The 142901-nt window shown below is 50.9% G+C and overlaps 1 protein-coding gene and 1 long non-coding RNA gene across 7 annotated transcripts; one reads left to right on the top strand and one right to left on the bottom strand.

The window, feature by feature from the left end:
* Positions 1 to 67758: 67758 nt before the first annotated feature.
* On the bottom strand, positions 67759 to 110521 carry TBX5 (T-box transcription factor 5). 5 transcript variants are annotated; one of them, XM_059677149.1, is made up of 9 exons: positions 110362 to 110521; positions 106389 to 106573; positions 104805 to 104899; positions 102694 to 102813; positions 101811 to 101958; positions 98287 to 98439; positions 90850 to 90941; positions 77398 to 77624; positions 67759 to 68810 (listed from the first exon to the last, which is right to left on the bottom strand). In XM_059677149.1, the coding sequence occupies exons 2-9, from the start codon at positions 106533 to 106535 to the stop codon at positions 68233 to 68235; spliced, it is 1560 nt and encodes a 519-aa protein (XP_059533132.1). In that variant the 5' UTR covers positions 106536 to 106573; positions 110362 to 110521; the 3' UTR covers positions 67759 to 68232. The 5 variants fall into 5 exon arrangements, with proteins under 5 accessions (XP_059533132.1, XP_059533134.1, XP_059533131.1 ...); XM_059677151.1 differs by lacking the exon at positions 110362 to 110521 and adding an exon at positions 108799 to 109077; XM_059677148.1 differs by lacking the exon at positions 110362 to 110521 and adding an exon at positions 108126 to 108705.
* Positions 110522 to 111075: 554 nt separating this feature from the next.
* Positions 111076 to 117069, top strand: LOC132222272 (uncharacterized). 2 transcript variants are annotated; one of them, XR_009450166.1, is made up of 3 exons: positions 111076 to 111233; positions 111424 to 111574; positions 112900 to 117069. It is a non-coding gene; the product is annotated as an uncharacterized LOC132222272 (long non-coding RNA). The 2 variants fall into 2 exon arrangements; XR_009450167.1 differs by lacking the exon at positions 111076 to 111233 and having other exon boundaries at positions 111259 to 111574; positions 112900 to 116340; positions 116453 to 117069.
* The last annotated feature ends 25832 nt before the right edge of the window (positions 117070 to 142901 follow it).

Raw genomic sequence — 142901 nt, 5'->3', positions numbered from 1 at the left:
GACAAGAGACATCACTGCAGGCATCCTTGGAAAATGCCACCTACCATGGGCCACAGGTAGTCTCATTGTGCCGGGGGTAGGGGACATGACACCCAGTGTTTACTGAGAATTTCTGTTAACTGCTGCGCCCAGCCTTTTATACACATGATCACATTTCATTCTAACCTCAACTCAATGAGGCAGCCACTATCTTTATGTTCCTATTACAGTGGAGGGAACCGAGGTTCAGAGAGGGCAAGTGACTTGCACAAAGTCACCCAGCTAGCAAGTGGAGGAGCTGAGACTCAAACCAGCCGGCAGGAGGGTAGCCACACTCTTTGCACCAAGCTATTTTGCCTACAACTACCTTTTTCCTCTTCTACCTGTCCCCACTCTGCTTGTTTTTGAGAAATTCTTCTTTTTCAAGAAAGGTCCTGCTCTTTTACATAGAGCATCATCTCCGCTCTGATAGGTAAAGGAGGGACTACTACCCCATTTAAAAGATGGGAAAACAAAGGCTCAGAGAGGGAAAGTAATTTGCCAAGGTCACGCTCAAGGTCCCTGGCTGACTTACCAATCAGTCCATGGATTGCTCATCACCCTTGACCAGTGCGGAGACTGGGCCCCGCTGTGATATCTGAGGGAAGGGTTCCTGCTGCCCCCTTTGCCTCACCACGATCACTCCTCTTGTGCCCCTTGTCGCTTTGAGGATTGCTGTGTCTCCAGTCGGGCTGCTCCCAGGGTTGTCAGGCACATAAATGATGGGTTTCTTTGGCCCTGTTTCTTCCCATCTCGACCCAATCTCCCTTGCTCTTCCCATACCAGCCTGGCCTCCCAAGCTATCTCGTCCCCACCCCGGTGGGGATTATGGCACATTCAGAGAGTGTCCAGCCCTGAGAAATGTTTACACTAGAGATTAGCGTTTATCTCTATACTTTCAACCTCTCTCCCCATGCTCCGTGCTGCTGTCTGCCTGGGGGAAGCGGACTGGCCCCCAGAGGTGAGAGCCAGCCCGGCTGGGGCCACCTCCCTGGCATCTGGGTCCCCGGAACCCTCCTTCCCACCATCATGGGGCCAGTGCTTTTCTGCTGCTCTTGTTTAATCTCTGAAAATCCTGGGGTTTCTGGATGAAGGTCAGACTCGCCCTAAAAATGAAGTCTGGGGAATGGGCTCTCACCAGACAGCAGACCTGCTGGTGCCATGATCTTGGACTTCAGCCTCCAGAACCGTGGGAAATGTTTGTTGTTTACAAGCCAGCCAGGTTTTGGTATTTTGTTAGAGCAGCCCAAGCAGGCTAGGACCGCATGCCACACGGCGAGCGCCAGCGCATGCGGGGCACTGTGCCAAAGGCATTTGCAAATGGTGTCTTTACCATCATCCCAATGGGGGTGCTGTTGTTGTTGCCTTTGCCTAGAAGGAAAGGTTGAACCCAATTGTCTGAGGCAACCTATCCAGCGGGTTGGAGGGCTTAGCTTCAGAGGCTGGGCCTGCCCTGCTCCTCACCTGCCAGGCCTGGGAGGAGCTGTGCGCTGGGCCAGCGATTCCAAAGCACAGCCCTGGGAATGTGTTAGGAATGCACATTCTCGGGCTGCTCCCCAGACCTGCTGAGTCAGAGACTCTGGGCGTGGGGGCCTGCAGTCCGTGCTTCACAAGCTGCTTGGGCGACTCCCCTGATGGGAAGTTCGGGAACCCCTGTCCTAGTCAGGCAGACCTCAAATGCCTAGAAATGAGTGATGACAGCGAGAAGTCCCAGCCTGCCCCTGCAGGGCTCTGGGGAAGCAAGGACCCTCTGCAGACTGAAGGCACAAGAGAAGTGGCAGCAGATGGAGGGAGAGGGCGAGAAGGCCAAAGAAGACAAGAACGGGGCAGAGGTGAGAAAGAAAGGAAGCTGGAGAAGGAGGCAGGAAGGTATTTACTCCAGAAAGATCCAGAGCTTTCCAGTGAAAGAAGTGCCGGCCAGCATTGATTGAGCCTGTGCCCTGCACCAAGCAGAGTGAGGACCAGATTCCCAATCAAGTGGGGGACAGGACCCAGCACTGGACAATAGTGGAGATATGGGCAGATCACCACAGCCTTATTGAGGGGGCTGGACAGGACAGAAATGCTCACCAGGAAAGACCTGGTGAGGACAGAATGCCTCCAGTGGCGGCCCCTGCAGCTGATCCAGATGGCACTGCAGGAGAACATGGGCTGGGCTGGCCTGGGAAAGCTCACGCGTGGCATCGGGAAATGCAAAGAGCAGGGTGTACATCAATACACAGAGTATCTTCCTGTTAAAGAGACATCATACATGGAAACAGCGGACAAAGCACCCACCCTCCCCATGTTACTAGTCTAGGGATTGTTAGACAGTTGGTGGTTTCTTACATTTCTTTCTGTTTTTCCTGATATTTCTGCACAGAGTGTGTAAGACTTCAGAAATAAGATTTTTGAAAGCAGAATCAATGCTTTCAATAGCATGGGTGACCAGGAAAGGGTTCGAGCGATTGGATGGTACAAAGAAGACTATTTTAAAAATCCACTAATGATTACAAGGTGCTAAATGTCCCATCGCTTAGTATTTACCTGATATTCCCCCATACACCATCTCTTCTCCTACGTGCATGCAGCACATACACGCACCTGGCCTGGCCCACCTTCACCAGCTCCTGAGCTGTATCCTTGGGGTTGCTATCCTTTGGCTTAAGCAAGAGGGTCCCAGTCCTTTAAAGGTGCAGTTCTCCTGAGAAGCCAAGATGGCCATAAAAGGTGGTTTGTACTAAAAACCTTTAGACTTGGGTGTAAGATGGGGTGGGGGTTCTTCAACTCATCTTGGAAGAGAGTAAATTGGGGGCAAATATTTTTTGTCCCTCCTTCGGATTTGGGGGTGGAGAGGAGACCGTGGTTATAGTCCAGCAGAGGGGATTGCTGGGACCCAAGACCAGCATCCACCCATTGGGCTTATTGGAGGACAAGGTGCCTAGAACAGGCTGCCCCCAACACAGCCCACCCCCACCCCTTTCTATGGAAGTGCCCCAGGTCCTGAGCTCTCCTGGTCTCCCATGGATTCAAAGGCCAGTGGGAGCGGCTCGTGCCCTAATAGTCCCCACTCATCTGATAGGACCCAGCTGTCCAGGGGAGGAGAAGGCACATTAGATAAGACAGTCAAACAAAGGCTGGGCTTTGTATATTTGATTTGTCTGACCCAATTCCCAGGCCCCACAGGGACGGGTTCAGAGCTGGGGGACGGGGTGAGGAAGGGGGCATGGTTTCCATCTCTCTCCCCAAGGCTGTCACAGGCTTTCCTAGACCAGTAGCCACTTCCCCGGGGTCCCCCGCCCATGAGCTCCGATTCTGCAGGCCACAGACCCGAGTTTGAGTCCTGGCCCTGCGCACGTCATCACCCTCTCTGAGACTCGGTTTCCCTCCCCTCATGAAGCCTCTCTCCAATATGAGTGCCACACTGGAGTTTAAAGACATCTGTCATGATATAACCTGACCCCTAAGTGGGACAACTGACACTTCACTGTGCTCACACAAGTGGCCGTCTCTTCCAGGTCTGGGAACGAAACCCACCCATCAGGGCTGACTGGGAGATAGTGGATTGGCCCCCAGACTGTCTCTTTCTGAGGAGTTTTCATGAGTCACGCTGACTTGGCATAGGAGAGGCTCTGCTGTGCAGGTCCAACGCAGGGAGAAAGATGACAGGTAACTAGAGCTGGGTTGGTACAGAACATTCTGGAATATTCCGGGACTCCCACATTCGGGAGCATTCCAACAAAGCTAACAGTGTGAACGCTGGAGCGAATGCACCCCAGGTCTCACGTGCCAGCCGGAAACGGGACTAAAGCCTCCATGGTGGCCGAGCTGGGGACTGAGCTTGTGGAAGAGGTGGGCTGGGGAAGTACCAGTCAGGGGCTGCCTGCTGTAGACTGTTCTGCTTGCTGTTCTCCTTGGAGCGGAGACCTTGCTCTGCCACTTGCTTGGTGGATGCTGTGATGTCCACAGACACTGGGAGAGCCTTCAGCTGTCAGCTCCCTCGGGGATCTTGTCAGTTGCAGTCACACTCTTCTGGGGGTAGCCCACATATCATGGCCGATGGTGGCAGAGGTGTAAAGACCCAGCCATTTGGCCCAACTGGAGACAACGTTAAAGGGCCATTCTAGTCCCAGAGCTTTCCATGCAGTCAGAGAAGGCTTTGAGCCTCAGTCACGGCTCAGCCGGTCCCTGTGCCCACTCCTGCACCTGCCTCCTCCCTTGCACGGGTGCTCTGAGTGAACGCCTCCAGGCCACACTCGGAGTCTGCTTCCCAGCAGCATTGCCCGTGGTGGTGACCTTGGACAGTTCATCTCTTTATGCCTTGTCTTCTTTTCTGTGAAATGGGATAAGGAGAGTGCTTACCTCATTGGCTTGTTGTGAACATTCAGTAATATTTGTAAAATGTCTCGTGCAAGCACTCAATAATTGTTACCTGTTGCTTCGATTTATTTTCCATCCCTGAACATATGTCATGTTAGGAGGAGTTCTGATGAATGACAGTCATTTCTAAAAGTTCTAATTATATTGCGTATTGCTCATATCTACTTGTAGAAGATATTTCCCATGTGCCTTAGGTCCGCTCTCCACTCTGCCCCATCCTGCTCTGTGCCTGGGAGTTGAAATTGTGTGGACAATGCTCGCCAACTTCTGGTTGGGTTTAGCCAATGGGAAGCCCCAGCAGGAAGCAAGAAGGTAGACATAGAGTCAGGTTGTAGTATGTACTCTGGGGTATTTGCCTTGGCCTGGAGGTGACCTCAACCACAGGTCACAGCTCCTCTCAAAGTAGCTGTCTCCATATGAGTTTCTCCTTCGAAGTGCCAATAGCTACTGCTTCCCTCACCCCTTTAAACCTAGGAACCCCTCCCTGATTTGCTAATACTATTCACAAACACTCCCACTCCCTAGAGTATCTCTGCATCCTGCCCTCACCTTTATAAATAGTCTTTTTATTCAACTCCCTTCAAATTACCCAGCTTGTGGCACCATCTTTTCCTTCTGGGAACTTGACTGACTTATTTTTCACTCAGCAAACTTTACTGAGCCCATGTTGTAAGCCAAATCATGTGACGGACACTTTCAGGAGCCTAAATCAACTCCATCTTTAAATGTGATAGCAAAAATGGTCCCCGGATTTCTAGGGCTTGAACATGAAGAGAGAGTTGCCTGCCTGGGAAGACGGACCTGGTAGTTCACTTCACACTGAGACAGATGCTAATGAGCTACCCGCATTCTGCTTCTTTCGAAGGCAGCTCCATCCCCAAACTCCACTAGGGAGACAGGGGTGATCCTGTTCTTTGCTCTTTCCAGCAAGCCCTGTGCAGAATTTAGAAGTTGAAACCCAGTCAACATAAATTGTAGCTCCAATTATTTTTATAGGGCCAGCTGTTCTTTCCCCATAAACAAGGACTGGGGAGGAAGAGGTTAGGCTTAAGCCAAAGTTACTCATTTCTTGCTGATGGAATGTTAGGCAGTGTAACCGGTGAGTTGGGAAAGCATTTTGTGGGAGTCCAGCCTTTCCACAAAACGCCGTTTACTGCTGTTCTTGACCAATACCAGGGAGGAAGGAGGGCCCCGGAACAGCCAAATAGAAGTGGACAGAGAGTCCATGAGGCAAATCCTCAGCTTATTTGCTCTGAAGCATGACACTGTTGACTCCCAGCTGAGAAGGAGCTAACCTGATCCACTCCAAGAAGGGTCCAACGCAATCTGCTCTCTCCCCCAGGGGAGAACTTGTCCCTTGTCCAAGTTCCAGCTTCCTTCCTACAAAGCGTGAAGTTGCTGTGGAAACAGTCCACCGTGTTTATGTTGTAATATAGCCCTGGCCAGAGGAATGAGCCCTGGACAAAGAGGTGTGTTCCAAAGACAGCGGCTCTGAGATCTGGATCTGGGACCTGGGAATGTGGCCGTGGCTCCTCTGTGAAGGCTGGAGGCATTGGGAGAGTTTGGGGGTCTGTTACCAGCCCATGACACCAGTCCACCAGCCTCTTGCTACACCCCCTCAGAAGAAAAAGCCATAAAAATTGATAGATGTGACAGTGGTGGGAGGGTTATTTACTAGTCGGAATAAAGGTTTAGCCTCAATAGTAAAGGCCAAAAAAGATGGGGCTTAAGTAAGATATAAGTTTATTTCTTTCCTATGCAATAATCTGAGCATAAGTGATCCAGGATGTTGGGGTGGCTTCACAGAATGAGAGACCCGAGTTCTTTGCGTTGGTTTTCTCTGCCATCTTCAACGTGAGGCTTCCCCACTGTGGTGTAAGAAGGCTGCTGCTCACTCAGCCAGGGGGAAGGAAGAAAGAGGAAGTGAAGGACACTTCCCTGCACTTTGATAGCTCAGTCAGGAAGTTGTACATTCCACGGCTTCTCACATCCATTGGCCAGAATTCAGACACATGGCCATGAACAGCTGCAAGGGAGACTGGGAAATGTAGTCTTTATCTGGATGACCATGTTCCTGGCTTCACCTCAGAATTCAATAAATAATTCTGTCAGTGGAACAGTCTAATACAGTGATGAAAAGTGTACATTTTGGAGCCAGGCGGACCAGTGTTTGACTTCTAGCTCACCAACGTTCTTCCTCTGGTCAGTGGATACTGAGGCAGCCACAGTGACCCACGTGGCCAGAAGAGAGAATATGTAGGAGAGTAGGGTGGATATGGGAGAGGTGGGATCCAGCCTGATCAGGGAAGAGTGTGGATGCCTGCTGGCTAAAGAGTCCTGTGGGCACCGGGGAGCCATCAGAAGTGTTTGAGCAGGAGAAGAGACATATAATCAAGGCTCACTTGGAAAAGGGTGGTTCTGATGGACATGTCCTGGCTTGGGTGTGGTCCATGAGAGAGCCTCAGGACTCTTCCTGACAGCTTTGTTGACAAAACATTGATCAGGTCTCTTAGGAACACGGCCTGCCATCAGCCCTCTCTCAGGGTTCCATGGTATGAACAGGGGTCAGCTTTCTTTGTTAAGGGCCAGATAGTCAGTGTTTTAAGCTTTGCATGCCAGAGGTTTGGGTGCAACTACTCAGGTCAACGCTGCCTCTATAGTGTGATAACAACTATAGACAATGTGCAAACAAATGAACGCAGCCATGTTCCAATAAAACTTTATTTACAACAGTAGGCAGTGGGCCACATTTGTTCCATGGGCTGTTGTTTACCAATTCTCAGTATAAAGAATTCTTAAATATCAGTCCATTCTGCTGTAAAATGAAAACTCTAGTTATTGCAATGCTAGAGAATGTGTCCCTTGGTGTCTGCCCCATAGCCAGAGCCAATTCAGGATTTGTGGGGCCTGAAGTTTATACTATTTAGGGGTCCCATTTAAGAAAAATAAAATAAAATTATGAATGCACCACTAAGTATAAAAATGAACATTTATTTAGCATGAGAAAAGAGATAAATTTTCAAAAGCTGACAGATATCAATGGTATAGAAGCCATTAAAATAACATCATATTTTTATTAATGAACTGCCTTCTACACTGGAAAGTGTTTCCCTTACATTTTGAGACCTGCGTGTTCCATTTCTTTATATAAATATTATTTTTAATGTTATTTACTCTAGACAATCCCACCTTTCCTCTAGCCAGTGTTTTCCTCTACTCCTCACATATTTGGGGGGCCAGGTGCTATAGGATATGTTCATGCCACAACCTGGGTCATAGGCATATTTCTAGAGCCTCTAGGACAGCCTGAGAATAACTATACACAGAATAACTGCAAACCACAGAAAAAGATACCATTAAACCAAAACTAGACATATTAGCAATTCAACTTCCCTTTTGATGGATCCCACAAATGTCTGAGGCCACGAGGGAAAGTGTAATGAAGGGGAAATCGGACTAGAAAGAGAGAAGGGTCTTAACCCTTCCTTTTGCGAATTTTACAAAACATGGCCATGTGTGCACATTGCGGGGCCTTTCCCAGCAGGGGAAGGGGCTTATGGGAGTGAGTGGCCCTGAAGTTTGGCATCCTGGTAAACGCACGATGTGCCACAATGCTTAGCACGTGCCTTGTTCCCGTGAAAGAATTGGCATGCGTCCAAGACTCCCAGGCTCCTTTGCAGCAGCTTTGTTCTCCATCCTGGACTAGCAGACACTTCCATGGCAGCCCACCTTTTGTAACAAAACCAGGGTTATGCAAAGAAAGTGATTCTGCTTCAGCTTCCGGGAGTCCCTATGGAAAATACAGTGTTCATTTTTAAAGACAAGAAAAGATTAGAAGTGAAACAGCCTCACTCAAGAAAACGTGAACCTTGTTCCAACAAAACCTTTGCCAGAGTTATCAAAGCCCCCCCGCCCCCAAGGGGCACAGAGGTTTCAAGTTCCGGTTTAAATTTAGATGCTGTCTTTTCTGATGAGGCTTGAAAGTCGGAAGAAGAAGAAGAAGAAGAAGAAGAAAGCCAAGTTCTCCCTCTCTGATTAGAAAGCACCCACAGATTCCATTTCCTGAATTTCCCGGAGAAGATAAATTATTACTGAAAGGTAGCAAGCCAAAAACCAATGCACTTGCTTCAAAGAAGGGATCTCAGATAGCTGGGAGGAAAGACTCTTTCCAAATCCCAGGAAGAACCAAACCTCAATAAGCATTTGTCTCTGTCAGAAGCTTAGCTAGATGTGGATGAGGGGGAATGGTCATTTCTCTTGAATACATTTTCCAAAAGGGAGGTCTTTTCAACTGTTGCTAGGACCAAACAGATTGGCGGAAGTAATGTGAAATCGTTTATAGCAACATCAATGACTGAAACTATAGGGAAAGTAAGAGACATTAGTTAAGATAAAAATTAAGCCACTTTAACAAAGAGACCTCTAAATATAGTGGCTGAAACATGATAAAAGTTTCTTTTCCATACAAATAGAAATCTGGGTAGGTGGTCAAGGGTTTAGTGATTCACCCTATCAGGGACCCAGCTTCCTTCTATCTTGTGATAATCATCCTTAACACATGGTGTCCATGGTGATACAAGGTGGCTGCCCAGCTCCTGACATCAAGTCTGCATTCCAGCCTTCTTTCTGAGAAGGGTAAAGCCCGGAGGGGAGGTGCACCTCTTCCTTTCAAGAGCATTATCTTGAAAATCGCACCTCATTTCTGCTTTGACTTAATCATGTTGGCACACCTAGCTGAAATGTAACCTTTATTCTAATTAGCCAAGTTTTTAGCTAAAATTTGGAGGCTCTATTACTAAAGGGAGGAAACAGGGGTATTGAGAGAGATTTATCAGTCTCTGCCATGGTAGTTAAGTGTGGGTCCCTAATATAGGTACTCATCATCCCACCAACCAACAATTCACAGCTTGCTCTCTCCAGGCATGTTCTTCTGGTTCATTGATTGAATAAAAGTTTAGCGCCTAACACATCCCAGATGCTATTCTTGCAACAAAGTCCCTGCTCTCACTGAGTGTACATCCTCATGCGTGGACTGCAAGGGCAAAGATGTAAGTGAATAAGGTTTGCAGAGTGATGAGTGCCATTAAAATACTGTAAGAAGGTGGAGATATAGGCGTGTCTGTCACAGGGAGAATTTTAGACTAAATGGTCCTGGACTGCCTCTCTGAGGAGGTGCCATTTAAGTGGAAACCTGCATCCTATTCGAAAGTCAATCCTGTGAAGATAGGGGCGGAGGAAGCAGCCAGAGCTGCCGAGCAGAAGTGGGAATGGACACAACTTTGTCAGGAGTGGAAAGAAGGCCTTGGTGGCTGGAGGATAGTGAGCATGGGAAGAGCTGTGAGAGATGAAGCTTAAAAACTAGGCAAGGCTTAGATCGTATCAGGCCTTGAAGGGCCTAGTAAGGACATTCCTATGACTCTGATCCTTGGGGGAGGGCCAGGCTAAGCTGACTTTGCAGAAGTCGCTATGACTTCGAAGAGGAAAGAGCTAAAATGTGTTAGATTATGAATTCCTGCTTGGGTTTCACCAATATATCTGTCCACTTTGTAGTGTTCTACACCCCGAGAAAACACTTCCACCCTTTCTTGTCAGTTCTGTCCCATCAGAGCTGCCAGAAGAAATTGGGGCAGGTGGTGGTATCCCCACCTGACAAACAAGCATCGCACAGCTCAGAGAGGTTAACTGGCTATTGCAAGATCACACAGCTAAGTGGTAGAAAAAAGACTGGAAATTTGTCTTCAGTTTCAAAGCAGTCTATCTCATGTCCGCTCCCTAAAGAAATCGGGCATGAAGAGAAACAAGCAACAAGTAATGATGACTTTGCTTAAACAAGACAATACATTCTTCTTATATATACAGAGACAGACAGACAGGCAGACACAGACATGTTGTGAAAGTTTGGGGATAGGTGGTCAAGGGCTTAGTGGCTCACCCATATCCGGGTGAGCGAGCACAGACTGATACACTGCTGTTGCTAGCCCTGAAGTATACCCTGCCTACATCTTCTACGTGGTTTATTTATCAAACCCTCCTCAATGACTTGCTTGAGTGTGTCACATCTTCCCTACTGGGACCTGACTGATGCAAAATAGCTGGGGGGAAAATCACAGCAAAATATTTATTCACTGTTATTATCAGTGTGGTAGGGAATGTATAAGATAGTCGAATACACACACGAGTGTGTATGAAATATATGTCACTGCCAAGTACTCGAAAACTTGTGATAAAAACTGCAAATTTTTTTTAGTAAGGAATTCCCCCAAATTTTAGCTAGGTTTATGCTCACCTAATTAAAAACTACATTTCCCAGCCTCCCTTGCAGTTAGGTGTGGTCATGTGACCAAGTTCAGCTCAATGGACTGTGAAGAGATAGAACAAGCCTGAGTACATGACAATATGGAGGTGTCATTTAAGCGCCAGATGGCTTATACATGGACTGGAGAGGGGGGGGGGGGAGAGGGAGAGGGAGAGGGAGAGGGAGAGGGAGAGGGAGAGGGGGAGAGAGAGAGAGAGAGAGAGAGAGAGAGAGAGAGAGAGAGAGAGAGAGAGAGACGCGCTAATACTGACTCATTTAAGCTACTATTGTTTTGGGTCTTTGTAACATTTAAGTGAACCTCTATCCTAATTAATTCAGATGTCAAGATGTTCATGTTGAGCATGTTCTCCGAGCATCTGTGTGTGGAAAACGGCGAGCATGGGAAGAAGGGCCATCCACTTCCATTTCTGTTCCTTCTGTCTTGGGACCCTTTGGTGCAGACTTCTTCCCGCCTGCACCTCCCTCTAGCCCTCTGTAAACACAGTAATCTCCCTGCTGACAGGGTGGGCTCGGCAGACCAGTCATCAACATCACTCAGGAGCAGGCTCTGCAGCCCCAGGATGGGCTGTAATGGGTACCAGCAAGACGCAACTTGGGCTCTGAAGTCAGGCAACTTGTGTTCGAATCCTGGCTCAGTCACGTACTCGCTTTTAAAAGAGATTAGTGGGAGCTGTTTGATCATAATTGAAAAAATGGTTTGAAAGCCAAAAGAGAAAGTGCTTTCAAATTCTGAAAGCAGGTTAAATGACACAGATCTGTCTCGTGGGGGAGATGATGGGGTGTGCGAAGAGTCCTTGAGGAGGGTGGTCAGGGCCATCAACACCTTCCTCACATTCTATTTATTGACTTCCACTGGATTCAAGTGAGTAAGGAGGGAAGGAATTACTCCAAGATTTGAATCGGGGCCAATGTCAAGTTCTGTCTTTTGTTAAAGGGGAATCCTTGTTCCCGGGATGGATATATGCTAAGACAATGATTCAAAGCAGATATGTCTGGGCGACACCGGGACATAGGGAAAGTGGTCTCCGCTAGAGTCTGGGAAGAGCAAACACAGAGAGAGTGTCTTCCCCGGGAGGAAGAAGAGCGGTTACTGTGTCGGCTCATATGCTTCCTTGCCAAGGTTACAGGAAAGAGTTAAATAGGAGGCGGCATTGAGTCAGCTCATTGTGAAGCTCAGGGACCAGGGGCAAAGTATTGATTTCCTCTGAGCCACTTTGGACTGGCCCATTAGTGCAGGCTCACTGAGAAGGTGGAAAATATGTAAGTTGCACTTGACCGCCTTGTTAATGCTCCCTTACTGGGACCACCCGATGTCTTCCACATGAATGCATGGGGGAGGGGTTTGGAGTGGAGGGTACTGAGGGAGAAGTAGTGGGGGTACAAGTGAGCTACTGACAGAGGCCTCTGTGATGTCACTCTCCCCAGCCCCGGTGACATAGTGGACGGACGCTCCCTGAGTGTTGTCAACTCTTCAACTGAACCCTGCCGGGGAAGGAAGACGCTAACAATTCTTAGCCGCCTAACGGCTTGGAACTTTGGGCTCTAGAACTAAGTGCTAAGCTTCTCATCTCTTACCCACAGAGTGAATCTGGATTCACCTAAAACAATTGTGTTCCTTACCAAGGTTGTTAAGAGTCACGTGGCGTGGTTTGGAATTTCGTTTCTACCACTTGCCAGCAGTACATCTGTGGCAGGTGACTCGGACACTTGAAGGCTTTGTGTTTCCTCTCTCTGAGAGAGAAACAACGGTGATACTGCTTTATGGTTTTCTTTGGTTTGTAAGGTGAAGCAATATTACCCATGAGGAGTGCTTGGCCTAGAGCCTGGTTGGCGGAAATGCTCAATACACTTGAAAACCTTTATGATTATTTTACATAATTTTTTTTGCATTCTACAGCAAGCAGATTTCAAAGAATCAAGTCCAAAGAAGGGATGCTGGCACCAGGGTATCCACTAAGTCTTGGCCCCCTGACGCACTTTTCTTGTCTTTTCCATGGAATGTTAAGAACATGGGCTGTGAAATTACATAGACCCACGTGTGTATGTTTCGGATCTACCACATACAAGCTATGTGACCCGGGTCAAGTTATTTAACTTCTCTGGGCTTCATTCCTCCCACCTATGAAATGGCGGTAAATAACAGTACCTACCCGATCAGGTTGCTGTGAACATTAATAATAGAATAAATGTGAAAAAGCTCATTCATTCATCAAATATTTATCGAGTACCAACTATGTGAAAGGCGATATTCTAGAAGCTGAGGAACAACACAGCAAAGTCGCTGCCCTCATGAGGGAAGGCAGACCACAAGCAAAACTCCAAATGAATGCACAATAGGTTAGAAGGAAACAACATATGGGGAGGGGATCGAGTTGGGGATTGGACTCAATAAATACGAATCATTCTCACTAATATCCAAGCCGGGACACACCCACCAGGGGAAACAGAGAAGCAACCAAATCCTGGGACCTGGGGAGTTTCGGTCCCAGGCTCCTTCTCCAGTCGTGGGCAGACCTGGCTCTGGCTCCCACAGCTCTGGAGCTGATTCGCCCCTCCTCAGGGGGATGGAGCAAAAGCCCACTTTTCATGACACCTGTAGTAATCCTGGGTGGAATGTATCTGAAAAGATGCAGGAGAAATTCTTAAAATATATTTCCCTCCAACCACAATATATTCCATATGCTTGCAGAGGGCCAGGGCGGGAGCCTGGTGTTCTCCGTTACCTCTGGAAAATGTTTCTCTCCCACACTGGGGAATCCTTATCAAGGGGCTCTCCTACCTGACAGCTGGAAGGAATTTAGGCGAAAATGCAAAGTGCTGTTGCAAAGGAGGAATCCAAACCGCAAGAGGACTCCGAGCTGCTCTCATAGTGAGAGGGCTTAGGCTTGGGGCCTCTGAGCTTAGGGAAAAAGCAGGTTCTGGGAGGATATATGGGGAGACCGCCCCCCCCCCCCGGACTTGCTGTGCAACCTCGGGAAGTTCGCTGGCCCCCTCTGAGCCTCAGTTTCCCATAGGTAACATGACGGTGAACTCTACACCTAGAATTCCGATAGCCACAGAGGCTCCGTCTCTGAAGCGCAGCTGGTTCTGTGCCTTCTTCCCACGGGTCGCAGAGGAGACAGCCTCCAAGCTGGTGGCGGGTGCAGCACTGAGCAGAAGTAAAGGGGGAGCAGGAAGACTGCGAAGGAAACTCTTCAACCCGGTGATTTTCAATCTTGGGGGCCCGTCGGAATCACCAGGGAGCATTAACAGTGAGGAGGTCCCACTGCCCGGAGATGGTGATGCCTGGGCATTGGGAAGTAAAAAAACTCCCCGGGTGATACTGACGTTTACATAAATGTGGGTTTCACGGGCTGGCCTTGCTAAACCCAGTTCTTTCTCCTTCTCTTGCGTCTTGGGGCTGACACTTAACATCTCCTCAGGGGAGGCAAGCATGTGACATGCTTTGGAACAGACAGATGGGTTAGTCCCAGCTCGGCCACTTAATTGTTGTGTGACATCCGGCAAGTTATCTTCTCCATGCATCAGTTTCCTCACCTGTAACGTGGGGATAAACATCATAGCACCCACTTCGCTAGTGGTTTTTTTTTTTTGGTGGGGGGGTTCATTGAGACAAGCATGCAAAGTCTTCGGCATGTGCCTGGTGCCGTGTTGCCAATACCTAGCGGTGGCTGACAGTGACCCCTTGGGAACACGCTCCAGGAATCTTAGAGCAGTGGTTCTACGTGTGAGTGCATCAGAATCACCGGGAGGCCCATTCAAGCACAGGTCCCTGGACCCCAGCCCCAGAGTTCCTGATTTGCGGATTCTAGGGCTTGGGGGCGGGGTCTGAGAATTTGCTAACTCAGCTATTCCATTACTAGGCATTTACTCTAGGGAATAATCACAAAGGTCTGCAAAGACTTAGGTGGTTATAAAGGAGAAGAAAATGTGGGTAATTTGAAATACTCGGTGATGGGGATCAGTTAATACAAGCCACCTGATCAGCTGTTTTGCTGTGATTAAAGCGAAGATGTGTATGTGTAATTATTCACATGAAAGGAGTCAAAAATATATTGTTAAATTGTAGAGAGCTGGTTACAAGTCTGAGGGTCCCTCACAAAAGCTCATTTTTTAGATTAGTATATAAATATACTACTAGATAAACAGAGATAGATGGATGGAGGTAGGTGGGTGGGTGGATGGATGGATGGATGGATGGATGGATGGATGGATGGGTGGATGAATGGATAGACGGATGGATGGTGAAGCATTATGATTTGGTTTGATAAGAACTTTAATTTACATGCACAAGCTGAGACCTCACAAGAGGGCATCATTGTCTCAGTGGGAATTAGGAAATGCCTTCCAGGGGTGGTTTCTGCAAACATTGGCTGAGCACTCGGGGGTTAGGCAACCTGCCTGAAGCTATGATCGAACCAGAACTTGGACCCAGGCAAATCTGTTTCCAGATCCAGCCTCTAACACGTTACTAACTTGTTTTCTCTTTGACCAGAAATGGCATGTTAGAACGTGGGTCACCTTCACCTTGGTGCCCTCTCCCGTTACCCAGAGCACATCTCTCTACGTGCTGGCACGTCCCTGTGTAGGCGTCTCTGCTGTCTCCACTCACAGTCAGAGTCAGGGAAGGCCTGGGGGCACTGAGGAAATGGGCCCATGGGGCTGGCTCGGTAGGTCCATGTGGGATGTCTCAGAATTCTCTGCCCAGCCCCCATATGTCCTCTCCAAGCTCTGGCTCCCCATCACCGGGATGCAGGGAGGAAGCCGGAGAGACATCCGATAGAGGGCTCCCGCCACTGCCACCCATACCCAGTGCCCGTGGAGAAAGTGAGGAATGTTGGCACAGACTCACACCCTCTGCGGCGTCCATGGGCCTTTGCTCAGGGTATGAAGCGATGAGCAGGAATGTTCTGGGACTCCAGGGCCCTGCGTCCTGCTGCAGGAGTCAGAGCCACAGAGCTCAGAGGCCTGATGGGCTGGCCCTGCCACAGTGCAATTCAATCTGATTCCAGATGCTGGACACACCTCTCCATGCAGCTGAAATTGAGCAGATCTCTTTGTGCTGCTACTCCTCCTTAGTGACCAGGGTGACATAAACCTGTTGCCTCACTCTCCATTCTTAAAGAACTCCAAGCTGGAAAGTCTTGGTCTTCGAGACCACTGGGGTCGGAGACCCTCCAAGGCAATAACAATGGAAATGGAAACAGCTTGCTGTGGACCTGGGCATTTGCAAAGCACATCCCAACCCATCACGCACTGAGTGTCACGGGAGCTTCGTGTTATTATTCCCATTTGGCACGGGAAGAAACCGAGGCAACAGGAGGCTAAATGTCACGCAGCTGCAAGGGGCTAAGCCAGGATTTGAACCCAGGAGTCTGACCCAGAGCCTGCTTTCTAACTGTCACCCCACACTGCTGTTCGTGCACGTTTGCACGATATGGACACGGAATACCTATTGCCTTTCTTTTCTCTTTTTCTCTTTCGGAAGTTGAGTGCAAACGCTTGTAGGGACAGTCTAGAAGTGAGTTGGGGACAGGCCCCACCTCTTCCCTAGCACTGCGTGTGTGTTCTCTCCCCGTGGCCACATGCTTTCTTGTAGGACTTCTCAGCGCCTTTGCTCCAGTCATGGTGAAGGGAAGATGTGTGGCAAACTAGTACTGATTTTTTCTTTTGCTTTAGGCTCTACTGGGAATTTGAGATGGCAATATGAATGATCTCTTTATTTAAAATTGTGGTATTTTGGTCATTGTGAATTTTGCATTAATTTTTTTAAAAAAAATATTTTATAAAATAGTATGCTTCTTGATTCTTGAGATTTTTGACACCTCTTTAGATTTTGTGCCCTAGACACGTGTTTCCCTTGGTCCTGCCCCGTGAAACATCCTCTATACATGTATGACCATGGCCATCGCACGTCACGGAGCACTTTGTGAAATGTGTGTTATCATTATATATGGTTAAGATAAGTGAAATGCCATGGGCGTTTTAAGTGTCAGAAAGAAGGACTGGAGGGAGGATATGAGTACTTTTTTATTTTTTAGTTGGAAATTAAATGGAGTTTTGGAGCAAAATTTATGACAATATGGAATTTTCAGGTGGAAGCCTAAGGCTGTAGATATCAGATACTTCTCAGTTATCTAATGCCAGCATAATGCTGTGTAATAAATAACGCAAAGCTTCGATGGCATGTAATAACCAGCAATCTTGCTCACGTGTCTGGGTGTTCATCTTGTCACAGCTGATCACAGGACTGGGGTAGACCAGCTGTCGGCTGGGGCAGCTTGGCTCAGTTCCCCTTGTCTCTCCTCCTCCGGTGGGCAAGCCTGGCATGTTTTCACAGTGATGGCAAAGGTGGGGAAGGGAGAGAAGAAACGCACAAGGCCTCCTGATGCCCAGGCTGGGCACTGGCCGTCGTTTCCGACATCCTCTACAGGTCTCCGCAGGTCACGTGGCCTACTCAGCCCCAAGGGATAGGGGCTAGACTAGACTCTACCTCTTCAGCAAGAGAATCTGTGAAGTCACATGACAAAGGGCACAAAGACCAGGAAGGGCAAAGAGGCGGGATCCTTTATGACAGAGATTGTGCCACAGAAACTCTAAAGTAGGTACCCAAGAACTGATTAGCTGGCTGTTCCATCCCTCGCCCCGTCAGGCATGCGTGAGGGTCTGAAGATGAGAACGAGGGCGAGCACATTTCTTTCCAGGGATTTGCACTATAACTCTACCTCCCCTCCCCCCACCCCCCCACCCCCACCCCCAGGGAGCAGGGTGAAGATGACACACTGACTCCAGGCCAAGAAAAAGGAAATTACCCAGAGTCTAATCCAAGCCCTCGCAGTATGGCTAAACGGTGAGCTTCTTCCCACCTCCCACCAAGGAATCAGAAAAAACACAACAGCAAATTGGTTACGTGCTCCCCTGAGTGAGGAGCGGCTACCTTAGGCCTTCACGCCCAGAATTGGTTGGAGCAAAGGATTTTGCGTGTGTCTCACAGGCCCGGTGGGGCTACATGTGGGAGCGAGCAGGTGCGGGGAGAACAGGGACCCATGGGCAGTGGAAGACCCCAGCAGAGAGACGCCAAGGCCTCTGTAGGTCCCTGAGGCTGCAGGAGGTTAAACAGCGGCCAGGGTGGTGCTTTCTGAGCCCAGGTCAGGAAGAGGCCGGTGAGGGTCCCAGTGATGGGACCTCTCCAAAGACACTGCTGAAGTGCCCAGCAGAGGACAGGTCCGTCTGGAGAGCCCAGAACCGCCATCAAGCACGAACGTCCACACTCTGCTCCCCTCTCCTCCCCGCCAGCCCTGCCGGCTCAAACACAGATGCCCAAAATGGCCAGTGGGACAGAAAAGAGAGGCCAGTGCGCAGGTCCTGCCTGGGAGAAGGGAGACAATATATTCTAAGTCCAGTCTGAGGTTGGATTATTAGATAGGATGGGCACCCCTTCAATAAGAAACAGGTTTCTCAAATGTGCCAGGCTCCCTCCACCCCCAGGCCCTCAGGTGGGCTGTTCCCTCTGCCCCAGGCCCCTTGTCTACCTTAACTCCCTCTCTGTCCCCTCTGCCCGACCGCCACCACTGCTTCTTGGAAGCCTCCTCTGACCCCTCAGCCTAGGTTAGAGCCATCGCATGCTTCAGGTCACCCAGTGCGTCCAGCAGAGCACTGCGCCCCTGCATCATTCAACTGTCTGTATTCTGCTCGTTCGTAATATCCATAACAGCAGGACCCTGTCTGACTGTGTTCATGTATCTCCAGCTCACAGCGGCGTGTTTGTCATAAATCGTCGCTCAATTAATATATATTTCCAGCCCCACCTGTTTGAATTTATTGCAGTAAAAACAAAATCCCAAGGGGAAGAGGCTTGATGGTTCCAAGCCTCTAAAAAAAAAGTTTCTGGAAATTGAGCAAAAGGGGAAAAACATTTTTAACAAAGAATGTTTTGACAGGTCCCTCTTAAGTTTGCATTTTCCAAAACGCTGTTCCCTCGCCTGGATCGCCTTTCACTACTTCCCCGGATCCCACTCTAATACCCCAACCGGGGAAAGGTCGTAATTCACAGCAGTGATGTTTGCAGATTAAAATAAAAACAGCCACATTCTGCAAGTAACACTGACATTTGGCCAAACGTCTCGGCCAGAAAAATATGTGAATGTCGGATGCTTCGCAGGACAGGGCCAGATTCCCTTTATTCTCCCAGAAATATAACAGGGCAGTCATGCTGGTTTGGATGCGTTCCCACTTTCTGGAATAAGGAAAAATACAATAAAAACCTGGAAGATGATCTCATGGGCTCCTCAGTTTGTCAAGATGTATCTCTTCTAAGTGGCTTTTTCTTTCTTTCTTTCTCTTTTTTTAAGGCTTGAGATGCTTCCAAAATGTTTATAAAAAGCAGCAGGGCTGTTCTGAGACGGAAGGCAATCCCAGACCTCCAAGGAAGGGAGGGCGAGAGGGTGTGGTGGCTTTGCAGCCTCCAGTCGGGACAGGGGGACAGGGGAGCGGAGGGAGCAGGTCCGTGGAGGGAAAGGGGGTGCCCAATTGCCTGACTCCTGGCACCACCAGCTTTTCCTAGGGAATCACTTCTCCCAAAGTTCACATTGGCTTTTGGACCTTATGAACCAAGCTGGTAATTAGGTCTGAAGCGTGAGGACTGCCAGTGACACCTGTCACTTCCACAGTCCCTAAGCCGGTTTCTTCTCCTCACTCCTTTCCCCTCTACGACCCCTGCTGCAGGGGAGACATTATTCGCTACAAGGAAGAGCATTTTAATGTACTGCCTGTTACCCTCCAGCCCCAAAGAACTTCCGTTAGCACTGTGATAGAGGTCTTCCCTGTCACTTCCAAGTGTGCACATGCGCACTTGCATCATTCTTTTTACAAAAGGCAGATAGTGTTGCGTGTACCGTTTTGCCCACTGACTTGCTTGCTGGGGTTCTGAATCCGCCTTTGATACCTGTGTGAACCTGGAGACTCACTGAAACACTCGGAGCTTGAGTTTCCTCACCTTGAATGATGAGGATAAAAATAGCACCTCCCTCAAAGGAAGTTTGAGGGTAAATTTGCATAATACCTGGCCAATACCAGGCACATAATGAGTACCATGTATGTATGTGTGCGCACGTAAACGTGTGTGTTTCCATAGGATTAAGTAGTCTTTTTCCACGCCATTAAAAAATTCTACATAGAATGCCATTCTCTAGATGGATGGTTTAAAGAGCCATCCCTTTCTGGCTCATTTAAAACATGTTCAAAGGGTTGTTGTTTTTTTACATATTTATCTTCATTTTATTCTTTAAAAACTCTTTTTATTAAGATATGTTTGAGCTCTAGCACTGGGTGAGTGTAAGGTGTGCAGCCTGTTGATTTGGTGCATTTGTGTGGCAGTCTGATCGCTATTGTCATGTTAGCTCACACTTCTCCGTGTCACAGAACTATTTCCTTTTTGTGGTGGGAATGATGCAGGTCTGGTCTCTTAGCAAGTTTATGATTAAGACCTAGTCTTGTTGTCTAACATCAGTAGACTGGGCACTGGATCTCCAGGACTTACTTATCTACTCCTTTGTTACACGTGTGCACCCTTAAAAACAATCTCTGCTATTCCTACTCCTGCCCCTGGGAACCACCATTTTACTCTACGTCTACCCGCTTGACTTTTTTAGATTCCACATATAAGCGATATCGTACAGTATTTGTCTTTTCTCTCTGAGTTATCTCACTTAGGGTAATGCCCTCAAAGTTCATCCATGTTGTTGCAAATGGCAGGGTTTCCTTCTTTCTCGTGGGTAAATGATACTCGTGTATAAAATGCCATCTTTCTCTGTTCACCTGCTGATGGCACTTACTAGTAGGTTGTTTTCATGTCTTGGCTATTGTGAATGAAGCTACAGTGAACATGGAGTGCAGGTATCTCCCCCATATTCTGTTTTCATTTCCTTTGGGTTATACCCAGAAACAGAATTGCTGGACCCTATGGTAGTTCTATGTTTAATTATTTGAGGAATCTCCTCACTGTTTTCCATAGCGAGTGAACCACTTGCCATTCCCTCATTTTAGTTCTATAACATCTCTGTGGAATCAGTATTAGTAATACAGATGATAACAGCTGATGTTCTACAGTAAAGATTGGAGAATGTTTTCAATACAGGGCCAGATGGTAAATATTTCTGGCTTTGCGAGCCACATGGTCTCGGTTCCAACTACTCAGTTCTGCTGTTGCCATAGGAAAGCGGCATAGACAACACATAAACAAATGGACATGGCTGAGTTCTGTAAAATGTTTACAAAAACAGATGGCAGGTGAATTTGGCCCGTGAGCCAGAGTGTGCTAAGGATGCTGAATGCCAGGCGCTGCTCTAAGAACATCACCCAGAGTTTTGATTTGATTCTCTCCACGACTTCCACCTTTCGAGGAGTAGATTGGAGTCTTATCCCCATTTTGCTGATGGGAAGAATCTGCGGGGTTTCAAAGCAGATACATGATTGGGTCAGAGCTCACACTCACCTCTCCCAACCCCCGACCCCCACCCCGGTCCTGCCTGATCCCTTTTCATCCTGCTCTCTGTCTCCTGAATCCTTTCTCCAGATTGATTCCCACCATCAGTTCTTCAGCAACCTGGGACAAGCCGCTCCCGTTCTTGGGTTAAGGACAGCAGCAGGAGCAGGCAGCCCTATGGTTCCCTTCCTCTGGGGCGAGGGCACGCGGTGTACAAGTGGCTCTACGAGGTCCTGGGAGCTCGCCAGCCCCATTCCCACATTTCCAGTCTCTTCATTATCTATTCCCGCAATAAATTCCAAGTGCGATCCTGCCCCCAGCCCAACTATGTCAATGTTTTTGGCTTTTCTGTGAGGCTCTGGTCTCAAAGATCAGTGTTAGAGGCACAACCCCTGGGGGTCCCGCAGAGACTTCCAGAAAGGTTCATTTCCTTCCAGTAGCAACTGGGAGCAACCCCATCTCACACCTGCACGTTCACTCTCCCCAGCAGCCACTGAGCGCCTCACCGCCAGCAGAACCCCCGCGCCTTCTTGATTTATTGCCAAAGAGACAGGGTGAGAGTATCTGAGAGGATTTCTTGCACGTAGCTGATCGGAGGGTTTCAAAGTTCCGAGGAAGGGTCAAGGGGCAGCCTGCTCTTACAGGACGCTTTCCAAAATGCAACACCCCCTCCCCTGGCTTTTATCCTAAAACAGAAAGAGGCGCATAGGATGATGACTCCTTTTCTCTAGTCAGTCTGTCTAACAGATGACAGGCAGGGACCCCAGGATGTAGATGTCACAACTAAATCCTGTCCAAATGAGGAAACTGCTCGGGGAACAGTGGGTCTAACCTTTAGTTTTCTAACTACTCCATTAAGTGGTCTCTAAGAGCCAGGCATAGTCTCTGGGCCAACATCTATGCAGGGCTTCTGTCTTCTCTCTCAGTCTTCAGTTACATATTGGTGAGCATCTTTAAAATGAGCAGCAGGCCTTTGTAAAGAAACTATTAAGTGATGGTGACATGGTGGAGGCCTGTTACAATTTGTTTTCTGCTGGTCACAGTGTAAGATGATGCAGCCTTTCTGGAAAGCAACAATGTGATGACCTTAGGACTCTTCGCAAGCAAGCCAGCCAATGTTAGCACGTTATCTACTGGTAGCAGGGGTTACAAATGGATTCTGCTGTCACTCTACACTTGCTCTGTATATACCAGATTTTACCTACAGACCATGAATTTTTTTTATAATCAGGAGAAAAAATTAATGTGTAGATAGATAGTTAGGTAGATAGATAAATGCTCATGGCCGTTCCCCTCAAATCCATCCTAAGGAAATAACCTGAAATAAGACAGCAACTTTATGCATAGAAATGTTTATCTCTGGGCCATTCATACTATCAAAAATTTAAAAACACCATTTTGACCCATGCAATGGAATATTATTCAGTCATTTAAAAAAGACATCAGAGTTTTGAATGACATGGACAACACCTGTGGTATAGTGTCAAGTCAAACATCATGGTAGAGAATGATGTATTTTTTTCCTCAGTTTATGTGAAAAAAATGTGTGTCCGCATAGAAAAACATAAGGCAATACGGAAGAGTAGTAATTGAGGTTATCTCTAGATAGTTGATTTATGATTCGCTTCATGTTTTCCTTCATTTTTTCGATTTTCTACATTGAGCATAAATCCAGGAAAAAAGAGCTTTAATTCTTCAATTTACAATTTACAGTTTCATCTAACAGGGCGGGGGTGATATATTTGAATGGCAGCTCAAATTAGCTGTGCTGTAGCATTATTGAGTCACCAAGCATTACATTGTGATTGGCCTGAGAGGTGGGGGTGGGCGTGGTTGGGATTCTTTAAAGGTTAGCTCATAGTCTTTCTGGATTCATAGAGGGCAGGGTGGCCAGATTTAGCAAGTAAAAATATAGCACCCTAGGGTGGATTGGAATTTTAGGTCAGTGAATTTTTTTTAGTATATGTATGGCCAGCGCAATATGTGGGATAGGATTATACTAAAAAATAATGTTTATTTAAAATTCAATTTGACTGTACATCTTATTTCTTACCTTTCAACCCTATGGTGGTGGGCACATGCCAACTGCTCTGGGAAAAAGGATATCCCAGGTGAGCGCTCGGTGACCTTGGTTTCTTCCCGTTATTTACATCACCAAGTGGATATGGGCTGGGTTTAATCCGCCTGGGAAAGTAGGATTCCTTTTGTGATTAGAGACCTTAATTCAATCAACAGACATTTGGACCACCTCCTCTGCCATGGGCACATTGATGATTCTGATGTGGGAGCATGTGTGTTAATGGATAGGGCAGTTGGTATGTTCAGGTGAATTTTACCACTTCAGGCGAGTGCGGGTCATGGAGCAAGAGAGAAGCAAAGTGGGCAAGAGTGAAGCAAGAGTGAGATCTCTTTGGGATTCTAACTAGGAGCTCAACCAGTTAACCCTGCGGCATTCCACACTCTTGCAGTGGCCCTCCCCCCAGCCAATTACCCTCTTCCCAGGTTAGACTAACAGACAAGCACCTTCCTATGTCCCCGACTTAACTGCACATGTGCCCATCTCCTCCTTTGTTTGCTCCCTTTTCCCAGTGATTTGCAGGGAATTGAGCCCTGGTTCCCTGGGGAGTGTGAAGTTGCAGCTTCCAGGTGAAGCTGCCCAGATGACCATGCTTATACTGTCTGGCCTCCGCTTTGCTTTCTTCCCATGATTAATCTTAATAGCTAGCTAATTATGAGGATACAGGACCAGGGGGCAGGATGCTAAGCCATGCTCTTGGCCTGACCGAGAAGGGGAAGGGGCCAGGTGTCTTAGCGGCTGTCACAGGCTCTTGGGCAAGGAAAAGTTCCCCACTAGCCCATGACCCATCTACAAAGTGAAATGGATTAGCAACTCACTTTCAATAAGTCTGAGTTACTAGCTCAGCGATCTGTGGGACATTTACATGAACCAGAAGATGTGTTATCTGATGAAAATTGCTTAATTTAATATCCTGGCTTGACAGGCAATGAACTGTACCTCTGGGGGAGAATTTGCCAGGGCGAATGATGTTTTTTTAAAAGTCCCTGGACACTTTTAAGAAAAGCAACGGCTATCCTTTCCTTACCAACAAGGAATAGAAAAACAGTTCTCGGGTCCAGTGGGCAATCTGCCATCGGATCATGGGCCAGGGAGGCCTCAGAATATCCGCTTACATTGGACAACCCAAAGACAACTGTGCTTAACCTGTGCCCTGGGGTGCAGCGGTCTGGTTTTAGGCCGATAGAAAGCCACTCAAGCACAGCTCTTCTGGGCTAGGAGCCTGGCTGTTGATGAATTATGATTTAGCTCAGAGTCGAAATATTTTTAAGATCTAAAAAGAGGCTACCACAAGTGTACTCTGTTTCCACGAGCTTTTAATTCATTAATTCAACACAAAGCTACCGAGGGCTTAACATGTCTGTTTTCCGATTTAGCTGTGTCGGAATCCCCTGGAGGGTTTGTAAATTGCAGATTAAGGAGCCCCAGCCCCAGAGTTTCTGACTCAGAAGATCTTGGGTGGGCCCCAAGAATTTGCATTTCTACCAAGTTTCCAGGTGCTGCTGCTGCACTTGGGAACCACGGTGCGGGCCGGGCCCACAGTAGACTGTATCACCTGGGATTCCATTGCCCTGTGACTTCCATACAATATCGCTCAAACCCGCAGCTGAGCCTTGTAGAAACCAAGAGCTCTACCCAAGATGTCTGCCACTTCCATGGGATTTATGATCTCAGTGCCATCCTTCACCTTGAATGTCAGGGTTTGTGGACATCACTCTATTTGTTGATCCCTGTGTTGTTCCTTTTTTATACTCTCTGCTCATCCATGAATTCAGCCCTTTTCAGTGTTTAAAAAAAAAAGCAAAAACTACCTCATAAGAGTTCTAGTTATGTTAAAGCTTTTACTTAAGACTAAAAGATACTAAGGGGAATAACATTGCAAAAATACCTTAAAAGTTCAAATTAATAACAGACATCCAGAGCCCCTGACCACCCCCCACTGGGAGATTTATTCACGGACCCTTCACTCTATGTGGCAGCCTGAACTCATGGTCTTTTCCAAGCTCCTCACCCTCTCTGTTTCCTTTCCATCCGTTCTCATTCCTACCCCACCCACCCCTGTGCTCCAGCTCTTGGAGTTCTAAATTCCCCACACTCCATTTTATAGTGAATCCATTCTTTCTAGCTCTACTCCATATTCGGCTCTAGGTCCATTTTTGCATTTCCAGATTTGTGAAAGTGCTAATTAGGCAAGACAGGAAGGCCATTAGAGTTGCATACAGTCCACCCCTCTCTTCTTCAAATCTATGGAGATAAATAGTACTGGCCTGGCCAGGTTGGCACTGTTAGTCTAACTGACAGATGACACATATCACATTATTATACTATTCATGTGTATCTTCAGGTACTATCACCTAAGTAAATATTAAGAGCTTTGAGAAGAAGGCAAGAGGACAAGAGCAATAGGATTAGCTGTAGCAACCAAGGAAAGCTCCCTAGAGGAGGTAACATTTAAGCCAAGTTTTAAAGGATAAGTGGAATTCACCACTTTTATAAAGAGGGAACAGTGCAGAGTCTAACAACTCTCTGTAAGGAGAGCTTCATGCTCCAGTTTTCCTCCATGTCTACCACCTTCCGTCCTGGGTGATCAGAACCAGGTGACCCTCCTGCTGCAAGTCTCATCCCCTCTCTTTAGAGAGTGTGAGCTCTCAGCAGCCATGCCGAGCCTCAGCTTTGAAGTTGGGCTCAAATTCCAAGTCAGGAAAGGCCTTATTTATAATCCCATTGCACCGGTAAGCAATTATGGAGCGACTGCTGTTTAAGAATCTATGCACGCTGAGCGTGTAGGAAGAGATATCTGAGACTTAACACTGACTCCAGAGGTCTGAACTACAACTGAGGGAGTGAGATGTCTCCAGTCTTCATAGCCATGTGGTCTTCACCAAACACGATGCTATACTGTTGTCATGTGTGTCATGGAGACAGAAGGGAAATGATAAAATGTCTGTACATTTATCAGGACTCTTTCAGTTGCACATAACAGAAATCTACCCCAGCCCCCCAAGGAAAAAAAATGTTGTTTCATGTAGCTGTACAGGAGGAAATCAGGCATAGATGGATCAAGGTGATCATCTGATCACTGAACAGTGATCACTGAGATTCTAACTCTTCTTTTTCTTTTTCATGTTCAAGGGAGCTCATTCCTGTGACTACTTCAAAATGTTAATTTTTACCTTTTAGGAACCTCAGTGGAAAAGAGACTTTCTCTTTTTAGGCAGCTCCATCAAAAGTCCCTGGACTTGGTTGGTCCATGGCCAGGGGAATTGCCTCTCCTTAGCCAGGCGTAGGACACACACCTGCCCATTCTGGGCAGCCGGCCCATCTGAACAACCAGGACTGAAACTGGGGTGGCAGGGCAGGAGGGTGAGGGGGTCCACAGAAGGAAAGAACATCACACAGGCCAAACGAACCGGTGCCCATCCACCTGAATATATAAAAGGTGAATTGTTAAAGATTAAGTGTGACATGTTATCATTACTTTCACAGGGAATTATATTGGGCCCCTCCCACCAGAGACCCTGCGTGCAATATGGGGTAGTGGTTAGGAACATGGCAACTGACCTCAGACCCCAGGTTGGTGTGCCAGCTCCCCCACTTAAGCATCTGAGTCACTTTGAGTAAATAAGCCTAATAATAGCATCTACCCCCTGAGGTTTAATAGGATTGAATGAATGAACTTAGGAACTTAGACGTGAACCTGTGCTGCTTTAAGTTTTACTCATTGTTGTTACTGAAATTGTATTGCAATTTATGTATGTACAGTATTTTTTTTCCTGGTTAAAGGAGCCATACCTTTTACCAGATTTTCCAAGGGATTTGTGATGAAAAAAATCATTCCTTTTCTTTGGAGACACTGGGCCTACCCTGATCCCATGGATGAAGAGCTGTTGGTGTCCTGTTGGTCACATGCAGGCCTCGTTTCTCTTATAGCTTTTGTGGGCTGGGAAAATCTCAGCATCATGGATGGGAGGCTGGGGGAGGAGGAGCCCTTGAGCGGAGAGGATTCTGGGTCGGAGGAGGGACGCAGGGAAAGACAGGGCTTATTTGCAAGGCAGCTTTACAGCGCAGACCCAAGCTTCACACAGCCTTTAGGTTTTCAGTCTTCTTGGGGCAGTTAACACAGGACCTGTGCGTTGGAAGACTCTTCAATTCCGGGGCTTAACTGAGAGGCTGGCTCCAGGCCTCTGAAGAAATACCTTCTCTGGGCATCAATCACTTTGTCAGATTCCTGGGACCGTGAAACACCAGAGCATACTTTGTGGTTGCCCACATTTGAGATCAGACTGTGTAGGCACACAGCTAAACAGGTCTTCAATTTCAATTAGACACCACGTCCAGATAACTCGGGGAGAAGGGAGGGCAAAGCAGGCAATATTTGGTGGGTGTGCGGAGGGGGTGGCTGATGGAACCACAGGGTCTCTGAAATCCCCACCAGTCTGCCCTTTGCCCTCCCATCCCTGCCTCCCCCATCTCCTCTGACTTCCTCCCACTGCTACCAGAGACGGGGCCCCCTCCTGTGCACCATGGACCGGAGGCTGGGGGAGGAGGAGCCCTTGAGCAGAGAGGATTCTGGATCGGAGGAAGGATGCAGGAAAGGACAGGGAAGGGCTGGCACTGAGCTGGCTCCATGCCGTCTGCCTCCAACACAGGGTTTTCCAAGAATTACCAAACACCCTGGTTCTCCTCTCTCTCCCAGGATTGGAATGACTGCAGCTGTGCCCTCTGTTCTGTGATTTTGCAGGTCTCTGCTGTCTGCCCGGTGCCTAGAACTGTGCCTGACACATAGTAGGCACACAGTAAATACTTGCTGGATGAATGCAAGGCAGGGGCCCCTCAACGTGGTGCTCCAGAGCAAAGCTCTCTCAGCAGAGGGGCTGGCACTGGGGAGAAATGCCCAGGCCTAGGACCCCCACCCTGCACAGTCCTTGGCTAGAAGCCCTTTCCATTCAATGCTGCGGTGGCTGGTAAGGGCTGGACAGTTGGAAACACTGCTCCCAGATGAATGACAAATTCTTTCCTGAAGGGATTTAACGTGGCACCTCCATAGCTGCTATGCTGAGGACCTTGGCTGATTGTGGGATTTCCAAGGTGAGATTATCAGAATCCTTGTAGCTTTTGCCTGGGCCTCTTGGAACACAGGCTCTCAGAGGCTTAAACCTCCATGTAAGAAGTCTAGCTACCCTGAGACGGCCATGCTGTGAGGAAGCCCAAGTTAGCCATGTGGAGGGGCGCATGGGGAGAGAGATGCATGGGCAGCCCCAACTGTTCCAGGCAGCTAGCCTAGACACCTGATGAGAAGTCATCTCACATTTCCCAGCCCCCATAGAACCGTGTGGAGAAGAAACAAGGAACCCAGCTGACAGCTAGAACCAAGGCCCCAGACATGGCTCCCGACAGCCCTCCCAGCCACTGGAGCCACGTGAGCCACTTCAGCCGAGACCACAGTCATTGCGGAGCACAAGCGAGCGCCTTCCTCTGCCAGGACCAAATTTCCTTTGACTTGACATGAGCTTGGGGGTAGTTTTTAATGCAACAGTAGATAACTGGATATGTTTATGTAAAGGAAACTAAGTTTGAAGACCTTGTTCCTCTAAGGCAGTGGTTCTCAACCTTCTGGCCCTTTAAATACAGTTCCTCATGTTGTGACCCAACCATAAAGTTATTTTCGTTGCTACTTCATAACTGTCATGTTGCTACTGTTATGAATCGTAATGTAAATATCTGATATGCAGGATGGTCTTAGGCGACCCCTGTGAAAGGGTCGTTCGACCGCCAAAGGGGTCGCGACCCACAGGTTGAGAACCGCTGCTATAGAGGGAAATAAAGCAGGAAGCAATCACACACAGCAGAAAGGGCTCACACAGGGTTGTTGGAGAAGAAAAGTCACTGAGAATGTGACATTTGAGCAAAGATTTGAAGAAGACCCACAGGTTGAGAACCGCTGTTCTAAGGCATGTGGTGTGTCATTGCAGGGAGGGTGGTGTTCGCTAGTCAGAATCTCTGTGCAGACGGTTTAGAGCAGGGGTGCTCAAACTTTTTAAACAGGGGGCCAGTTCACTGTCCCTCAGACCGTTGGAGAGCCGGACTATAGTTTAAAAAAAACCATGAACAAATTCCTATGCACACTGCACATATCTTATTTTGAAGTAAAAAAACAAACAGGAACAAATACAATATTTGTATTTGCATGTGGCCCGCGGGCCGTAGTTTGAGGACCCCTGTTTAGAGAGAGCTTCTGATGGTGCTGCTTACCAGCTGCGTGGCCCTGAGCATGTGGCTTCACTTGCTGGGCTTTCGTGAACTCGCCAGTAAGATGGAAAGAATGAATGGGCTGGAATGAGCCAGAGCATCAGAAGCGCTTACCCTGTTGCCCGGCACCTAGGAAATGCCCACGAAACAGCGATCACCTGCGTCGTCATCGTGATCTGGGTCCCCACATCGGACAAAAGGAAATACTGCCCGTCCACCCACCTGTCAGAGCGGAGAGGAGCAAGTGGGGTTCGGAAAGGTCGGAGCACACAGCCAGCTGTCACAGCATCTGCGCCTCCAACTCTGAACGCCAAACTCTCATCCGTTCCCCAGCCCCACAGGTGCCAGCCTCGGTGTTGTCCAAGGGAGAGGCTTGTGCTGAGCTCCCGGCTGAAGACAAGCAAAGTACAAATTGGGGAGGAAGGAATTTCGGGCAGGATCTTCAGAGTGGGCACATTTTCCAAGCTGAGCTAGAGTCTTGGCTTTGGAAACCTGCGTTCGGTCTCCTCCAGCTCAAGCACCTGTCCAGCCCCATTAGCAGCCCCTGCTTCCGAGCTGGCGTGCATGGCTCCAGGCTGGGGCGTGATCAGAGCTACACCCCACGCGCCAGAGCCACAGGCCCGGCTGGAAGACCTCCAGGCTCAAGCTTCTCTGGCCAGATCACCCTTGCTTTCATCCTGAGCAAACCCTCAAATGTGGCTTGTGGTACTTTAAGACCCCTCCCAGGTCTGGACCACTCACTGTTGAGATCTGCGTGGTTGAAGGAAAGAGGAAAGAAGAGATTGTAGACACTCCACTTCACATTTCCGACTGCTTTCTAATCCTGCGGGTCTCCTCTCAGGGGCACCGCGAGGTTAAATGCTGCGCTCGGTTGTTATTTATTTAGTCTTGTTTTTCTGGCCTGGAGAAGGTGTCTCAGTTTATCCTCACAGCAGCGGGGAATGGGATTGGCAATGGCTGTCGGAGCTCATCACATGTATTCCAGGTCGCAGTGCGTCACTCTCACTCCTGGCCTCTCAAATGTGCAAGCAGGGAAGGGAAAAAATAGTTCCGCTGTCAGTGGTCAAGGAGTAATAATAACACTAATAACAGAACTGAAGCCAGCACTCATGGAGCCCAGGCCAGGCCCTGTGCCAGGCGCTTGGCACCTGTTGTCTCATTTAATCCTCCCACCAGCCCTGTGACATAGAACCATTGCGAGTCCCATTTTACAGATGAGGGAGCTGAGGGTCAGAGAGGGGAAGTAGGTTGCTCACAGTCACACAGCAAGTAACTGGCAGTCTGGATTTGAATCCAAAGTTGCAAGTTAAACACTTGACCAACAGCTCTGCATTTCTAACTATAGTGAAATTAAAAAAAAAAAAGTTTTCTCTTTCACTGTGGAGTACAAGAGACTGGTGGGTAAAGTTGAATGCCAAAGGGTTGGTATTTCTAGAACATGTCACTGGTTTATGGTGACATGGGGCAGGATATTTGAAACTGGGACCAACCCCAAGTTTAGGTTATATAGTAACTGGCCGATTCTTCGCCAGCATCGGTGCTTTTATCCCCTCCTCTGCAATGTGACCTTTCAGCTCCTTCCACAAAAAGCCGAAGCCTGTTCTCCAGCCCCACCGGAAGCACCCAGCGGAGCACAGGGTCCCCACGTGCAGAATCATGACCTCAGCAAATGGCTTCTCGGCCTCGAAGTTACCCGACGGCGTTGCTACCTTTGAGCCACTATAACATTCATACGGACCCTTCTGTTCTGTGTTCAGAGGTCAAAGGATACCATGCTTCTCACCATCGTGGTGGGTTCCAAAAGGTGGGAACTCTGGAGTCAGCTATATGAACATATTGGTACAAAATAGTAGTAAAGGTCATTGGTGATGAAATACCTACTGTGTGCCAGGTACTAAGAATGCCACATGTGCTAACTTCTTTAATCCTCTCAGCACCTGTCTGTAGTACATCCTTATTACCAACCCCATTTTACAGATGAGAAACAGAGAGGCTAAGTCACTTGTCCAGGGTCTCACAGCTGAAAGATGGTGCAGCTAGGAGTCAAACCCAAATGATCTGGCTCTAAGTTCAGGCCCCTAAAAGCCAACTCCTGCTCTGAGTAGGCCTGCTACTTGCTCCAACTGGCTCCACAATTTATTATTGAACTGGGCAAGTGAGTTAATTTCTCTGAGACTAAATTTCCCCATAGAAATTTAGTCTGTAAATTTAGTCTGTAAACAATGGGGACAATAATAGTCTCTCTCCCTTATCGGGTTATTGGGAGATGAAATGAGATAATACAGGCACCCAGTGGGGTTCAATAAATATGAACTATAATAATAATAAATTGCTATATACATTTACATAACTTTAATTATAGACATATTTTACTGCTATAACAAATAGCTAATTATTCTGTATATGGGTACACTATAGTTATTAGTCATACTTTTATTTTGAGTCACCAAATTCTAGCTCGCATATGGTTGTCCCCACAGTTCCTGCCGTTCTGTTTTCACTCTGCCTCTGTCACTGGCTTCATTTTTGGTTTCCAATGCTGAGTTGTTCTTCTTGAGACGTTCCAGAAATCCATTGAGTGTGCCGACATCTTTCAACATCTCAGGAAACAGAAAGGCAGAGCTTAGCAGGCCCTCAACCTGACTTTTCCATCGGCCCACAGCTGAGCTCCCTGAAGGGCATGGTCTGCTCATTCCTGCTCTCCGGCTCCCCAGGAGCAGCCTGCCTGTGGGAGCCGTATTTGGCCATGGGTTGGCCTCTTGTGTACTCAGATGTTGGGGACTGGAGGGCAAACAGCCTCAGATGCTTCCATGCTGAGCCTTTTGGTCATGAGCAGCTTAGCAGAGAACTCAGGGCATTTCCGGTAGGAATAGAGGACTCCTCGCCCAGCACGAGGGTTCTGCAGAGACAAGGGCCAGTGGCTGCTGCAGGTGGGAGGTGTTGTAGGGCACGCTTGATGGCCAGGCAGGACTTGGACATTGAGACACAATGTATCCAGCCTTGGGCAGAGGGAAGGGGGCGGGGGGCAGAAAGTAGACTAAACATGTGGTTTGTCTGCTCAGCCCAATGACCTCATTGCTCCTTTCCCAGCATCCTTGGCCCCATCAGCCTAGAAGTCTTGGTAGATACAAAAATGTGCCTTCCAGTTCCTTCTTCAAGGAAGAACTTGCTGTCCAGTTGCAGGGGATGTGGTCAGCAGATGACCCCCAGCAGCCAGCCCCTTCAGGTCTCTCTCAGCTGCAGAGAGCTGCCTCACCCAAGGTCATGCCCTTCCAGAAACAAATACGGAAGTTGTAGGTGCCTGGCCAGTTTGGCCCAATGCAGATAAGTCAGTATCTGTTTCTAGAAAACCCAGCCCGAGACACAAGCGCATACGCTCTTTCAATCTCCAGCCTGCTCCACTTCTGCCTACTCCAACTCTTGCCAAAAGAGGACCAGTATTTCTTGTGACGTTAGAATGCATCCCCAAACTGTTTACCTGGGAGCTTAATTCCATTTTGCATGAGCAATCAAGATTGCTTTTGCCATAAGTCACCACCACTTCCTTGGGAAGTTTGGGCTAAGAATAGAAATGCTAGCAAGTCCCTATGAACCCAGCACCTTGTACACCCTGTGTCACTTCACCTCCACAGCAGCCTCCAACAAGATGAGATTATCCTCATTATACAGAGGAAGAAACAGAGGCCCAGAGTGGTGGAGTGAGTTACCATCAAGGATTTCAAGTCTAGTTTTCTACTTCCAGAGACTAAGCTGAGTAGCTTGGCCACTCAAGCATATTTATTCTGGAAGACTCCCTGAACAGGTCTTCTTGGGATAGAACCTTGGGAAAGCGAGCTCAAAGAAAGGTGTGGTTTAGGGGCTAAGAACTCAGCATTGGTGCTAGACAGCCTGAGTCCAGATCCCTTGTCCATCACATACAAGCTCTGTCACAATACCTATGATCTAACTTCTCCAAACCTCAGTCTACTCATCTATAAAATGGGGTGATGATAGTTCCTCTCTCAAAGTATTGCTGGGAGGATTAGGTACTTAGTTCATAGAAAGTGCTCAAGCAATACCTGGTATATAGAGAACCTTCAATAAATGTTGGGTGCAATTATTAGAGAATAATTCTTGGAGACTGTCTGTTCCTTCAGTTCTCAGCCTGAAGAAGGTGTGCTTCTCAGTTTATGTGTCTATAAAGAGGGACTCCTTACAGGATTCTTTTTTTTTTTTTTTTTTTTTTTTTACAGGGAGGAACCAAGAGAGATAGAGAGATAGAAACATTGATGAGAGAGAAACATCGATCAGTTGCTTCCTGCACATCTCCTACTGGGGATGTGCCCGCAACCCAGGTACATGCCCTTGACCGGAATCGAACCTGGGACCTTTCGGTCCACAGGCTGACACTCTATCCACTGAGCCAAACCGGTTTCGGCAGGATTCTTATAAAGGATAAGAAATACTATGTGTAAAGGGTCTTGGGCAAAATAGCTGCTCAATAAAGTGTAGTGAGTATAATGACTGGGGTCTTTGGTCCGCTGGAAGTCTTAGAAGATACCAAGATTGAGACTCAGCTTTCATTCTGCATTTCTAATGGATGGACAGAATTGTTCATTTGCCAATGATTCGGCTTCTCAGATTAACAAAAATGTGTTGATTTCCCCTTGGGCCAGAATGTTTACAACTCATCATGGACATGTTGGCTATGTCATGGTCAGTATGGCCCTTGGAGCTGAGAAAGGGAACCCTGAGCCAGGCCCCACACTTGGGACTACCTTCCTTGAAATAGTCTAGATCCCATCCCTCTGATGCCTGGGGCCCAGCGGCTCTGCTGTCTGAGCAGAGCGCTGATCTTGCTCCCTTTTGTATGAAGTCAACCAAATGCCTTGAGAAGCTCCAGGACTTGTGTCTCTAGGGTTGTCACAGTGCCTAAGACTGACCTCAGTTCCAGGAGGGCAGCTTGGGGTACAGATCACGCCCACAGGCCTGCCTGGCATCCCTCATGGAATCGCACCACCAGAATGGCCCTGCCACGCTGATTTTAGGTAACTCAGGTCGTTGACAGAGAGCCCTGCAAAAGGTACTTGGCCAAGACCCCGTATGTTCTGGGTGCAGCCCTGCCCAGGGTGGTCAGAATTTTTTTATTGCCAGCTGTGTATTCTTTTTTTATATAAAGATAATTGTCTGTAATAATGTTAAGTAATAATGGAGAAGAGAAAGAGACTTTTAAGGAATTCTGATTGCTAGAGAAATAATTTCAAAGCATGAAATAAACACAACAGAAGTAAAATAAAGGAAATAAACTATGGCAGTGAGACGTGTGGGAACCTCTGACCTAGTCCAACCTCTTATTCGACATATGGGGAAACTGAGGTAGATAGAGCCAAACTGCCCAAAGTGCCCATGGTTATCTGGCCAGAGTCATGCTTGTGGGATGCTTGGGACTTGCTGACAAGCACGAGTAATTGATTGATAATAAAACCAGTCACCCATGGCCAGAATGGGGTTTACAACCTTAATGCTAATGGACCCAGAGAAGGAGAGGGTGCTGTTAGCCACTTTCCCCTCATCTCTCGGGGCTAATAGCTTTATAGAGGTCATAAACTACTGAGGATTTCAGTGATGAGAGTGACCTCCCTTGGCCAAATGACCCGCCCTGTCTTGATTGACATGTAGGCCTGGCATTCCTTCCAGTGGCAAGAAGCAGCTTTTCCTAGGCCTGTGGTTTGAACCACAAGACCCAGCCCCCTGGGAATTTCCCACATTCCTTTGGGAGTCTTAAGCTGTTGCTGGCCCATCCTGACTCACAGCAGGAATAGTTCAAATTGGCAGCTTGTACAGTAAATACAGAGCTTCATCCAAACTCAGTTCTCAGGTAGTTATCCCATCTCTATGTTATTATTCCCACAGAATAGTTGGAAAGGCATGGAGAACCCTATTGGCCTCTTCCAGTTCTATTTTATTTTACTCAATCATTTATTTAGCTCATTTTAATAAATGTGGTGGCCAGCCTCCAAGATGGTCCCCAATGACCCCTGCTACCTGAAACAGATTCCTTATATAGGACCCTCACACACTGAATGAGCTGAGAAAGGTCACCAGTGAAATATGACTTTGAGGCTAGGTCATAAAAGATACTACCGCTTCCATGAGTGAATAAAAAAGCTGTGGTACATATATACAATGGAATGCTACTCAGCTATAAAAAAGAAGGAAATCTTACCACTTGCAACAGAATGTATTGACCTAGAGGGTATTATGCTCAGTGAAATAAGTCAGTCAGAAGACAAATGCAATGTGATTTCACTTATATGTGGAATCTAAAGAAAAAAATTAATGAACAAACAAAATTGAAACAGATTCATAGAAGCAGAGAACAAACTGATGGTTGTCAGAGGGGAGGTGAGACTGGGTAAAAAAGGTGAAGGGATTGAGAAATACACATTGCTAGTTACAAAATAGTCACAGGGATGTAAGTACAGCCTAGGAAATACAGTCAGTAATATTGTAATAACTAAGTCTGGTGCCAGGTGGGGACTGGAAATACCTGAGGGACCACTTTGTAAAGTATATGATTGCCGAGCCACTATCCTGTACACCTGAAACTGCCACAAAATACTATTGAATGTAAACTATAATTGAAAAGAATTTTTAAAAAAATAATATATTTTTATAAAAGATACTGTGGCTTCCGCCTTGCCCCCTTTTTTGGATCATTTCTCAGGGGAAGCCAGCCACCATGTTGTGAGGGCTCTCATTCAGCCCTGTGTAAATCCCATGTGGCAAGGAACTGAGCCCTCCCGCCAACAGCAGGCATGACTTGCCAGCCATGGGAGTAAAACATCTTGGAGTGGGTCCTCCAGCCCCAGTCAGGCCTTCAAATAAGACCACAGCCCCTGCCAACAACCTGACTGCAACCAGATCCTGAGCCAGCCCCACCCAGAAACTGTGTGAGATAATAAATGTTTATTGTCTTAAACTGCTAAATTTGGGGATAATTTGTCACACAACTGGTATCCATTGTACGCCAGGCCCTGAAATAGGCACCAGCATGCAAAATTGAGCAAAGCAAATATCACCTCTGCCATCTCAGAGTTCAAAGGCCAGAAACAAGCCTTCTAAAGGGTGAAGTTAGGTGGCAAGATCGAGATTAGATGAAAATTGGAATCTGATATCAGTGCAGTAAAAATATCTCTCTAGGAAAAAAATTAAAGCAACAGCTTCCTCTTTCTATTTCTATACTGTTTGGTTACCTTTTTCTGCGCATCTATTCCTCTTAAGGTAATTTCTACCAAGGCATCTTCTCATAAATATGTCTTGCGAGAATTTAATTGATTATACCTTTCTAGAACGGCTTCTTGGCAACATATATCAAGAAATCATAACAACATGCCTATCCATTGACCCAGCAATTCCACTTACATTAATTTATTATAAAGAAATATGCAGAAATATATGAAAACAGGGATGTAAAAGGGTGCTCACAGCACTGTTATTCATGAGTGCAAAAAAAAATTGGAAATAGCCTAAATGTCAACAATAGTAACTTGGTTAAATTACTATTTAATGACAAGCCATCCATACACTGGAATCTTATGTAATGATCAAAAATGATGAGGTAGCTCTCCACTTATTTCCAAGGAAATATGTCCTGACATAATGCTAAGTGAGAAAGACAAGTCATCAACAGAACATACTGTATAACTCCATTTTAATAAAAAGAATATATATTTATGAATAAAATTATTGGAAAGCTAAACCACATGTTAATAATGTTATGTCTGGGTAGAGGGATTATGCATGTATGCATTTTGTTTCTTTTGGCTTGTCTGTGTTCTTTCACTTTTATTTTAAAAATATGGATTACTTCAGGAATAGAGTTCCAACTATATTTTCATTAAGGCCCCAGAATACTCATTAGTTAAATGCCTTCTCTACTGTTCTTAGGCTGTTTGTCCTTCCTTATCCTGCCAGGGAGACCAGCCCCCACCTCTGACTGGCCTCTCTTCCCTCCCCTTGACCAACCACTGGGACTGAGGGTACCCCTAGGTCCTAGAACCTAGTGGAAAATACGGTTTCCCGCACTGTGCCCCAGGCACGCCCCCCCCCCCCCCAGCCCTCCACTTTGCGCTGGGAAGACCCACCTCTCCAAACAGCGCTGGACCTGTTGACTAACTCTGGCAAGCAGCTCCCAGCTCTGGCTCCAAGGGCAGAGTAAGCTGAGGGGACTGATTTACTGCCCACGAAGGACCCATGCAGAAAGCAGGCCGGTGGCGTTCCCCATCCGGGATGGCCCTTGAATGATTTGTGGTTCTGGCAGAGATGCTCTTAAAGACCATAGAGGGAGTTAAGTCATCAGGAATTTTATCCGATTGAAATGGAAGTCGGCGGAGATGAGGCTATACCTTCCAACTTGGCCAGGGTCCACCGCATAGTCGCGGCGTAGGGGGTGGGGGGATGTCAGGCAGATGGGCGTCCTACTGCTCACCAAGCAAGAGATGTCCACCGGGACCATTTCCATTTCTTGAGCTCATCGACCCAGCCCCTGGTTCCCACTGAGATGGTCTTCTCCCTGTTCCCATAACTGGTTTGACCCCAACCAATATTTCATCAGTTATTCCTACCCTCCCCTTTCACACCCCTCTAAGTAGACCCATTCATCCATTTGCCCATAAGAGGTCTGCGGTAATACACTGCCTGTTTGGATCGTGTTCTGAGTTCATTTATTCCTTCCAGAGTATTGAATTCCTCCTCCAGGATGGGAATAGGCCTGCCCTAGACCCAGCGCTGGGCATGGCCAGAGCAGCCCACCAGGTGGTCCTGCAGTTGTGGGTGCCCCTTCTAGGCAGGACAGAGGCGCTAAACCAGTTAATAAACATGGAAGACAATTGCTGATGGTGATAAAGGGAGGAAATGGACTTGTAAGTCGGCGTATAACTGGGACTTTCATCCAAAGCCAGGGAAGGCCTTTCCAAAGAGTGACATTTGAGCCAAGACCCAAACAAAGCTGGAAGCCCAGAGACCAGAGTTTCTACAACTGCCCAGCTCAGCCGTGCACAACCCCCATCTTAGAAACGTTCAGGGCCCCACCCTCCATCTCTGTCCCTCTCCAAGTTACTAGTGTCCGGGACAATGAGAGGAAGAGTTGCACAGGATGTCCAACATGTGGCATGTTGTCTGTGGTTGAAAGGAGGTCCTAGCTGAACACCAACAAGAAGGACAGCCAGAGTGGTCCCCAGCACTCATTGGCGCGGACACTAGACAGTGTCACGCTGCTCAGATCCTACCTGGCTTGTAGAGGCGCCCTCATGTCTGCTCAGCCTCTTCCACTGGGTCCTCTCCCCTCAGCCCCTTCTCTCTTCTTCTCAAATCCTCTTCATCTTTACCCCTCCCTCCTAGCTTGGGTGTCCCTTTCTAATTCGGGGGATGAAAGCTCACTCTTATTCATAATAAAAACTAAATATACTATCTATGTCCCAAGTTCCCCATGAAAAAGGATAGGATTTAGAATTTCAAAAGCCAGGGTAATACTCCATTTTCCTTTGCTTTCTACTGCCTCTGCTTTTCCCAAAGCAAAGAACCTTGCTCAAATGGAGGCAGGGGTGGCGAAACGGAGCAGCCACTGTCTGAAGCATAACAGTAAGTATCAAAATACCAAGACATTGTCACTTAGCGTTTTAAAGATAGGATCCACCACAATTACGCAGCATCTCCCAGGCACAGAGCCCGGGCCTAGAAACACTGCAGGCCTATGGACAAGGCTGCTCTCTCTGAGGCGGGAAAAAGCGAGAAGGAAGACAAACCCGAGAGTCTGGGTCAACCCATGGGGCGCTCCCAAGCCGAGACCACAGACACAAATGGCCGCGCCCAATGCTTTCAAGAATGTGGCCTCAGCAGGAAACCAAGGTGGACCTGGACGCTCCCACCGCGGTGGGCTGTGGGCATCTGAACAGGAAGCTCTTTGTCAAAGGGAAGTCTGAGCAGGCACCGATGACTCTCACACCCTACGGAGGACAGTTAAACGGCACTAAAGAGACCAGAAGACGACCAATTTATCTGGCTTCTAAAGCCGGAATAGCATCTCTGACAGGAAAATGAGTAGAGAATGGCTGCTCCTTAAGGAGAAGTGCATGGGATGGCGATCAAGTGCATCGGCCTTGAAGGTGGGCCGCCTGGGTCCAAATCCCAGCCCTGCTACCCACCAGCCGAGTGGGAGAGATTGGACAGGTTGGCAGTTGATGTTTCAGAAAGCTCTGAGAAAATTAAGAGAAACGGTGCTGCAGGCGGAGGGCACAGCCTGGGTACCAGCCTGGAGGACAGGCCAGGGCACCGAGCCCACAGCAGTGGGCTGAGTTCAGCCTAACAGCTGGTCAGTCCAATTCAACCCAAGCGGCATCTCATTCCTTTTTCAAGCACCAGTTTTAAGAAAAATCACATTCTTCAGTCTTGCCCAACGGCCCACCAATATGCACTGTGTGATTTTTCTCTACAATCCACCCAGATTTTACCCAGATCGACGGAAAGCTGAAAAACAGTGAACGCTGTCCTTCCCGCATCCCTCTCTGGTTAAAGCTGCAATTTCTTTCAAGACAACAGATGTTGACACATATTCTTCCTGCCACCCAGAAGTAAAATTCGGTGGGCTCCTGTGGTACCCCCTCCTCTCCCAGTTCGGATCCTCCCTCTCTCCTCCCCCTCTCCTGATCCCTACGAAGGGGAGGCCGGTCTGCCTGTCCCCCGCCAGCGGGTCATTCATCAGCCCGGCAAGACCATGCATGCTGCCGACCCCGCCCGCTCCTGCCCGCCCCTCTTGCCAGCCATATGGAATGAGTTGCTCCCTTTTTACTCCTTATCAGAGATGGAACGATTTCCCCTGTGTCTTGGTGGAGTTTTTCTGCATTTGTGAGCTGGCCCAATGCTTAACTCTTATAGTTCCAAAGTGCTACCAGGCGTCTCATTCCCTGGCCAAAATCACTGAGTTCAGAGGCTCAAGTCACAGGAGGGAACGGGCAGGGAACATTGGGAGGAACAAGCAGGTCAAGAGGACACCTAAAGTGCAAACATTTCAGTCGAGAGGAATTCCGTTACACCTTCTGTAACTTTAGAAGCAGGTCCTAGAAGTAGCACCTCCTCCATTGGTTAACCTTGAACCTGCACCTCCAGGATAACAATGATGATAACCATTATGCCTTGGGTGCTTGCTATGGGCTCATTTAACACTTCTAGCAACCCACTGAAATAGATGTTCTCATTATCTTCCTCATTTTACAGATGAAGTTCAGAGAGGTAAAATAACTTGCCCAAGGCCACACAGCCGTAAGGGCCAAAGCTGTGATGCCTGACCACAACTAGAGCCCTCATCCATCACAGTCAAGCCCTGCAGAGGAACATACACGATTATGCCCTGTGATCTGGGGTGGTCTCTTCACCCCAACCTACTCTAATTGAGATGGGAAGGCAGAGTGATGGGTCATTTACCCAGGGCACATGGCTAGTGAGGGAGCCTATATAGAAACAGGCCCAGGGGTCCTGGGGCATACCAGTTTATTCCCACTTTCTTCTTTAAGAAAGATGGAGTTGAGGCCTGGTTTTCTATAAAGGAGAAATAATTTAAAATTTGTAGCCAAAAGCCTGGATTCTGGACTCATGCAGAGCTGACTTGGAATCCCGATGCCACCTTGCAAGCTGTATGATCAGGGGCAAGTTGCTTCACCTCTCTGAGCCTCAATTTCCCCACAGTTGCACAGTTGGTAAGTGGTAAGACCAGGACTGAACTCCTTTGATAAAGAAGAAAAGCCCAGCTATTTGTAACCCAAAGAGATGGGACATTGAGTTACAAATGCATTGGGGAGCCATTGACAATTTAGAGCAAGCCAGCTAAACTCGTAATAACAGTCCCTGAGCCTGAGCTAAGGGTTTTGTGTTTTATCTCAATTCAACCTCAATACCATTAATAACCCCTCCTCGGCTGTATCTGTTTTGTTCACTGCTGTGCCTCCAATGCCTAGATGAAGTCTAGCGTGTATAGATGCTCAACAGACAATTGTTGATGGTTGAAAAATTGCATTTGCAATTCAGTTGCTTTATGTGGCATTATGGTCCCCCGTCTGTCTCCCTCGCTAGACTGCAAATGCCATTTAGGGCAGAGCATGAGTCCCCAGTTCTAGCTCAGGGCCTGGAACGCAGTAAGTACTCGCTAAACGCCTGTTGAATGAATGAGTGATCATCCTTGTCACAGAGAATGGAGAGGTTGGGAAGAACCTCTTTAAAATACTGTCCAGGGACCAATCCTTTTCTCGAATTGGAAACAAAATGAAAAATAAAGAAGATGGCTGCCAACAAGTGACGGAGGCTTCTGCCTGCTGGGCTCCAAGTCCTCTGGATCCTGGTCAGAACCGGCGGAGCACTGCCGGCTGGTGAGGCTGCACGGGCCGTGAGGCTTCTTGGGTATCAAATGATGCCGTGTGGATTTGGAAACCACACAAATCCCTTTTGATGAGTTGGGTGCAAATGAATCTGGATCACAGGAATTAAAATCCTCTGGAACACGAAATGGCTTTGGAATGAAATAAGGCTCAGCTGGAATATTTTCCGGGTCCTCAAAATAAATGGTTTTTTAAACGACTTTCAGGAGAGTCCCTGAGCTCACCCAGCGCCTGGGCCTGCCCGGACAGCAGGTTTTTTTCTGATTTTCCTGAGCAGTTGGGATTGGTTTCTTGGCAACCTGGAACGGGCTGTAGGAGCAGCCCCTTTGCATCTGAAAATGACTCCTTGCTAACTGACATCTCCGGGCACAGTAGCGATTCAGCAAACAGTCCAGACCACCAAAGCCTTGGGGACAAAACACTCCCCAAAGTAGACAAGTCAGACCATTGAGCCGGGAAGGCAGAACTCAGTGCTTGCAAAATAACGTTTTAAAGTGAGTTTTCATGAGTTTGTCAGGCTGGGAAATTATTGCTTCTTGATGAGAATACAGTAAGCTCTCACTTAACGTCGTTGATAGGTTCTTGGAACTGACGTACGGTGAAACCAATTCTACCACAGGCTAATTGATAGAAACAAGACTTAAGTTCCTACGCATCTCATCAACATTGCAAAGAAATTATGTTGAACAGAATAAATTAATTTGAGGACCTGCTGTATTAAAAATCAGTACAGTGACCAGTGTTATCGATGCTCAGCCACTCACACCCCCCCACACACACACACACATTGTTCCACATACAAGAAATATTTTTTTGCAATAAAATACCCAGCGACTCCATGCTCCTGCCTGTGCACCCTGCTATGCCTTTCCTCCAAATAAGTGGGAAAAAGACTACCTCGGGAATCTTCACTGTGCATAAAGCTTTTTGCACACTCTGTGCTCGCCATCCTTTCTTGAATCCAGGAAGTGCCTTCTTGTCCTGAACTCTTAGCATCTACTGTTCCCTCTGCCTCCAATGCTTTTCCCTCCAATTTTGCCAAAACCTGAGACTCCAGCAGGTCTCCACCCAAATGTCACTTCCCCTGGGAGGACTTCCCTCCCCTTGTCTTCCCCAACTCTGATGTTTTCCATCATAACATTCACCAATATTTGTAATGATGTATTTCTCCTTTTTTACTTAATATCTCTCTTTCTCATTTGTCTATAAGCCCCTCAGGGAGTGGGCTTGTGTATTTTATTCATCACCGTAGACCCCTCTACCTCACCCACTAGCCTTCCTTTGAAAAGCCCAGGCTCTACCAGCAAGATAGGCTAGAATTCAGTCTTTGCAGGAAGATACAGAGACCCAGCCAGTGCTAATAGAGTCAAGAGCCATCCATCACTCCCCCACAGCGGGGTGTATTCATAATCCTGGTTGGCCTGAGACTAACTGGTAGACCTGTCTGGCCCAAGCTTTTCCTCTGTTTATGAAATCCTGCAATGGCATGGATTTGAGTGTGTTCACATCATCCTTCAAGCCTAGCTCAAACCCCATGTTCTTTGTGACACCCTTCCTTCTCTCCCCAGCTTGAAGTATTGGTTCCCACCTCGGATTTCCCAGAGTAAATCCTGTCTATTCCCCGCATTTGGCAATGAATCAGTCATTCATGGGCCTATAGCAGCCCTTCCAGTTTTGTCTTGAACTCATACTTAAACCTTTAACTTTCAATATCCATTTGTTCTTTTACTTTCTAACATTCACTCTTTCTCTAGCTGACATGTGGGTAATAGACTGTACAGAATAATGATCTTGCTCCCCACCGGTCTCTTCTCCATACAGCAGTCAGTGATCTGACCTAAAATGCATGCAATTCCATCCTTCTTCTACTAAAAACCTCCAATTGCTCCCAACTCAGAGTAAAATCCAGAGTCCTAACCAGTCCTCAGCCTCTGCAGGAATTGCTTCATGCTGATCTCTCCAGCTTGGCTCCCACCATTCTTGCACTTTTCCATTCTACTCCAGGCAAGCTGGCCTCTGTTGTTCCTCCAGCATGCAAATCATGCTCCTGCCCCAGGGCCTTGGCACTTGCTGTTTGCTCTGCCTGATATACTCTGCTGCAGATATCTGCATGGCTCATTCACTTAACTCAGGTGTGTGCTCAAATCCACCTTAGAGAGACTGCTTTTACTGTACCTTGTCATTCCCTACTTTCCTACCCTGCTCTTTTCTGTCTTCTATAACTACTGAATTCTTATGGACTGTTTTTTTCTTTACTATAGAAGGAGAGAAGGTGTTGTAGGTAAATCGGCCATCTGACCATAGATATTATTCAAAGGAATCTCTGAAGGAGATGATAGACATTCAAGTCATCACAGTACACTTGAAAGCACCTACTATGGGCAAGTACTGTGGGTTTGAGTAAGAGAACTGCTATGGACTGTTTGTAAGTGTACACACACACAAATTAGACTGCCCCCTAACTAATACAAGTTCATCTCCTAGTTGTTTTCAGTGTTGGTGGGACTGTCAGTCAAGATGCCCTGTGCTTTCTGGTCAACCAGTGGCCATGAGAGCCTCTGTCTGCTGAGAAATGAACCATGAGCCATCGGTTGATGGAGTCTCTATAAATACCTTTTCATTTGATACCATTCAAGTTGCTGCTGCAGTCTTAACATTTATTGGTCCATCTTTAGTTTAGAAGACAAAGCCACCCAACCAGGAAGTTCAAATGAAAGAATTTAATGTAGGTCACTAGTGACAGAGATATTGGAAGAGCTGAAAGGGCAAACAGGGCATCGGGGGCAACTCAGAGATTAGCAAGAGCAGGAAGCCACTGTGATCCTGGGACAGGAGAGACCAACGGAGGAGGCTGTGTTACCAGAACCAGGAGCTGGGGCTTCCCAGTGGGAGTTGCGGCCAGGAAAGGACAGAGAGAAAGCAGGAAGTTCATAGGAAATACAGCCACTGCTGGAGTCACCACCATGCCCAAGAGGCCCCACAAATACGAAAGGATGGAGTTTGGGAGAATGACCTTCGCCTTTCTCATCATCTTTCAATCTGCCAAACCCACCTCCCCCCCCCCCCCACTGGAGGTTCCTAGTGGATGAACCTAACTGGAAGCAAAGGACACTGGGAATTGTAGTTTGCAGTACTCAGCCATCTGCTATACAGAAGGGCAAGAAATGGATTTGAGAGAACAGGCACGAGAGATCCCTCTCTATGATCTGCCTCTCTTCACATCCTTCTTGGCTTCCAACATGGTGGCCAAAAGGGCAAACTCAGATGGAGAAAGAAACAGGCACATGCCCTCCCCCCAAGAGCCTGTGTGTGGCGCCTTCCATTCTTCAGTCTGGGTCAATGGCTTGGCCCTGCTCCCCTTCCCACTCCCAACGAGTCAACTGGGTTTTCTGGTAACCAAGGCCTGGCGTTGGCTGTGCCTCCAAATAACTGCAGGCGACTCTACTCCTCTCTGAGCTCCTGGCAGTGCCAGGGGCAGGAACCAAGCCCTTTTCCTGTCTGGAGTTTGATGAATTCTCTACCAGTTGCTTCTACCCTCAGAATGAGAAACGAATGTTTGTGCAGCCCGGCTCATTAGCATGCTGCCCTAGTGACGGAGCCCCCCACCTCTGCAGCAGCCGCCTGCCCGCTCCCAGGCAGGTCTCTCGCTAACATGCTCTCTGAAAGTCACTCTTGGACCCAAATGGAGGAAGTGGGGCCAAAGCTCACTTTGTGGAAAGATTTTATTTCCATCTGAGTCCACTTCAAGGAACAGCGAGGGATTAGTTTTGTTAGCTTTTTTACCTCCAAAAAAATTGCTGGGCCTTTCGGACGCAGATTTATGGAATTGCTAGGCAATCATGTTTCAGACTATGGAGACCAAGAGCCCTTCTTTGGGGATGTGTCCAAATTGGCTGGCACCACTGGGTATAGGCTAAATGAAATGCATTCAGCAAGCTTGGCTGGGGACAGTCTATTCCGAGACAGGTTTACAGACGTTTGGGCAGTGCCACGGGGGTCGGTGAATTGCCCACATGCTGGTCAAATTGAAGACATAAGAGGAACTCATTCAACCTCAGGTAATAAGGAGAAGGGACAAGATGGATAAGGATGCCAAAAATTGAGGGGTTTCTCCCAATTATGTTCCTGAGACCACTGGCTCTCCAACTTCAGTGTGCACTCCACCCCCTAATTTGGGGTAACAGCTGCCAGATGTCCTAGGCACACTTAGGAGATGCCACTGTCTTCTCTGCACACTTGAACATCAGACACCCTCTTCTGGGCATGTCCCAATCAAGGCAGACAGAGCTAACCATGGTTATAGTTGCATTCAAGCCAGAGACATGACAGCCTCGTGCTTAGCAGGAACACCAGCAGAGTTGGACAACCCAGGTTCAGATCCCAGCTGTACCACTTTCTGAGCTGTGTGGCCGAGGGACTTGCTTTCCTCATCTGTGGAATGGGCAGAAGACCTACTTCACTGGGTTGTTGTGGGGGTTCATGGTAATGTACATAAGGTACTGTATATGAACCTGGAATATAATAAATGCTATATAATAAATAAAGCTAGGCAGTAAATAGGAGTAAAAGTTCTAGGATAATAGGGGAGGAAAAGGGAGAGACTCAAGGACATCTTTCTGGAGAGAAAAGGTGTGCTAGAGAGAAAAGGTAAGTTTAATAAAGCTGCTATTTATAATGGTGGGAGCAGATTAAGGACACCAGCGAGGCATGGGCAGCACCCAGGGGCCAGTGACATCAGGGAGCTGTCACTATCACCAGTACTGAAGGAGCAAGGAAAGGAATGTCATTGAACCCAGAAAGAAGGAGAGAGAAGGAGAAGGCTCCTGATAGAAGCTGAGATTTGTGATCAAGACACTGCCAGCCCTAGACGACCTGAAAGGAAGGAGCCAGGAAATAAAGACCAATTCACTGTCCTCCATTCCTCGCACCTCCTGCTGGTACCTCCGTCATTTGAATCCAGTTGGAAGCCACAGACAAGGAGTCCATTGAAGGGGTTCATACAGGTTGGCCACATGATTGGAGAAGAGTAGAGAGTGGATCTAGAGGAAGCCAGAAAAACCCAGGCACATAACCCTAGTGGAATAATGTACCTGTCCGGATTGCATTCAGCTGCTAGTCAGTGAGACATAAAATAAGTGAGATAGAGATGTGTCTTCTCTTCTGTAAAAAAATGTGTAAAGGTAGCGGGCTGTACAGAAACAGTGAATGGCGCCCCCTGGAGTTACACAGCCAGGGTGGGTTGGGGTGGATGGGCCCATTGGGTGACCATATGATGCCATCAGTAGCTCAGGTTGCTTGTGTCTTTCAACTCTACCATCCTTAGCACTGGCCTTCATGGTCAAGGTGGCCTCATGGTCATTGGTGGCTGCTGGAGCTCCAGCCATCATGTTAGGAAAAGGAAGAAAAGAGAGAAGGGCAAGAGCTCTCTGGAGGCTCCACCCAACAACTTCCGCTACATCTATCTCATTTACCACTCTTACCTGCAAGGGTGCTTCATACTATCATTTCTTTTCAACGTGGCATCATGCTGCTTCCAACAACACAGGGGACTTTTATTAAAGAAATAAGAACAGTTATTGGCTCTGCCTCAAATAAGTACTGAGTTGGGAGTCAGAGCACCCAGGTTCTAGTCTCCGCTTTGACTGTACCTAGTGAGGTGACCTTAGGCCAGACACTGTTCATCTCAGGTAAACTTGATTCTGTGGTTCCCATGCTGGCTTCCTTCCTCATGCTGATCTTCCTCCCGCCTGACTCCTAGGTGCTAGCACATGCCTGAAAAGTTTAGTTCTACAGCTGTCCATTTCCTTTGGTGTGGCAGGGGTAAAAAAGAGGGAAATAAATTGTTCACCTTCCAGTCTCTTCTCTGTGTCCTTTGGCAATACAGTTGAAGGCGTACAGCCAGTGAGCATCAGACGGGTGTGCTGAAGTGCTGGTGCCATGCCATCCTTGTTAGCCTCTGGCAAATCCTATCAGTTTCTCTGAACCTCAGTTTCCTTCCCTGGAAAGTGGGGCTAACAAAAGCACTCGCTTCGTGGAGTTGTGGGGAGAATGAAATGAGATTGTGCGTGTGAAATCCTCATAAGTGGCAAGGCATACTTGAAATGACAGCTCTGAGTGTTGTAGGGCATCTGCCCTCCCCACTGAGCATATGTGTGGCTGGCCAAGTCTCAGCCTGCGAACAGCAAGCAGAGGGAAGGGAATTGCACATTGGCTAATGGGGTGCTGAAAAGTGAGCAGCTGGCCCTGCCAGTGGGTGTGAGGCTTCTGCCTCTATCTCTATGCTCCTCTCACACCCCATCAGAGAAGTGATGGGAAGAAACCAATTTTCTACTTGGAATACTTCCCATCCTAAGTGCAAGGCCCTCATGTTGCTATTTCCCAAAATTCTCTAAAGAACGTAAGGATGTGTTTATTACAGAAAAAGTTTCCAGTATTTTTTTTAACTATAGAACTTCTCAAAGCCTTTAATATGCTAATGATATTTCTAAATCTTCCATAGGGTATCACATACAGTGTGCCCCAACATATTTGCCTAACAACCCCTTTCCCCCCTTTTTTTCCAATAGTAATAATAATATCAATACCAGTAATAACTATTTATCGAGTACCTACAATATGTTAGACCTTGTGCCAGATGTTTTACATTGTGTAATAGTCAGCTATTATTGTGATACTGTTGCATAACAAATAAGCTCATATCCCAATGGCTCAGATCAATAATATTCTTTCTCACTCATTGGCCGGTGATTAGCTGGTGTGCCTCTGCTTCAGGCTGTGGATTGGGTGCAGTTCTACCCTATGTGTCTGCAACTCTGGGACCTGAACAAAGCTTCATCAACTGCCCAAGGCATGCTCTCCTCATGGTTCAGTGCAGGACTACAAAAGAGGACATTTACAGTCTCGGCTCAGATGGAACACATGCTACATCTGCTCATGCCCATTGGCCAAAGTAAGCCACGTGGCCATGCCTTACATCAGCAGGTTAAGGAAGTATACCCCTGACATATTAAACCGTGGCAAGGGTGGAGAGGAAAAAGAAATCTAAACAAATAATACAACCCACGCCGTTGTCAATATGCATTACCTCTTTTAATCCTCATGACAGCTGTATGTGATAGGTTGTCATATCATTCGGCAGGTAAAAAAAAAAATCTGAAGTTCAGAGGTTAAGTAACTTCTTGGAGGGCACACAGTCCTAGGTGTCAGACCTAGGACTTGAACTATCTGAATCCCTTCAGCTATAGCAATCTCATTGGACTTCCATGTTCCTTAGTTTCGCATTTCTTTTAGTTCTTCTGGGACACTTGAGCATATTTATTTCCACTATAAGGAAATGTTTTATGATGCTTTAACCCTGAAGCTCACTCATAAGCCCACGGCACTTATGTAAATACTTAGGTTATTAATATTACATGAGCCCTGTTCCGAATTTACTGTGAAATCCAAGGCTGTCATCTTTAGAGCAGTGTCTCCTTCTTGCACGTGGGAATTGCGCTCAGCGATGAAACAAGTAAACGTGAATTTATGGATGTAGTAGGTCCCACGGGGAGTTCACCCATATGCTCCAGCACACACCCTTCCCGTGCATGCTGACGGCTTCCTCGTAGGAGTGTGCAAACCCACCACCTGACAGCCCCCCTGGCCTCAGCACACAAGGTAGACCAGCAGTCTTGGGAGCTGACAGCCCCAGGAGTAGCCCTCAGACAGTGACAAACTGGTTGGAGGATGGATGCTCCAGCTTCCTGTCCCCCAGGTGGGACAGCTCGGGGGCCTGTTCCGTATTGTGTCTCATGTCCCCGCAGGGCTGCGCCGCAGTTTCCCACCGCAGTGACCTCACTAACACAGGCTCTGTTGGCTGCTCCCCCTTCAAATTTCTCTCCACCCTCATTGGTGCTTCCTGGGATCACCTCCAAAAGCGAAACCAAACCAAACCAAAATTACTGCCGTTCAGATCCTCTACTGGGGGGAACTCTACCTAACAGATGAGCATTATTAACAAAAATAGAGTTGGCGTTCTCTACCTATTTGGTAGTTGCTTGCTTTATTTTTCCATTCATTTATTGCAAAGTGTTTTATACCTTTTTAAGGGAGGGAGTCACAGAAGCCCTGATGCAAGCTGTGGGCCCTCTCACCAGAAGAATGCCTGCTCACACAAACTGCACGCGCAGGAGGCCGTGGGCCCAGGCGGGTTTTCAGTGGAGACACAGGAATCCTGGGGTAAGTCAGCCTCGCCAAGACAGCCCTGAGCTCTAACTCTGGGGAAACTCCTGTACAGCTGCCCCACTCACACTCCCTGGCTTAGCTGCGTTTGGAACCTCATCCTTCATAGCTCTGCAAACCAGACTAAGGCAGCAAACCCAGGCGACAACCCGCTGTCGGAAATGCCTCATTCTGCGACTGGGAGGGCGCTCGCGGTTGTTTGCGTTGCTTATCTGCTGGCCCCGTGGCCACCCCTTCACAGTCCCTGACGCCTTCCCTGCTACGGTGTCGGCGTCACCGCTGACTTCAAAGGCTTCCCCACCCTTGGAAGTGACTCGTGGGTGTGTGGGTGGTGGGAGGAGGGGGAAGGATGGTGATTGCACAGGCCCGAATGTCTCCAGCTAGAAGGAGACCAATGCATCAGAGTGAGTCCAGCACACCCCACCCCTCCACTCCTCAAGGCTAGGCCTCCTGTTTTGGGGTGTAGATCTCCATGCCTCGCTTTCTTTGTCTTTGGCTTGGCAATTTGATAGCCACTGGCTGGGCTTGAATTGGAATCCGGGCTCAATGGAGAATGACTTCCTTTTTTTTCAATATTCACAAAGCCTTGGGGCATCGGTAAACACCATCGCCTCCTGCCCCCTGAGTCTGTTTGGCCCTCCCCGGGTTTCTCGAGGCTCCCTGCACTCTGCGGTTCCTGGGGGTCTCGGGTCTGAACCAAGACCCTGAGAAGGGAGAGAAGCGATCTGGGTTTAAACTGTTCCCAGACGAGGGGGCTCTTAGCGCCTAAGCCTCGAGGGGAGAGACACTTGTCTTAAGACACAGTCTGAGCCCACACCTGGAAGAGATTGATTGAGAGACAGTTAATATGGCTGCGTGATTTATGAGGAGGAGATATTATAGCCAAGGTGCGCGGGGCCGGGGGGGTGGGCAGGGTGAGTATAGGCGATGTTAGGTACTTACTGCTGGTCAGGAAACACTTGATAAGGTTCCACAGTGGAGCTCATTGCTGAGGGAGGAGGGGGAGAGCCAGACAAGCCAGTGCTGGGGGAGCTGGCTCCAAACCCAAGTGCGGAGGGGGCTGGGGGCTGCGGAGCGCTTCGCCCATGGACGCTGGTTCCAGTGGGACCCAGGGCTCAGCCCTGCTGCCTCGCATCCATCATGTGGATGAATAATCCCACGTGAAATATCCCATCTGTCAGGGCCCTCCACGTGCGCTGGCGTCCATCGCTTCGGCTTCAGCTCGCGTCCATCCAGCCTCCGCTTGGTGCCAAGTGCTTAATTCACACACGTGTCTGCAGGCAGACGCCTTTGGGAGGCCGAGTGCTCCTCCCGCTCGCTGCTCTCTGAGCCTCGCTCTCCGTTCCTGAATTCATAAGAACATCCTCTTCCAGGAGCTTAGCCGATCCTTGGGCCCTTTTAGACATCGTGGTGACTTCTTGTGAATTTCCAGTTAATTGTCTAAACCTCAAGTTCCCATCTGTAAGAAGGCAAGCATGCTGCTCATTTAATGCTTGCGCTCAAGGATCTTGGAGCCACGTACACATGGGTTTGAGTCCTGGCTTCACTCCCAACTACCTGTGCAGCCTTGAGCAAGTCACTTACCCTCTCTGAGCTAGTCTCAAATTACTCAACGGCAAAATAAGTGATAGCTACCCCTTAATGTCATAGAGAATGAAAATGATGATTTAGGTAAGGGGATCCCCTCAGGGGCTGCTGCACAGCGTGAACTCAACAAATGAGACATAAAATAATAACTACCGATAATGCTAATATTAAGGATGGATAAAGGGCAAGCACAAGAAAGTGTTTATGAACACGAGCCATGGTTACCATTGATTGCAGACCCAAAAGATCACACCCAGCTATGTCCAAGAGAGAAACTCTAGAATTCCTACAAGCCGCTGTAACACTTCCTTTGGCAGGTTTCGTACATCTTGGCCAAACGCCCATCAACCAGTTGGAGAACGGAGCCTGAATAAATAAATGCACATTTCGTTTCTATTGTCTAGAGACTATTCTTCTGGAGAGCTCCCCGTGTATATCTTCTTGGGTCAGTAGAGGAGACATTTAAATTAAAATAAAAGAAGAAACTACAGTCTGATAAGGGCGCCTGATGGAGTCAGTACAGTTGGGGACGGAGTAACCCTGAAAAGAGTGATTAGAAAATCATTTTCTGGACTGACCTGGGGAAGGCGGTTGCGACCCTAGATCTGGCGTTGCAGGGATAGCAGGAGTTGGGCAGGCACTTTTGAAGGCCCCTGCTTATTGAAACGTTTCTGTTGGTGGATGGGTGGACTGCCTATGAGATTCTTGGCTGGCAGCGTCATTTACACCTTCAGGGAAGACTGCTGCGAGGACTCCAGAAAGACCTAGGTGCTGGGAGGTGGGGTGAGAGAAAGAAGGTGGGAGAACTAAAGTTACGAGATAGACTTTCTTTGCACAGACTTTCTGTAGCAGTCCTCTTGTGGTTTTACTACCCCACATTCATTTCCTCTTTATCAGGCAAAACCGCCTCAATTTTCCTCTCGTGATCCACCTATTTTCTACTCCTATTGTGGTTTAAGGTAGAGTTGACTGTAGCTCTCTCTGGCTTCCAGGATCTGGAACCCGTCAATCAGAGAATTCCATTTCCTAGTGGAATTCACAGTGATTGGCTTATTCACAGTGATTATGTGACTTTAAACCAGGCCAATGAGACTCAGCCTTGGAACTTTTGCTGATACTGTTGGGAAAGAGAGGCTCTCTCTTTCTGCCTGTCTTGAAGTTCAGTGAATAGAAGCCAGGGGGCCACCATGGGAAGAAGGTTTGCACTAGGAACAGAGCTAACAGGGAAGAGACCAGAGCTGAGAAAAAGAGGTGAAGTTCTGAAGGCATCACATGCTCCAGCTTTTTGGTTCTTGAGTTGCACTTCTCCTGTGATGCTTAAGCGGCTTTGAGCTGAGTTTCTGTTGCTTGCAATCACAGTGATTATAAAAAAAACAAACAAAACACACACACACAACACACCACACCATTTGCTGTGCAAATATTAATTGAGTCTGCCTACGTGTACATGGTTGGCACTAAAGATACCGTGGTGTTGCAGGTTGAGTTCACTGCGAGGCTGACTCTGAGATGGAGACCAGGGTACATACAGGACGTTTTTGGCCTTTGAGAACAACAGCTGTGGGAAGAGACGGGAGGAAGCAGTGTTGGGCAGTAGGAGACCCTGCGCTGTGATGTACTCGTAGTTACAACCAGGCCAAGCTAACCCCGCAGGGATGCTGGAACTCAGCGGCCCCTCTGAGCCGCCCTGAATTGGGAGAAGGAGGGAGGCTCTGAGCCAGGAGGTAACTTGCTTTAGTCAAACCATGCCATCTTCCACGTCAGTAATGGGCTTTACAGATCCGAGCAGTGGAATTTTTAACAAGTCTTCCCATAAATAAATAGGAAGAAAGCAATCTCTTGGCCCTGGAAACAACTTCCTAGGCGAGGACAAGCAAGTCAGATATTTACGATGCAGACTCAATAGAGGGGATGTTGTCCTGGGTGGACCAAGAGGGCTCGCCCAGAACACGTGCACTGCTTCCCCCCCCCCCGCCCCCTCCCTCCCGCCCCAGAGCTGTCTTTTGCATAAAGAAAGATCTTACTGCCTCCTGTGGGGACCACTGGGATAATTCCAGGTGGTAGCATGGCTCTGGGGAAACCCCAGGAGAATATTCCAATTGGGGATGGATTTGGGGGAGGGGACGCCATAAGATGAATGCCCTACTTTGCTTTGTGAGGAAAGGAGGAAAAAATCATAAACATGGAGTCCAGTTTAGTGACAGAAATCAGCTAAACATCTTTGGGGGTGTAGTAATAACAGTAATGGCAGCTGGCAGTTATGGGGCATCTACTGTGTGTTCTGTTCTCATTTTATCCTTAAAACATCCTGCAAGCAAGATATCAATTTCTTATTTTGCAGACAAGCCAAGTGAGGACCAAAGAAATTAGTCAGCCTGGCCTGCGTGCCTCAGTGGTTGAGCGCCGACCTACGGGGCTTGAGGGGAAAGTATTGGGTCTTCCAATGCCACTTGTAGATAGTAGTGAGTTTTAGAGAATTACATTCCACATCATCTGCCCCCCTTTTGGACTCACTGGTGGGTGTGGCAGAGATCACGCTACGTGCTCATAACATTCCATTTCCATCTTGTATTTCCCAGGATCCCTTGTGAGGTTGATGGCTTGAGTAGGTCCTGGTCACTGGGAGGGAGATAGTATATTCTCTGTTTCCATGTTCTGAGGGGTGTGGATCTTCTGGCCGTGGTAGGGGGTGTAGCAGGGAGAAACCAGGGGTGTCAACTGGAAGGGAATAAGCATGAAGAGAAAATAGACTCTGACCTCTTGCTCTCCCTGGCTGGGTTAAGCGTCCCCACCTTTGCACTTACTCTACCCAAATCCTCCGTACCCCCTTCTCGCTGCAGCCAGAGTGAGCTTGGCACTGCTCCCTGGCTGAAAGCCCTGCCTTGGTTTTTTCATGCTCTGAAGAGTGAAGACCAAATGCCTTACCTCACGTCCATGGCCCCATGTGGCCTGGCCCCTGCCAATCCCTCGGCCCTTCTCCACCCCCTGCCCCAGGTTTCCTGGGCTCCAGCCACACTGACATTTTCTTCTTGTTCCAAGAACTGGTTCAACTCAGTCCCACCTCAGGACCTTTGCACATACTGTTTCCTCTGCCTGGAGAACTGTTGCCCCCCACTTTTGCTAACTAATTCCTACTTATCTTTCAAATGGCAACTTCCTCTGGGCAGCCTTCACAGCGCCCCCACACGATGGCATAAATCAGCCTTATTTACAGGTGTTTAATCCAAGTCTAACTTCCCCACTTCCCGAAACACATATACTTGCCTTTCAGCTCCAAGAGGGGCAAGGATAATGTCCATGTTTCTCACCAAAAGCACAGTGGAGTACGTCAAAGCAGAGGTTTTAGAGCTAAGCTAGCTGCAAGGGTTTAAATCTCAGCTATTCCACATACCAGCTGGGTGACCTTGAGCAAGTTTCTTAACCTCTCTGTGCCTCAATTTCTTCCTCTGTATAAGGATAAGAATAAGATATACATATAAGATTGTTTTAAAGATTAAATGAGTTAATGTATCTTAAAAAGCTTAGCACAGTGCCTGCATAGTATGTACTTACTACATACTTAATAGTGTGTATTATATACATAGAATGTATATGTAAGTATTTCATATAGTAATGGTGATAATACACAGTTATTGTTCATTCACATTCTCTTTACATAACAAGTGCTGGCACATACGTGCATAACAAATACTTCTTGACTTGGTAAATGAATGTTTGTCTCACTGAAGGCAGAGATAATTATATGCCTTTTCATTTCTTTATCTTCCTTACTTGGCACAGGACCTGGCACTTAGGAGATGTGCAGTAAGTGGAGAATGGTTGAGTGTGTGCAGGTGGGAATGCCTCCTTAGAAAGTTCCACCCGCTGGAGCCTCCTCAACTCCCTCCCAGCCTCCCTGCCTGCTTTGAGCCTTTCCTGTCTCCCTTCTCACACCCAAGTGGGGATCCTCAGCGCCCTGTGATAGGACAGCCTCCCCTTCCCCTTCCATTCTCCCCCACCCCCGCCCAGGGACACAGGGCAGCTTTGATCACTGACAGGAGCCTTCGCGGAAGAAAGAGAGAAAACTGGCCATTTGAGCTCCCTGGACATGGCACTTACTAATAAAATGAGCAATTGTCAATCTCTGCTTCAATCAGGTGTCCACTGCTTAGGTGGAGGGAGGCTTGGGCAGCACAGAGCTGGGGGTGGGGAGGGGGAGCCAGCAGGAGTGGCTGCCTCCAGATACGGCCACATAAATAAGCCAGGCCTCCGCTCCAAAGGCCGGTGCCCTGAGCATCTGGCCTCAGCGGATTTTGACAGCTTTAAGTGCCTCTATCCCCAGTTTTCTCTTCGGCTTTCCTATTGTTTCCTATTCAGTTTTACTCACTCAATCAAGAAGACATTCCCCTTGCCTAAAAAAGTTAACTTCATAGATAAGGCCTCAGAAACCCCACCCCCATCTTGGTCCCCTCAACGCCACCCAGGAAGTAACCATTGGCAGCATTTCAGGGTGTATGTATCTTTTCAGAACCCATTTTATGCTTGACATCCTCTATCTATCTATCTATCTATCTATCTATCTATCTATCATCTATCTATCTATCTATGGCTAATATGCAAAGTGTCCCCTCCGGAGTTCGATGGCTCGCTATGATGTACACTGACCACCAGGGGGCGGCACGGAACACGGCAGGTGACCAGCAGTTGCAGCAGCGGGGCGTTGAGGGAGTGAGGGAAGGAGGAGGTGGGGAGGCGGGGAACCTGATGGGCTCTAATTGCTGGCCAGGCCTAGGGAACCTACCCGTGCACACATTTCATGCACCAGGCCTCTAATACATCATATAATAGGTCGTCTTATTCTGCATGTGGATATACTATGGGTTTAAAGACTTCTCTGGAGTTGACTTCCAGTGGGGTTGGTTGGTTGGTTGGTTGGTTGGTTTTCTGAATGGTCCCACCTTGAACATATGCTTCTGCAACTGGCTTCTTTCATGTGTCTGGGAATCTTGCCATCCAGGTGTATACAGATCAACCCCATTCTTGTTCACTGCTGTGTAGTATTCCTGAGGAGAACCAGAACCTGGTGTAGTCAACTCTGGCTGCATATTAAAGCCTCACGTGTGTTGGGGAGGTGGTCCCTCATAACATGGGATGTCTGGGCTCCTCTCCGGACGAACTGAGGGAGAACCCTGGTGGCAGGGCCTAATTACCAGAATGTTTTCATTCCCGGTGATTTCTGACTTGTAGCCCCAGTCAGGACACTCGTCTAACCAGCCCCCTATTGGTGCATTTTGAAGCTGTTTCCAAATCTTAGCTATTAAAAGAAAAAAAGCCCTGCCGGGCTCCGTGTGGCACATGCTTCCCTGCACCTCTGTGCTGGTGCGTCTCCGGGGCAGGGTGTCCCCGCCTGGGCACCATTCACACACGGGCCTGACAGTCTTCGTTGTTCGGGGTGTCCCGCGCACTGTGTGGTGTTAAACGGTGTCCCCCACACACACCATGACAATAAAGAATGTCTCCGGTCATTGTTACGTGTCCAGGGAGCCCAGTCACCCTGCTCTGGGGCAGGAGCCCGAAGGAAAGGGCTGGATTCTAGGAAACTTTGTCTTGGAGTCACCGGGGCTCCAACGTGCCTGCCCTGATTCACACCCTCTCATTGTCTGGGATGATCCTGCTGGCAGACATTCCTTCCCTTGGTCTGAATTTAGAATTGGGGTTGAATCCTGCACACCTTCACTTCCACGTCACCTCCTGCAGCCCCGCACGCAGAAACCCTACCACGCTCCGGACTACAATCCTAGCATCTGTGCGCGCCGAGGTCTGGAGCACAGGGCCTATCAAATAAGGATAAGCAGGAGGCCATTTCTCTCTCTTTTCCTTATCTTTTTTTTTTTTTAAGTAGTTCTGCTGAGGGGAGAGGGAAGATCCTTCTCTCATCCTGTCCCCACCTCAAAGTTCCAGAATCTACTCTGCATCTGTCTGAGGCCACAGCCTTGTGTCTTGGTTGCTCTCTGAGGTTTGTAAGTGGTGAGGATAGTGGACAAGAGGGAGGGAGACAGGTAAGCTTCCCTGAGAAACAGAGAGAGGCGCCCAGGGCCTGTGTGCTTACGTGTGTGTGTGTGTGGGGGGGGGGGTTGTGTGTGAGAGAGAGAGAGAGAGAGAGAGAGTTAAATTCATAGGCTGGGAAGGAAGAGGAGGGGGAGAAGCAACATGCCCAGCCAGTCATGTCTCTTTAAGCAAGATAAGCGGCCTGTCCCATCCATCTCTTTGACACTATCGCCCTGTTGTCTAAAGTACTTACAGTTCCTCCTCAAGAGAAGGAGGCCTGCCATGGGCGCTGGGGGAGGGGCGGGGGAGGGGGGCGTTCGGGACAGGGCACCCTGGCGGCCCGCTTCCCCAGAGAGCAGGAGGCGGTTTGCAGAGTGAGGGTGACCCCCACCCTACCCCCACCCGGAGCCGGGCCGTTTTTAGCTCAGCCCTGAGTGCTGGCGAGATGGTACCGCCCTGGCTCCCTACCTGGGGCCCCGTTCCCAGGGGAACCACTTGAAACGAAAACTTGTCCTTCTCAAGTGGCCAGGGGAGAGTGTGAAGCCGGGAAAGAGAGAGTGGGCAAAAGGGAAAGGCCTGCTGCAGCCGCTCCCCAGGCCTTTCAAAGCCCACGTGGCTCTTCCTCGACTGTGGAACGGGGCTGTCATTCTCTCGGTCCTTGAGGTCTTAACACCAGACCCGGACACGTTAAATGACCCCCTCAGGTCACACAGCTCACCAGGGTCTCCGTAGCATTTGAATCTGCATCTCTCTTGTTTCTCCTCCTCTGTTATGAGAAATCATGTCGATGAAGGATCATCTGAGCTGATGTACAGCCATTTATTCTTTTTTTAAAAATATGTTTTTATTGATTTCAAAGAGGAAGGGAGAGGGGGAGAGAGATAGAAACATCAATGATGAGGGAGAATCAATGATCAGCTGCCTCCTGCACACCCCACACTAGGGATCGAGCCTGCAACCTGGGCATGTGCCCTGACCGGGAATCGAACCATGACCTCTGGTTCTTGGGTCGATGCTCAACCACTGAGCAACACTGGCTGGGTCATTCTTTATTCATTCACCAAATACCTTCAGAGCATGGCCTCTGTGCCAGGCTCTGCTCTCGGTGCTAGTGATGAGGGCCTGGCCTCAGCTGCTTACCGATTTCTAGAAAATATCCCCCTAGATTAAACCAGACCTGCACAGACCTCTCAGTAACTAGATGCTATCATTTGGGTTTCTAGACCTCCCGATTCTGCCCATTTGTGATGCAGGGTTTGGTAGCACATGGAGAACACCCAGGATCAATAGTCCTGTACGAGGTGCTATTGGGCTTACTGTGACAGTCTCCTTAAGAACATCACCACAAAATGACACAGCACGATACCATCTTTCCCGGAGCCTCAGGCGAAGTGCCCTCCGGGTGTTTAGCAAACACCCCCCTTGTTTGTCTTGCGAATACTTTGGGCTCTTGTAAGTAACTATAATTCTCCCCTTGTTTTGGCAGCAAGCAAGCTCAGAGCCAAATACATTTCCATTAACTACACAGGATGTTCCAGTTCCCCAGGCCGAGAAGCAAAATATCCTAAAACCCTTCCTTATGCTCCTGGATTCTGTGGGGCAGGGATTGGGACAGGGCCCGCGGGCCGATCGGCCTCTGTCCACAGTGTCAGGAGCTGGGGGCAGGGTGGCCTGCAGGCTCTTCACTCCCAGGACGGGATGGGTGCTGGCTGTAGGGGCCTCAGCTGCTGTCCTCGTGGGCTCTCCCTCAGGCTCCCTCACAGCATAGCGCTGCTTTTCAAGAGTGAGCGTCCCAGTCCTAGCCGGTTTGGCTCAGTGGATAGAGTGTCGGCCTGTGGACTGAAGCGTCCTGGGTTCGATTCCAGTCAAGGGCACATGCCCAGGTTGTGGGCTCAATCCCCAGTAGGGGGTGTGCAGGAGGCAGCTGATCAACGATTCTCTCTCATCATTGATGTTTCTATTTCTCTCTCCTTCTCCCTTCCTCTCTGAAATCAATAAAAATATATTAAAAAATAAAAGGGTGAACATCCCAGTGAGGAACCGGTTAGGTGAATATGGTAGCACCTTGGTGACCTTACCTTGAGAGGTTTTCCGGCTGAAGAGGTCACCAGCTGTGCCTAACCCTGGACCTGGCCCGTTTTTAGCTCAGCCTTGGTGCTGGGAGCCTTACCGCCCCCTCCCCCCCCGCCCCCCCCACACACACACACTCACATTCTGTTTGCCAGAGGAAGCCGCAGGGACAGCCCATAATCAAGGGTGGGAATCAGACTCCCCCTCTTTTTTAAAAAAATATATTTTATTGATTTTTTACAGAGAGGACGGGAGAGGGATAGAGAGTTAGAAACATCGATGAGAGAGAAGCATCGATCAGCTGCCTCCTGCACACCCTCTACTGGGGATGTGCCTGCAACCAAGGCACATGCCTTTGACCGGAATCGAACCTGGGACTCTTCAGTTCCCAGGCCGATGCTCTAGCCAGTGAGCCAAACCGGCCAGGGCACAGACTCCCCTTCTTGATGGGAGAAGCATCATGGCCTGGAACACAAAACAGGACAAGAAATTGCTGTGGCCACTCCGGGACCAACCGTGTGCCACACAGACCAAGTGGACTTCACTGGTATGTGCGCCTCACCTTGGGCCGTTTTGCGTTATTAATTGTCCGTGGATTACACGTATTTTTTGCAGCCGAAGATTCTTTCTGGACCGAGGTAGGAGATGGACACTGTCTGTGCTCAGTGCCGTGTTCTGCGTGCTTGTCACACACGTGGTGCTGTGCAGGTCCTTCCTATGCCTCCACCAGTTTAATGCGCAAGTGTCCCTCTTGGCACCATTTTATAGGGAGAGAAACCATTGGGAGTGGAAGAAATTGACCAGACTTGGCGGAGCGGAGACATGTCAGAGGTGGGGTTCCACTCGGGGCAGCCTGACTCAGCTCGGCCGCAGGTAGCATCACCCCACACACCTCCATTCTCGTCCTTTGCACCTCTCTCCACACCCAGATCCTGACTTGAAGGAGACGTAGCCCTCTCCTCTCCCCAAACATCTCCTCTGCCCAGACATCTCCTCTGCCCAGGAGTATCCATGGACCTCTCTGTATATATCAAAGTTAACATTCTCTCCAGCTGAGATCAGCCAGCCTGCCAGGAATTCGGGAGTTTGGCAGGAAGTCTCCGAGCACCCACTTCCTGCCAGGTCCTGCGCTAGCTCTCAGGAATCCAGACACAAGACAGTGACTGTCACATGGGACTGGGATCTATTTGAGGCAGAGACGCTGCCGTTTTGGCTCTGTAGTTGGGCACACTGTTAGTGCCCAGTGTCGTGAACGGAAAAAGTGGGAGGGCTTATCTATTGCAGCAATGAGACCTTGGGCGAGTGACAACCCCTCTAAGCCTCTATTTGCTCACCTGTAAAATGGGGATAAGATATTTCTTGCACACTTCACAGGGCTGGATGGGGGATCTTGCAACTGAGAAGGTCTCCATTTTTGCACTGACTTTTAAAAAGCTCAAAGTCAAGGTTGGGGCCTATGCAGAATAACAAGTCAAATGCTTAGCTAATCAGCCTTCAATGAACAGGGTTATAAAAGCCCGCTGGGTCTCGCACTCCAAGTTCAACTGAAATTGATGGCAAGGGAGCGGGAAAGAATGGAAAAAGTCATTGGTCCTTCCCACCTCCGGAGGAGGCACCTTGATGTAATGGGATGGAATTGGGGGGTGAGGGGGATTGGTGTTTCAAGAACAAGTGGAAATCTCCTTTAAAAAACCTTTTTTTGTAAACCCTTTATCTTCCAAACCAAGGTTTTTGGCTAAACGTCTGAGTTAGTGGATCTAACCAAATGCAGTCAATGACCCTCGGAGGTAGGCACTTCATCTGCGGGTGCCGGGCAGAGGGGTGTTGGCTTAGAGGTGGGCAGCCTGTTAGAAGAATATGAGAAATTAGCTCAGCCGGCCAGGCGTGGCGTTCTCTCTCGTGGCCCAATTAGCACCAACCTCTGTTTCTATGTTCGAGGTAGGACATGGCTGGTGAGTTGGGGAGAAGGCGATTTGCATTATTTGCTCTTGGAAATAGCAAGAATACTTGGCCCTCAAGACAAACCCCAGCTCCCGGCCTGAAAGCTAAGCCCAGATATGTTATATATTTATTCAAGGCAGCAATTGGCCAGGAAACGACTATAAAACACACATTTTGAATAAAAGAGAGATTTATGGTGCATTTGCGAATCTGAGTCATATCTCTGTGCCTCCCCCAGGCCAGAATCCCTCTAATCACTAACATACCCCCAGCTTGTACACTCAGTGGGCACAGAATTGCTTCCTTCTGGCCCCGTCCCGGTTAAAGATGTGATGGGGATTGTGCTACTCTATCTGACAGTCGGTAAATGAATTGCCGATTCATTCTGAGCTTAGATGGGGGCTGGTTTTTGCCTTGGGAAGAAAAAAAAGTGGGGTCCTTTCATATGTATCTTTGATCAGTCGAGACTTGACAAATTATTTTCCTAGGAATTTCTCTATCCTCAGTGCCACGGGGAAAAATGGATTTACTCTAAAAGAATAGCTTTTATGTTTCAGAAACTAGAGCAATGCAAAAGCTGTTCTTGGCTCTTTCTCTCTCTTTCTTCTCCTCCATCTCCTTCTTCTTCTCCTGCTTCTTGCCCTTCAATTGTATTTTTCTCCAGAAAAGAAAGTAGGTAGCAGACGGAGTGGGGAAAGGCTGGACCTTTGTGTAGGGGCAAACTTGAACCTAAAGAACACCTGCATTGTGTCCCAGCAGGATCCAACTAGTCTGCCACGACCTCCGGCCCATGGTTTAGACCAGGGGTCCTCACACTACGGCCCGCGGGCCCCATGCGGCCCGCCGGAAACATTTATCCAGCCCGCCGGGTGGTTTTGCCACCGCTGTGTGCATAGGAATTTGTTCGTAGTTTTTTTTTTTTAAACTATAGTCCGGCCCTCCAACGGTCTGAGGGACAGTGAACTGGCCCCCTGTTTAAAAAGTTTGAGGACCCCTGGTTTAGACCTTCACTTCTCTGAAGGCAGAAGATCTTCAGGTCATTTCCATATCGAGGTTTTCATCAGCTGTGGTCCAACCTTAAAGGAAAGAAGCAGTGGTGCAGGGCTGCCAGGACGGTTGGGCAGGTCATCCCCAACTCCGTTCAGATAGACCCTCCGTGGAAATGATGTGCTCTGAGGGTTAGGCCACGCTCCGCCTGTACAACTGCGGGTGGCAGCTTTGGAAGGGAACTCACGGGGTGAAGGAAAGATTGGAGAGCCATCATTATAATAAAGGGACAATCTTGGCGATCTAGGTGGAAGGAACTAAAAGAAGTTTAGTTGAAGACTAGACTCATGTGTACTAGCAGCTGCAGTCTATTTCTCCACTCAGGACTCTGCCTCTGGGACAGAGCAAAGAGATAGAGATGGAGATGGAAATGAGATGGTGATAGAGATGGAGGTGGAGATTAAATGGTGATAGAGATGAGAAGGAGATGGTGATGGAGATGGTGATGGAGATGGAGATGAGACGGTGATAGAGATGGAGATGGAGATTAAATGGTGATAGAGATGAGAAGGAGATGGTGATGGAGATGGTGATGGAGATCGTGATGGAGATGGAGATGAGACGGTGATAGAGATGGAGATGGAGATTAAATGGTGATAGAGATGAGAAGGAGATGGAGATGGTGATGGAGATGGTGATGGAGATGGAGATGAGACGGTGATAGAGATGGAGATGGAGATTAAATGGTGATAGAGATGAGAAGGAGATGGTGATGGAGATGGAGATGAGACGGTGATAGAGATGGAGATGGAGATTAAATGGTGATAGAGATGAGAAGGAGATGGAGATGGTAATGGAGATGGTGATGGAGATGGTGATAGAGATGGAGATGGAGATTAAATGGTGATAGAGATGAGAAGGAGATGGAGATGGTGATGGAGATGAGATGGTGATGCAGAGATAGATGGATGGATGGATAGATAGATGATAGATAGATAGATAGATAGATAGATAGATAGATAGATAGATAGATAGATAGATATGGAGAGAGAGAGAGAGAGAGATAAAGAGAGACTATAACCCTCTCTTATATCAAGCATTCCTACCCTCTTGTCTAAGGGGGAAGAGCTCTTGGAGTAACAGCTTTCCTCTCTTAGTTTAGGTTTTCCTCAAAGCAGACCCTAAAACAGGGATCTGGATGCAGCGTTTTATTTGGGTAAGTGGGTAAGAAATGAGATGAGGAAGGGAAGCAGGCAGTGAAGGGTGTGGTAGTGACAGGTCACCTCTGTGAGCAGCTGAGTAATAAGAGTGCTTGCCCAGAGAGCTGCTCTGTGAGACTCCATGAGCCCCTCTAGGAATCTGTGTAAAACCTACTCAAACTTGTCCCACCCAGGCAACAGGAACCAGGGGTATTTACAAACCAGCCTCTGTCCCTCCTGTTTCATTCCCTGGCCAAGCACACCCCTGAGGCCAGAGAAGGACTTCAGGCGGAGGGACACAAAAGCTGAAGAGGGAAGTCGCTGTAAGTGACCTGGAGGATGGGCCCAGGAGACAGGGCTGGGCATTCACAGTGTCTGCTGTGGTCCACGAAGACCACACACGACGCGGGAGAGAAGGAAAAAGAAGAAATAATGATAATGAAAGTAATAACAATAATAATTAATACTAATTCACCCTTTTATTAACTAACAGCTAGCAAGCATTCCTTCTCACCAGACAATGGGCTGAGTGCTTTATACTCATCGTCTCATGGAGCCTCACAGAGCAGCTCTCAGGGGCAAGTGCTCCTACTACCCTCATTTTGATGACTCAGTGGAGGTTTAAAGAAGTTGAGTGACTTACCCATGGTCACAGAAGCAGCAAATGGCAAAGTGAATCATATAAACCAGGCCAGTTAGAGAGCAAAGATGAGATTCTTACAATTGCCTGGCTCAGCGTGTGTGTGTGTGTGTGTGTGTGTGTGTGTGTGTGTGTGTGTGTGTGTGTGTTGTGGTTAACAAGAGAATAATGGTTCACCCCAGGACTATCGCCTAACCCCCCCGTGGAAACAGAGCAGCATCAGGCATCTCCTGAGGTTGAAGTGGAACATTCGTCCTCAGTACTCAGCTGACTGGTCCTGGTACCCAGCTCTGTCACTGACCAGGCTGCTGTCACCCCTAATGACGGCCATCCCTTCATCCTCAAAGTAGAACAGGTATCTGCCTTCCTCAGAGACCCCATTTGATCAATGACCAAAAAATGAACTAGAGTTTGTCTTACTACTTCTATTCCTAATCGCAAAGATAATTCACCTTCATCATCACACAAAAAAATGAGATTACCCAATAAAACAAAGAAACTTAAAAACTTACAGTCCCACCGCTGCTATTATTATTGGTTGTACATTCTAACTGGGTGCCCCCCCCCATAAGAGTGAAGAATGCAGGTGCATTTAATATAAGTGAGAAGCTACTTGTAACTGGCTTCTTTACTTACAATGTATCTTTAATATCTTCTTATATCTCTTCACAATAGCCGTGTGGTATGCCACTGTACAGGCGTACGCTGATCTATTTAACCAACCCCATATTAATTAGATACTAAAGCTGTCTCCAGTTTTTATGATTAAAAAATTCTTGAGGAACTTCTCGGAAAAGAAATACTGTGGACAGTTCTGATTATTTCCATAGGACCAATTCTCCAACGTGCAATTATCAAATTAAATGATTGGCACAATTTTAAGGCTTTTCATATATCTTGCCAAATTCTCCTCCCAAAAGGCTTATCTATTTTTATTCCAACCAGCAGTCTACAAGATATCCTACTTCCTCCTTAGCAATCGGTATCATTGTTTTTAATATATACATTTGCTAAGCCAGTGAATAAAAACTACGTTTAACTTGCATTCCATCGATGCAAGTCTTTCAAGCATTTACTGAGCATCTACTGTGTTAAGTTACTTAACCGGACATTTCCACACATATTATGTCCCTTAACCCCCTCAACAGTCCTTTGAAGCCGGTGGAATATTGCCTTTTAGTGAATGAGGAAGCTAAGGCTTGAACGAGCATAGATTGCATGCTGAGCTGTGCCACACACCAGCTGTGTGATCTTGGGGTGTCCTCACCTCTCTGAGCTCAAGAAGACATAACCTGCATCTCTGGAAGTTCTGGTGGCCCTACTGCCCCATCACTTGGAGCCCCACACTCCAGTGCTCTGTGGGGACACAAGGCCATTGACCTCGTTTCTCCATTTACTTGGGGAAAAGCCGAACTGTCATTTCTTCATAATAAATTCACACTTCTTGGGGATTCTTCCACTCAGAAAAGTCCCAGGGGATCTGATTCAATGAATAATTTGTAATCAACATGCCAGTTATTCCTGTTTTAAGGGGATGTGACATTCTTGATCATTGGGATTTCTTTAAAAATTTGCATAACTAATTTACTCACCAATTCGCTGCTCTGTTCTGCCCCATATGTGTTACATAGGACCAACTCACTAATCCTAAATTTGTGGGTTTTAAGTAAATATCCATGGATGGTCCATAAAGTTGCGTGCTTTGGGACCTCCCAAATACTTGATTCTGGAAATTAATTCAAAGAAAGAGACCCTTCAGAAGACCAGGTGCTGGGTGTTACCTATAGCATGCCCGGTTCATTCCTTGGTCAGTTGGAATTCCTGGCGGTTTTCCTTTTGCAATGCTGACACACATTCAGCGAAGTCAAATGCCTCCCCTCCAGGGCTGCAGGTCAGTGGACAGACATATTCGGCTCTATCACACTCAAGCACAAGGGTTCTAAATAGCGTGAAATGAGCAAGAGAGAGCAGACGGGGCCAAAAAGCCACTGTGAGACCACTCCTTCCTTCCTCTACCTCGTTCCCTTCTATCCCGTCAGTAGAAAGAACAGAAAAAAAATGGGTGTTCAAGTCCCTTGTACTTTTTTAAGCACATGGTATTTATTAGGCATTAATTGGCACACAAATATACGAAACGAGTACTTAATTCTCCCCCTCCCCCCCTTAGCAACATAAAAGGACAAAATCGCTTGAAGACACTCACGTACAGACATACTCACACACTCGCACGGACTTGGACATACTCAGCCTCGCATATTACCCTGTTCTTTTTATTAGGGTCAGTTAAAAAAAAAAAAAGAATTTTTTTTTAATCAAGAAAGCAAAGCACTTTCGAAAGAGGAAAAAAAAAAAAGAACGCAAACTTGGTTTTTGAGTATCAATAAAATTAAAAGCTCTTGACCAGCTCCCATGCTGGATTTCATGTTATTACTTAATTAGAACTCCTATTTATAAATAAATAGTACCAGTAAAATATTACATCTGAAGAACCCTGCAATAACGTTTTACTTACACACTTTTTTTAACACTGTTTTCTGCTTTCCATAACCACAGTTTGGTGTCGGCACTGGGTGTGATTCCCTCGGAGAGAATGATGGATGAGCACGGTTGCCTCCTCTTTAGACGTGGCTTTGGCTTTGGCATGCCGTTGGACCGTCGGGAGATTTGCAGGCTGGGCGCTGGCTTTGTTTTGTAGCAGGATGAATATTGACTTTGGCTTTTTCACCACTCTTGTCAGCACGGAGCTTGCCCTTTGCTTATCACAGTTCTGCCCGCGTGTAACCCAGGGCTCTTTAAGTTTTTCAAAGCAAGCTTTCCGGCTGGGAAGCTATAGGCCATGTTTTAGCGACAGATGGCTGGGGAGACCCGGAGCTGGGAAGACGGGAGCGCTGAGTCAGATATGATGCCAGGTGGAGCCCAAGGTTATCCTGACTCCCCAGGGAGGCAGACTGGGCTCCGTGGTGACGGGGAAGGCAGGACACAATCAGAAAAAGCTGGGGACATAGGGGACCTTTTCAAAAACATCCCATGGCAGAGGTAGGTCATTTCTCAGTCAAGGGGAGGGTGGCGAATTTTGGTTTTAGGGGTGGCTTAGAGGAAGGGAACTCCACAAATACATACTTTGAACTTGCCTCAGACCTCCCCCAAAATAAGGGACAGGGTCCGGTTAAGAAAAATGGAAAGAAAAAAAATATATTATTATTTATTATATAACAATGTCAACATTAACAGCAAGACAGGAAAAGACTCCAACTCTGCATTAGGATAACACACTCGATGAGGCAAGACTTGCTGGAGACCAAAAGAAGGAATCCGGGAGGCCCTCTGGAGGTGGTGTGAATGTGGCCCATGGATGATTGTGGTGGTTGTGGTGGGAATGGGACTCAATTTTGTTGTTGTTCTTTTTTTTTTTTTTTTTTTTTTTTTTTTAGTTTTGAGACGAAATGACAAAGTCACATTTTTTGTACTGTGGTTTCAGACTACTGATTAGATCAGTGTCTGGGGGTCTCAAGTGCAGGCGTGAATGTGGGGTGAAATGAAATACCTTATCTGTGGGGTTCTCTCGGCTACTGTCTCTCTCCTGCTCTCTCTCTCTCTCTTTCTCTCTCTCCTCTCTCTCTAGCAAATGTCTGTTAAGGAAGCAGGCTTCGCTTTAGCTATTCTCGCTCCACTCTGGCACCATGCCAACCCCATGCACCGAGTGGTACTGGTGTGGGGACAGGGTCCTTGGCACGCCATGGGAGTAGAGGAACTCAGATGGTTGCAGGCCGCCAGGGGACTGCAGGCCAGTCTGAGGCCCACACTGCCTGACCACAGGCTGGTGGGCCACGGAGGTCTGGTGCTGGAACATCCCCTCCCCGAGCTGGGGGGAGCCGTGGTTGGCGATGCCAGCCAGCCGGGGGACCAGAGGCCCCGAGGTGAAGTGAGCCGAGAAGTGTTGGTAGGGTAGCCTGTCCATGGGCTGCACGGTGGTGACCGTGCAGCTGCTGTAGGAAGGCATGCTGGGCCACGTGTTGCAGCTGATGTCCTCCAGGCTGGGCACAGGCTCGCTGGGCGGCGCGGAGCTGGCATACATGCAGGCCTGGCGCTGGGCTGACTCTGTCCTGTAGGAGGCACTCAGGCCCTGCTGCTGGGGATAGCTGGGGCGATAGAATGGGTCTTCTTCGCTGGGCGATGTCTCCATGTAGGGCTTCTTGTAGGGATGGTCTGCGGTGGAGCATTCTTCATCTGCTAAGACAGGAGGAGAGAGACCCATGAGGCCAGGACCAGCCACCCCGCAACTAAAGGCAGAGACAGCCATTTGGCTGAAGGCCTGAAGAATCGAGTCTCTGAAGACTTAAGCCCAGGCCTCCATTCTGATACAAAGGGGTGGACTGTCATGGGGAGGACCTTGGGCTGTGGTGTTCTAAGCAAAGTCTGACCTTTCTGAACTCAGTTTCTTCGTCTGCAAAGCATAAAGGTTACTAATGGCATTTTTCTACACAGGGAATTGTTGAGAATGAAATGGGAGAATGTGTATTAGTCCAGAACTTGGTACAAGGACACACTCAATAAATAAGAATTATTGTTATTTATTATCTTCCCTCCCCGGCTTGTAAATTCCACGAAGGCCGGGCATTTCCAGCTCCAGTTCACACCTAGTAACAAAAATAATAATAAAGTCAACACTCACAGTAGAAACAGCACGTGGAGTGTTTTGGGTTCCCTCCATGAGATAACGCATTTAATCTTCACGACAGCCCTACGAGATGGGTCCTCTCATATCCCCATTCTCCAGAGGAGAGAAAGGAGACACTGAGAGGCTCGTAAACTTGGCCAAGGGCTCATATGGCTGAGAAGCAGGGGAACTAGGATCAGAATCCAAGTAATCTACCTCCGAAATCTCTGCTAATACCATGCAGTACGGAGAAGGCACGCAATAAACATTTGTGCAATGGGTGGAAGGGTGGATTGGCAAGTGGACAAATGGATGGGAGCTCAAATGAATTAATTTCCAAATCCTTTCCTGAAGCCTTATGCAAGCAAGTGCCTAGTTAATATCTGCTGAGTCGGTACAAATTAATGTGTGACTGTTTTGCTGCTAATCAAACCACTTTGTTCACTAGTGTTCCCTAGTGTGGGAAGGGAGATAGTTCTGACCACTTCAAGGTCACGGACCCCTCTGGAAACTAACGAAGTGCTGATCTCTCTCCTAGAAAATTACACAAACACAAAGCTTGGAGGATGGAGTACACACACAACTTCCAGGGCCTCAAAGACTCCCTAAATCCAGGCTCCAAGCTAAGAAGTCTAGATGTGTCTGGGTTTGAATCTGGCTCTTCTACTTCATATCTGTGCCACACCAGCATTTCAGAGACTAATTTTCACCATCTCTGAGTCAGAGTTAGGAATACTTACTGCACTGGATGGCGAAGAATTAAATGAGATGAGACATCTTCAAGGGCACCAGTCAATCCCGTGGCAGACCCCATCTATAACAACACACCTCTGGGTGCGCCCTTCAGGGGAAGCAAAACTGGGGAATTTCTCCCCAAGTGTAAACCTCAACCCAGATTCATCCTTTAGCTGGAATTCTACCCTCACACTGGAGATTGTCTTTTTTTGTCTTCTAATTGCTTTCTAATCAATAAATGTTAAGAAATATTTCTGTATGGCCCTAACCGGTTTGGCTCAGTGGATAGAGCAGCCTGTGGACTGAAGGGTCCCAGGTTCAATTCCAGTCAAGGGTGTGTACCTTGGTTGCGGGCACATCCCCAGTGGGGGGTGCACAGGAGGCAGCTGATTGATGTTTCTCTCTCATCAATGTTTCTAACTATCCCTCTCCCTTCCTCTCTGAAAAAAAATCAATATATATATCTGTCTTTAAGGGGGTTGGTGAAGAAAAGTGAAACACTGGGACTAGTGGATCGCGTGAGGGCAGGACGCAGATTTAATGATGGGAGAAAATAGCTTTTACTGATTGAGCACTTACTAAGTGACCTTACTCTAATTTCATAGTGATTCCTCCATGTGGCTCCTGCTTGGGGAAGTGACCCACCCAAGGTCATGCAGCTGGGAAGGACAGAGGTTGGAATCAAAGCCAGGGCTGGCTGACTCTGTCTACCACACTTGCTTCTCGCTCTCTAGATTTCCAATATCCAACGCTACTCACCTAGTCAGTCAACAGGTGTACATGAGACCCTACCAAGTGCCAGGTGCTGTGCCAGCTGCTGGAGATAGAGTGGTCAACAGGTAGTCAGAGCCCTACTCTTGGTACACGTCCTTGGCCCCTGTCCATTCTACCCTGAGCAGTAAGGACGGATGCTGACCTGTGATCAGGAGATGGTCCTCAGATAGGAAGCTCTAAGTCAGTCACTCGTCCCACTGTAAATCCTTTGACCTTGGTCTGCATTACAAAACAGCTCTCCGGCCAGGGTAGGGGAGCCTGGGTTCCACCCAACACCTCCATTTGCATCATTCTCCCAGTGACACCCATAGGTAAGTCAAAAATCTCCCAAACCAAACATAGCTAGGGCTGTACCCATCGAGCAGCCAGCAAATTTATGTTCAGCGAGACTCCTTCTGGGACACATCTGGGACCCATAGGACAACCAAAGATTTGTCCCCCAAAAAGTGAAAAAGGCAGCCACCCTTCCAGGTGTCTGTCTACATCAAGCCAGATGTCGAAGACATCGTAAGAGGGTGACCGCACTGTCCACCTTTCAGCTGGGAGTTCTTTGGCGTCTTAAAGACATGGCCACACTCCACTTTTTTGTCCTGGTCACTTCCTCCCTCGATTTCTTCCCTCCATTCTTCCTTCCGCCCCCAGATCCATAACTCTGGATGTTTCCATTGTTGCTGGAATCAGAACCTTCGGGTTTTCCATTTACCCAGGGCGTTCCCCTTTTTAATAATAGCAAGTACAGCTGCAGGGTACCCTTGGCAAGAGGGGGAAAAAAGGCAAACTAACCATTCCCAAGTTTCTGATCCGCTTCCAGGTTTGTTACAAGTCAAAAAAGGAAGAATAATATGAAAAAGGCTGGAGCCCATCTTGGAAAATCGTAAAATTACACATTCCAGTCTCTAATACCCCAACGATCCGCTGCAGAGTCCGAAGAAGACTCGATACTGGCTCATTGATGAAAGCAGGTCCGAGCATTCTCAAATTCCTCTCGAACCTCACCGCATTGTAAAGACATTCCGAAGCAAGCGTCCAACTTCAGGTTGTGATAAATGCTTTGGATGTCATCTTTGTTTTTTTGTTTTGGTTTGGTTTCTGCCTTTTTACTGGGAACCACCATAAATGATCAACAGCAAAAGATCTCTCTCCCTGCCAAGGGATGAGGGGCTGTAGTCTCGGGTCAAGTCCCGGATGAGATGAGTCCACAGCTTGGTTCAGAAAGGTGTGTGGGAAGAGTGGTCCTGCACCCAGCTGAGTGCCCGGAGGGCAGTAAAGCTCTTCCGGACCCTGCCCGCCCTCACGGCACAGCGCCGGGGCAAACCTGGTCCCTTGCATTTTTCTGGACGCTATTGATTCTGGAAAAAGTGGCTTTAATGATGAATCCAGAACACGGATTTTTAGGGCACAGAGTTATGTCTCTGGCTCTTGCTGGCTATGTGACCTTGGACGAACCACTGGGACCATTTGGATCTCAGTTCTTGACTGTCCATGACAGTAATGCAGAAACTCCGTCAGGAATGGAGTTGTTAATAAGCAGTCTGTCTAGCTTTCCTGCACATAAAGGAAGTGTTTAAGTCTTATCTGGCTTTCCCCCCTTGGAAGGTTGGGCAGACGGCTCGGTGAAGGTCATCCAATACCTGAAGGAATGTGGGTGGATCCCAGAGCTGGGAAACACTGGGCTGCGTTCACAGCACTAATCCCATTGAGCCGATACTGCCACCATCCCACGTGGGTCATTTCCCTTGGCGACAGTTCGCTCAGCCCGAGTCCCCAGAGGTAGAGTGGTGAGCAGCCCCTGCCGGGCTGAGTGACCTTCGGCAACTCTAAGGTGGGGCCTGACTCACCTAACAGCGCTCTTTCAGCTGGACAGCCCAGCCTTTCAGCTTTCATGAAACTCCTGTTCAGATGGATGGATGGGTGGAAAGGAGGGAGGGAGAGTGGTGGGTGAGTGGGTGGACGGATGGGTGGAGCTTAGATCTTGGCTTAGAGTAGAAAGGACTGGAATGCTGTTGTGGGACTACCCTCGATTAGTAATCAAAAGACTCCAGCTCATACCTCACTCAGCCCTTATGTGAAGCCACTGGTTTACTTACTTGCTGACCTGCCTCGCCCAGTGGAACACGAGTTTCATGGGGGTGTGGCTCTGCCATCCTGCCCTTCTCCCAAGCACCGTGCCCAGTGCCCAGTAAGTGCCCAGTCAATATAAGCCTGATGATGCAGCCCAGGTCTGCCCTCACCGCCACTCACCTCAGCCGTCTAGCCCACCTCCTAGTCCTCTGCTTGCCCTGCAGAATGGGCAAGAAGGACATGTCCTCTGGCTCGAGGAGCACAGGGAGGATCCAGTGGAAAAAGCCACATGAAATCACTCTTAAAGGCACATCACACTGAGAAAACGCATCCTGCAAAATCATTATATGCAATGCCCCTTCCCCTTGCTCCTCTGGCTTCCCTTTGAATATCCAGTGCAGTAAGTGGCTGGCCTGAAATCTGTATTTGGGTTGCCTTGGGTTTCTAGTGGGGTGGGGGGCTGTCAGGGTAGGAGGGGGAGGAAGGCGGACAAGTGCTCTCCCAGGCCCCGGGGTCCTGGCTGTGGTTGAGTGGCGTTGATAAAAGACCTTCCCGGCTCCATCCATCGGGGTAGATAGTTTGGAGACAGCTGGGCCCAAACACAAGGAGCCCTCTGGCCTGCCTGGCCCTTTGACATTTCATTGCACCGGCCTCCTGGGCTCGTTGGAAGGGAGACAGACAATGAGGGGAAGTCAGATAGTGAGCGGGGCAGGCAGGGGCCGGGGGAAAGCCACCCATGGAGTTATCACTTAACGGGAATCCCAAACTGGAAGGAAACCTCCACTGATTCCTTATCACTTTACAATGGAGGCTGATGATGAATTGCTTTTTGTCGTCTTGAGGCAGGAGGACAGACAGAGCCTGGCTGGAATGTTGCCTGTCCCTGGGAGCTTTCCTTTGGGGGCAGAGGGAGGTGAGAAGGGCAGAGGTTTCTGGAAAGGTGAAGGGAGCCCTGCAGGGTGTGTCCCATGTACCCCCAGTGCATAGATCGCAGTGTGGATGGATTGGGGGCGGGGCCACTTGTCAGCTGGGTGACGCTGGGCAGGTTACTCAACCTCTCTGAGCCTCAGTTTCTGCATCTGTGAAAAGGGTAATTCTTCACCTCCTATCGCCAGCCCGTCACTGCATCCCGATTCCACCCACATCTCCCGCCCTCTCCCCACATCCTGGTCTGAGCCGCCATCAGCTCACTCCCGAGCCCCTGACGGCCTCTCAACCGAGCTCTGGTACTAATTCAAGCCCTGCCTATCACAGCCGAGTGACACCCCAAACAAACCGAGTCCCGTCACGCTCAGTTTAAACCCCTCCAATGGCTGCCCGTTGGTGTTCGGATAAAAGCTAAATTCCTTCAAATGGCTCCCAAGGGCTGGTTCCTGCCCTCCCCTCACCGAGTTCCAGCCTGTCAGTCACTCCCCGAGGGGGGTGGGCCCATCTTTGTGCCTGACGCTCAGTAACACCCTCTTCTCCTATCCCATGACTCAGAGCTAAAATTCTCCCCCGGCCCCTAGGCTGATACCCCTTCATGTTCATAAGCACTTTGTGTATCTTCTTTATGGCATCCGATCGCCATTTCCCCCAAACAATCATGTAACTGTGTCACCATAGTGTCTGATCCGCTGGGACCATGAGCTGCATCAGGGCGGGACGGTGGCGGCTCACGCTCATTGAGCACTTACTATGTCCGGTCCTGTCTTGGGTGTTTCTGTGGATGATCTCATTCCATCCCCTAACAAGCCCACAGGGTGGGAACTGTTATTAGCCCCATTTTGCAGAAAAGGTAGTTGAGGCTCAGAAAGTCAAAGCATCGTGCCCAGGGCCACACAGCGGGAAAGCGTCAGCTATGACGCTGTCTTGCAATGGACCAGCCACCAACGCCAGCCTCCACCTGAAGTTGACCATGTGTTCACGCGGGGATCCCGCCAAATCCCCCGTGAAAGTCCACGGCTCCCGTGATCGAAAGCGGGTCGCCGGCCAGGAATGCACTTATAAGGACGCTGCTATAAATACTGGACCGAAAAAAGCGCCTTGATTCTTTTCAACTTCTTCCTCCTCTTCTTTCGTCTGGCCTTAATTTAATAGGCAGAGCTCCCTAATTCAAACCTGCTGAGCTCTTAATCAGCATGCTTGACCCAGTCGCACGAGCAAGTCTGCAGCGGAGGATGCCATTTTGAGGTTGTAGCTGATAAGAGGAGGTAACACTATAGTGCAGTGGCTGGGGCCCAGGCAGAGTCTGCAGACCTGGCGTGGGTTCAAATTCCCCCTTCGAGAACCGCCAGCCTGTGATTTTACCTTTCTGAGCCTCGGTTTCCCCACCTGTAACATTGGTTCATGGAAGCACCTACTTACTAGCGTTGCGGAAAAGGTTGCGGTCTGGAACCTAGGCAGGGCACCCTTAGGTATAACAGGAAATAGGTGTCCGGGCAGGGACCTGCTCCGTGAGACGCTCCTCACCCTGCTCGCGCCTGAAGATGTAGACATGTTTGCAGGCATCTGGTCTGCAGCCCATCCGGCAGCGGACCTGCTGGGAGTCGGGCTAGGGGCCTGGTGGGGTGATACTGTTCAGGCCTTTGAGATCCAAGGAGCTTGGATGGGCTTCAGGTAAATCCGGAGCCCTCGGCCTCACCCAGGTCAGCTCCCCAGCCTGGGCTTGGACCAAACACAGCTCTTCCCTCCTTCAAAGTGCAAGATGAGTAAATGTCACATCGCCAACCCCATCAGTTTCCTCATGTAACCCCGGCTCCAGAGAAAGCCACCAAAGCATCGTTTCCATTGGTTCTAATTCCTGAGTTGTGTGTTTTTTAAAGGGCCAAACACTGGGCACTGGACCTCCAAAGGCATCGTGCTGGCTGCTGAGACTAAGGCTAGGGTCTGGGCCTGCCCGAGCGAAACAGTGACTCAACCCTGTGCTGTTGAGTCAACCCTGCGCTAACACCAGCTTAATAGCACCCCATCATCACACCAAGCCTACGAGACAGGTCCAATCATAAGCCCTTATGGTCAGATCTTTTTTTAAAGGAGGCAGAGGAGCCCTGGCCAGTTTGGCTCAGTGGTTGGAGCGTCGGCCTGTGGACTGAAGGGTCATGGGTTCGATTCCCAGTTAAGGGCATGTACCTCAGTTGCAGGTTCAAACCCTGGCCCTGGCCCTGGCCCAGGTGGGTGCAGGAGGCAATCAGTCGATGTTTCTCTCTCTCCCCCGCCACCTCTCTTTCACTCTCTCTCTAGATATCAATGAGAAAAATATCCTTGGGTGAGGATTAAAAAAAAATAAATAAATGAGGCCTAGAGGAATTAAGTAACAGGCTCCTAATCAGGAAGATTTGCACCTGGCAAAGGTAAGATTCCTCCCCAGTTGTCTGATTCTGCAGACCCCGGGCATAAGCACAAGGCTACATGGCCCCGTCCCTGCGTCTGTTTTCTCAAGCCTCCGCCTAGGTGAGCGGCCTTCTCTCGTTCCCCCCGGCACACGCTTTCTGGAGGGATACCTGCCACTTACGCAATCGCAGCCACCACTTCCTGGTGCTGCAGGAAACAGCGCCATTTACAAAGCCGGAAACTGGGACACCTGCCTGGGGCCACACAGGAAGCTGGTGGGAGAGGTGAGACTCGAGCCTGCGTTTCCGTGGCCCCATTGCCTGCCCTGTCCTCACCGTCCCGTCTACAGTTCACACCAAGCGATGGTTCCAGTACGCTGAGCTCAACCACACCGCCATGGCACCTGCTTCGGTTCTGGCTCCAAAAAAACAGGCCACCCGAAATTCCCTGCCTTAATCTAGTCCCTTTGGACTCAAATGGCTGAGGAAAAGTCATCCATTTCTTATTTGGCAAAGGAAACTATGATGTCTCAGACGCCAGCCCAGTAGATTGGAAAAAGGGATGCAAAGAGGAAGAAAAATCAGTTGTGCCTTTCTTTTTTCCTTTAGTGCTGATTTTGATCTGGAGAGGAAAGGAGAGCTCAGGATCCCCCTGGGAGAAAGCCTGGCGCATGCACTAACGAGGCACATCCAATTAGGACCATCCCAGCAGCATGGCGTGTGATGCACCGGGAATGCTGGCAGCAGCCTGCCTGTCCACTCGTGGGAGTGGCCACAGATTCCCAGTTAAGGGCGTGTACCTCAGTTGCAGGTTTGAACCCCTGATCTTAAATCACCCTAATCTGAATAGCTTGCTGCTTTGTGCCTTAGAATTTCCTTTTGAGCTGCAGTACTTCCTCTTCATCACTTAAAAAAAATGAGGCAGCTCCAGCTTCAGACATCCACAACATATTCTGAAGTTTCAAAAAATGCAACTTGCGAAATGCAGTTTGATATCAACTGCTAAACGTAAGCACAAAACTGTTTTCAGTTCTGTGTGTGCGTGTGTGTAAATGAGTAAAATAGGTCTGGACCTTTTGAATACGTGTTCCCCGAGGAAGGGGCTAGAATTGGGGGAGAAAATGTTTTGCTGGTATGGTTTTAATTTCTTACAATCTCTATGTATGTTTATATTGTTTGCATTTCCTAAAGAAATAAATGTAGTTGTATATACTTTTTTTTTCCCAAGGAAAGGAAAGAAGTAGAGAAAGGCACATCGGGCAGGGGATGCCACACTTACCTTTCCTCTTGGTGCAATGGTATATTTGGCTGTGCTCCTGGGGCAGTGGGTACGGATTGGGTGGGGGCAGAAGGTCCTGGGAGGGTCCTGACACACCATTCTCGCACTGGTACTGGGACCCCAAGTTGGATGAGGTGGAGAGAGCTCGAGGCTCACTGCTGAAAGGGCTGTGGTTGGAGGCCACTTTCTGTCTCACTGTGCTCCTGGGAACCACGGGATATTCTTTACTGAAAGAGAGAAGATGGGAAATAACATCGATCAGTGCTCTGGTACAGATCCCCCCACTGGCTGAACTGGAGCCATTGAATCCACCAGAAAAATCACAGAAACAAAGGGGTCTTTGATGAGCAAAGTGATCCAATTATACTCAAGTACATCATGTGTCTTGGATATACATATTTGGGCACTAACTTTTCATGCCTTATACAGTAGGCAAGTAGGCCTATGAATAGTTCTAATGTATACAGACAGGTAAATGGGTCAGGAATGGTGGCTGGTCACTAGGATAGTCAGGGATGACCCTAAATTAACCTGATCTGAATAGCTTGCTGCTTTGTGCTTTCGAATTTCCTTTTGAGCTGCAGTACTTATCACCACTGACTTAATATTTCACTTCTCCATGCCTTCATTTTCCAATGGATATAATACAGATCCCCAGTTCAGAGGGGTGTGGAGAGAAGAAATGACTTAATACAGCGAGAAACTGAATAATAATGGGCACATATGAGTGCTCAACAAATGACAACCATCATTGTTACTGTCATTGTTAATAGAATTGGTTTCCTTGGCAATATATGCATTTTATTGTATGCATTTAATCATATTATTCTGAGGAGTAATCCACAGTGGTCACCATGGCAGGGAGGGCCATGGCGCTACACAGGTTCAGAATCCCTTCCCCAGAAGAAATATGCATTAGTAAACCCCAAAGTCGTCGTGCTTTTTATCATGACCCCGAGCCAACTCTTCTTTAACAGTGCATTTTTTAAAAATATATTTTATTGATTTTTTACAGAGAGGAAGGGAGAGAGACAGAGAGTTAGAAACATCGATGAGAGAGAAACATCAATCAGCTGCCTCCGGCACATCTCCTACTAGGGATGTGCCCGCAACCCAGGTACATGCCCTTGACCGGAATTGAACCTGGGACCTTTCAGTCCGCAGGCCGATGCTCTATCCACTGAGCCAAACCGGTTTCGGCTACAGTGCATTTTTTAAAATTAAGTTTGTATCCAAATAAGTTTAGCCTCACTCTGAGCAATATCCATGAAATTATGGGCTTGCAATGCTAATTATGTTTCCTGTAATGCTGTTAAAAGAAATCCTTTCCTATTGAAATCGAAGAGTACAGCTGAAATCATCCCACGGAAGAAAACACCACACTAACACATTTTTGAAGGATGCTTCATTAACCCATTTTATCCTCTCCGTGACCGTAGGAAGTGGGTTCTGTTCTTGTCCCCATGTTACAGATTAGGAAACTGAGGCCCGGAGAGAGTAAGCAACTTGCCCATGGTCACAGAGCTATAAAGAGAGCACCCGACACCTAATCCAACAGTCCCCTTAATGATTTCTAGACAATCTCCTAATTACTCCTGTCAATATTTAAAACACAATGTGCTTTTAAGGGGGCAGGGGTGTGGAGTTCACCACTCCCACCCCCAGGGGTGTAACAGCCCCACTCTGGGCCCCTGCCTTTGTTTGTCATGTGAAAGCACGTCAGAGTGGCCAGGCAGGGACATAAAGTGTCTGCCAAGTTTCCATGAGGCTCCAGACACCCTCAGGACACCCAGGGGTCTCCTCGCCCAGTTTTCCTGTGGCATGTGCCATCTCAAAACCAAAGCTGGAGCCATCCTGCGCAGCCACACCACTCAGAATCTCTCCCTGGGGCCCGCAGGCTGAAAGGAATGAAATTAGCTTTATAGTTCTCGCTTTGCGGCTCCAGCTACGTCATGGAAAATGAAGACGAAGAATTGTAATAATAATAAAACATAAAAGCTGTCAGATCTTGCTGGCAATTCCGTTTGGGTCTGCTTAGTAGAAGGGCTGGGCTGTCGGAGCTCCCCGAGAGGAGGGGAATCTCTCTTAGTTTTATATTAATGGAGATGGCTTTTTCTTAGTTAAAGAAACTAACCCCCAAAAATGTTGGCGGAGGGAGTTTACAAGAGAAGGCATCAATGGGCTCCGAGGAATTCTACATTCGGCATTGCCAAATTGCAAAATTACTGTCTGGGAAGGGCAAATCCTGCCTTTGATTACTAACATGCACAGAAATGGGAAAGCCATTTCACCCCAATAACCTCTTGTCCCTCACAGATTCCTTCTCGCCAAGGAGCTTGAGACGTCATCCCCACCATCCATCACTCACATCTCTCGGTGCCTGAAATACAAGGGCTGCAAGCCCATCTAACAGGTGTCCAAACAGAGGCACGGCAAGGTGAAGTGACGTCTCCATCAGCAGGAGCCGATAGAGGCGAAGGGACGAGATGCTACCACCAACAGCGTGCGGGCAATTTCCACTGGGCTCCTCAATGGACCCATCAAAGGAACATGATGAGTACCAACCAGTGAAAATCTCTAAAGTGCCTGTGATGAAGAGAGAAATTACAGTCCTCCACAGCTTGAGAGCATCACTGAAGAATGCAGGGCACAGAGGATTAAAGTGAAAGTTGAAAAGCCTTGTGTTTCTGGAAAGGAGGGCAGCAACAGAGGGCTGGTGTTTCATCGCCATACCATCATCACCACCATCACCATTATCATCACCATCATCACCATCACATCACCATCACCATCACCATCACATCACCATCATCACCATCACCATCACCATCACCACCATCATCACCATCACCACTACCACCATCATCACCATCACCATTATCACCACCACCATCACCATCACCATCACATCACCATCACCATTATCATCACCACCATCACCATTATCATCACTACCATCACCATCACATCACCATCACCATCACATCACCATCACCACTACCACCATCACCACCACCATCACCATCATCACTACTACCACCATCATCATCATTGTCACCATCCTCCTCCTCATCTTCCTCCTCCTCATCCATGTTGTTCTGTGTCTTCTAATATCCCAGCCACTGTACTGGTTGACTTATATACTTTCCCTCATTTGATCCTGGCAAGAACTCCATTTCATCAGCATGATTAGATTTACTTTAGAGCAAGCATGTCAAAGTCATGATCCATGGGCTACATGCGGCCCACAACAAATATTTTTGTGGCCCAACCAATATAACGGTATGTAAGAAACATTTTAATAATTTTGTAACTTAATTTTTACAATATCCTGTTATACATAATTATTAATAACGAACTACAGCATTCACTAATGACTGATTATATAATCGTGTTGCATTCATTTCCCTTACACACCATATGTGCAGGCGCACCATTTCTCTCCACTATTACTAGCAGAGAATATTTTAGCAGCTGATGGCCACGTCATTAGTCTTGGACTGACTTGTTTGGTGTGCACAATAGGAAATATTTAACTTTCGGAGAACAAGAAAAATAGGTTTATCTGCATTATGCTTATTAATTTGTGCAGTTACTCAATGTCTGGTAAGTTAATGTTCAAGAAAAAATTAATTTTTATCAAAATGTTCTATTTTATGTTAACGATGACTCATTTATTTCAGCCCTTTGTATTCAGCATGTCTCTATCGAAATAAACCTATGTTTCTATGAAAATTGAAGCTTTTGCTCTTTTGCGGCCCACATCAACTTAAACCTTGTGTATTTTGTCTGTGTTAGCCTTTGAGTTTGACATGCTTGCTTTAGAGGTAAAGAAATTGAGCTGCAGAGATGTTAAGCAACTTGCCCCAGATCACACAGCTAAGAGGTGAAGCTGCGCTCCAGCCCGGGTCAGCTATTCCAAAGATCTTGCCAACGCACGCTTGGTCATAGGATATTGCTGCCTTCACACCGACTGCGTGGGCAACACGACCGTCCTGTGATAAAAGCTTCCTGGTGATAACATAACAGAGTTGGGTATTGGCTACCCCCGGGCAATACCAAGTTCTGCCGGCCAATCTGCTGATCCTACTGTTTGAGGAACTTAGTTTGCCATCAAATCCCACCGCTCTCGCTGTATCAACAGCTGTGCCTCCATCCTGCCAGCTCGCTCTGCTGAATCTGGGCTCCCCGGACACCCGCCAAGAGTCCTGAGCACCTCGTTTCACTCTGGGTGTCGGAGCCCGCAGACCAGCCTCTCCCGGGCCCTCACATTCTGTTCCACGTGAGTGAGTGCAATGAATGACGCCATTGTTGCCAGGTCTGGGTTGTAAAACGTTACAAGGGAATATTGAGATCCAGGGCCAAGCTGCACCCACAGCGTGCCGCCAGCTAACGAACGCCCCTGAGAACCTTTTTCCACCGCGGCGTCTGAATTGGCCCTTTCACTGGAGCAGGTGGCCGCTGCTGGCGAGCGCGGAGCTGGTGTTGTTGTTGTGCCCTGCACTGCTTACTCAGTGTCTGGCAGCCTTTCTCAAACAAGCAGGGCAGCGGGCAAGGCCAGGGACTGTGGCATTCCTGTTCTGGGGTGGCGGGGCGGGGGGGCGGATTCCTCGGGCCAGCACTGGGTCTGCGATTAAAACTCACGAAGGGCCCGCAAGCCCGCCACAGCTGTTGCGATGATTGACTCTCTACTGTGCTTGGGGAAGTTATTCTGATGTCATGGGTGGACATGCGAGGCATGGGGTGCTTCACCCAGGTGGGACTTTGCTCAGTGCAATAATAATCACCCTCTCCTTACCATCTACATTAGTTCTATTACTTGGTTCACACCACACTAGGTTTGGGATTCAGTCCCCAGTTGGGGTGCGTACCAGAGGCAATGGATCAATGTTTCTCTCTCACATCAATGTTCTCTCTCTCTCTCTCTCTCTCTCTCTCTCTCTCTCTCTCTCTCTCTCTCTCTCTCTCTTTCTCCCCCCTCTCTCTTTTCCTTCCTCTCTCTAAAATAAAACAAAACAAAACATATCCTTAGCCAAGGAAGAAAAATAACGAAAAGATTGGCATACATTTGGGACACACTGCTCACCACCACCACCTTATAAATCACACTGTGTTTTGAAGCAGTTCTTATCTTGCAAGGGCTTCGAATGGTCTATGAACAGCCCCCTCCCCCATTTATCAGATACTTAGGGCTTGTCCGTGTTCTAGGGAGTGGTCCATCCTGGCATCAGCTCTTAGAAGGCGTCTGTAATTCACACAAGAAAAGGTTGTGAGCGACACTACAGGGGTGGCTCTGGGGTCACAGGGCAAGTCCTGAACCAGCTGTGAGGACGAATCATGACATCTCCCTTCGCCTCAGTTTCTCCATGTGCAGATGGGGCAACAAGACCTGTGCCCCATGTCACAGCTGCGAGTCCCCGAAGCAAAAGCTGGCCGTGAAGCCACAGATAGGAAAGGGCGGGTCAATGCAGGCTGAATGCGGGGGGCTCGCAGCAACAGCAGCGGAGCAGTGTTGCCAGGTCCCTTGGGCTGACCTGAAGAGCCAATATTTGAATTCAGTCTCCTTTTAACGAACTGAAGCGTGTCTTTGCCTTAATGGGTTGGTGGGAAGGTGAAGAGACGTGGTCAAAGGCCAAGCCTTGTCCTTCTGGGAGCCGGGAGGCCGGAGAGGCCAAGTCTAGCTGAGCTCAACCAGACAGCTTCCTGGACTCAACAGGACTGTGCCGAGGCTGCCTTCGTTCTGATGGGAATCACGTGGGCCCCCTGGTCATGCAGAAGCCAGTCAAGGACCGCTTGCTGACCTTCAGTGCAAATGGGGCCGTTGCAAAGTTACCCCAAAGCAACAGCCCTGGTAGGAATGCTAGCTGTTCCGTGGGCTGGTCTAAAAGCCTGCCTGTCCTCGGGGGGTGTGGGGAGAACACCTACAGGGGAATGGTCTCTAAGGAAATCATTTCTAACGGAACATTAATTACTGGGAGGGAGTCGTTGAGAAACAGGGCTCAGGGCTTAGAGTGGGGACGGGCCGAGATGGGGAAATCTCTCCAGGGGAGTGGGCTTCAAACCTGACTGCATACTGTAATCTGGGATTCTTCTTAAAATACCAACTCCTGAGCCCACCCCCAGAGACTCTGACCTTTGTCCTTCTGCAGTGCAACCTCGACATCAGGAGTGTGTAAAGCTGCCCAGGAGAAAGCAGCCTTAGGCAAGTGACGCTGAGTCCTACACCATGAAAGGAAACCAGAGCCCTGGTTGCTTCTGCACGGAGGGGAAGGCGGGATTCCCTGGATGGGGCCTGAGGGAAGTTCCGGGGGTGGAGGGGTGTTCTATCTGATGAGGGAGGCTTGGGTTTTACAGGTACAAGTATGTGCACTTGTCGGAACATGAATGGTGCGCGTGAGGTTTGTGCAGTCCACTGTGCGAATTTTACCTGAAGTAAAAAATTGTAAACAACAATAGAATCCTCCCTAGTGAGTGAGGTCCACGCCCAAGTCTATAGGATGGAATGTACACAGGTCCGCACATTGGTTTGAGATGCATCAAAAAATAGTAGGATGGATGAATGGATGATGGATAAATGGATGGACGGATGGATGGATGAGCAGGTATGTTTGGGAAGAGCAGGTGTGTTTGGGCAGGGGGTGGAGAAGGGTGGTAACAGTGTTGCAGATACAGTGGGGCCTTGACTTACGAGTGTCCTGACTAACGAGTTTTTTGAGGTACCAGCTATCTCTCCGCAGATTTTTTGCATTGAGTTGACAGAGTAATTTGAGTTAACGAGCTCCTTAACGAGCTCGGTCTCTGAACGAATTACACTCATAAGTCAAGGCCCCACTGTAAACGGGAAAGGAGAGGAGGACTGTTCTGAGCATCCATATCCTCAACAGGACAACCATGAGCCAACATGGGACCCTGGGGGCGCAGCTACAGCGTTTGGACAGGTTCAAGCCTTGGACTGAGGAGAGGGCACAGTCCTCTCATGGCCACGTGCAAGTCCTAGCTTGGAGGGCAGGGCCCTCCCAGCACAATGATAGCCAACAGCTGTAGTTGTAAGCTTGAACCTATGGTCCGAACACGTGGCCCCACGTGCCTGAGTGATGTGGGCTTGATAGAGTTCAGGTGCATGTAGTTGAGTAGGATTGAAACCCACGAGAATGCTGTAAACATCTTGATCACGCCCTTACTTTGCCTTGTGGCATCTGCTATAAAATAAAGACACGGCCTGTGGGCACCGGTGCTGTCTCTCCATCTGGGAGCAGCGTCCCACCCGGACCCAGCTTTCATTCTCTTGTCTGTCTTAATCCTTCACTGCCCCCTCTCAGGGTCACTGAACCAGGCTGAGCTGGCGTGGCACATAAGGCGCCCTGGGGCTGAGAATGCCATGGCCGTGCCGGCTCACCACAGAACCCCATCGGGACAAACCTCAATTTCACTGCAGAGGTTAGCTCGGCGTCCCAAACACAAGCCCCCTCCAATTTTAGATCAATCCACACTGCCCTTGGGAACCGTGTGGCTCATCGGAAACGCAGCGAGCAGTGAGAGCAGCGCCTCTCCTGAACCTTGACTTGGAAACCAGGCCTCATTAGGGCGTTGGGATTGCCTTTAACCACAAGCATGAGCTACAAGCACGCCGTCTTCCCTTTGAAAAACCGTCCGAGCTGCGGAGCTGGACACGAACTAAGATCAGGAAGGACGGGCTGGAGGCGGTGGGAAGGCTCCCTCGGAAGGACATCACCTTTTAGGGGTCCCATGATGCCAAGGAAATTGTTAGTGAATTTTTCAGAGACTCCCTTGCTTTCATGGCATTTTCAAAGGGGGGTTGAGACCCGATTAAGCCCCACCCTAGAGGTAGAAGATGGAGGAGGGCACGAGCATCTCTGAGGCTGGGAGAAGGGTCCATTTCCAGTGCAGGTGTGTAGAGATGTCCCTGGACCAAACTAGCGGGGACATCGTGGGCTCCAAGCATTCCTGGCTGCTCTCTGGTTGGGGGGCTCAAACTCCAGCCACAGCGGAGCCTCAGGGTCCCCCCACTCTGTAGGCCGCTTCCCCAGCGCACCAGCTGCCCAGGAAAAGACTGAGGACGTACAGGCAACCCCAGCCCTTCCGTGAGGAGCTCTGAAGACACCACCGCTGCAAGTGTGGCACGGCCGCAATCTGCTAGGCCCCCGAAAATGCTCCACAAACACGGTGTGTGGCAGAAGGGCCAGGCAGACTCGGTGCGAGGCAAAGCGAGAAGCACCTGTGGCTTGTTCCCCTTCTGGGTTTGTTCTGAGCGGACGAGGGGCGGAAGGGGGATTGGCTCCACCTAAGGAAGCCAGGTCTCTGCACTGACCAGCCGTGTGACCTGGACAAGCCAGCCGGACTCTGGCTCCACAGGACCGGCCCTCCCTCATGCCTAACCTTTGTTCCGGGCCTGCCAGGGCCGTGTTACAGCACGTGGGCACTCTCTGACTCTCCTTCTGTCTAGAGGAGGGATGGCAATCAGGACACACACGTTACCGCCTGTCACCCATGCAGCAGCCCTGCGGCGGCTCCATCATTATCCCAGTTTTACAGATGAGGACATAGAGGCTCAGGGGAGTCGGGGAGCCTGGAGCTGCTCCATGTGGTAGTCAGGACCCAACTCCAAAACCTGCTTCTCCATCTGTGGACCTGTTCCCCTGCGTGTTGATTCCCCTTTGCAGCCCAGTGCCTGGCATACAGTAGGCACTTAATAATGCGTGTTAGCTGAGTAACAAAGCAATAGCTCAAACACTGAATAAGTGAATGAGTCTCCGGCCTCATTTTTCCTCCTGCAAGAGGGCTTGGAAGGCGGAAGTGATGCTGACTCCTTGGTCCCTTCTGCCTCTGGAACCCCAGTGTCACCCTGTCACAGCGCCTCTCAGGTGGCTTTCAGAGACCTTAGACTCTGCCCCCGACTCCACACCCCAAGGCTTCTTGACCCCGGCCCACTTCTCCTGCTCGAACCAGACAACCCTTCTCCCCAACGGATTCCAATCCCCTTCAACCTACAAGGCCTAGGCCCATCTCTCATAAAGGTGTCTGTCTGTCCGCCCCCACCCCCACCCCACTGGTCCCGGCATCGTGGGCTCCTCAGCAATTCAGAACTTGTCTGAGCACACCTTCGAGTGCAGCAAAGTTGAAAGAAAGCCATGTCCTATGAACACTCAGTCTAGACTAGCGGTTCTCAACCTGTGAGTCGCCACCGCTTTGGCAGTCGAACAACCCTTTCACAGGGGTCGCCTAAGACCATCCTGCATATCAGATATCTACATTACGATTCATAACAGTAGCAACATGACAGTTATGAAGTAGCAACAAAAATAATTCTATGGTTGGGTCACAACATGAGGAACTGTATTTAAAGGGCCAGAAGTTTGAGAACCACTGGTCTAGAGTGGTTCTAGAATGGTCTAGACCAGTGATGGCAAACCTATGACATGTGTCTCAGAGGTGACACGCGAACTCATTTTTTTGGTTGATTTGTCTTTGTTAAATGGCATTTAAATATATAAAATAAATATCAAAAATATAAATCTTTGTTTTACTATGGTTGCAAATATCAAAAATTTTCTATATGTGACACGGCACCAGAGTTAAGTTAGGGTTTTTCAAAATGCTGACACGCCGAGCTCAAAAGGTTCGCCATCACTGGTCTAGACTCTAGTCTAGACCATTTCGAAGAGCAGCGAAGCCCCCACACCTTTCTTAATAGATGTGCATTTCCCAAATTTCCGCCATTTTCATAGCATCTTGACAACGTTCACCCAATCTTGATACCAGCTCTACTGTTTTATAGTTAATATTTTTCTTTAAATAATCAACCTTAAGTTAATTCTTCTCCTTTCCTTCCTGCCTTCCTCTCGTTCTAAGCAATGTCTGTGAGATCAGGCTGATGCTCCTGTCTTCTGGGGACCCTCTCTGATCACCTGCTTTGTCCCCAGGGGAGGGGCACTGCAGTTTGGGGAAATACTGGATTTCAGGATTAGATGCTTTTTAAGCCACAGACTAACCTTTCAAAATAACCTTGGCGCATATTTCAGTCCGCCTGCTAGAGACAGCATTTTTAAATGATTTTACTTTCTTCTTTGTGCTCTCCCATTTTTATAGGAAGCAGTTGCCGCTTCTGTAACTAGAAACTATAAATGAATGTTGGACAATCACTAAGGCACCGTCTGCATTTTTCCAAACACGGAGAGTTAGGTGAAGAGAGATAGTGGGGTGAGTGCCCAGACGTTGGCCAAGCTAATCCAAGAGTGACTTCTGCGGGCTGACTTCAAGTTCACGCTCAGCCCGCCTTCCAATTGTTGGGCTTGGAGGAAATTTCGCCCCTCCTGCTTTTCTCCCCAGCAGCTGTCACGGGGTGTGTGTGGAACAGGAAACAGGATTAGAAGATTAACAGGGAGCCTGCCCGTGCAGCCTGGCTGTTATCGCGGCCGACTCGGGGCAGTCACCTTCCTGGGACACTTGTCACTACCTGTGGCCACGGGGGAGTAGGGACCTCAGCCCAGAATAAACTCTGAACAAGGGGCGAAACTGGGAGCAATGGGGAGTCTCAGACACATTTTACTGAGCCTGGACTAGGCACCCGCCCCTTTAGGCAGTCTCTCATATCCCTCCTACAAGAACCCTAGAAAGTGAGCACTACGTTCATTTACGCCCTCTTCACAGATGAGGGATCTGGGGCTCTGGGAGCGTCGATCGCTTGCCCAGGGTCACATGCAGAGCGAGGATGCACCCAGGTGTGTCTGACTCCAACGCCTTCGGTTAGAGCCACTCTGCTTAGTCCCCTGTCCTTCCCACAGGCCACGTCCAGGGAAAACTGGGCACATGGCCTGTGCCCTCCCCACCTGTCACTGCTGCGTCCTCTTGTTCCCAACACAGCTCCTAACACAGCCACAGAGACCCCCGTGGCTCTCGGGCTGAGAGGTTGGACCCTGCCTGTCGATTACTGAGCACCCTCAATTACCAGCCCCCCCCCCTCCTGGCCCCCATCTGCCCTGCCTACCAGGAAAGTCACCTAACCAAACCCTCCCCAGTCCACAACAGCCAGGGGCTGGTTAGGACAGGCCATTCAGACCAAATAGAGTCAGCTGCCGGAATGTCTAACGGCGTGGCTAGAACTTCAGGGAGAGGCCCCAGGATCACTGACATCTGAGCTCTTAAACTGTACCTCCCACCCGTCTCTCCCTCCACGGCTGCCACCTGTCCAATCAGCTCCCCACGCGCAGGGGCCTGGCCTGACCGGGAAAGCAGTGAGGGGTCCTGGGGGCAGATGGGAGTACACAGTCTGCGGCCCGGGGAAGCTTCCTGGAGGAAGGGACAGCTACAAGGTGACACTAGTGACGGGCAGGGAACGGCCACGTGCAGGAGGAGGGGAAGTCTGAGGCAGACCGGCTGTGTTGTTCGGAGGGACGAACGTCACCAGGAGAAGTGGGTTTGGAACTAGGTTGAAGCAGAGGAGGCACCTGTGAGGGACAAAGCAAGGGGTGCGGCCAGGCCGGGGTGGGTGGGAGGGAGTGGTCATGCGCGGAGGCCTTGGGCAATCAGTGAGGAAGTCTGGGCCTCCCACTGAAAACAATAGGAGGCCTAGATGTTCTCGGTGTGGAGTGGCCTAGTCTGACTTGTGCTTTACAAAGATGTCTTCAGGGCGACCCAGAGAATGTCCGGGAGGCGAACAGGACCGAAGTCGGGTCTAAATAAGTTAGGAGGCTTGCGCAGGCAGGCGCGGTGGTGGTTAGAACAGACGGGCTGGACGGGGAAAGGGAGGTGAATCCTGAGATATGTTAAGAAGGGAGAATCAACACGACCTGGGAACTGGTGAAATTTGAGGGGTTGATTCAAAACATCGTAAATCCATTACCCCATGTGCTCTTGACTTAGTGGGGAGGAGGGAGGGAGTGGGGGCTGGAAAAAACCCTTAGATCTCAGCTGGAACTGGGTGCCCTCCACCTGGTCCCCACGGCACAACCCGGACCCTTACCTGCTGGAGACAAGCCTTTGTCGATGGCTAGTCGGCCTGAAGGACTGGGCTCGGAGTGTGAACGTGGCAGGAATAAAAACTACCTCCGAGCCAAGGGCCACAGAGTCTGCCCCCTCTCAGCCTTATGTGATATTTGTTGTCAACTTTTTTTCTGACCAGAGACTAAATCCAGCTCCAGTTTCAAAATGTAGATGGGCTTAACGCCAAATGTTTAGCTACAAAAGTAGTGTACCCGTGTACACGTGAAGATAATGACATTTTTATGTTTACTGAATACAGTTAATATACAATATCATATTAGTGTCAGGTATACAGAAAGTCAACACTAATGCACCTAACGAAGTGATCACCACACTAAGTCTAATAGCCATCATTGAAGGTTATCACAATGTTATTGACAATATTCCCTGTTGTACATTACATCCCCGTGACTTCTTTCTTTTATAACTGGAAATCTGCACCTTGCATTCCCCTTCACCCTTCTGCCCTTTATTGTTTAAAGTATGCAAATTAGATCTGGGAAGCCTGCTATCTGAGAACAGTTTCCACGGCGTGTATTTCTAAACTCAACGTTAAAACCACCACATAGCTACGCCTTTCTCTCAGGTCTCTTGTCTCCCTTGGAGTGAGCATGTCTGTCCATCTGCTCGACTCCCCCTTTCTGTGTCTCCCAGAAAAGGATAAGGAAAAGCTTCCTACGTGACCTCATTTTATTTTGAAACGTGAAACCCACCACCAGGGGAAGGAAAAAAACACACTTTCTTGGTCACAGGGATCAAGATGTATTTCTAATTCTCTTGCCATATGGTAACTTATTCTGGAAACATATCAAGAGGCAGAGAGAGTGTTTGACGAAATTGGCAATCCCTTCAAATCAGACCAAATTCCCACTATATACATTTGTACAGCCTCATCTATTCATCATATCAGCGACTGCGACCACAGGATATGTAAAAGTATGGAGTGATTTTTATCACCATCTCCCAATCCCCCGGTGCCCTGGACACCACGTGGTGTCGAGTTTGTCTGTATTTCAGCCCCAGGAAATCAAGTCGTTAACTTCCCTTTCATTGACCAAGAGCTGTTGCCAGAAAGAAAATCATTCATCAGCCGTGACTTATGGGGAAAAGAGAGAGAGGACTTCACTAGGAGGAGAGACGGCAAGGGAAGAGGAGCGAATGGTAGCTTTAGCCGCCTGGGCAGATGAAGGATGCCAAGACCCCGGTACATTCCACCCCCACGCTTCCAGGATACACTCTCCAGGTCGCCTGACAGAGGAAACCACATGTGAGGCCAACCAGCAAGTGGGACTCCAGGAGGCTCCTTCGCCTTCTGCTTGCTGGCTATCAGGGCTCCATTTCTCCTTCCCGGGGGGCTGCTGGAGGGAGGCGCCTTGTGGCTGATGGCTCACGGGGGCTGTTGGGGGGCGGGGGTATGTGGAGAGGAGGGAACCCAGGAACTCACGTTCTCACCTTTGCATTCTTGACATTCTGTGCAGTTCCATATCGTCGCTGCCCCGGAAGCCTTTGGCGAAGGGATTGTTCTCGATCTTTAACTGGGTGATCTGAAGAGAGGAGAGAGCGTGATTGCTATGAGACAACCTCGGGACATGAGCTAAGATGGTGCTGCATAAAGGCAGCCCTCTGGCAACCAAATATTCAGGCGGAAGCTTTGAAAAAATATCCTAGATGAGACTGCTTTTAAACAGAGAAAAGAACCGGGATTTGGTTTGCCCATTAATTCAAGTCATACTCAGCATCATTCTGGCCAGTCTGTTGCTGTTGTTGATTTTACTCTTAGCATTTTGTGTTCGAAACACCAACTAGGCCTCCCCGGCATCCACCTCCGCTTTGGAAAGGTGTGCGTGTTGAACCGTGTCACACATCCTGCAGCTGGCAGGCTCCACTCGGGCGGGCTTGCTTCCTGCTTTCCAAGTCCTGCAATGCCTCGTGTCATGTTCATTTCTGTTTCACAGGTAGACTCTGCTAGCTCAGGTGGAAAACGCTGTCTAATTAAATAAGCACCAACGGATAGAATTATAGCATATAGAATGGCTATCGAGCAGTTGCCAGACCCCTTTCATTTTTGAGGTAAGGAAGAAAGAGCCCTCTTCTTGGATACTTTTGTTGCAATGTACGAAGTTTAGTCTTAGAACAGGGCCTTTGGGTCAAGGCCCAGAACTTCCATGTCAACCGTCACACACATTCTATGAGGATGAGTGAACAGTAGCAGGTCCGGATGCGAGGGCGCCTCTACCTGGCATTTGCCGGAAGTATTTCCTGACAGCTGGGTGTGAATTAATTTATATGTATCAAGTCACTCTGTGGACATCGAGGTTCAGTCACTCACGCTTGACCTTCACAGTCACTGTCATCTAAATCACACCTGTACACTGGTCCGTTTAATATTTTCACTTAAAGCTAATCAGTCTTTACTTCAACTTATTTTGTACAAAATATTATATCACTTCTATGTCCAACCAGAATCACTTGCTATTCCACAGAAAGAAAGCAATGCTTTCAGTTCTCTCTACTGGTACCCACAGAAAGCTCTAAACCAGTGGTTCTCCACCTTCCTAATGCCGCGACCCCTTTAATACAGTTCCTCATGTTGTGGTGACCCCCAACCATAAAATTATTTTTGTTGCTACTTCCTGACTGTAATGTTGCTACTGTTATGAATCGTCATGTAAATATCTGATATGCAGGATGTATTTTCGTTGTTACAAATTGAACATAATTAAAGCATAGTGATTAATCAGAAAACAATATGTAATTATATATGTGTTTTCCGATGGTCTTAGGTGACCCCTGCAAAAGGGTCTTTCGACCCCCAAAGGGGTCGCGACCCACAGGTTGAGAACCGCTGCTCTAAACGGAAGGCAGGCTTTCTCTTCGTTACAAGGGAAGATTAGACACCTTTCAATCACAAAAGAGTCCCAACTAAACTAAGACTGTCTTCCTGATGGTTGAATAAAGATAATCGAAAGAGAAAAACTTTCTGTGACTCCATCATATTCATGTAACCCCCAAATCACCTCAATCTACCCCCATAGTATAGTTACAGATGCTCAGAATCTCCGTGTGGGGTGAGAGGTGAAGGCGCCCTCTAATAGTGCATCTGGGGGCAGACAGTCTGGTATGTCCTGTTTTCTACAAGAGGTAGCTTAGTAAGGTCTTCTAACTCCAATGCTCTATAATGAGCATAAACTTACTATGTATGTATACGCATGTGTTCATGATAAAAACATATGTAAATTGAATATTTAAAAACATGCTATATGATTCCAGTCATATGACATTTGGAAAAGACATAACTATGGAAACAGTAAAAAGATGTGTGGCTGCCAGTATTAGAGGGGAGGGAGGGGTGAGTAGGCAGAGCACGGGATGTGTAGGGCAGGGGAACTCTTCCGTATGATACTGTGATTCTGGGCAGTGTCATTAAACGCTTGTCCAAACCCACAGAACGGACAGCACCAAGAGTGAACCCTCAGGTGAACTGGACTTCGGGTGATGATGTGTCAGTGTCAGTTCACTGACTGTAACAAATGTCCCCTCTGGGGGGGATGTTGTAAGTGAGCAGGCTGTACGTGTTGGGGGGGGGGGCAGGAGGAATGCAGCAAACCTGTGTACCTTCACTCAGCTTTCCTGAGAACCTAAAACTGCTCTAAAAAAATTTATTATGAAAGTTTTAATATGTATGAATGCTTATTTATGTGTATACACATCACCTCCTCCCTCATCTTTTAAAAAATTATACCTATTCCTGCAGCTTTCTGATTTTGACTTGACTCTTCAGAGTCTACAAAATCCCTTTTTAAAAAAATGGTCTTTAAGCCCGGCCAGTGTGGCTCAGTGGCTGAGCGTCGACCTATGAACCAGGAGGTCACGGTTCTATTCCCGGTCAAGGGCACATGCCGGGGTTGGGGGCTCGATCCCCAGTAGTGGGTGTATAGGAGGCAGCCAATCAATGATTCTCTCTCTCCCTTCCTCTCTGAAATCAATAAAAACATATTTTTAAAAAACCCAAACAAACAAAAAAAACGGTCTTTAAAATGTGCACTCCTGAATCCAGTTCTGTTTCGAGTCTAAAAGCCTAATGGGGCTTTCTGTCCCACTCAGGTTTTGTCACAATAAAATCCAACCCACTTGACCATAAATTCCTTTTTTAAAGAGGGGGTGGGGAGATTCTCAAAAAGTCAAGTAAAAATCCCATCACTGACGATCTACTTAGAAAATGAGATCTTGCCCCAGTCCTGCGCCCCTCCCCTGCAGTCCCTGAAGCCAGTCCCTGAGCGGACAGAAGACACATGGGCTGTGGCCTCAGGTCTGAACGAATGCCCAGTCCGTGATGTCACTTCTCTACTGGGAGCTCGGGACAAAACTGTCTCCTGAGAGAAGAAGAAAGGGGTGGATTTGGATATTTTATCAGGCAAAGTATTTTGCTCAAACCCATTTCTTGCCGCTCAAACCGTTTACTTCTACCTAATTCTTGCGCTTATCACCACAGCTTCCAAAAATGTGGCTGCATAGGGTAGGCACGATGTGTTCACAGACACTAAGGTGTGTTGACCTTGCGTACATCTTGCTCTGGAGACTGAATACAGGTCCTACAGCACGTAAGAACTACCCCTGAGGAATGTGAGCATCCAGGCTGAGCTCAGGTGAGAATTCCGTCTTATTTCCCATATGTCCACCTTATTTCCTAAGAACAATGTCTTCTTTATGTCGCCCATACAATAACCTGTCCTTGAATTTGCCTTCGAATGTGCTACCTGTCAGCTAGCTCACTCGCGGGCGCACAAACACGGACAGATGCACCGTGATGTCCCAGTTCTACCCAAAGGCTCCCCTGCAACTGACTCCATGCTCCCTCCGCATGAGCATAAACCGGATATCCGGGGGCGGGCTGGGGGGCGGGGGGAAATACAAATATAAATGCCAGCTCCAACCAGTGGGACAGAGGTTGTAAAAATTAATGAGAATAATTGTTGGGAATTCTTGCTTTTGAAAAAAAAAAAGAAAAAACCCTCACGAGGGCCAAAAATCTTAATTATGTCTCTCTATTAGGGGTTCATTTCCTGGTCCCAACCAGAAAGCTCATACCTCATAAATACAGGCTCCTTGCACAATGATTTAAGCAGGAGGAAAATGCCTTTTAATGGCAAAGTAAGTTAATATCGGGGGACAGACGTGCTCGCATACACAGCCATTGTTGCAACAGCAGGGAAATGAAATGCCCACGTGACCTTTTTTTAACACCTAAATATTTCTAGGGATTGCTCCGGGAGCTGCTGACAACTCCAGCAAAAACCTTACAAAAACGTGTTTCACGGAGCGAACGTCGCTGGGGAAGATTCGAGTTTTTTAAATATCTTTTTCAAGCTGTCAACCATCTGGGGAAATAACTCCCAAATCCAGCTCGGATCGCAGCTGGGCTGAGGAAATACGTCGTGTCATTAGCAGCCCGTGGGCACCCGGGGCGTGACTGCCGCCTGAGAAATGAGTCCTGTCACATACCTGCCTCCACCTGGTACCTGGGCCCACGCAGACACCCTTGAGCCCTTTTGGCCAAAAATAAATAAATAAATAAACAATCGGAGGCTCCTGTTTTCCCAAATTGCCCTGGGAAATTAACCACCCCATTGCTTTTCTCTCCCTGCTCACTTACCCAAAGCATCATGCCGGGCAGACAGTCCTGGAATTGATGATGCAATCGGTGAACGAACGAAGCCCCAAAAACTAACCTTTTGTGGTTTTGCAACCACAGTAATAAGAACTCAGTGAAAATCTCAGTCGTTCAGATTCTAAGAGAGTCGGGGTAGGAAAGAGTTTTCCAGAGCCGGCCTTTTGGATGGAGCGAGCTGCCCTCTGAATAAATCCATCAGCGACGGAGCCAGTCAATGGGATTGTCACTAACACTCCTGTGCCAGCGTCTGCGCCACACCCTTCCCTGGATTCTCACGGAATCCTCACAACGAGATCAACCAGTAAACCTTCTCCTGTCCCCATTCTACAGGCGGGGGAGCTGAGTTCAGCAACGTGCTCCGTTAAATGACTCTGAACCCAGGCCGTCTGCCCCCGGAGTCCCACCTGAACCCGATGCAGCGGTGAAGCTCAGGCGGCTTCTACCCACGAAGTCAGGGCCTCCACACGAGGCCCAGGCGGGACAATAAAGCCACAGACAGAGTCCGCAGATCACCCTCAGCCTGGCCCGCCGACGGAAATCCCACGTCACCCATCCATGCGGGCACGTCTGCAGCGGCCCTGGACTTGAACTGGAAAACTGAACTGCTTTGCACTTCCTCCCGACAAAGAACATAGGGGCCTTGCGTGCCCCCGACTGAAGTGGGGGAGACTCTGCCGGGCTGGCTGAAAAGACCTAAATAAATGTCCAGCTCAACGGGGTGCCCTGGACCAACCAATAAAGAAAACAGGCGGTTCCTCTGTGTGGTCACCAATTCCGAAATACCCACACGCGTGTCTGGAGATGCACGTGTGTAGATCCGTGAGCATTTACACACACCGTCTCCTAGACGCGGCTCGAAACTCACACGCACACCCCCACTGGACAAGCTCCTTCATGCAGGCAGATCAATAAATATATTCGTTGGAGAAGATTTTTTTTTTTAAGTAGAAATACTACAGGGCACACAGATACCAAATCATAGCGTCATACATCTGAAATTTATATGTTAGTAACCAGTGTTACCCAATTTAATTTTCAAAGATGAGAAAAAATAGAAAATGGGGGGGGTGGGTATAGTCACAAGTGGTTACGGCGCTAGTTTCCTGGGTATATGCATGTGTCAAACTAATCAAATGTGCACTTGCAATATTCCAGTTTATTGTGTGACCATCATGCCTCAGTAAAACTGCAAACAGAGAAACTTCCCCTGGATGCACCTTTGTGGTGGTGACTACAGAGCTGAGGTGTCTCCCCCAACGGGTCTGGCCATCCCCGTGTCTCTAGCCGGTCACTGTCCTGGGTCCACCACTTCCTTCCTTTCTGTGTGAGGCTGGGCTTTCTTGGGGGAGGGGGAGGGGGGATATTCGATATATTTTTGGACCCTTTGGCGGCCCAGCAGCCTTTGAGAATATATATATGTGGCAGGGAGCACCCTGGCTGCTGCTGTTTCCACGCCTCTCCCTGTGCCTGTCACCACAAGCTAAAGGGGTTTGCAGCAGCGACCGGGAGACAGGTTCCCAGCGGCCAGACTCCAATTCGCCCGAAATAGTTGTGCAGCTTTCAGGGTTTTTAGTCTTAACGTTCTGGCTCTTGTCAGTTCAACCGATGGGAGAACTCAGCCAAATCCTCTTTCCCTTTAAAAAGTCATTGCATTTTGGGGGCGAGCGAGGTTTCTTCGGGAGGGAAGCTCTCTCCAGGCCTGGGTTCCCACACAGGCCTTGTGGCCTGGAGGGGCTCATCCATCACAGCCGGCCTGTCGCCGACACTCTGAATGTGGAGCTGACCCACAGCATTCTCTAACTACCTGGCTTCCGGGGCTCCCCTGACACCCAGTACAGCAATGACCTCCACGGGGGGCCTGGGAGCTGCAGGGTGCACTCGCCCTGCTGGCCTCCCTGGCCTGGCCCCACAGCCCCTGTAACTTCCTTACCTCATAGATGGGGATAGGACCCGTGGAGGGGGCGGGGCGTCCCATTCCCAGGTCCCTCTCCTTAAGTTGTCCACGTGCCCCACCCTCCCTGATCCCATATGGAACCTTCTACTTTCCCCACAGCAGCCCTCTAACCCCAAATCACTGCTTAATACTCTTAACAGTCCACACCGCACAGCGGCTGAGGCCCCTCCCAGCACCCACGTCTTGCCTTGTCAGGTTCCAGATCTTTCCATAACAAGCCTTAGGAATCATTCAATACCCCCCCCCCAACACAATGAATCGCCCCCTTGAGTTTCTAAAGAACAGACATGAACCATGACAAGTCAAGACAGCCCTGACTCCTGGGCAAGAAGAGATGATGCTCCCCCGACCTGTGGTTATGGGGCGCCCTGTTCCAAGGTCACTGCCAAGCTTTGAAATGCCCACATCAGACGCTGGATTTTGAACAGCACAGCGTGGGGTCTGGCACCATCCCACCTCTGCCCCAAGCTACAGCCACCTTCTCCCAAACAACGCACTGACCATTGCCCATTGCCCGCGAGCCCAGCGTGACCGCCTCACCAAGCTGTGGTTTTGCAGGATCCTAGCTAAGTCCTGGGAGTGTGGTCCAGGCTGCTGGTGGCCGAGCTTGCTCAGTTTGTGTTTTTGTTTTTGTTTTTGTAACAATGCAAACCTTGCTTTAGCATGTGGTGGGGGGGGGGGAGGGGAGATCTGAAATCGCTGAAACCAATTAGAGAAGCATCTGGAAAATCCAAGCCCAAGGTTTCCGGCAACCTTGCCACCTGCCCGGATTGGAGTTGAAATGCATCCAAAAGGCAGAGGGAGGGAGGGGAGCAGGAGATTGGTCTCCACAGAAACGTGGCCCCGGGAAGGGCGGCCCGGCCCCACCCAAGAGCATCGGCCATGGGTGAAGTGGCCTTTCTTCTCACTGAGAATGTCTGGGGTGTAGTGGGTACCTCCTCGTTGTAGCTGAGTGCGATAAGTTTGTTTCTAACTGGTGTGTGTGTGTGTGTGTGTGTGTGTGTGTGTGAGAGAGAGAGAGAGAGAGAGAGAGAGAGAGAGAGAGAGAGAGAGAGAGAGAGGAGTCTGCCAAACCCATGGATATAGTACAAAAAAGCTACAATCCTCAGGCCATAGCTCTGCCCCAGGCCCAACCCCTGGAGTAGACGCTGGTGCCTGCCGTGCTGAGCTGCCCAGAGCCTGCAGCTCCAGCCCGAGACCCCTGCAGAGTCAGGGACCAGCCGGCAGCCCCCCCCCCCCAAGGGTTCCCGGGCCCTGGACTTACCTTGTGATTCTGGTAGGAAGTCACCGCGATAAACGCCGTCTCAGGAAAGACGTGGGTGCAGAAAGCAGTATTTTTTGAGCCAAATCCATTATTTTCGTCGGCTTTCACGATGTGTAATCTGGGCTGGTATTTGTGCATGGAATTTAGAATAATCTAAAAATAATAAAGAAAATGAGACCGTAAGAAAAATGAAAACCCCTTTGTTTCCAGATAAAACCCCGCACTCTACCCCCAAAATGAGCCTCCTCATATAGGCGCTCGAAAAATAGTCCGATTTTTCCCCTCCTGTTTTGAAAAGGGTCCAGTGATTTCATTAAAAAGAAACATTTCAAAAATGACAATTTCCAACCGAAAAAGCCAGGGTAATATTCCAGGAATCTACCCAAAGCACACAGGGCAGTAAATCAGAATTCTTAATAAAGTTTGCTTAATAAATTAACTCCCTACGTAGGGCACTTTCGCCCCAACGGGAGCGAAGCGAAGCAAGTCGGGAGCAAGGAACTGCGCCCCCCCCCCCCCCCAAAGCCTGGTGACAACTTTTGGAATTAAAGAGAAGAAACAAAAAATCAAACATACAAATAACTCTGCCCCCCCCCCCCGCCCAAATAACAACAACTCTAAGAGACGCAAAAGAGAGACAAGAAGTGTTTGCAGAACTGGGATACGAATCATGGGCTTGGCTCTTTGGAGAACGGACAACGTGTGAGTCAATGAAAAAAGAAGAGGATGGGGTGGGGGGACCCTAAGGACGGCGAGATAGGGGAGCCCCTCCCCCCGCACCAACAAACAAGGCCGCCCCGTGGTTCTCCTTCTCCAGCTTTATCAGCATTTCAGGATCCACAGCCGGAATCACCTCCAGACCTGGCCCCAGACGGAGCTGTGGCCTCGGCTTCCTCGGCCTATTCTGTCTCCGTCCTTTCTGCTCCGCGTTTGGGGTGCTCCCAGGACGAGCGGGGTCTGCGGATGTGGCTGCGCTGCTATTCCCACCGCTGGGAGGGGGCAGCCGGCACGACCACTCACCGAGAGGGGCCGCCTTCTAAGGCACCAGTTTGCGGGCTCCCAGAGGCCGTGAACGCTGATGCTTTTGAAAAGCGTTCTCACCTGCACCCAGCGAGAGGCCGCGCGCCGCGGGCTGAGAATCCAGCCTGCAGGCCGGAGCGGCGCGGGTGTCTGGGGGTCTGATTATTGGCACTGATGGCCCTGGGGCAGGGCTCTGGGGCCATCGCTAGAGACCGGCCTGGAGGAGGGGGAGGGCCCCTGCGGCTCCCGGATCCCGGCCGCGCAGCTCTAATCTCGGGCCTCCGCAGCCCGGCCTCCTGCCTGGCCGATAGCGACGCCGGCCCGGGCGGCCTGGCGACAGAGAGACGCAGCGGGGCCTCGCGCAGCCCCGGCGGCGCGGCCATCGGCGCGGCTTAGCCAAATTGCTTTGACGGCCGGGGACGGCGGAGACATCAGCGCGAGGGCGATCTGATGGCCCCTAATTTCATCAGGGCGCTCGGCTCGAGCCGGAGTTCGCGGTGGGAGTGCGCAGCAGCGCGGAGTCCGGAGCAGCTCGGAGCGCGCTCTCCCTTCCCCCGCTCCTAGGAGGGCCCTGAGACTCCCACGATGCCCAGAGCTGGGGGGAGGGGCCCTGAGCCTTCCCCAGGGGTCCCCCACCCCCACCCCAGCGCGACCCCGAAGGCGCGTCAGAGCCGCAGAGGGAAGGCTAGGAGCCCAACTGGGGCCGCAGGACAGTCCCGCTTCCTGCCACCAGGATCCCACGCAGGTCCCCACACTAGGGCCCCAGCTCCAGAGGGACGCAAGGTGCGTGCGGGACCTTCACAAAATAGCCCGCCTCTCCCCAGCGCTGCCCCGCAATGAATGGCTCAGCACCCGCAGGTACTGCCCACCAAGCTCCAGATCGGCCCTGCTCTCCCGGGCAGCAGCGCGCGCGCCAGAGGCTAGAGACAAAGCCCCTCTGCACCCTTCCGAGCGCTCCCGACCACGCGGAGAGGGCCCGGCCTCCCTGGTCCCTGCCCCAGTGGCCCGCAGTTCAAGCTGCCACCAGCCACGCAGAGAGCGGCTCTGAGCGCGTCCATGAAGGGCCTGCTGTCCCCTTCCCACCTGCGCCCACGGGAGAGGTCTCCTTTGTACCTTCACCAGCTGCCCTCCCGCCAGCTCAAATCCGTTCCCACCCAGTCCCCTCACGTCCCCAAATCGGGGACCACATTTCTGTCTGCTGTGTCTAAAGAAACCTAGCAGGACAGGGAGCCCTTTGGGGACTGGAGACCCAGCCTCACATCCTGTCCCCAAATCCCAGCTGGAGGACCTTGGCAAGTCCCCTCCCCTCCCTGGACTCCCAGTCACAGAGGCTGCGTGGACTTCTGTCCTCGGCCCCTCCCTAGGCTGCTATGAGGATTAAATGCTCCAAGACCAAGGAGCCCACGTGTATGGCGGCATCACCAATCTGAGGGTTGCAAACACTGAATTCACAGGCCACTTTCTGTCCTGGTGATGAATTCTTTCCAACAACGCGCGTTTTAGGGGCGTTTTTCTAAAAATCAGTGTTTTGTTCTCCATTTGTTTTTCTTTGGGGAAGACAGGGCGGTGCCCTCTGGGACATTTGCTCAAAATGCACATCTCCTGGAGGGTGGGGTCTGCACGCTCAATATCCCGTATGCAATGCCAGGGGCTCGCCAGTCCCCTCTCTCTCGGGGCCCATGGGACTCCAGGTTTAGGACGGGCCCAGGTTTGCCCGCTGTGGGCCTTGTGGGGAGGAGGAAAGCTGGAAGTTGGGGAAAAACAGGCCTGCCAGAAGGCATCGCCCTAACAGGAGCAGGGGCGGTAGCATCTGCGTGCTGGGTGGGTCTGCCCGCTGTGAGAGAGGGGGCAGGTGGTCTGGCACCCTCTGGGCTGGAACACCCCAACACTAAGGCAGGGTTTGGGAGGGGGTGGGGGAGGAGTGTGGCTCCCACCGCGGTCTGGCCTCTGAGCTGGGTGCCCACTGGGTGAGTGTGATCATGGTTTGTTTTTTCCTGTGGGACTGAAACCCCCACCCCCACCCCTAGTCACAGACGGGACTGGGCACAGGCCCGGTTCCCAGCCCCGGCGTCCAGGCCTCCAGGCCGGGAATGTGCAGCTTCAGTCACAGCAAGATCCCCGCTCCTCAGCAAAGGCCGGGGCTGGTGGCAGGGACACCGTGTGAGCCCCGGGCCAGGAGAACCAGGCCCCACCTCCATCCACCCGGGAAAAACGGACCAAAGCATGGGATGGAGGACCACAGGGAGGACTGCAGAGGGCAAACCGTGGGCGGGGGGAGAGCGGTGGGCGCGGAAAGGGGTGCGAGAACTAGAAGGCAAGAGAAAGGAGAGACAGGAAGAAGAGAAAGGAAGATCAGATCCAGAAAGGGGGGAGGGGGGCAGAGACCAAGGGGTGAAATAAACGAAGCTGCGAAAGGAGATGGGTGGGTTCTAGAAGCCAAGGAAAGGGGGGGGGGGAGTGCGATGGACCTGAATGTGCTGGGCTGGGCTGCACCCGGTACTTACATGCCCAAACGGGTCCAGGTGGTTGTTGGTGAGCTTGAGTTTCTGGAAGGAGACGAGCTGCCGCATCCAATGCGCCCCGGTGGCCGGCGAGTCCGGGTGCACGTACAGGCGGCCTGGCATGGCGGGCTCCGCTTTGCCAGTCACCGACCTAAACCAAGGAACCAGCTTCAGCGCACGTGGTGCAGGCGGTTCACGCGCCAGGCCCGGGCTGCTGAGCGTGAGAATGGCCTGACCCTCAGGTCTCCCTGGCCGGGCGCTGCCCTCCAGACAAGCTGCCCTCCCTGGCTCTTTTTCCTCCACCGAATCCTGCCGCCCCCAGCACTGGGGTGCGCGGGCCTAGGAGCCGCAGCCTCTCACTGCCCACCAACCATCGCGGGTTCTGGGAGCCTGGGCGGGCGAAAAAGTCTTGGAAAACTCCTGAGGGCTTTCAAAGGGGGCTTCCTCTTCAGGCCTCTGCACTCTTGGCAGCTGCGGAGAGATCTACCCACGGAATGGGCCTCGCTCTCCGCTCTTGCCTGTTTTACTCAAATACCATGGGCCGATTTTGCAATTTCATAAAAAGGCATGTTCAAAGCGGGTAACTCATAAAAAGTAACTGTAAATGGTTTTATGCCCCCAAATACCTCCAGCGCTTGGTAACAATGCCCTTTTGAAAAATCGACAACCCGCGGGTGCAGCGGTACACACAGGCCCGTCACCTCCTCTGAGCCTCAGTTTTCTCATCTCTGAAACGGGGGCTAATCGCTGCTCTTTGGCCCTTGGGAATGAGGTCAAGGAAAGGCAATGGGAAGGCAGCAAAAGCCTCTGTGCAAGGTAGGACCTCAGACAAGGCGGCTGGGTCCGTGGGGGCAGCGCCCTCCCCACCTGCCACTCTGGTGCCTACCATTTATTATCTGCAAACTTGTATCTGTGGTCGTCGGCAGGGACGATGTCCATGAGGAGAATGTACTTCGTTTTGGGATTAAGGCCAGTCACCTTCACTTTGTAACTGGGAAACATCCGCCTGGCAGGGGAAGGAGGAAGAATCCCGGAAGAGAGTGAGGGGGGGAGGGAGAGAGAATGCATATGAATTAAAGCTAAGAAGAAGAGTATGTCCACAAATTTCGATGGACGACCCCCTTAGAAACGTGAAAGACAAGAGTGGCCCCGGCTCCGCTCTGGAGATCCACCCCGGGTTTCCCTTGCAGTTACGGGGAGGAGAGAGGCTAAGAAAGCGGCTGGCTGGCCACTAAGTCCAGGCAGAAAATAGAAAGCAGGAGGCAGGGCTCCTGGAGAGCGGGGTTTGAAGGCGGCCTGCGTGGGACCCCCATTTCCACGCCTGCTTCAGGCTCTTTCCAGAGCCAGACACCTATTTTTTAAATTGGGGGCAGGAGAAGGCTTCTTAGGTAAAAACTGGCCTCCCCCTCCACCCAGCCAGGTGCTTTGGCCCATCAGGGCAGCGCCCCATGTCACCCATGTCACGTGGGCACCCTGGTGCGTGTGCCCTAGGGACTGAGCACAGGTGGGTGCCCACACAGGCCCTGTCCCGGCTTCAGTCCTCTGCCCCCAGAGAGTAGCTCGGTTGGGGACCTCTAACAAGCCTCGCAGAAACGCATTCCTAAGCACCCCACAACCCCTCCCGGGCACTCTTCCTTGGAGAGTCTAAACTCCTGGGCCCTCGGCAAAGAAATTAAAAATCCACCGAGATTTGGTTTCAGAAAGAGGACCGGGTGGTTGTGTCCCAGAGCGGCGGGCGCTGCACCCTCTTCCCCAATTCCCGGCCACCTCGGGGAGAGTGCGCCCTGAAAAGTAAGCATTTTAAAGGCTCTCGGGGTGAAGGCTCAGTCGCCGGATCCCAGGCCGCTCAGGGCTGGCGGGCAGGGGAGCCGTGGAGGGGAAGCCTGGGTGTTTATCTGGCCGAGTGAGTGCGCTCAGAGGCGGAGGGCGCGAGGCCCGCAGGCCTTTTATAGTGAAATCCTCCGGGCTCCGGCCGTGGCTCTCCTGGCCGGGCGGAATGGGAAGAAAACCTCAGTTCTTTGGTATAAACAGAACGCGCCTCCTCGTTCACCCAGGCCGAGCGGGGGAGCAGACATTGTTTAATTTCAAATAATAATAAATGTCACTGTTGTCAGTTTATTGCGGGAGGCTTCGGGCTGCAGAGCCGGGGGCGTCTGGCGGGGCGGCTCCACCCTCCCCCTTCACACACTGGGCGGCTCGGGCCTACCGGCCTCCCCGGCTTCACACGCCGCCGGTTCTGGGGCAGCGCGGGCCTTTCTGCCCTTGGGGACCCGGAGGGCCAGTCCGGGACGGGGAGCGATGCGACCAAGCCGTCCCCAGGCCTGGGCACCCTCGCGGCGCTCTCAAGCACGGAATAGGACCCTGCACGACTCTCCCACCCCCTCCCCCGGAGGCTAGCATTCCCAGCTAAACCTCCGCGAGCTTTAAAAGGGAACTGCAGGGCGAGTCTCGGGCGGGCGGGCGAAACTGCCATGTTTATCGGTGTCTGTATATAGAGCCCGGCCGAGCCCCGGTTCAGTTTCAAAGGCTTCGCCTGCGTTCTATAAACAATGAAAGAGGCAGCGAATACACCCAGCGATTCAGACTCGGCCACGGGGGACTCTGGAACCTCTCCAAGGTCAGGGCCGGTGGGAAGGAGGGTGGAGGCGAGGGAGCCAGTCTGAAACCCAGTTTCCTCTCCGAGTCCTCCCTGCACCTCTGTTTTCCAGTCCTCACTCCCCTCGCCTCTCCTCCTCTCGTTACTATTGCATCCACAGAGCACAGCCTCCCGCGCCTCGGTTCTCCTTACATAAGAGGGGGAGGAAATGCCGGGCTGCAAGAAATACCTGTTTCCGCAGCTGGCCCTTCCGGGTATTCCCCGCTGACTGACGGAGGCCCTGGGGGCGTTCTCCAGTCCTCTCTGTTGCTGTCTCTCCCCCTCTCCCCCAGCCATCTTCCCTTCGTCTCTCCCACACTCTCCCAGCTTCCCCGCTGCCCTTCGCAGAGGCGACCGCTCACCTGCCGGCCTTGGTTATGATCATCTCCGTGCCCACTTCGTGGAATTTCAGCCACAGCTCTCTTTCGTGGAGAAACACCTTGATCCCTTCCATGCCCTGGAGGAAGGAGAGAAAAGTCACATGGGCAAGCCCGGGATGGCGGGCCTTCGCTCCCCAAACTGGCCCAAACACGGACACTTCTCCTCCTTCAGCTCAGAGGCTGAGACCTGTCCCCCGCTCACTGCAGTCCCTGGGCTGGAGCACCAGGCAGCCCCGGCCCAGGAACCCCCATAGGTGCTCCATGGGGGGGTCCTTCTAATGTCACCTACACCAGCCTAGAGGGGACACCCAGCCCTGGGGTGCTCCAGAATGTCCCATGGGGGACGGGCTGAGGATGCAACTAAAGAAACCACTCCGTCTCAAAACACCACTCAGGCTGTCCTCACGGAGGCTCAGAAGCCCACGGGCCAGCCTACAAGCACGCGAACACGGTAGGTGCGTGTGTATTCTCACCACGCAGCGCCGATACAGACACGGGTGCGACTCTAAATTTTAAAACATTTACAGATTGTAACAGGTACCCGCAGTCCAAAACAAAGATGCCTTCTCCAATGTCTATAGTAACAGACCTTCTAGGCTCTCCGCACGCCCAGCTTCCTTCCCGCAAGCTGTTTTCATTATGAGCACAGCGTAAGCCACTTAACATTTCCGCTTTCAACTAGGAGTTACTTCACAAAAGCGACGCAAAAAAATTATATACAAAGTCTTCGTTTTGCAATAATCCATAAGTAAGTGAATTTGCTTTTCTGTAAAAAGGGGGGATCTAGGTTTCTGAAACTGCGTGCCCATTCTCGCTGCTTCTCTACAAACAGACATATTTTCCCTGAGACCCGTGAAGGGCAAAGCACAGAGGCGATGAGCTGGTCAGGAAGGACGTCAACATCCCCAAGAAGGGCTTTAGCTCCCTCCAATACCTTTTCTGGTGAAGCCACCCGGCTTCACGCCCCCTGACAGCTTGTTTAAAATCATGGAGGTCTACCTGGGCCCCGGCCGGGCGGCTTCCAGCCCCGAGAGTCCGTGGCTCCCTGCGCCCTCCTGCCCTCCCGGCACAGCCCTGTGCAGCCAGCCAGCCAGGCCCGGGGCGCAAGACAAATGGTGCGCCCCTGGGCTCTGGGCAGCTCAGGGCGGCGGCGCGAGGAGGCGGGCGGAGGCGAAGGCTAAGGAAGATCTGAGGAGGGGTCAAGCCATCGCTCATGCTGGCCTGAAGCAGCCGCTGACCTGGCCCTTAATGAGGCGCTCAGGGCCCAGCCTATACCTAGTGCATCAGGCAGAGGATCTGCGTTCTTGTTAGTTGGCCCCAAATAGCTGGATAATCAAGGCTTCTCTACCAACTCAGTGTATTTAAAAACCCTCCTGCCACAAAGATAATCCTCAGAATAGCATGGATTGGAATAGACTAATATCAGGGCTGCCGGGCAGAGGACGGTGTGACTGAGTGGGGATAGAAAGGAAAGAGCACAGTTAGGGGCAGGGGGCGACCCACCCCTGCTCCCCTCCAAACGGGGCTTTGGTTCCTGTGGAAGGCCCCTAAGCTGGGTCTCCTTACCTGCTGGGTGAAGGCGGCCTGTGGGGACGATGGGGACTTGCTGGGGGCCCCTAGCGTGCTCTCTGGCTTTGAGTCACAGGGGAGATCCTTTGAGTCCGGTTCCAGGGGTGTGTGCGCCAGGCCAAAGCCCTCATCTGCGTCGGCCATGGTGTGCCCGGGGCCCTGTGACCGCGCGGGGTCCAGCGCTGTGGACAGGAAGCAGAGACAGAGAAAGAGAAAGGGAGAGAGAAAAAGAGAAGGTTGGGAGTGCAGTACAAGTGACAAGGGGCAGCTGGGGCCCCACTTTCCAGCTACCAGCACCTCCGTTCCCAGCGGAAGGGGGCTGCAAAGGTCCCCTTATTCGTATTGTTGCTATTACTTTATGATCACGCACAACCTCTTGCGAAAGGCCCGCGTCAGACCTGGAGGAGGCAAGCCCGCATCTGCCCTGCGCAGGCCCCCCTGGATAAGCCAGCTGCCCGTCAAATTTGTCTGGACTTCTGGAAGAGCCAATAAAGATAAGGCCTGGGTATTTTTGGAAGCCATTGGGTAGGAACCAGAAACAAAACAAAAACCTAGTGTCCTTTGGAGAATTTTTTTTTCTCTCCGTCGAATTACAGGAGGTCATCAGAGCTGTGTTTCTGAAAACCCGCAGGTTCCGCAGGCAGCACGGCTGAGCAACCCGCCTCTTGCAAAACCAGCCACTTCGGAGGGGAAAGATTTGCAGAGAGAGCATTCGCGTTCATCTTTTATCTGGTTCAGGCCTTAAAATTAAAGGTCCTTTAAGCAGTCAGAGTCCTCCCGTCTTCCTCCACCTTCAGTACCCTTAAGAACAAAAAGCCAGCCGGGCAGGGAAGCACCGCCACCGTTCCGAGGGAGCCGCGCTCCCGGGTGCGGGCGGCCCGCGCTCTGCCGCCGCCCGGGGCGCGAGTTCGCCGGCTTCCTCCGCCCTCCAGCCCGGGGTCGGGCATTTTGTGGGGCGGCCAGGCCGAAGGGAGCTCCTCCGAGCTTCAGCCGGGCCTGGTCTCGGGAAGCGCAGGCCCAAGCTCGGCCCTGGCGAGGACACAACGGCCCCGGGCTTCGGGCGTGGACTCGGGCCGCCTCGGCCCCACGCAACGCGCAGAGGGGCCGGGGTTTGCAGGCACCGGAGGCTGGAACGCACAGAACAGCAGCTGCAGCGCTGTTGCAGCCGCGGGGAGCCAGCCTCCTGCTCCCAGCGCCTTCCGAGCTCCCAAGTAGGAATTTCCTCCCTCGAAACCCGGGAAGACTGAAGGCGGCGCAAGGCATGGCCCCTCCGCTCGCAGCAGCCTCTCGAACCAAAAGCCGAATCCCATCCCAGTCCGCAGCGACCGGAGACCCAGCTGCCCAGGCCCCACTCCCCAGAGCTTCCCTCGCCGCGCCCTGGGGTCTTCGGGAGGCAGCGAGGGGAGCCCCGCCATCCGCTCCCAACAAAAGATAGCGGGGCTGGCGTCACCCACGTGCACTCCCGGCACCACCGGCCGCGGGGACAATCCCACCCCCGCGCCCTTGCCGGTATCCGGGAGCTCCGGGCTGGCGGAGGCGAACAAGATACGGTTTGACAGAACCAGGCCGCGCGTCCTGGAAACCACCCCGCTCCCCCGGCCGCCGCCGCCGGTCCCGGGAAATCTGCGAGACGGACTCCGCGGAGCCCAGTGCGGGGCGGCAGTACTGCCTGGCGCGCCTCCCTGGGCCCACTCGCCGGGGGCTCCCTCCCGGGCCAGCCGCCGGCCAGGTTACCTCACTCGGTGAAGCCGGTGCATTCACCACCTCCCTGGTGCTCCTAGCAGGGCAGCCGGCCGCGCAGAGGCGGGGGCGCCGGCATGGTGGCTCCGGGTTTACGCGGGGGGCTGCGTGCGGACCAGAGGCTGTGCTGCCTGCGAAGGGGCACCCAGCGCTGCAGCCCCGGCAGCCGGGCCCACGGCCAGCACACACCTCCGCTCTGCGCCGCTCTCTCCCTAAAGACTTCCAAGCTGTCAGGCGCCAGAAGGGCTCCAAACAACGCAAAACAGCAGGGGGGTGGGGGGTCTCAATAGGATAAGCCCAGTGGCCTGCTCCTCCCGGGAGGGAAAGTGGGGAGACCCGAGGAAGCCGTGGGAATGGTCCAAGTCCTCTCTGAGCGCCGCTTTCAGGGTTAAAGTTCCGGAATCCGAGGTAAGATATTTCTCTCTCTCTCTCTCTCTCTCTCTCTCTCTCTCTCTCTCTCTCTCTCTCTCTCAGAAATACAAGCCGACTCAGCTGAGCTCAGTGACGTTGGGCTGCCTTGATGCTTACAAAGTACTGGAATTGCCTATCCAACTAGCTCCTCTCTCTCCCTCTCTCTCTCCCCCTCTGCCTCCCTCCTTCCTCCCTCCCTATCCCTTCCCACTCCCTCCCCCAACCACATTTTCCATTAGATTTCCCGAACACTCACATCACAACAGGACTCTCAAACCCAGACCTGGAGATCACCCCCTCCTCTCCACCCCCTTCCCAGCGTCCATCCATCTCTGCTGCTCTGAGTGCGGCTCGGTGGCTGCAAAAATTCCTGCACAAATCATCGCAAACCAGCCGGCTTCTGCCCGGGAAGTCATCTCCGTGCCGCGGGGCCGGGCCGTGCAGAGAGCGGAGTCTAAATGCAAGACGCGTGCACACACGCCCGGCGCCTCCTCTGCAGCCTCACCCGCGTTCTCTTTCCAACGCTGACCTCAAGAGGTAGAGCGGCGTGACCCCGCCTGGCCCAGCCGGCAGCTAGCCGCCCTGACATCTCTCCCCCTCCCCACTCATCACCCAGACTCTCAGTGACTCCGGGGTGAAGGCAGGGTGAAGGTGTGTTGGGATGGGGGTCGAGATCAAAGATGCCAAGAAATCACCATTGGCCCCCACCCCCAGGGCCACCAGACCTCCCTGGCTGGATGTGTACACAGGCAATGCCCAGTTTTATTAAAATAATCAAACAGTCATTGGGGACTGGCTGGGGTTTTCATCTACCCTTGGCTCCTCTCCCTGCTCCCCACCAATGTATTATTTTGAGGGTCGAGTTGAAGAGGTCAATACAGGCGTAAACAGTCAGGATCTTAGTCTGAGCAGACCCAGATTGGAGCCCGGAGGGCTTGGGGTAAATGTCAGGGTTCCCGGTCTCATCTCCCGTACCCCCTCACCCTGTGCTTTTGCGGGGCTCTGATTAGCGACGTGGACCCGCAGGCCAGGTCTGGGTAGCGGGATTAAGGAAGGAGAAATGTCCCGGAGACCAGCAGCCGCCTCGGGGTGATCCTCTGTGGCCGCTGGGACTAGCTGGAAGGCAGGCCTGACACATCGCTGCAGAATTCCAAAGTGAGTTGTCCAGCCCTATCTGCGGGCGGCCTGGGAGAACGGCCGCCGGAGCACTTGCTCCCGTCCCCACTCCACCTTCCAGGTTTGTTTGCACACGGCCTTTCGCCGAGGCTGTTTATTTATTTGTGAAAACACCCTCGCCCTTCCACAGTGTCAGCTCCCAGGACCTGGGGCTTGCTAAGGAGGAGACCCCAGCCAAGGACGGGAAACAAACATGGCTTCAGGCTGAGGCTGAGTGTCTGCATCTCTGGCAAAAGGAAAGGGAAATCCAGAAAGACCTCTTCAATCCCTGTAAATTCTCAGAGATTTGCGGATAAAATAAATTCCCATAAATAACCCGCCGGCCCCTCTGGAGAGGGAAAATCCGGACTCCCCCAAGCCATCGCCTGGCCAGAGTCGCGGAAGTTTGTGGAGCGGAGATGGTGCGGGCCACCAAGCGAAATGGGGATTCTGAAGCCCCCAGGGGGAATCTGTTCGTGCCAGGTGACACCGGAAGGCAAAGTGCAAGAGTGTGCACCCTCCTGTGGCCCTGAGAGCCAGTACCTGAGAGGGGGGATCCGCAGGGCCGCGTTGGGGCAGGAAGTTTAGGGGGTTGTGGGCAGGCGAAGAGTCGAGAGAAACCTATTCCCCCCTCCTCCCCAGAGCTTCCCAGGGCGACACTCACCTCCAAAAATCCCACCTCTTCTATCCGGTGCAAAAGCCAGGAGTGACGCCTCACTGGGGTGGGGGGCTCAGGTGAAGAGTTCGGGAACAGGCCCCCAAAAGAGATTCCTTTTAGTCCAAACCTTCTTCCAGCTTCTGTCAAGAGTAGCATGTACCTCCCAGCTCGAAGTTGGTTTGTGGTCTTCGACAAATTAAATATTACTGTTTATTACCAGGCATACCCCAATAAAATAAAGAGGCAACCGGGCGATACCGGCTATCTCACCAGCCGCTGCACCTATAGGACTTGGAGACGTCACGAGTCACGCAACCCGTCCGCGCTGTCACGCTCGACTGGGGGGCAGTGGCGGGAGGTTAATTTCTCTCCATCTTCGCCTATCAGTCCCCGGGTCTGCGCAGCCACAAGTCCCGGACGCCTGGGCCACGGGAATAAATAAAGAAATAAACCCCGCGCCCTCTGGGGAAATGGGGGTGGCGAACTTCAGACACAAATTGAGCCAAGATCGATTTTCTTCGGGAGGGGAGGGGGCCCTTTCGGGAAGGGAGGTGGGAGCCCACCGCAGCCCACGCTTGGGAAGCAATCTGGCGGTTCCAGGGGGGACGAGGTCTCTTGCAGGAGCGTCCCCTTATTATTTAAAAATTATTTTTTTTGAGGAGGAGCTCTGGGCAAGGGAATGTTGGGCGTCTCTAGCCGGTTCTGTATGGGACGGGCTAGCTCAGGGTCCCGCGCAGGCCAGCTCAGAAGTAATGACTGGGCTATCGCGGAGGGGAAATGACACAGAGGCATTGGGAGGGAGACGGAAAGTCGGGGCCTGAGTGTTCCTTGCGGAGAAAAAGTCCATTCTGCGAAGGGTCCTTCAGCTAAGTTGTGGGGTGCTCCTGGGCCCAGCGCTGCGGGCGGGGCAGGGTGCGAGGGGGTGATGCGGTGGGCATGGAGAGAGGCGATTTCTGCAGAGAAAAATGATAGCTCCGGGGCCTGCCGAGGGACGAGGAGCCCTACTTTGTTTTGTAATAACGTTTATTATTGTTTCTGTCCTCATCGGTGGGCATAGCTTCCACGCAGCCCCGTGGAGGGGGCGCGCGAGCTTTTTGCACGCCGCTGGGAACGCGCTGGGTCCGTTGGGAGTCGCGCTGCGTAGACGCCCCCGGCGGCGGGAGAGGAGAGCGAGGCCTGCCCTGCACGGAGCCGCCAGCCAGCGCCGGCCTTCCGGAGGGTAAGTTCCCCGCCAGGGGCCCCGAGGGAGCCGAGCTCTGCAAGCTGGACTTGCCCCCAGCTTCGGGGTTCGACCCCGGCTTTCGCGCGCCCCCAGTCCCTAGGGCTTTCCGAAGCCTGGCCTGGCTCCAGGCCTGGTTCTTCAGGGGCTGGAGCGGCGGCAAAAAGTGCAGGAACGCGGTCACTGAACCCCCTAAGGAGCTAATGGGGTCAGGCCCGCGGGGAGAGCGCGCAGTCGGTTCCAGCGGCGGATGCGGGCGCCGGGGCCAGCGGGCCGCACACTCCGCCGCTTCCAGCAGGCAGAGCCCGGGCCCCGCGCTCCGGCCAGGCCGCAGTGGCTGCCGTGAGCTTCGCTTTCGTTCCCCAACTTAGTCATCACGATCTTTCCCCCAATCCGAGGCCCGTGGGCGCAGCGTAGGCTCCCAGAGGCCAAGGGCGCAACCTGAGGCCCTAGACCCGAAGCCTGGAAATGAGTTGCTATTTGACCTCTGGGCCGAGGTGGGCCGGAAACCGAGGCCTGGGTCCCTCTGGGGGCTGCGATGGGAAGGCGAAACCGGAGCGAGGCGAGTCCCTTTCCATTCCACTCCCTTCTCCCCACTCCCTGGTGCGAGGCCCACAAGCGCCCCGCACACTCACAGAGGATCCCACCAGCTCGGCCCAGGCCCCTTTCCCGCAGGCGCTGGAGGCCGCGCCGGGAGAGGGAAAAGAAGACGGCGAGATTGGAGAATAGTGCTTCTTCCCCCAGTCACGGGGCAGCAACTGGGAAAAGGCTGCCAGCTCACATCCCCTCCTCCGGCCAGGACTGTGTTCCCAACCCTGACCCGCCAGCGCCGTCTGCTCCCCAAATCTGTCTTCCTCCTTTCACAGCGTTCCTGCCCTGGTCCTGATACTGCTGTGGGCAGGAGAACGGGGTTCCTACTTACAAAGTCAAAACCAAAACAAAAGCGAGGACCGGCTGCTGTTGACCTTTTTTTTTTCCCCTTTAGTCTTGCCTAGTTGTTTGTTTTGTTTTGTTTTTTTAAGAAAGTCACCATCTTCTTCTCTCTCCAAAGAGAACTCGCTTAAGAATCCGCCCCATCTCTGCGTCTCTCCCTGCGGTCCCTGCCTGACTCAGGTCTCCACGGAAGGAGAGAAGTAGGGAGAAGTGCGCTCGGGGCTGGGAAAATTAATCCGAATAACAACAATAGAAATGATGACAAAACTAAACTTTGACCAACTCATTTTTCGAAAGAGAGGGTCAGACGGAGGGTGGGAATGTCCCTGGTTTCTCAGGGGCTCACTTTCCCTCCTGCCTAGTTAAATCTGGCTCCATTATATTTTTTCCAGGGCTGCAGTCTCTGACTTCCCAGCGTCTCCTTCTGTGCCTCACTTCCCCCCTTCTGACCGGATGTATTAGAGAAGGAGACGGGCTGTGGTGTTATTTTAATACCCACATTTCTCCAATATTTCCGCAATTATTACTGCTACTTATTTCACGTAACATCATGCCCGTTGGTGTTGTTGCCTGTGCTTTGGAAATGTGCCTCCCGCTCCCCAAGTTTGGCGGATGAGGTTTTTGTCCCTCGATCTAGTTCATGAAATGAGAAATGGAAACGGAACGTGGTTCCGGGGGCCCAACTGGGATAGCCGGCGCGAACGAGCTGAGCTGGAGGTGCAACGGAGCGCTCTTCTTGCCCCTCCAATCTGGGCGTCCCCAGCGGGGAGAAGGGTGCGGGTCTTGAGCTGAGAGAGCGTGGAGCCGCCCGTCCCGTGTGCTGAGCCGAGCCTGAGAACTCCGGCCACATCTGCTGCCCCGAAACTAGAAGGATCTCAGGTTGTAGCCACCACGTCTGCGTGGCCAGCACATCCCCTCGGCCTCCAAGATGAGCGGGGAAAATACACAGAATTCCAGGCTGTGACCCGGGAAGATAGAGACTCCAGGTCTGGGGTGCAGGCGGGGGGCCTGTCTAGAGACCCCCTCCCTCAACAGGAGGGCGCAATGGAAACTTGGGAGCCCGCTGCTCTCGGGGCTCTGGAAAGACAAATTTTCTTTGGCAAAGGGAACGGTGTCGCGCTGTCGACACGGCAGACTATTTTTCTTGTTCCCTCATAAGGAGGGGTGGGGGGGGGGAGAAAAGAGAGCAAGAAAGAGAGGGAAATTAAATCCACACGTGTTAAGCTTGCTCAAAGGGCCGGATTCAAAACCAGAGATGAAACTGCGCCTCCAGTGCTGGCTGCTCGCCGGCCTCTTTCCAGCCAGCCCCAGCCGGCGAGCAAGGCGTCCCCACCGGGGAGAATTCGATCCTAGGTTTCATAAAGCGCTTTGTGTAAGGGGGTTGGGGGCCATGGTTCCTTTCTGTCTACACCGCAGAGTCAGAACTCAGAGCGGCAAAGCAAAGAAAGGCGGTCGGACGGTGGGGCTCATTGCCCCGTAAGAAAGCGCAGCTCCCTGTCTCCCCAGGAACCCGCGGCCTCGGGGACATTCATGGCCAAAGCGAGCCAGACTGGTGGTTTTGGAAATTCACGCCATCTGCCCGGGCTTTTCGGACTTGGGCCGCCCAGGGTCGAGAGAGCCTAACCAGCTGTTGTATTGACGCTGGGATGGCCAGCTTAACCTGCCGGCTGACACCCACCCGCACCCCTCTCTTTGGGGAGAAGCTTGCTGGTTAGGAGGTTCCAGGCCCAGCGCACTGGGAAGGGGGCGGATGGAGGCGGCCAGCCCTCCTGGAGCTGCGAGTGAAAACTCTAGTAATGACCTTAAGGAGGTGAAGGGAGGCGGGTGGGGGTGCGGGGGCGGAAGGCGGCCAAACCCCAAACTGGAGGGATCCGTCACCGAAACGATTGCTTGGTCGAGACCTCTAATTTTTCTTCCCTTTCAGCCCGGGTTTCCGGCCTGCGGGGGGCAGCTGCGACAGAAGGGTCCGGAACAGGGGGACCCCAGACACGCGCGTCCCGGCCACAGTCACACCCGGAAAACACTGGGTACAACGGACAGGTTCCCGGTGGAAAAGCTCCTGGGGATGTTTCCCGGAGGACCCTGGGTTTGCTGGTCACCATGGCAACCTCAGAGCCCTGTTGAACAACAACCGCGCACGCCCCCCCCCACCACCAGCTAGCACTTTTGGGGCATGTCCTGAGGCCTGCAAGGCGCTGTCCCTGGGGCTGCGGGCTGTTCGGAGGCCCCCGAAGTAGGCTCCGCAGGCGGAGGCAGAAAAATCCCCTCTGTTTTCAACAGAGGAGAAAATCGAGATTTAGTACAATCTCTGAGAGAAGTTCAGATCCTGAGAGAAAGCCCTGCCTAGAGTTCAGAGCGCTGACCTGGGTAGGGGGGGGCGGGGGAGAAGCTGCATGGGCCTGGGCTGGGCACCTGGGACCCATGAGTCCCTGCATCTCTTCACATGGCTGCCCACCCCCATCCGCCCCCAGACTCCCCCTTCTGTGTCTGTCCGACCTTGCCTGGAATAACCTCTCCTAAAGGGAACAAGGAAGGTCAAGGAAGCTGGCGGCATCCGTGTCTGCGAGGTCTATTGCGGGAAAGAATAAATTGCACTCCATTTCCTTCTAGAGAAAACCTGTCCGCATGAAGATGCACTAGAAACAGCAGTGAAAGGATATTTGGGGGGTGCACTTCTTTCTTCTTGAACCCGCAGGAGGACAGGGGGACGGACAGTGGACAATGTAGTTGGCATTTTGGAGGCAGAGAGCTCTGAGAAAGACCAGGGTGCTGACCAGCTCGGGCTGACCAGCATGGCAGGGATTGAGGGTGCCAGTGAGGGGGCAGAGAAAGACGGGGTCCCGGCCTGGGTGCTGCAGAGGCCTTTGGCCATGGGATGGGAGTGACTCCTCTTTTGGGGTCCTACCCCGAGTTTCACTCTGTACCCCATTCATCTGCAGACTGGCCAGGAAAGACAACACTCAACCTCCTTCCCTCTGCTTCCAGTGGGCCCTCTCATGTCCCCCAAAGCCCTGGGCTGGCCTGTGCTGCCCCTGCCCCTGCCCACAGCCTACAGAGGTTCCCTCCACCTCAACTCAAGACCCCTGTCTCCTTCCCTCCCCAGCACCTTGCATGAATATTCTCAGAAGAGCCCTGTCCGTGTCTACACAGCCACAAAGGGAAATGTGAGCATTTGAGGCTCAAAAACCAGTTGGCATTGGAGGTGCAATAACAGCTACCGTTCTGGCGGCCGCAGCTGTTGCAGCAGGTGCCGCTCACTCGTGTGGCTCTGGATGAATTAGGCTCAGAGAGGGCGAGGACTTGACTAGTCGCACAGCCTCTGCCGGAAGTGCTCCCAGCTGCTCCCCACCCCCTAGGGCCTAGGCTTTGTGTCTTCAGGTAGAGGCTGAAAGGAGCCCGGCGCTTCCCAGTGGGGTGGGCAGGTGGCTGTGGGCTCAGCCTGCGAAGGTCAGCGCTGGGAGGTGTATCGGCCTCACTGGGATGGACGGCCTGCAGGGTCCTGGGCGCAGTTCCCAGACTCGGGGTTCTCAGGGTGGAGGGAGCAGGCCAGGCGCGGCCCTCTGGCCAGTCTTCATGTGACGCGCTTCCTGAGCCGGTGGAGTCCTACTGCCTCAAGGTCCCAGGGGTGGGCCTCAGGGCGGTCCCAGAGCCCGTAGGGGCTCCAGGCTTGGGACCCAGAGGGACCTGTGCCTGGCGCCGGGCCCGAGGACTCACAGTCACGTTCTCTTGTTGTCCCTCTTCCAGATTCTTCTTCCTGTTGCTTGTTTGTCACAGCAGCAGGGCACACCCCTCCCACGCTGGCTCCTGGTGCGGCGCTGGCTGCCACCGTCCAGGTTGAGAAGGGAAGGTGGGGGACTCTGAGATCCGAACCTGGGAGTAGGGCCCCAAAGGGAGGCTCCAGGGGTCCCCGCTCTTTAACTTCCTCTCTTCCGTTTCCTCCACCAGGGACCAGCCAGCGCTGGTCTTCCAGGGGTTGATTCTTCCCAACTCCCACCTCCACCCCCACCCCCACCCCATGCAGAACGCGCTTCCTCTGAGGCCGCCCCACCTCCAGGCTCACCAGGGGCCTCCACACCTCCTCCCCCAGGACGCAGGCCAGGACCCCAGGTTCTGTTTTGGGGCTTCCTTCTGGCTCCAGCTCCCCAACAATCGCTCTGCCAAGGGCCGATTGATTTCCTCCTGCGCCCTGGTGAGTGTGAGGCCCAGCAGTGGTGCCTGACCCACAGCACCCAACCCACGCTCAGAACCACGCAATCCCCACCCCCACCCCCAGTCTCCACGCTGTGACTCAGCTCCAGGTCCTGCTCAGCACTGCGAGAGGCAGAGAGGTGGCTGTGTGACTCCTTCTATGTGGCTCAATATGACCCTGTCGCCCGGTGGGCGTGGCTCAGTGGTTGAGCGTCCACCTATGAACCAGGAGATCACGGTTCAATTCCCGGTCAGGGCACATGTCCAGGTTGCGGGCTTGATACCCAGTGTGGGGCGTGTAGGAGGCAGCTGATCAATGATTCTCTCTCATCATTGATGTTTCCATCCCCATCTCCCTTCCTCTCTGAAATGAATAAAACATATTTTTTAAGTTCACACTGTCCTCCAGTCTCTATGGTGCCAGTGTGTCCTCTGAGCAGGGACTTGGGGTGCCCCGCTGCTGTCTGGGAGTTTGTGTGCATATCATCGTGTGTCCTTCCTGGAGAGTGGGCATTTAAAGTAGCTATGGATTTTCCCGTGCGCCTCCTTGTGCAAAAACATCTGCGAGTCTGCGCTGTACATACGAGCCTGTGTGTGTGGCTCGGGCCTGTGTGGGTCCGTGTCGGGCTGTGGAATGCCCGTGTGCGTCAGGGCAGCCACCACCCAAGCATCACCACAGGTCAGACGGTGCCCTGGGCTCCTAACCCCGTGTTCAACTCCCCTCTGCTTTTATTAGCCGCTTTTATGATTATTATTTCACCGACAGCTCCACGCGGGCACCCGCGGCCCGGCCTCCAGGAAGGCAGCCGGAGTCGTGCCGCGCAGACGGGAGGCCACGGGGGCTGTCTACAGGCTCCCAGGCCACCGGGCGCTATATTTGGAAACAAATTCCACAGTCACTTCCTGGGAACTGGGCAAAAGGTGCCTGGGAGTGGAGGAGACAGTGTCATAAAAGAAACCCCCTCCCTCCCCACCCCCAGCCCTCGGGGGAAGCCCCCACACCCTGACAGTCTGGAAACATCAGTAAAGCAGGGCGTGTGGTCAATAATATGGCCAGAGCCGTGTACGGCGGGTGCCAGGTGGGGACTGGAAATATCAGGGGATCACTGTGTAACATGTATGACCGTCTCACCACTAAGCTGTACACCCGAAACCCGTGCAAAATAAAATTGAGAAAAAGAAAAGGGCCCCCTGCCACACTTGACAGGAGGCAGAGTGCGGGGCGGGGAGGGGCGGTGAATGTTCAGGCACACCCAGCCACTGCCCAGCGCCCTGTGCATGCGCACCTGCCCCAGGACAGGTGGACTCGGGGTCCCAAGCAATCAGGTGCTGCAGTCCTCACCCCCAGACAGCCTCTGGCCTTGTCCCCAAGTCCATGGGCCTGGTGCGCTGTGTAAACACCAGGGGGAGGCCAGGGGGAGCAGCTCTCACTGGGCCACTGAGTCCATCCCCCACCAGCCCCGCCTGGGAGCAGCCGGGCTCTGATTCCTGCCTCCTGTGCCCTGGTAGCTGGGGGGCAGCTGGCTGGCCTGCGCCCTGTGTCCTGGGCCCTTGCTGACACCACTGTCACAGCCTCTGTCCCCCAGGGGTCAAGCAGCAAGGTGTCCCAGACCCAACCACTAGGGAGTCACTCTTGGCCCACACACAGCCATGCACAGCCATGCACGATCCTGTCTCACACACAATCAGGGCCACCCCCCACATATGTAAGTGTGCTCATTTTGTGGCACACGGCGCTGGCCACACTCATCACCACACATGCACGGACACACACTCACTGACTGTCTCACACACACACGCACACTCCCATACTCCTCATCACACAGACACCCACCTGCCACACAGAGTCAGACACACACACACCGCGGTCACACAGCCGCCCACAGGCTCCCGCCTGCCCATATGCAGGCATTCACTCAGTCACACACCATCACAAGCAGCCACGCTGCCCACAGTCACGCACAGAAAGCCTCACTCACCGTGAGTCACACGCACGAGCCATGTGTGCCTGCACGCACACACATGCTCCTCTGCACGGTCACGTTCACAAGCGCTCCTGGGTGATCTGCATTCAGTCAGGGGGTCCACGGGCCCCTTGGACCCTCACAGCTCCTCTCCTGCAGCCTGGCCCACGGATGCACTCGGCTGGAAATGATTCACCAGTGGCATGGTGAGGCTCCCCTGGAGAGAGCCCCTCGATTCAACAGCCCCACCCAGGCTGGGAGTCGCCGGTTCAGGAGGTAGAAGGACCTGTGGGTTTTTGCAGTTGGCGAGGGAGAAGCCCGTCTCCAGAGCCCGTCCCCTCGCCAACTGTCACGCCTGGACTTTGACACAGGCCCATCCCAGAGGGCAGGACCCGAGTGAGCCTCAACAACTAGTCCAACTCTTTAATTTCACACACGGGGAAACGGAGGTCTAGAGGCACAGAGACAGACAGGGAAGGGAACTGTCCAAGTCCCCCCAGACTTTAGAACAGAACTGGGTCTGGAACCCCATCTTCTGCCCCATGCAGACCACACCGCACGATTGCTGGGCACCCCCCCTCCACAGCCTTCACCACCCTCCCGCCCACTGGCCAAGTCCAGCCCCCAAATGCTTTTTCCATTGACCTTTAGAGAGAATGGAAGAGAGGTGGAGAGAGAGACAGAGGAACACTGATGTGAAAGAGAGACATGCCCCGACAAGGGCCAGGGTCGAGCCTGCAACCGAGGTACGTGCCCTTGACCGGAATGGAACCTGGGAGCTTTCAGTCCGCCCATGGGCCGACGCGCTATCCACTGAGCCAAACACGGCGTTCGTCCCTTTCACATAGTCAGCATAGGTAAGTATTTATTGAGTAAAACATAAAGGTATGATAACAGATGGACTCAGAGCCCAAGAGGTGGAGACACCGTCAAAACATATATCAGGAGCCAATGAAAGGCGCGACGCCGAAGACCTCAGAGCAAACGTCTGAATGGTGATGGGTTTGGAGAGAACGAAACCCTGCGGCAGGTTTTGGACTTTGGGAGCCTCGAAGCCTGAGCTGCCTCCTCGTCCCTGCCCAGGTGCCCCCGCCCCGGCCATCCCTCCCTTGCCCTCTGGGCCATGCCTTCGTCCCCCTCCATCTGTTCCCAGGAGCCTGGAGAAGGAGCGGGCAGATAAGTGAAAGCGGTATTTTTATAGGCTGATAAAAACCACGCTTATCTAGAAAGGTCTGTCCCACCTCCCAAGTGTCCCTAATTGGTCATTTGCCCAGTGCCCTCTCCCCCAGGGCTGCAGACACCCCGGGAAAGGTGTGTCCTCCCTGGCCTTCTTTCTGCTCTAGAGCCTTCCCTCCACCCCGCCCCCCTGTCCCCCCAGCGAGGACGGGCCCACCAGACCTTTTCCAGGAAGCCTTGGGATCAGGAGGGAGGTGAGAGGGGTGAGGAAGAGGGGTGGTGGGGAGGGAGGGGTCCGGATTTCCCCAAGTGGGTTCGCTATGCCACTATTTAATGGTGCCAACTATATTAAATTCTATACTCTAGCAGCCTCTTAAATCCATTTATGGCCCAAGCTAGACCCTGAGCTGTAATAATAATAAAAATAAAAGAAAGAATGTATGCACCCAGGGTGTGGACCCGTCACCGGCAGAAAAGAAAGAGCTGTTTCTAGCTGATCTCGCTGGCCTGCCGCCCGGCCCCTGGCCTCCCGGCTCCCCTGGGCCCAGGCTCCCAGGGGCAGGGAGGGCACCTGGGCTCCAGGGGGAGGGGCAGTTTCTGGAGCTCGGAGGAAAGTCAGCTTAAAGGAGCCTCGCAGGAGCCTCCCCGCTTCTCTCTCCGGGGCTTGTAGAGAAGGACTTTCTTGTATTCTATTACTTGTATTATATTATGTTTAGAGCAGGTCTAGACCCAACCAGTGGCCAGGAGCTATGCAGAGAGCAAAGAACTGGGGTGGAAATGGCTTAGGGCGGAAGCTGGGGGTGGGGGTGCAGCCCCCAGACATTGCCACGAGTTAAAATCCAGACCTTGTCACTTTCTGGTAGTGGAAACTGAGCAAATCTCTTCACCCATCTCAGCCTTAGTGTCTCAATCTGTACAATGGGTCTCAGAGGAATACCAGCCTCAGGTGGTGGTGTGAGGGGAAATAAAAATGATATCATGCCCTAGTCGGTTTGGCTCAGTGGACAGAGTGTCGGCCTGTGGACCTAAGGATCTGGGGTTCGATTCCAGTCAAGGGCACATGCCCCGGTTGCAAGCTCCTCCCCGGCAACCAATGAATGTGTTTCTCTCACATCGATATTTCTCTCTGTCTTTCCCTCTCTCTTCCACTCTCTCTGAAAATCAATGGAAAAATATCCCCGGGGGTGGATTAACAAATAAACAAAAGAAACGATATCATGTACGTCGTTTTACCTTATGCCCACGCCCTGGAGGAGCCCCTCCCATGTGACTCTGAACTTGGCCCTGTGTCTTGCTTTGGCCATGGGACAGTAACCAACCTGACACAGTGTGCATTTCTGCTCTCTCATCCTTCCTTTTCTCCGTTTACAGCTGGGCTGGCCTGCTGGAGGGTGACAGAGCTGAGTCGGCCCTGTTGGCCCAGCCAAAGGCTTAGATAAGTAAGAAAGCCCAGCCAAGATCAGAAAAGCCGCCAGATGGCTGCAGCTGACCTGCAGGTGACCACAAGCACCGAAGTAAGCCCCAATTGGCAGATGCAGACAGCTAACCCATAGTCTCATTAGCAAAAATAAATGTTGTGGGTGGGTATTTGTTACGCAGCATGATTGTGGCGGTTGATAACTGATACAGAGCCTTGAGCTGAATCCAGCCCCGACTATCCCCACCTTCCAGGTTTGGCCAAGGGAAGGAGTTTTAAGGCTTTCGTTGCAAAAGTTCAGGCCCTGGCTTTAATTTCAAAGGTTGGTTCTTTAAAGCATCAGAAATAGATGGGTGCTTCCAACTTCCACCCATGGAAACTGGAGAGGACAAGAAGTGAGGGAGATTCCTGTAAGGCCTGGTCTAGACTGAAACAATGTCCTGGTTAATCTAAAAACGCACAGACCTGGGTTAGTGAAGCAGGATGAGCAGTCCTTCTGAGAAACACGAGGGGGCTTTTTCCATAGCGCAAGTTGTCACAGTGCACAGCATCCATTTTCTCCCCCAGTTACAGCACCCCGATTTCCCCTGGGAATCAACCCCTCCTCACTCTCATTACCCAGTAGATGGCCAATTAGCATATTCCATCCCCTGCCACCACGATTGGTTCAATAGTAGTCATGTGTTCAAATTCTATCCAATCAGAAGTTATTGTGGGACTTTGGCCAGACACAATGGGGAGAGAGAACCTCTGGCCTTAGATACGTAAGAAAGCCGTAGTTTTAAGAATGGAAAGCCTCATGTTGCTGGCCACCGTCTCACTACACCAGAAAAAGCTTGCCCAAACGGGCAAGTGCCTGATATCCCTAGGAGTGCGTTTTCCCACGTGTAAAAAGGGGATCATAATTGTGTCCGCGTAGAACTGTTGCGAGGGTTTGAATGAGATAATACTGGGAAAGCACCAGGCGAGTGACCCATAAATGTTAGCTATTGTGATTCATTTGGTGCAGCCGCTGGCCGAGATCTGTAATTGATATTTAACCTGTGACTAGAAATGAGCAGATATATATGCGCGCCTCCGTGATCCTTTCCATGTGCACATGGCTGCTGGTAAGCATCTTGCACGGCGTCTGCTCCCAGATGCGCTAGTAAAAATTCAAGCCGCTCTTTTCAAGTGGAGAGAATCCTGACTCTAATCAGGCATGTCCTCCGGCTTGCTCCAGGGAGGGGCGGTTTGAAAGGAGCCACTCTGAACTGCCCGTGGCCACCAGAGGCACAGATGTGGCCGCTGCAGAAAGTACCGCCTGCAGTGAGGACCAGTCGCGTGTGGAATACATGTCTCCTCAGGGCCATCCTCAGCCTCCCTTCCCTCCCAGGCTGTGTTATTATCCTTGCGCTGCTGTGACCATCTGCATGCGCCGAGTGGCTCAAACAGCAGAAGTTCATGATCTCACAGTTTGAGAGGCTGGTCTGAAGCCGAGGTGTGGGCAGGCGTGGCTCCTTCCAAGGTTGGTCCCATGCCCCCCCTCCCAGCTTCTAGAAGCTTGCCGGCACTCTTGGGCGTTCTTCGCCTCGGAGACACCGCGCCCTGATCTCTGTCATCATGGAGTTCTCCCTGTGGCATATCCGTATCCAAATTCCTCCCTGTTATAAAGACACCAGTCCTATTGAATTGGGGCCACCCGAATGACCTCATTCTAACGTCATTGTCACCGCAAAGGCCTGTCTCCAAATAAAGTCACATTCTGAAGTCTCAGGAGTTAGGACTTCCATGTGCGAATTTGAGGGGGTTAGGGGGAGACACAGTTCCACCCATAGCAAGGGGATTGTACCCTCTGTGCTCACCCACAGAGCATGTTTCCAGCATCCGGGTAACTGACATCCACGGCCATGGGTCAGAGGGACATCCCTAGGGCAAGGCCTACGTGACAGGCATTCTGGGAAGAAGAAAAAAGCAACGAAGGACCCGATGCCTGTCGCTGCCCCTCGTGAATTACTCCCTCTGAGCCTCCACTTCCTCAGCTGTCCCATGGGCCCGATGGGAGAGGAAAGGTGTGATACGAATCATAGGAAGTGACCCATGGCACAGGAAGGCGACTGGCACAGCACCGATGAACAGCGTCCTGCGGTTCCCAGTCCACAGATCTGGGTCCCAGTCCCCGCACCGACAGTTTCAGACTGTGTGGCCTTGGTAGGTTGACCCACTCCCTGAGCCTCAGTTTCTTCACGGCTAAAATCAAGATAACTTCAGAACCCACCTCAGTGGATTCGGGAGATGGTTAAGTGGCCACAGGAAGTGCCAGGCCGCTGCGGCCTAGTGAGGGCTCCATAACTAATAGTTACACACACACACACACACACACACACACACACTCACACACACACGCGCGCGTGCACACATGCAGTGTGCATCCTTGAACCTGAGACTTGAGTGAGACAAACCCCCAAAAGCTCGGCTGCAGATCACCCCGTTCACGTCTCTGGGGAGAGGTTGGACCCGACTCTTTGGAAAGAGACGCCCGCTCCCGCTGTATTCCCGGGGAAGTGTCTGGAAAGGGACAGCGGACGAAGCGGAGATTGTAAAAGGTCTTCAGCAGCTCAAAGCCCACAAGCAAGGGTGTCGGTTGCAACACCTGGCGATATCTAGGCACCGTTTTATGACAATGCAGCTGTAGGCTGTCCCGGCTCAGCTTCCCACCAGCCCCCGCCCCCCTCGCTCATAAAGTAGCCATGCCTCGATTTATATGAAGAGACAATGAGGGGAAGTGTGTCGACCCATCATGTCCTATGAGACCTCTGTCATTTACCTGCAACCATTCACGTTCCAATGAGGGGAGATATTTGCACAGCCCGCGTGGATCGCGGTCACAACATCCTCTCTTCCCAGGAATATTAGTCTCTATTTATATCAAAGCCTTGTTTCCCTTTTCACACCCCTGAAAAGAAAGCGCACCATGAGGGGATGCAATATATCGAGCGGGCCCCGGGAGGTGATTAAGCATTAATGGGGGGCAGTCTGACTCGGAGCTGACTTATAGTTCCTCTCCCGCTAGATTATGAAGGCAGTTCAAAGGGTGGCCCTAGCGTCGAGGTGGCTTGCTTAAGGGTTGGGAAATCTTAAATAGAGCCTTTCATCTCTGTGGCCACATTCTGGCTGAGAAAGTCATTACCGTCTGCTTGGAGGTGGGTGGCCAGGGCGTCAGACTGGTGGGCATGCACACCAGCCACAGCCCACTTTCTGCATCTCAGTGGCCCTGGACAGTTACCTGGAAGAATGCATTCCCGCGGCCACTCAATGAACTTTTCTTTATTTTTTTAATTAAATCTTTATTGTTGAAAGTATTACATATGCCCTCCTTTTCCCTCCATTGACCCCCTTCTAGCCCGCCCACATCTCCTGCCCCAGGCCTTCACCACCCTATTGTCTGTGTCCATATGGGTTATGCATATATGCTTACAAGTTCCTTGGTTGATCTCGTCCCACCCCTCCTAGCCCCACCTTCTCTCTGAGATTCCTCCATCTGTTCCAGGCTTCCATGTCTCTGGATCTATTTTGTTCATCAGTGAACATTTCTGTAGATGCCGATATTGCAACACCTCCTGGCCCAGGCACTACCTGACGTCTCATTGCACTGACATGGAGGAAAAGGGACCGTGATGCTTTGAGCGGCTCTCGGTGTGAAAACAACCCGATACCGAGGCTTGTGGGAGGTGTGAGGAGTCTCAACGGCAAAGCACATTTTCACTGCGGCTCAGTGGCTGGACCCTGGTGAAGGGCATTTGGCCGTCACGGTTCCAAGCCTCGACAGGCAGACGTGGGTGGCCACGGGGAAGCCACTCCGTTTTCTGAGCCTCAGTTTCCTCTTCTGCAAAATGGACATCCTGGAGCCTCCGGTCCAGGATTGCTGAGAGGATTAAAGGATTAAATAAGATATTCATGTCGAACACTTAACGCACACTGACAGAGGGCCACCAGATGTCGGGAAATCGCCGCTCTTCCTCTCTGTGGTCCATGTGTAAAGCTGAGAAAACTTGCTCCTCTTAACCCACAACAAAGCGTTCAGGCCTTTTAATGGGAAGGAAAGTCAGTCCTGAAGAGGTTGTTCCTCAGCCCCGATGACTTTATCTGAGAAGATGAAGCTGCGAACACCCACCTTGTAGGATTATGGACAGGATGACAGATAAGGCTCGCGGGGTGCCTGGCACAGGGAGAAACACACTAGCTGGAGATGGCGTATAATTAGAATCATAAGGGGTGAATCCGATCAAGAGCCCGTTGGCCTTAATTTACTCCGCCTCGGTTCACTGCTGTTCCCCTGCGCCCCTTTCAGCTCCAATAGTGGCGCTTCATTACTGCCCCGCTGCTCTGGGGCCCAGAGCGTCCTTTCCACCCTTTCTCTGGACGAACTGACGGAAAGGCTCAACAGGCAGGGATCTGAGCTATCGGACCTGGACTCCATCTCACGCTCTAACCCCCTCTTATTCTGAAATCAACCTCCAGAGCTACCAAGCAGGGGCTTTTAATTTAAATAAATATTGGCAGAGTGGTTACTGTGTGCCCATAATGTACCTTGGTGCTGACGTCACAAAATCAATAAACATCTTTGTCCTCAAGAAGCTCACATTCTACTGTCCTGCTGGTCAACCACAAAGGAGAAAGGAGCTCGCCCAACTCAACGTTAGCTGCTTCGTCCCCAGCTTTCTCTCAAATGCTGTTTTAGGAAGAATCAGGCAGGTCTTTATTTGCACAGTGACGAGTGAACTCTCCCCACAGAGAGAGGTAAATAGAGACACATGGACACACACAAATACATTGGCGATACAGAACATGATTGGAGCCTTTTGTGACTTTCATGCAAATTTAATTCTCCAACAACCTAGGAAATAGGTGATGTTATTGCCTCCTATTTATGGATGAGCACACTCGGGGCTCAGAGAATAAGAGCCATCTGATTTAAGGAAGAATTGCTTCATAGCTTCACTGTCGTCCGTGTCGGTGCAGCCCGTGAGTAAAACCTCAATGACTGGAATGGATCCGAGGGTGTGAAGTGCATTCAGACAGGTCGGAATATGGAGCAGTGGTCATGGTTCGAGTGTAAATGGTTAAATAAAGGGGACCAGAGACTTTTATGTTTTTACAGGAAGGCTGCCTTCCTGAACAAATCTTAAGAGGGACCCAAATCTGGCAGCAGATTTATGGAAGCGCTGGGAGCCGAAGATGACCTAAAGTGGCCCGTGGGCTTAAGGTAGCTCTACAAAGTCACACGGCCTTTGAAAACCCAGCACCCATAAAAGCTTGGCCAACGAGCATAATGAAACCACGAGCCAGGAGCACAGGAAACTTGGATGGGCTTCCTTCAAAGCCCACTTCCATGAGTTCACAGAAACCGAAGGCTTGGAGCAATGTTATATGAGGTGTCTAATGAAAAAGCCATCACCTTCCCAAGGATTAAAATTCTGCTCACAAAAGAGCACGTGGACACATCAGACAAACCCAAAGAGAGGGACCTTTTCCAAAATAACCGCTCCGTACACTTCAAAAATGTCCCGGTCAAGGAAGACAGAGAAAAGCTAAGAAATGCTTCCAGGTTAAAGGAGAACCATGTGTTGACTAAACGGAATTCCGGATCCTGGGTTGGATTCTGAATGGGTGGGGGCAGGAGGGCGGGACAACCTAGAAGGCCATTATTGGAGCAATCAATGGAAATGAAATGGGGATGTAGTATGTGGTAATAGTATGGACTCGACATTGTATTGTTTTTTTATTTGATCATCATGCTGTGATTACATAAGAGAACATCCTTTTGTTTAGAGTGAAAGTGGACCATGTTTCTAACTCACTCAGAGGGTTCACTAAAAATTATTTGTGTGTATATATCTGTGTGTATATCTGTGTGTATACATGTATATATATGTACATGTGTATATATGTATGTATATTGTGTATGTATAGATGTGTGTACACACACACATACACACAGAGAGAAGGGTGAGCGCACTATAAGCCTGATCGGCTCTAAGCCCAGAGCATCTAGTGACTACTATCTGGAAACATCTTATCTGATGAGGAATCCAGCAGAGAGGGAAATGGAGCCAAAAGAAGAAGAGTCTTTGTTGAGATCCTTGATCCAAAAATGCCTGAAGCCAACATGCCCTCAGATTTCCCACTTTAATGAGCAAATAAACTCCTCCCTCTTTAAATTGTTTCTGCTCAAGCCAGTTAGGGTTGCGTTCCTGTCAGTTGAGTAAAGGAAGTTGAGAATTGCATGGGCCGCTGATTATCACAATGTTATATTATAGGGCCATTCTACTGGAGGCACCGTGCTAGCCAACAGGTGCACAAAGATGACTGAGACCCGTGCCTACTCTCAGTGATCTGCCCATGGCCTAATAAGGAGATGGACATACAACAAACTATTACAGTGCAATGCCACCCGATTTTTCTCAACCTCTCCTTGCTTGAAATAGCCTCTCCTTTCCCCCCAACCCCCACCTTTCCAAATGCGCATTTCCTTCTGGCCTGGAGGGGCCAGCCCAAGTTCACCCTCCTTTATGAGCCTTCATTGACCATGGTTGCCATAGGGACCGACCATCAAACATCCACTTATGTGGAGAGGGTACATGACACTGCATACCCTAGCTTGCCAACTGCACCCACAGCTGGTGGGGAATGAAATGCACAGAGCCTGGTATGTAATAATAATTAAGAAATGTTTTTGGAATTCATTAAATCATATAAATAGCCAAGTGGGTGATTGGAAGAGCATGTGGCTGTGAGGTAGGGGGGTTAATGACGTTTGCCAAGGAGAGTAGCTGAAAACAGATTCTTAGGGAACATTAATTCCTCAGGCCTTGGAGCCCATCAGAGACATCTGACAACAAGAACTGCACCACGAACCTGACTGTGGGCCAGGCGCTCTTTAGAACACTTCGGCCTGATTACAAACGACTGCCTTTCACCGAATCCGAGGAGCTTTACCTAAAACTTACGATGGGTTGGAATCCCTGGGGATTAGTCACCCTGCTTGCGTGATAACCACATTCCTGGATGACAACATTGCAGGGAATTTGCCAAGAAGCCAACAAGAAGGGAGGCACTGCCTCAATCCAGTTTCCACTATTTTTATTTATTTTTTTGTGTGTGTGGTTTGTGTCATCATCTTGGATCCAAGTAGAGCCCAAGTCCGTGTCTGCATATGGCTAATCACCAGGACTATAAACTTGGGCCTCCCATGAATACACACTCAATATGCTTTCTATTCATTCGTTAGAGCTGCCATAACACAGCACGGCAGGCTGGGTGGCTTAAACAATAGAAATGTGTTTCCTCGTGATTCTGGGGGCTAGAAGTCCAAGATCAAGGTGTTGGCTGGGCTGGTTTCTTCTGCGTCCCCTCTCCTTGGCTTGTAGACAGCCTTCCCCTTGGTCGTCACACGGCCTCTCCTCTGTCTGGGTTTGTTTGTGTCCTAGTCTCTCCGTCTATGAGGAAACTAGTCAGAGTGAATTAGGGTCCACCTGCATGTCCTTATTTTACCTTAATTATCTCTTTGCAAGACTTACCTCCAAAACCAGTGATATTCCGAGGTACCAGGGGTTAGAAATTCAACGTAGACATTTTGGAGGACACAATTCAACCCATCACATGCTTTTACTTCTTTGTCAAAGAACTCCCTAGGTCCCAGGCATCGTGCAAACACTCGATGTGCCCTGATCTACCTCATTCCCCCCGTAATGCCACAAAGGTGGCACTGTCATCCCCATTTTACTGATGGGGAAACGAGGCTCGAAGTGGGGAAGGGACTCGAACAAAGTGACACAGTTGCCAAAAACTGGAGCTGAGATTTAACTCAGATCTGACTGACACCAACCCCTATCCCCTTAGCCACCACCCTGAAGCGTCCCATAGACCCTGGCCATTCTGGAGATGATGGTTAGGTACAACCAGATGGACATTAGGAAAAGAATGAAATGTACAGATTCACTTTAATGTATATCATATTTATAAAGACCAACCCACCCACTCATGGCTGCTTAGGATGAGCCCATAGAGGATATTTAGGTTTAGAACTGTGACTAAAAAGGAAAACAGAGGAGATAGTTTTTTAATATGGGGGAAATGCTGACAGGAATCCAACGATGACTGAATTGTGGGAAGCGATGAAGTCCGTAATACACAAATTCACACAAACACATTATAAAGCCACCATGGCCCACTCATCCTCAGCCTGACACCCATACACATCTCCTGAAACCGTATCATACCCCCGGCTAATGACAATAACAAAGTCGTATTTCTGCCTAACAGGATACAACCACCGTGCATCCTGGGATTCAGCTGATCAGCTAAGCCTTTCGCCACCGGAGGCTACACACTCTCTTTGTTGTCTTTGAGTGCTGTCCACTCTCGATTCTTCTCCCAGCTGATTTATACAAATAAAAAATCTATTTCATTATCCATCTTCCATCTCTCCCTCTCCTACTCTCTCTCTCTTTCTCTCCAGCCCCATTATTCCCACATCATCAGCCGTTGGAAAACGAAGCCGGCCATCGTACCCCCAGGACTTGGCTAAAACAGCGGGCTGGGACCACTGTCTGATTTCCTCCCTCCCCGACCTGCTCCCCCAGGACATGGTGCGTTTGCTGTTTCTCTGCAACGCGCAGCAGCCAGCGTCTTTCATCAGTTCTTCACCGTGGACTCTGCGGCTTTATTAGCAAATGAAAATGGCCCAACTCCAACCAACATCAATGGGGTCTCAGCTCCGAGCAGGACCCGAGCATTTCCGGTGGCCCCGAGCCTCAGACGAACCAGTTTGAAGGGAAGCCAGTTGGCTTCACTCAAGCTACCAGTGAGCTATTTTTGACATAAAAAGAAGCTGAATGTAGCTGATAACTGATTGAAGAAATTTTAAACACAGCAGCGCAGTGAGGGGGTTTAACGTCTTGGCAGGGATGGCAAAGAGACAAAGGAAAGAGAGTGAATTTGGTCCGGCAAGATGTTTTGAAAAACAACTAATTGAATTACATCAAGTCACCAATTGTTTGCCAAACAGCTGTTTGATTGAGTTGTAGCTGTGCGCCTTCCTCTCCCTCCCATCTTTCTACTACCTCAGTGGGTTTATGTAGGATAACAGAGCCTTCATATGTTCATGCACCATTGAGAAATGTTCGTAACGCATTCATATAACGTGTTACCTGTATGTCCCAATTTCAAAAGTCAAAAGAAACTTTTCTGAACTTTTGGGGACATGTATGCAACAGGAAAATGGTTTCTGAATGTCCGGCCAAAGTAAGGTGCAGAAAATAATATCTTGCCCTAGCTGGCTTGGCTCAGTGGATAGAGCGTCTGCCTGGGGACTGAAGGGTCCTGGGTTCGATTCCGGTCAAGGGCACACATCGAAGTTGCAGGCTTGATCCCTGGCCTTGGTTGGGGCACATGCCCCAAGCGATCGATGTGTCTCTCTCACATCGATGTTTCTCTCTCTATCTCCCCCACCCCTTTCTAAAAATCAATGGTAAAATATCCTCCAGTGAGGATTAACAAAAAACAATATCTTTACATAAGTTATGTTTCTTCAGAGCAGCCTCATATTGCAAGGCAAGAAGATATGATCATTTTCCCATGATACCTGGAGATCTAGGCACCCAGAAAGGGGGAGCGAGCTGCCTAGAGTCACACAGCAGTCAACCCCTGGCCCGGAATGGCCCATCGCATTTGAAGTGTCTGCTTCACTTTGCTCACTCGGGCTTGTTTGATGTGGTTTTGATATAAAAATTTAACAGAAGTCCCTGTTGCTTATTTTCGAGCCTGTAAAATAATAACAACTAAGAAGCATCGTTAGTTCAGCCCTAAAGATCTTTTTTTTTTTTTCAACTTTGGAATGTGTATCCTTGATAAGAGCCTGGCCGGCATGGCCACGGTGCAATGCAACAGTAATGTTCTTATTGCGCACCATAACAGCCCCCGGTTATTGAGTGTTTGCCACGTAGAGCTCCTTTAATCTCCACCTCAGCCTTTATGTCTCCACGTTACAAAGGAAGAAACCGAGGATCAGCAAGGGGAAGCCTGCCCAAGGTTCCACGTGCCGTTGTGACCTTGAAAATGGTCGGTGAAGTCGGCAGCGTATACACTCAGAGTCCCAGAAATTCCTTTGGGCATAGACCCCCTAGGAACTCTTGCCCATAGAGTTTTAACTGGCCTATATGAAGGGGCAGGAGCAAAGATGTTCCATATATTATTGTTTATAGTGGTGGGAAAATGAAACCATCTAAATGTCCATCCAGAGACAATGTGGTTTTGGGTAGTTATTGAACCCTGTCTGCCTCCGTTTCCTTCTCTAGATAATGAGGAAAACAACAGAACTTTCTCGTAGGTTTGAGACGTAAGCGATTTTGCCATATAAACTGCTTAGAACAGTGACTAGCGTATGGATGTGTTAGCTACCATTACTATTATGTAATAAATTGCTAGATTGCTCTGGCCGGTGTGGCTCAGATGGTTGAGCATCGTCCTGTGCACCTAAGGGTTGCCGGTTTGATTCTAGTTGGGGCACATACTCGGGTTGCAGGCTCCATCCCCGGTAGGGGGCCTTCAGGAGGCAGCTAATCAATGTTTCTCTCTCACATGGATGTTTCTCTCTCTCTCAAAATCAATTTTAAAATCTTTAAAAAATAGCTATGTAGCAATTAAAATGAATGAAATATAGTTATATAATATTTGTGATGACATATTATGTCTATTTACCAAGACAAATTAAACTCAGAAATACAATGTTGAGTGAAAAAAAAAGCAATTGTAGAATTATATACACGTGCAAATCAAAAAATACAAACCCCACAAACCCCACTTGGTATCACTGATGGAGAAGTGCATATTTCCATAAAAGCATAACAGTGTGGACTTCGGTATTTACCAAAATTATGGGAGTGGTTACCCTACGGAGAGGAAGAGATGAGGGGGTTAAGTCAGAAAAGGGAAAGATCCTTCAACTTTATGATATTTTACTTCTGTGATTTAAAAAAATTGAAGTGGATATGACCACAGAGGTGGTTTTCCTGGGGAAAAGTGCACAGAATTCGAGATGTCACTCTATGTGCTTCTCTGTATTTAAAGAAGATTTTCCAACTATAAAGAAAAAAAACACACAATTTTTGTTTGTGTGGCTGAGAGGCTCACACCAGCATATTCTTGATCTCACTATTCTCCTTTTTATTTTTTGGCTTCTTTCCTGGCAGGGAAAGGGGACAGATTTTATTTACTCGTAACCAAACAAACGAACAAAAAAGCATCATTTACCATCCAACTGTACGATGATCTTTGCAGAGAACGATGAACTCGTTTCCAAACGCATCTCCAAGGAAGAACCCAGCATTCATCCTCTCCATAAAGTACAGAGACTTCAGCCTCCCGCCCGCACCGCAGCCCCAGCCTGAGTCCCCCGCAGGGAACGCAGGTTTTCTCCGCAGGCAGGGAGCCCCTTGTGTCCAGGGCGGGACATTGCATGCCAACACAGCAGCCAGTGTCTGCGAACAATGCTGGAGCACGTCTGCCCGTCACAGGGCACGCGTTTCATCCAGAGGAATTCATTTCAAAAGTCAACAGACAGTTTACAGTGTGCGCAGCCGCCTGAAATTTGCAAACACCGGCCTGCTTTTCAATACGACCACAGACATTTTCAAATTTAACACAAATTTCCTTCCTTATTGAGGTCTACCCACACTCCAAGTAGCCCGATTCTGGGTTTAGGCATTTGCTTCCTATCACACACACACACACACACACACACACACACACACACACACGTAACAGAAAGATCGATTGTACTTTGTAAAACCCTCGCTCATCTATTTGGAAGAAGCCAGGCTTAGGGAATTTTACCATTTTTGCCCTTTTTCAAATGTCATACGTTTTAAGGTACTTTCTCTGATGGCAGAGGCTTAATTCCTCAGCTCTTTCTTCTGAGGGCCTTGGACACCATGACCAGGGTCAGGCAGGAGCTCCGTGAAGGAGAATGAATGGGGCAAGACAGAGAGAACGGAGCACGAGGACGTACTATTCAGCCTAATATTAATAGCCAGGCACAATCCTAGATGCTCTGCATATCTTGCCCCATTTAAGCTTCACAGGAAACAGTTGAGGCAGGTGCTGGGATCACCCCATTTTACAGATGAGAAAACCAAGGCAGAGAAGTTGAGGGACTTGCCCAAGGTCACAGAGCTAAAAAGTCACAGCCCAGTAGATGGATCTCAGCACCTGGGCTATGTGTTGTGTCTCAAAGGTTACCCCTCAAATAAGAAGCAAATAGCCATGCAAAGATTCTATCCCAAAAATATACAAGAAAGGGGGCCAGAGTGGAAATGCCCTAGAAAGGAGAAAATGGAAAGGTTGCTGAAAAGGCCCAGATGGAGCCATTTTGCCCGAGTAATTTTAAAACCGTTAGAATTTAACTTTTACACAATACATGCAGATGTGAGACTAACACACATTTTAGCATCTTGGATGCGTAGTGGCCAGGACATCTTAGACCCTCGAGGGCTATTTGCTGACTTGGCCAGAGTTCGTCCCATCTGCCAACAAGTAGGGTCCCGGCATCTTCCTGGGAGGAGAGGAATGCATTTGAATTTTGCAGGCGGCACAGGCAGAAGCACCGTCCGCAGATAAGAGGAAACCGGGTAACCCCCAGCTCCCATGGTGAAGGGCTCCCACCGGAATCTGAGCGCCACATCGGATGTTAACGGAGAAATTTTCCAAAGCCTTGTTCTCACACCCCATTAGCTCTTAGGGCTTAGAGCCGGCTCTGGGAATGACCTGCTAGGATTTATGGCAACCGTGGTAGGAGACAGAGAAAAGGACAGGCCTGGGGACCAAAGCTTCTTGAAGCACCGAGTCCACGGTGGGTCTCCTGTGAGCAGCTGAGACGTGCCTGACTTACTTCTGTCTCCGACCCCAAGCCCGCCGCTCAGTGCCTTCTGCGGCCGCGTCTGTGACAAAGTGCCTTTGCACTTACTTACGACCAGCGGACCTGCCTTGGTCTGGACTCAGCTGTTTGCTTTCAAGCATTTTATTTTCACATATTCAGCTGTGAGTGGTGGGAGACGGGGTGGAAACCAAGGGGTGGGAGAGGGGCTGGAGGATTCGGAAAAAGAACAGCATGTGGAAAAGGAGGTGGCTGCTGAAACAGGGGGCGGTGAGGTTGTAGTTGTTCAGTTTAGGGAAACAGACTATCTGGTCCAAAAGCATCTTCCTAAGGGTATGTGACCGCGGGCAAGAGCTTAGCCTCTAAGAGTCTGTTTATACCCCTGTAACATGGGGCTACGGATGCCTCTTGGCCGAACGGATGTGAGGACGGCATGTTTTTTAAACAGTTGGCACACGGTGAGGGCTCATCGGATGCTGGGTGTGCTCTGGAAGGCACAGAAGACACACGTGGGCAATCTGGGGGCTGCTGAGAAGGACCGCGGAGACAACCATTTTCTATTCTTGTGTCACCATTTACAACTTTCCCGTGGCATAGCTCAGCCAACAGAACAAAAGAGTGTACCATGGCCGAAACCGGTTTGGCTCAGTGGATAGAGAGTCGGCCTGCGGACTGAAAGGTCCCAGGTTCGATTCCAGTCAAGGGCATGTACCTGGGTTGCGGGCACATCCCCAGTGGGAGATGTGCAGGAGGCAGCTGATCGATGTTTCTCGCTCATCGATGTTTCTAACTCTCTATCCCTCTCCCTTCCTCTCTGTAAAAAATCAATAAAATATATTTTTAAAAAAAGAGTGTACCATGGAGAGTAAAATTTTCTCCTTCAACTATTCCATTAGCATCTGGCAGTAACTATCGGATGTTAGTTAATCGACGGGTGATTGTTTTTTTGTACACCCTTCTATACATGGGGAAAACCGGTCCGCCTCGTGCTTTTAATTGTATCATTTTCACTTGTATCCCAGAGGTCTTCTCTTATCTGTACACACAGAAAGGCATCCATCCTTTTCATTGCTGTGTAATATTTCACTGCTCCTTTTACCAGAGTTCGTTTCTCCAGGTCCCCATTATTATCTCTATCAAGTCATCGTCCAACATTTGCTATTACAACACTGCTGTGTTGGCTATCCTTATGCATAGGACATTTTTGCATGTGTAAAAGCAGCATCTTTTTTTATAATTTTTGTATTAATTTCAGAGAGGAAGGAAAAGAAGAGAGATATATAGAAACATCAATGATGAGAGAGAATCACTGATCAGCTGCCTCCTGCATGCCCCACACTGAGCATGTGCCCTGACTGAGAATCCAAGCAGGACCTCCTGGTTCATAGGTTGATGCTCAACCACTGAGCCACGCCAGCTGGGCTGTAGGATCAACATCTTGGACAAAAATTGCTGAGCCTTATATTTTGGGGGGGATGCACCAAGTTGCCCCCATACTGGTTGGAACCACTCACCCTCTCCCAATCCATGTTCAAGAGGGCTTCACTCTCCCACACCCTCACCAGGGTTAATGAACTATTTTCATCATTACCAGTCTTCTTACTGGTCTCTAAGCTTCGGAGAGCTGGGCGATCAATGGCTTAAAAAACAAGGCAGCTACTGGGGTCATTCCAGAAAAGCCAGGCGTAAAGAGCCTGTGGTCAGGAAAATGAAGTGTGACTCCGCTACCAGCATTTCTCTCCTGAAGTCACCTCCTTGATCTCCACACGGAGCGCCTGGCCCTCCTCCATTGCTAGAAGCAGGAGTCCCCCAGCACGGGTCCCCCAGGGAGCCTGTCCCTGCTGGAGGCCAGGATCACCCTGGTGTTGCCCCGGCTCAGAGATGTCAGCGATTTCTGCCTGTCTGCTCCGATCGCAGGCCGAGGTTTGGGGCCTGGGAGGAAATGACCTCTGATTAATAAGGAAGCTGGGGAAGGTGGCTGGGGGTGGAGGCTACTCTGGGAGCAGAGTGGTCAGATGTTAATATTCTCATCACTTAGGAAAGGGGGCAAGGGTGGAGCATTCCTACCCTCTTTGTCAAAGCGCAGAGGTGAGCCGGTGGGAAGATGGATGTCGGCGGCTCTGGACGGCGTATTAGGGAACATGACGCTGTTCATTCAGGTATATTTATGTGGTTTATATTTACCCAATAAATACAACAATGGGGGAACAGCTGCTGAGAAGGGGGAGACCTGGGCTGGGGGGGAGGGGGAGAAATCCGTCATCTAAGGGAGCAAGGTGCTCTCGGCTTGGCTCCGCAGGCGGTAACTTTGGGTGGTTTGCTCTCTTCTCCAAATTCTCGCTAACTCTTGGCAAGGTTCTCTCCTGGGCGCTCAGGACAAAGATGGGGATGGAGTGGGCAGCAGACACGCACAGGCCTGGAATGCACACGCGGGTGATGGTGCACAGGGCAGGCTGCTGGTAGCTGGGAATTTCACCCCGTGCACAGGACAGCCACCAGTCTCCCAGCCCCTGCGTCTCTCCCCGGGACACCAGGACGCTCAGCCCCCGCCAGGCCGGTGCTCAGCCCAGGAGGAGGTCTGCTGCTGGCGCAATGCTCCCCTACCCTGCCTGGCTGTCCACAGGCCGTGTGGCCTGTTTGGGTTGGATTTCCCATCATCAAGAAAATGGATGTTCAACGGCTGCCCCTTCTAAGCCAAGAAGTGGGAAACTGAAGTCCATCGGAAAAGGAAGGAGGGGAAATAAAAGAGGAGGAGGGGGTAGGAGGAGAGGGGAAATGCAAAATAGTGTAAATACGAGAAAAGACACCAGAGAGAATGGTGTGTGTGTGTGTGTGTGTGTGTGTGTGTGTGTGTGTGTGTGTGTGTGTGAAATACTGCAAATGTGAGAAGAAGGACACAAGAAAGAAAATTGAGTCTATCACGGGCAAGAGGGATCCAGGAGGGAAGGAGAGAAAAGAAGGAAGAAGGGAGGAGGGGAAGGAAGACGGAAGAAGGAAAGAAGATGAAGAGGTGGGGGCGGGTTAAGACCTGGGGGAGGAAGGGAGCTGGAGGATGGGAAATGGTCGGCAGCTTCCGATTGGCAATGTTTCGGAAACTCCCGCGACTCACTTTGGCGGCAGCACATTCGTCTAACGCTAACCTCTCAAACAGGCCCTGGCTCATGGTGAGGCATAAAAAGGCATTTTCGATTAAACCTAATTAGCAAGCTGAACTGAAGGCGTCCCGGCGGGAGCTGGAGGGGGGAAGCTGGGCCCCAACTCCCGTGACCCGGGCCGCGAGGACATGGGGCCTGGCGCTCAGGAGGCCGGGACTTGGGCCTGGTCCCTTTCCCGCCGGCTGGGGAGGCCACCGGGGTTGGGGCCCCGGTGTTTCCCAGCGCGTAGCGCCCCGGAGCGCGGGCGCGGGGATGGAGCCGCAACCCGCCAGGACGCACGGCGCGCGCCGCCAGCGCTCCCATCGCGTTAGAACCCACAACCCGCTGTCCCCGAGCCGCCGCGCTTAGGCCTCTTTACAACACAAACCTATAATTTACACATTTTGATTCCGCCTGTAATTTTGCCCTCCGAGCTCCGATGCCATAAAACTCGTGGGGCCCGGCAAAGGGACCCCCACCCCACCCCCCAAGGCCCCAGCTCTCCCAGAAGTTCCCTTCGCCGCTACAAATAATCGTGTGGACGGCAGCCAAGAATAACTAGAAAATAAACACAGCTCCGCGGCCCTCGGAGCGCCGGCCCTGGGTCCCTCCGGCCCCACCTGGTTTCGGCCGGGGGAGGCGGGGAGGCCGCGCGGCCAGCTCCGTGCGGGGTTGCGCCGCCGGTTCCCCTAGAACCGCTCCGGGGCCTCTGTTCAAAACCGGCGACCGGCTGGCTGCCCTTTGTCCCCGCGGTCTCTCCTAGCGGGCCCCTGGCCTGGCTTCCCACCTCTGTCCGACAAAGAACAGCGATAACAAAGAACCGAGGCGGCTGCAGAGAGTTTTCTCCCGGGACTTTTTGAGAAGATAGAGACCTGGCCCTCCCTCCCCGCGGCCTTCGGTCCTCGCCTGTGGGCGTGAGCCCAGCGCGTCGCCCAGGCCGCGGGGCGCCCTCCTGTGCGTGTGTGCCATGGAGCGTGTGTGCGCTGATGCGCGTGCAAAGAACGGTGTGCGCACAGATAATCTGCCTGCGGATAATTACGCGTAGATTTTCGTGGCTCGGAAAATGCAAACAACATATGTGAACGATTATGGATGTGCGAGTAATTCGGAGCCCACGTGCCGGGCGATTTGGGGCGCGCGCGCACCTCTGTGCATATCATTCTTGGGGCAAACTGTTCCGCGTGCAAGCGATTCGGTGTTCGCACCAATGTTCCCACCGCTGCAAGCATTGGGCGGCTGTCGGGTGCCTGTGCAGAGCCGAAGAAAGGGCTCCCCAAATCGGGTCTCCATGGTTGGTCAGGGCTAGCTCCTCCGAGCAGCAGCGGGTAAAAGAAAAGTGGTCTCACTCCCCCCCCCCACCCCTGCACTCCCCGAGCCAGTGCCTTGCGGGTTCTGCCTACGCCCTGCGCCCAAGGGCAAGCAGAGGGTGGAAGAACAGAGAGGTGTTTTGGGGTCCCCTCTGTGCTCCCCTCCAGCGTCCTGTGTGTGTGTGTGTGTGTGTGTGTGTGTGTATGGCCTCCGAGGCACCATCTCCTCGCTGCCGCCACAGAGTCCGAACTGGCCAAGGCCTCCCAGTGCCTGGAGCCTCCTAAACCGGCCCGAGCCACGGGCAACCCACTCAGACCAGCGCTACGCGGAGAAAGAAAACGTTCTTGCTTTTCAACCAAGCGCTGGCTTGCGCTGCGACTCCCCAAAGGACAACCGCTGGGTCCGGGCAGCAAGCCCCTGTGTCCCCCACAGGCGCTGCAGCCGCCAAGCCTGTCCTGGCGAAGGCAGCCGGTCCCTTCCAGCGCTCACACGTGTGCCCAGAATTATAATACAATATAACACATCGTAATACCGGATCCGATGCCGCGTTTACCTTCCATTAGGATGTGTATATTGTACAGGGCTGTGCTTATGTGTTTGTTACGATGTGCGGCGATACTGTATCTCTCAGTCTCACTCCAGGCGCCAGGCGCCTACTCGCCGGCTTGACCCGAGCAGTGACCCTGGAGGCAGGACCGGTTTCTGCCAGTGCGAGGGGCAGGCACAGAGAGGGAAAGACACTCGCCCAGAGTTACCCAGCGCCGAGGAGGCAGGGCTGGGATTGGAACCCACAGCACAGGGGCCGGCAGTAAAGGCAGAAACACACGACCCGCACAACTCAGGTAGAGCGGCCTTAAGCCACACGCTGCTGTTTCTGGAATAGCTCAGCAATCTATTTATTTTATTAAGCTCGCACCCTCTGGCGGAGTGGGCCGCTGCCAGCCTGCAGCTCCCCCAGCAAAGACCAGTCCCCATCGGAGGCCAGGGCCTCCTCCCGCCCCTTTCAGCGAACAGCCTCTGAGGGAAGCACTGTTATCAGCCTGGTTCGCTGTGACACCAGGGTCCAGAGAGGTTAAATCGCTCGCCCAGTGACACTCAGCAAGTGATACGTTCAGGCACCGGGGCTCCAGATAACTGCCTTCCCAGCCCCACCGAGGAGTGGGGTTCCGTGGAAGTCTGAAGGCAGGTGGGGCCGAGGGTGGGGGCCAGGTCTAGTGGCAGGAACATCCCGGGGGATGCGAGAAACCACCCAGCTCTCCTTTCTTGGGGAGGCGATGGAGAACCCGGCTTCAAGCCTTTGGAGCCACAGTGTGGCCCAGGGCCTGGCCTGTGACTGGGCCGGAGCCATGCAGCCTGGGTCGGGACAGGAGGGCAGAGGAGGGGCCCTTCTCGGACCCCACCTTCTCCTCTCCAGTAGCTGCAGGGGCAGCAGCGGGCGACACCGACACAGGACACATCCACCCCCCTCTCCAGTGGTAAATACCAAGGGGCCCCGGTGCCCTCAAAAATACCCCCGCAACCAGAGGACAGTCACCCACCCCTTCGCCCCGGGGGAGGGGATTTCTCCAGGTTCTGGACTTCCTCGCCCCCAAGCCAAGATCCGGCCTGGGGGAGGGAAGGGGGTGAGACCGGCCCATCCATCCGGGTTATTCCACCCGCCCAAGCGGCCGCGCGGTTCCTTTCCGAAGATCCCAATTCTTGGGGAGCCCTCGCGTGCTGCTACTGGAGCCTGCCCCTGTTTTAGGGCTCAGTCAGGGCGCGGGAGGCCGGAGGAGCCCCTCCCGCCCGGCTCTCCAGGAAGCGACGCGGCCAGAAATGGGCGCCTCCGGCAAATCCACATCCGCTCGGGAGATCTGACGGCCAGACCCCAGGCTGCGAGCGGCCACAAACCGTCCAGGCCCTGGCCGCACCCCGCTGCCAGGGAACCCGCTGGTTTCAGGGGTCCCAGTTGCCAAGGGCAACGGGAAGTTGTGTAAAACAAATACTGGGCGGCTTTTTGTTTTGTTTTGTTTGCCTTTCATGATAAAACGTGTGTTATCTTCACCTTCCTCGAGAGAATGGAAATGAAAGAAAATTAGAAAGTTTCCCTGAAATTTTGGCACTAGCATCCCCTCTCCCAGATACACTTAACAACCTGGACATTTGGGGACAGTTTTGAGACGCGGTGTCCCGGGTGCCAGAAGTGCTTTAATTTCTGAGTTCTGGGGAGGAGTGTGCTGGAGGGAGCCGGCTCTGAGGCTCTTCCCTAAGCGGGGAAACCGCCCGAAACCCACAAAGTCTGAGGAAAGACCGACGGGAGGCCAGTCCCCACCACCCGCACCCCCACTCCATTTCCCACCCCAGCCGCGGGCATCGGGGCTCCGGCAAAGGAAACGCCTGCAGAGCGTGCGGAAGACGCGGGAGACGGTGCACCCCTCGGAGTCGCGGGAGGGAGAGCGGGTCCCTCCTGCTCTATACTCGGGACAAACGTCCCCACCAGAGCAGATGTGGCCGCCTGGCAAACGCCAGGAGATTGTGGGGAGTCGGTATAACATCTGGATAACTGGCCCTTTCGTTCGGATCATTCCCCGGGCGTGCGATGGGGGAGTTTGTAACGAGGCGGCGATTCGGAGCCAAGGTAAAAAGTTGAGTCGAGTTTTTCGTTGTGTTTTAATTCAAAATGCGCGGTTTGGGCGAGAATTCCCGCCTCCGCCACACTCCCGAGGCACCGCGAGCGACAGCGCCGGGGACACTTTCATCCGCGGCCAAGCCCCCCTGGAGCGAGCCCCTGGGTCGGCGGGGCCGAAGCGGGGCCCCTCGGAGGGCAGGGTCGCCGGGCGCGCACCCGGCCGCGATTACATAAGTGACGCTGACGAGCGCAGCCCGGCTCGAAACGCGCTTCAATCCAGGGTCCGCGGCGGCGGGGGCCGGAGGGATCGCCTCGCACCCGCCTCGGGCCCAGGCGCGGTGAGGAAAGTTCCGCTGGACGCCTGCCCGCGAGGGCCACCGCGGCCGCCCGGCCTGCGCGGAGCTGCGCGGCTGGTCCCAGGCTGGCGCCGAGCGGCCGCGGTGGCCCTCGGTGGAGCCTCTGCGTGTTCGTGTGCCCTCCACGTTTGCGTCCCCCTTGGGGGCAGGGCTCTGTCTGCTGCTTCCCGACTGTGACCTGGAAGACGCTAAGGAAGGGCACGGGCAAGGGTTGGGTGCCGAAGGAGGCACCCTTGGTTTCCAAAACCGGTCTCTCCCTGTGATGGGGGCTGCGCGGGGCAGAGGACCGTCCTGGCCACAGCGGAGTCCCCCAGGCCCAGAACGGAGCCTGAAACCCGTGGAATATTTATTGAATCAATGACTGAATCCAGAAATCAGGCTTTCAGTCCTCACTTTACCACACTCCCCTCTGGGACTCCCTGGCCCGGGCCCCCTGTGGCTCCCTGGCCCGGGTCCCCTGTGTAGACAGCAGGGCCTGCCAGGCGCTCACACTCAGCCATAATAAGTGATAACCGCAACAACATCTGACACTCATTGACCACCTACGCTTTTCACCAAGGTTTACCTCTAATTCCCCACGAACTATTAGGGGTGGGGTCGGCACCGCGATGGCCCCATTTTACAGATGAGCAACCCGGAGCTCCAAACAGCTCATTAACTCGGGACACCTGGTTCATCGGGGATTTGAGGACCGCGTGAGTCCTGTGCTCTGAATGCCAAGGTCGCTCACGCGTGCTGCGTCCGTGGCCCCCAACTTCTCCAGACTTACAACAACTCCACACAAGTCCTCCCCCAAGCACTGAGGGTCGGTCTGCGTCTCCCCTAACTGCATATCCGGAGCCCAGCAGTCTAGCCGGGGAAGCCGGGACCCTGGGAGGCGGCTGTAGCCAGCTCTAAGCCTACAGAACAGGCTGGGACCCGGAACTGCTTGGGTACCCGTGTTCACACGCCCTTACTCTCCAGGCGAGAAGAGAGCCTGCCCCGGGCCACGCTTAAAAACACCGATGGGAGTCCCTGAAGGCCCTAAGAACCTAGAGTGTCCCCAGGTCGTGGCAGAAAGGGTCCTGAGAAAGGTCACCGCAGGGGCGGCTGTGACCGATGGAAGCCCCTGCGCGGTCCTGCGGGGACGCTCCGCCCCACCCGCGTCTTTACGCGCCGCGGTGCAAATCGGGGACCCTGCCCGCCGGCCGCCCGTCCCTCCCGGCTTCGGCCACCGCACACCAGTCGACGTAATGAATGGAGAGAGAAGAGAAGGGGCGGGAGAGAGGCGGCATTGGGAAGGGGGTGAAGGATCTTGGAAATAATACGCGGAGAGAAGGAAATATGGACA

The sequence above is a fragment of the Myotis daubentonii genome, chromosome 19, assembly GCF_963259705.1.
Source record: "Myotis daubentonii chromosome 19, mMyoDau2.1, whole genome shotgun sequence".
Classification (NCBI taxonomy): Eukaryota; Metazoa; Chordata; class Mammalia; order Chiroptera; family Vespertilionidae; genus Myotis; species Myotis daubentonii.
The sequence above is the reverse complement of the archived record's forward strand: the minus strand, read 5'-3'. Positions and strand labels throughout refer to the sequence as shown.

Coding starts and splice junctions, on each gene's coding strand:
- TBX5 (XM_059677149.1), bottom strand. CDS start 106,535: ATGGCCGACGCAGATGAGGGCTTTGGCCTGGCGCACACACCCCTGGAA. Junction 98,440..101,810: donor ACCTGGACCCGTTTGGGCAT/GTAAGTACCGGG, acceptor TATTATTTTTAG/ATTATTCTAAATTCCATGCA. Junction 68,811..77,397: donor CCATTGCACCAAGAGGAAAG/GTAAGTGTGGCA, acceptor CTCCTGTCTTAG/CAGATGAAGAATGCTCCACC.